Here is a 144,179-nt window from a genome sequence, read left to right as displayed (position 1 = left end):
ATAGAAAAACATATTACGAGTGAAAATAGCATCAAAAGACAACAAGTATTGTAATGTACATCGCAGTTTAGCAAGGGACGATTGAGGTGTGAGAGCGTAAATATCTAGCCATGTGACGAAGAGCTATGCCCCCCCCCCCCCAATATGTATTGTGACTTTGTGTAAAGTAGTGTGAGTTTTAAGGCAGTATGCAGTAGCATATCAAGCTTGTACGGCTGTTTTTAGCTTATTATTAACGCGGGATTCAACAATAGATGCAAAAATTCTGAGATTTGTCTGCTAATTTTCATAGCTCGATGTCATTGGCTTTTTCGTTTTGCTGCTTGCGTGAATGCGCAGGATCTGTATCGCAGCATACCATCAAGTGAAACACCGAACAGTTCAATAAAGTTAAAAGTTCTCGACCCTCAAGTTGTTTGTAACTGAAGTGACATAAAAAATTTTGTAATTACGTGAATTGACAGCAAGCCTTATAACCGCCATATTCGTGTAGAATCCGCAGTGCAAATTCCGTCCTCAGAAGGCCACTTCGTTTCATATGGCTCTGGAGTGCTAAAATATTCCCAGTATATTGACCAACCATAACTTTACAATAGTTGAGTTGGGGTAGACCCTGTCCAGCTCTGACCCCGTGCAGCAACAGGCCCTGGTCGAACGAGCCCGGACGGTGGCACGAGCCATTGGTCTTCTAGACTACGAGGTTCAAGCACTATAGCGACTTATCTATTAGAAATAAATTTATCGTTCTCTCTCTCCCACTAAACTGCGTACGCAAGCTATCTCGAAGGTCGTGTCTCGCACGCCATTCACTAGCCACCTCGGCATCACTACTCTTGTATGTGAGAATTCTTCACCATCCACTTCCGGCAGCCAGGAGTGTCGGTATACAAAAGAACAAGTGTTGCACAATTACGCACTTGTAATCTATGCCGCGACCATCACTCTGTGCAGTGAATTTAAATGCCCCCCCCCTGTAATCTCGAGAACACAGTCGCCAAGCACCAAGAAATTCAGTCAAAGCAGAAGAACTGCACCAAAAAAGAACCACAATCAGTGACGAATTCTTCAAGGTATGCGAAGATTGCTGAAGTATAGACTTTTGAGGTTATGAACTTTGCATAAATTATAGATTAATCATTTCAGTGTGTTCACATCATACAGCAGATATGTGCATTTAAAGGTGCGTATGTGAAATAGTACCGCCAGTTGCCATTACAGTCAGCTGCCAGCAACTATTAAAATAACGGGTCACATGTTTCAAACAGAGAAGAAAAGGCTTCCACACTCGCCATAGTGGCTACTTGTGGCGAGGCTGACGCTGTTATGTTTAGGCGCTAATATATACTGGAGGAATGACGACCACTGTAGAGCTCAAATGCACCTCTCAGGCTGTTCCTCAGCAGCCCTCAGGTTATACGGACCAGGTCAACGTCACCCTAGACAAACAGTTTACCGAAGCGGATATCCATACCACCCTACAAAAGCTAAAGCCAAATCTGCAATGGGCCCTGACACCATCACCAACAAGAAACCTTGTAACCTTGATGATGAGCCGATCAGGCATATGCCGAATTACATTAATCAATGCTGGAACCCCATAACCTTGTCTCCAAGGTGTAAAAATATCCAAGTGATCTTGATTCCTAAACGAGGCAAATCACTGAATATCCACAATCTTAGGCCCATCTCCTTAACATCTTGCCTGCGCTGATTGATGAAACACACTTTCTTGGCTATGCTAAATTACCTCGAAGACTACGACATTTTTCCACACCCCATGATAGTCTTCCGTAGGCATATATCAGAGCAGGATACCAGAGCACCACATCATAGACAGTACAGGACGCTCCACTAAACCTATTCTCGGTCTAAATCTCATGAAGGCTTTTGACGCTGTCACACATAGCACCATTCTAAATCAGATCAACACCATAAAGTTGGGGCTCCGCAGGCATTCTTATATCAGAGCCTTTCTTACGGGCAGGATGACCCTGATCCCTGTGGGTGCACTCAATTCACCCTGCAGAACCATGGAAAGCACAGCCACTCCACAGGGTTGTGTTATCTCTCCCTTAATGCTTAAACGTACCCTCACCGACCTTCCGTATAACCTACAAACCATCCAAGTACCCCATCACACCGTTTATACTGACCTCATCCTCTGGGTATGCGACAGCAGTGTGACGGTTCAATAGAACAATGATTACAGTAGAGGATTGAGACACTACATATGCATCCGCAAGTAAGTGGCCTATGCTACTTGGCAAAGAAGTGTGAGCTAATGCTCTATCACCCTGCACTCCGAGTCCGGGCGTCCAAACTTCTAGAAGCACAAGCATACACCGATATAACTATCAGTACAAGCAAGGGTTGCACCACCGAGTGATGGGACTGATCTTCGAAAGTAACAGTTCAAACCGAGAGGCTGTTCGCTACATTTACGCCAGAGTGTCAAACGCAATGCGCCTCAATCAGCCTATCACTAATTATCGCAAAGGCATGGAATAGACTAGAATCATCTGCCTGATTAAATCATTCGTACTTAGCCACACCTCCTATAGGGCGGCGTACCACTAATGGCTCATGGGAGAAATGTAACTCAACAGTCTCAAAAGCAGAGAGAGAATGGTAGCGAAGAAAGGGATCAGAGGTCAACTAGTCCCGGATAAGATAGCAAGCCCAGTTAGGAGAGAGAGAGATAAAGATGCAAGGCAAGGCAGGGAGGTTAACCAGACGCACATCCGGTTTGCTACCCTGCACTGGGGAAGGGATAAAGGGAAGAAAAGAGGTTGCAGAAAGATGAGAAGGTACACACAATCACGAGCACACTCGGGGAGCACACACAGTCTACAGGCGGTCGCTCAGGTTTCTTGACTTAAGGTAAAGTAGCAGTGCTTTAGTTGCTTTCTGCGCAACTGAGGCAGATGCCCAAGGTCCTAGTATCTTCTGCACACAAAATGGTCCGGGGTCAAGTCGATTCAAAACCATCCGGAGCTGGCATCGCTGTGTGTCGTAGCAAGCGCAGCTGCACAGGACGTGTTAGATGGTCTCTTCAGCTCCGCAGTAGTCGCATGTAGGAGTGTCTGCCATACCAATGCGAAAGGAGTACACCTTTGTAAATGCAACACCCAACCAAAGACGGCATAACACTGTTGCATCGGAGCGGGAAAGTTGTGATGGTAGCTTTAGCTTGAGCGAAGAATCCAGTTCATAAAATTGACACCTTTGGAAGCTGGTAGACGACCAGAACGTGCGTGTGAGATCTCGAGCCAGCAGGTAAACTTGTCTTGCTGCATCATTCCTTGATAGAGGAATCGGGACTACATGGGTTTCTTCATGGGCTGAACGGGCTGCATCATCGGCTAATTGATTTCCAGTAATACCGATATGTCCAGGCAGCCATTGATATATAATATCATGCCCTCGTGCTAGAGCTTCATGATGGCAATGCCTTATTTCTTGTACCAGTTGGTCATGATCCTCCTACGCATGGCAGATTGCAAACTCTGAAGCGCTGCCTTCGAATCACAGAATATGACCCATTTTCCTGGACGTTCTTGAACGAGATATTGTAAAGCAGCCCTTATAGCAGCAAGCTCTGATGCCGTAGATGTAGTCATATGCGACAACTTAAACTTCATTGTCATTTCTGCAGCCGGAATTACAGCGGCACCTGATGAGCTGCTGGACGAGACGGACCCATCAGTGTATATCTGCGTTCGGTCTAAGTACAACTCATTTAATAATAGCAGTGTTGCTTGCTCCAATGCTACTCTGGAGTGACTGCTTTTCTTTTTGATTCCCGGAATTTCTAGACGTACTTGCGGCTGGTCGAGGCGCCGCAAAGGACATGCCGTTCTCGCAGCAGGCGTATATCCTGATGGAATGCTCCGTAAGGTAGAAGGAAGATAGAAGGGCCAAGTGGTGGTCGGGGACACAGCTAGCATGTCGAATGTGCGCTCTGAGGCAATCCACAACAATATATGTCCTGACCGGATGGTCTTTGGCAAGCATGATTGTGGCATAAGTAGAAGCGCATCGGGGCAGTCCTAGGCAGACACGCAGTGCCTGACCCTGCCAACTCTCCAATGAATTAGTATTCGATTTGCAAGTGTTAGCCAGTACCGGCAAGCTGTAGCGCAATAGACCCAGAAATAGGGCCCTGTACAGCTGTAGCATGGAGGCCACAGAAGTTCCCCATGCTTTACCGCACAAGAATTTCGTGATATGCACAATAGATAGCAGTCTCTTCTTCAAGTACGCACAATGTGGGCTCCACGAAAGACTTCTGTCGATTATTATGCCCAGGAAACGATGCGTCCGTGCTTATTTGACACTCTGCCTATTGATGTAAACAGGGTATGGCGTCATTGGTTTGCGTGTAAACGCCATCAACGCGCACTTCACAGTTGAGGCCTTGTTTCTGAAGGTAGGCTGTTGTGAGGGTTGCTGCCCGCTGTATTCGTGCACGCACCTGAGGGCGAGTAACTACAGCACTCCAGAGGCAAATATCATCGGCGTATATAGATAGGCACACCGACTTTGGCAGAACCTTCACCAGACCAATGAGGGCCACATTGAACAATGCGGGGCTTAAAATACCTCCCTGAGGTACTCCGCAGTAGGTGTAATGTTGGGCAGTTGTACCCTCATATGTTTGTACAAAGAAACCCCTGCCAGTTATATAATCTTTTATTCAGTGAAACATTCGTCCACCAAAGCCCATTGCTTCGAGAGAAGTGAGGATGGCATCGTGAGCTACATTATCATATGCACCCTTCACGTCAAGACAGAGTGCCACTGATATGCGCTTGCGACTTTTTTCATGTTGAACAAATGTCGATAAGTCAAGGACACAGTCAATGGAGGAGCGGCCCCGATGAAAGCCTGCCTTGCAAAAAGGGTATTTGGTGTATCGTTCCAAGTACCACTCGAGACAAAATAGAACCATTCTTTCCATCACTTTTCCGAGGCAGCTTGCGAGGGCAATAGGGCGATACGCTGTCAGGTCCAATGGTGATTTTCCCGATTTGAAAAGTGGTATTAATCGACTTATTTTCTATTCTCAGGGAACACTGCCACTGAGCCAGGAGTTGTTGAAGCATGTTAAAAGTCCTTTTCTGGCTTTTTGTCCTTGGTGTCCCAACGCACTATAAGTAATACCATCAGGACCTGGCGATGTCATGCGCTTAGAAGCGACTAACGCACCTTCCAGTTCTTCCATGGTGAACGGAATGTCCATTTCTGGTAATCGCGTCTCAGGAACGATCACCGCGTTGATTCTCTCGTTCATAATATTCCCGGCAACTCTCGTGCAAAATTCTTCAGCCACCTCGAGTTCTATTTTCCCATGATGGAGTACCAAAGCTTTAAAAGGGTGCCGTTGTTGCGGAGAGGAGCGAAGACCACGAACTGTTCTCCAGATATATGACAGCGGTTTATGAGGGTCTAGAGATTCGCAGAATGCTTTGTTCGCTCTCCAGTTTGTAAATGCGTCGTTGAATCTTTTTCTGGAGCCGCCTTGCTTCCCTCAGATCGTAAATTGATCTTGTGCGTCTGTATCTTCGTTCATCACGCCTTCGTATAGCTCGTAATTTTTCCAGTTCAATGTCAAACTGTGTTATTTTAGACGAAAATGGTAATTTACATTTGGAAGCTTGCATAGCTTCCGCTATGGTATTTTCCAGGCTGCAGGTGAGGCCTTCTTGGCAAGCGTTCTCAACACGCGATCCAAACATCGACCAGTCAGTGCCAATTGCAACACCGGAAGAGAAATTTTTTATGATACCATCGATCGTCACGTAGGTGGGTATGTGATCCCTCCCATGAGTCTCAATATCGCAAAACCACTTAACTTTGTGAGAGAAGCACCGTGACACCAATGTCAGGTCAAGGCAACTGCCATACGTGAGACCCCGCAGATATGGGGGGGTACCATCGTTCATGATGCAAAGGTCGTAATCGGAAGCGAATGTAACAATGTTCCGGCCCCTGGCATTCATCCTAGTGCTCCCCCAAAGCATGCGATGGGCGTTGAAGTCACCGGTGATGATCCAAGGTCCATCGGTTCTCATTAGGATGTCTTTTAATCTGTCGCAGTCAAATCGCGATGACGGAGATATATATCCACCAATAAGCGTGAACGAAACTGCATTCTTCTTTACACGAAGACACACGTACTGATTGTCGTCCTTTGAACTTATTGGGTGCGAAAGATAAGTCAAGTCTGTGCGAATGTAAACAATTACTTTGCTTCGTTCTTCGCAAGCGGCTGAACAAAAAGCTTCATAACCGGACAATCTATAAGGCGTTTAAACGTTTGGTTCACATATGACAAGTATAGGGAATTGATTGGTCCGAACAAATTGGCGAAAGTCCGGGATACGGGACTTCATGCCTCTGGCATTCCACTGAAAAATCGACGCACTTTTAACTTCAGTGCGGAAGATGAGATTTTGTTCAGTCATTGTGCTTATACGAAGTTAGCAAGAACTGGATTCAGTGCATCCAGTATTTGCAGTGCACTCTTAGCAGACGGAGATTGTATGCTGTTCAGTAGCGTGCGAATCGTGGCAATTAATGATTGCACGATTGCAGTCACTTGCCTGTCTTGGTTGGAAAGATCTCGAACCGGGACGATTGCAGTCACTTGCCTGTCTTGGTTGGAAAGATCTCGAACCGGAAGCGCGGACTGGCCGTCATGAAACTCCTTCGGTTCGCTTGATTCTGCTTCCCTTTGAAGTGCAGGCCACTCTGTCGCAGTTAGGGTATGCTCACTGGCTTTGTCCTTTACAGCCTTTCCCACGGCATGTGGTCTGGGAGGCAAAGGAGGTGGTACTGATGAGGGATCACGCAAACGTGTCGAGGAGGTAGCGGGCGTCCTCGAAGACCCACGTCGACGTGAACGACGCCTTCTGACTTTTGCTGCGGCTTCTCGATGAGATGAGTGATCGTGCACCATCTCCTTCAAGATGGCAATTTCCTTCTGACTCCACGGGCAGTCCTTTGATGTGGCTTCATGGGATCCATTGCAATTAGAGCATTTCTTGACAGTTGCGACGCACTTATCCGCTTCATGGTGCTCGGCGCAGTGGTGGCATACCACCGAATTCTCGCAGACGCTGCTCACATGTCCAACTTTCATGCATTTACGGCACTGGAGAGGCTTTGGAATGAAAGGCCGCACAGCATGTCTGAAGTACCCCCCCTTCACATGAGAGGGGAGTGATGTGCTCTTAAACGCAGTCTTCACACAGCGAGACTTGCCTAGCCGGGTGACATCAACAATTGGAGTATCAGTTGTTGACTTGACAGGAAGTTGTAAGTCATTATTGGAAATAGCGACATCAATGTCGTAGATCACGCTGGTTACTACATCGCATCCCAAGGGAACATGAGAGCGCACCTGGTTGCCGTCCAAGTCAGTTACACTGCGCAGAACGCCCAACGCACTTGCGTGCAAAACGTCCACAGCCAGTATATTCTTTCTGGCGTTCACTCTTATGTCCGTGATCTCATTTGGCACGAGCGTTTCCAGAGACCTCGACACAGGCTGTCTGTTAAGGCGTTTCATGCTGACGTTAGGAAGTGCAGGCAGAAACAGGATGGTATAAGTGTTCGATTTCGGCGCTTCACTTACAGTTTGAATAGTTGAAGGCGAGGATGTCCTCATGTTCCTTCTCTTCGCCTTGCGGCTCAGCACAGGTTGGAAACCGTCATCTGAGAAGTCCTCACTGCTGAGATAGTAAGCATGAGTATCTTCACTGTCGCTGTCTCTTGCTTGTCCCATCCGCTTCCTGGAGGCGGCCGCCGCTGACGCCGCTGGTGCCGGCAGGCGCCCGGGGTGGTTTACATCCATCCCCTCCAAGGGAGCAGCGAAAACTGATCAACAGACTTAAATTACAACGGAAATATGCCGGAGTTAGCAGAAGTCTCCAATTAGGAGAATTTACAAGAAAAATTTACAAGCAAGTACTAGGTTTGACTCAAAACACCAGCACCTACCACTTCTTTCAACTGGGTTTACACGATACTCTTGACGAGTTTATCGAGGCACAACAAATATTTAATTACGAGCGATTAGCAATGACTAAACCAGGTTTCTGCTTCATAAGTAAGTACCGCTAAGATGCAGCTGTTTTACAACCTCCTCTTGAGAGAAAATGTACGTAGTATTATTGATAATGACAGTAATATGGCACAGTGAGCACCCACTGGAATGCCCTAATCATATGTTCGCAATTTCCTAGCGACAGCGACATGCGGCAGCGACAAACTTGTCCTGTCGTGCCGTGGCGTTGCGATGGCTGCAGCCGCATATCGTCGACGAAGTGTCATTTTTGCTCGAATAAAAACTATCGCGTGCATACCCATATATTGCGAAAAAAAAGTTTAAAAGTTGGTTGGTGAGAGCATGTCAAATTACTTATTGTCTTGAGGGACATAAGGAAGCCACAAAAGCAAATCGCGACCTACTTTTTTCGCATTATATCGTTTAACCATGACCGGGTGTCCAGAAGCGTAGCTACGGTGGCTACGACACACTTCGCACGATTGATTGATATGTGGGTTTTATCGTCCCAAACCTACCATATGATTGTGAGAGGCGTCGTAGTAGAGGGCTCCGATAATTTCGACCACCTGGGGTTTTTTAACGTGCACCCAAATCTGAGCACACGGGTCTACAGCATTTTTGCGTTCATCAAAAATGCTGCCACTGAATCAGGGATTCGATTCCGCGATCTGCGGGTCACCAGCCGAGTACCTTAGCCACTAGACCACCACGGCGGGGCAATCACTCCACATAACAATTTCGCATTGTAGCCAGTGACGAAATTGTCACAAGCTACCACCGTGACATCGAAACAATTCTTTTATGACAAGACTTAATAGAAAATACGGCCGCTCTCTTGCTTTCTGAGTGAGTTGAGAATGTGAATAAGGTAGCTGATACCTTACGCTCCTTGAAGTACACGCGGATAACAAGCAACCAAAGCGAGGCACCCATGCTGCCAGAAATCGTCACGCTGTCTTCCGGGCGACAAGCACTATTTTCTAGTTTTCAAGAAACGCGCGACGTGGCAAGCGGCGGCAATTGGATGGGCCCCCTCGACGGCAAATCTAGTCGCTCGTCGCTGTTGTAGTCACTGTCGCGAGGAAATCACGTTTATGTGGTTAGAGCTTTAACAAAGATCACAAGTGACATAGAAAGTGACTGCTAAACTGCCGCAATTTTTTCACTATGAACAAGGAAGTTTTTACGAAAACATTTTCTAGAATATTCATGCCCCCAATCACACTTTTAATAACTCTGTCATTCAAATACAGCAATACCTCTACTTTGGAGCGTAGCCCAATCACAACGCAACAAATGTGCTCCAGACTAGCAACCGTATATTTGCAATCGTTCGCACAATTCCTAAGCTTCAATAACCTGTTGTTTTTCGCAAAGCTATAGCAAGGCTATTCTCAGCTAGCGTTATCAAATACAGGTTTGTAACCCTATTCGTGCGGCTGAGGATAACGATGCTGCAACGAACGTTTTACGGTGCGCGATACACCTGATACATGATTTTTGTTCTATAGTACTTCGCACTTACTGGGCCGGCGCAGGAGTTGAAAGTGCATTTCACTGCATTCCCCCTAAACAATTCTTATTCTGTTAATAATCACTTGCAACCTCCTATAGTCCGCTTTTACACTAGCTAATTGGCTTTTTTCAGCTTTATTACCTATTTGAAGGTCTCTCAGCTGCAAACATGCCTTCTAATATTGTAAGCTATGTGCCCGGTTCCTGTGCTGCTTTCCAGAATATTATGACCATGCAGTCTCTCTAGGCGCCACAGTGGCAATACTACTGAATTCGCAATACCCTAATTAGCACTTTACAAGATTTTCTCCGACCATTCGCGGGGCTGTGATAAAAATACAACCACGAACACAACTGAACCACATCATGGCTGTAATTCTGCACTACGTAGTGGCGAGTCCTCATTGCAACAGTGTGCGCTCGCTTGCCAAGCATGATCGAACTGAGGCTCAGGCACCTGGATTTTGTCAGAAAAAAAAGGAATCACTTCAGTGACAAATGCCTGAAGGTACAGCGCAATGGAAACAACGTGAGCACATTGTGATAAAACGAAAGCGCCTCTGACAAACAATATATGGAAATTGCGTAGAGTGAGATTTTCTATTGTCCCTGCTAAATCAATGAATATTGTCACTGCTTAGAATTAGTCAATGTTTTTTCTATAATCCATAATCTTGCTATCACTAAGCTAAATCTGATTAACGTTCTCGAGGTGAAGTCTGTGGCTACTTTTATACAACAGTGTGCGCAGTAGTCATAATGACGGTTGATGGGTTGATATCAAGCCTAAATACATTTTAGGTAGATAATGTTGTTATTGCGTCCATACTGTCTAATGAGCATTACGTGAAGAACGGGCAATCTTTAAATGTTTATTTTGTTTAGTTTTGTGCAGCTTCCTGCATCCAACATTAGCATTAATTTGGTCTAAAAAATGAATAGTCCTTTTCTCAATATCGCACCATCAAAGTGTTTGCCCCAGAACTTGCAATTATCAGAAATATGACTTATATCAACGTGTTCTAATGCCGGAAATATGATAGCATACACAGCCATGAATGGTAACAAGAGCGTGGGTTTCTCTTACACGAGCACTGATAATCGTGTATCGGAAAAGGAGAGGTAAGAACAGACGTGTCTTGCCGACCACATGTTGCACTATTCATTGTATCTGGTCACTTGGAAAATAACCCACGCTCAACGTTTCCGGCATCCACCAAGTGGCATTGCTCATAGTATTTTGGGTTTTTAGGCGCACAAAACCGGGTTTATTACCGCGGGAAGAGGCAAAAGTAAGCATGGTGATGAAAAAATCTGTAAACAGGGTTTTCAAGCTGGTGTGAACGTTTTGAAAAGTGGACTTCTCTTCATCAAGACTAAAATAATTTTGCTTGGTGCTAACGTGTATATGCTTCGTACTCTCTCCTTCAACTGAAACAAAAAAGAGGAAGAGCGTAACGGTGGGCCCTGGGGGCGTGAGAAAAGAGGGTGGGGCATGATGACGAATTGCGTGAGCAGAAAAAGAAGAATAATCCGCTAGTAAAAAGCCAAGAAAGAAGCTGGGGAGGTGGCGAAAATCTGTAGACTGCCACCCCCTTCCTGAAATAAATACACATGAAATCATTAAAACTGCGAGGAGAGTTTTTATGCCCAAATCTTTACTGTTGAAACTCAGATGCTACCTTTTGCAATAAAGTTAATTTTGTCCAGGATTATCAGGGCAAGTTGCAAAACATACTACGATGGATACTTGGTATCATGTTATACAAATGAACCCCATTGTTCCATCTGCTTTGCAAAGTCGAATAACCTGTTATATTTTCCCTAGCATTACAGAGAATTTCACAGATCACTATCAGTGAAATCTAGCATTGAGACGAAGGACATAAGTTTGAGGAACAGCGGACGCAAGTTTGAGAGAGTGGCTTTGAAATGAACTGTTGGCAAATGGTTTTCACGAACGCTTCAAACAGCCTCGCAAAAACTCGAGCATATAATCAACTTATAATTTTAAATACGTCCAGTCTAGCAGTTCGAAGTTAATAGGCTCATGAAAAGGTCCTAACCACACGGGGAGAGGCATCTCTATTGTGCAGTCTCTCCACTAACACATTTATTACGACTTTGAGGATGCTTGAGCTTCGCGTTCAAGAGTGCGATAGCGTAATCGGGCCCCGTGCGCATCGGCTTCTCAACTGCTAGCATTGCTTTGATCGTCGCTGCATGCACCAACCACGCTGGAAATAAATTAATGACTACGTGCGTAGCCTTTGTCTTTTGAAACTACTCCACAACTCTTACTGCAACTACAGTTGCTAAGTGCCCACGAAATCATAATTCTTCATTTTTCGAGTCAACATAGGGCCCAATATGGTTCTTTAGGGCAACATGTCCACTAATGCTGCCGATACGTTACTGATGCTTTTGAATCTGATAATGAGCTATGTCCGTATACCTTTTAACGGGCAGGCCTTTAAAACTTCACAGTTTTCAACTTCATTATTTAACGAGACTCTTTTTACCTTATGACATGGATATACTGTTTATTTTTCGAAGCACCTACAAGCAGCTGCATGGTTATGTGGTTGAACACCTGCATGCTACGAGGATGACGGGAATTCATTACTGAATCCGACCACAAATATTTATTAAATGTTGCATATTTTTGGTAGTACAGCCACTTTCAAATGCTATCTATCTATCTATCTATCTATCTATCTATCTATCTATCTATCAAGCCATCTACTTCTCTGTGCTTTCACGATCACCCCCTTATCCTGGGGTCAGTGAAAACTAGTAGGGGAACCTAAGGTGGGCTGAAGAATATTACTCGGTCGTCATTACATGAATAGTGCCAAAATATTGTCAAATACGTCAAGGGACGTGTCACACATTTTCGGGTATCTACCACAGGTGAATGACATTTGGCCTAACTAGGAACAGCAGTAACAAAAGTTGGTAGTTTTAACGTGAGAGTGTTAAGAAAAAGCCGAGATCGCCAGGGTTGTCCCCACGAATGCAAAGAATAAACGAGAGGGCCCCAGCAGAAATCAAATGCAAGCATTTTGAGTCGACAATCAACTATTTTACTACAAAGTCATGCCAGGTTTTGATACTACTTTTCGAAAAAAACTACATTCATGCGTTGTGTTCCCAAAACGTCGATTGTATTTGTAGTGCTGACTATTCAACTTTATAAACACAACTTGTGTACTTCTATATAGCAGCCGTCAGGACGGCTTACCATCACTTGTGGTCAAACGCAATCCACTGAAGCTGATAGATATGGCAGTGTTCACCGCTACCTTCTCGTGAGCAAAAGTGCGTCATAACAGCTTACTGCTTCTGATGCTGCAAACACTAATGTGGCTGTTGGCACCGTTAATCAAACTTGTACAGCTGATTATGTAGAACATGTGCGACTGTCGACCATATGTTGCTGCATGCAAAATTTATACGTGTGCTTAGCGTCATTTAGTGTTGTTTCACAAATCAAAATACAATCACCATCCCTCCGCATGCTTCGCATAACGACAATTTCCATAGTACGTGGGATCTGGTGAATTTTCATTTGTTTATAGCGATAGCAATTATATAGACAGTCGTGGCTGGATTTTGCCACCGGCATCGGCGCTGATGTCTGCCTCGGTGACATGCACCGTGTATGTGTACCTAAATATATATATATATATATATATATATATATATATATATATATATATGTATGTATGTATGTAAAAGCAAGAAAGAAAAAAATCCGAGAAAAAAAGACTTCCGCGTGCGGAATCGAACGTGGGATCTCCGTGTCGTAAATGCGAGACGTTAGCCACTGAGCCACCGTGAGTTACCTCCAGCAGCGTTCAAATGGCATGCTCTTCATAACTACGACATACAACTGATTGCGGGCATCTTGGGCGAGGGGGGAACTGTTGTGTTTTTAGCCTTATCAGCAAGATGGCGCAGTGAGCAGGCGGCGGCTCTCTTCTCTCACGCGTACTTCAGCCCGCGTTGAAAATAAGCGGGTGTATGCTCGATCGCACGCCCTTATCTTGCAGTGGGGGGAATCGTACGTCTTGGCTAGCCTTTCAGCTTTGTCGGAACGATTCCGTTGTAGTTACCGAGCACGCAAAGGTCACTGCAATCGTTAACAGCCTCCATTCGTGAAAAGCGCGCGTTTTTCAGACACAGCGAAGTAAGAGCTGAGACACTTATTCGCGTTTATCGGTACCTGTGAGTACGTTCGTGCGTCCTTTGTGCGTGAGAAATGCAGGGCACGTTTCTATCTGCTTGCCATTCTGCGCGCTACCTTCCACTCTGTTGCTATCGCGTTCATTGCTTCGCCTCAGCGGCAAAGCTGTGACTTTTTTACATGCATCCTACTAATTCTTCAGTCCATAACAAGATGCTTATTCATTGAAAACCAATGACCCCGACGCCGTAATATCTCCGAAACGAGCTCTTTAACACTATCGTGTGAAGATATTAGTGCTGAAACAGGCTGTTGAACCAGCAGGAGTTGACTCGGCGAACGAAAGCTTATTTAGCGCAAGGGCTAACTGAACGCAAGCCTGCGATCACAGCAAGTCTTATTCCTTTTCTATACTCGAGCTCCATGTCCACTGCCCTCGTTACAATCAGCCCCGGGCAATGAGGGAGCCATCCTGGTGACCTAAGGATGATGATGATGATGTGTGGCGCTTTGTGGCGCAAGGGCAAATTGATGGCCAACGAGCGCCATTTCGATGAGTAGAGATGCGGACAATGATACGGCGTGGCTGTATAGGGGCCTTAAAATTGCTCGCGATGATGCGGGTACAAACGTAAGTATTAAGATCATGACAGTGTCGTGATATGCATAATAAAAGGGGTGACAAAGGTTTTGATAATAAAAACATGTAAATATATTTGGCCCTAGCACACGTGCCTCATCAGCGCCCTTGTGTCCAAGGGCTGCGAGGCAAGTGCTTTTAAATGTAATCACTGCAGCAGCAACCTCTCTTGAGAGGTCACGCTACGCAATGCCTGGGTATATTACATGGCAAAAATTGACATCTCTTAAAAAAGCTAACAATGATTTATGGGTGAAAAGTGGATCCCTACCGACAAACATTGCGGGGTGTAATGGTATATGTTGTCGGTAGGTTAATGGAAAGTGTTGTCTTCTTTGAGTGTCTAATTGTTTACATTGGATTAAAACGTGAAGAACTGTCAATGCCTCACCACATTTGTCACACAATTGTAGATCGCCACCGGACAAAAGATGTGTGTGTGTCGGGTATGTGTGTCCTATCCTGAGTCTTGTTAGTGTTACCACTGTTAGACGTGATTTTGATACTGGTGGCCAATGCCCAAGGTGTGGCTTGATAACATGTAGCTTGTTTTTTGTGTGTCTATCCCACTTGCCCTGCCAGTAGTCCCTGAGCTTTGGTTTGAGATACGGCTTAAGATCAAGGGGCGGGATCGATATGGGTGTAGTGGCACTGATTTCGTGGACGGATGCAGCAAGTTGATCCGCCATCACGTTGCCGTGAATCTAACGGTGCCCTGGCACCCAGCACACTAAATGTTGGTTGAGTGTGTAGAGTGTGCATAAAATGGAGTAAAGTGAGACGAGGACAGGGTTTTTTTGTTTTTTAAGACTGTGCAGAGCCGTTACCACACTGAGGGAGTCTGTACAAATTACTGCTTTTTGTATTTGTAATTGTTTGATGTGTTTAGCTGCCGCAAGTATCGCGTAAGCTTCCGCTGTGAAGATACTTGTGCCTGGATGTAGAGGGCCAGCATCCGAAAAGGAAGGGCCAACAGCAGCGTAGGACACAGAGGAGTTGGACTTAGAGGCATCTGTAAAGAACTCAGGACGTGTGTATTTGTGTTGAAGTTCCAGGAAGTATGTTCGAATATAGGCAATAGGCGCATGTTTTGTAACATCTAGAAAAGACACATCGCAGTCTATAGACTGCCACTGCCACGGTGGCGGGTATGCTACAGGAGCCATTAAACTGTGTTCTAGTGACACTCCAGTGTCCTCAGCTAGACCCTTCAGGCGAACTGAGAAGGGCTGCCCGATCGAAGCCCTGTTTTGAAACAGAATGGAGCTCGACAAATCAATAAGAGTAGAGTATGAGGGGTGCTTCTTGTCTGCTTTCACCTTAAGAAAATAAACAAATGACATGTAAGTTCTTTGCAGATGAAGTGACCACTCATTTGACTCAACGTAAAGGCTTTCTACGGGGCTGGTGCGAAAAGCACCCCTAGAAAGGTAGATGCCCAAGTGGTGCACGGGGTCCAGCATCTTCAAAGCACTTTGAGTCGCAGACTGATAGACAACGGCCCCATAATCTAAGCGGGTGCGAATGAGGCTTCTATACAAATTCATGAGACATTGCCTGTTACTACCCCAAGTAGTACGTGACAACACTTTTAAAACATTCATGGCTTTTGAACATTTTGTTTTTAAATACTTGATGTGCGCTACGAAGGTCAACTTGTTGTCCAAGATTAGGCCTAAGAATTTATGCTCCGCATTTACAGACAGACGTTGACCGTTCAGTTCAATGTCGGGTTCTCAGTTCATGCCTCTCTTTCGGGAGAACAAGACACACGTACTTTTTTGTGGGTTCAGTCGGAATCCGTTTTCCTCTGCCCATTTTGAGACCATGTTTAAACCTAACTGAACCTGCCACTCACATTGCCAAGTTGCATAGCTTGAAGCCAAGCTGAATGTCGTCGACATATGTACAATAGAACATATTGCGGGGAATGGACAGGTGCAAGAAATTCATTTTGATTATGAAAAGTGTACAACTAAGTACACCACCTTGCGGCACGCCTGTTTCCTGGACAAATGTTTGGGAGAGAACACTGCACACACGAACACGGAATGTCCGATTGGACAAGTGACTCTCAATTATGGAAAACATTCTACCGCGCATGCCAAGGTGGGACAGGTTTCTTAGAATTCCAAAGCGCCATGTTGTATCATAAGCCTTTTCGATATCGAGAAACACAGAGAGAAAATATTGTTTATGGACAAAAGCGTCTCTGATCTGTGCCTCGATACGAACAGGGTGGTCTGTAGTGGATCTATTCTCTCGAAACCCGCACTGAAATGGGTCTAGCAAATTGTTTGTTTCAAGGAAATGTACAAGTCGGCAGTTTATCATTTTTTCGAAGACTTTGCAGAAGCAGCTTGTAAGTGCAATAGGCCTATAACTCGAAGCTAAAGAAGGGTCCTTGCCCTCTTTCAAAATGGGAATAATGATAGCCTCTTTCCAGGAGGTAGGGATAGTGCCAGAAAACCAAATAGCATTGTACAAACAAAGTAAGGTTTTCCGCGTTTCAATTGGTAGGTTTTTAACTATTCATACATCACACGGTCAGAACCTGGGGCAGAAGTACTGCAGGAGTTTAGAGATGTTCGGAGCTCCGCTAGACTGAAAGATTGGTTATATGCCTCGTTTCAAGTGCACTTGTGTTCGAGTTTATGCTTTTCTATTCTTGTTCTGCATTTTTGGAAAGTGCCAGTAGAGTGGGACGGGCTGGACACCCGTTTAAAGTGTGCACCGAGGAAGTTTGCCTGATATTCCAAGGTATCACCCTGAGTGTTTACGGGTGGAAGTGTGTGTACTTGTTTTCCTGCTATCCTACCAACCATGTTCCAGACTTTAGCCTCCTGTGTGTATGAATTGATCCCTGACAAAAACTTTTGCCAGCTTTGTCTTCTGGCCTGCCGACGCGTTCTCCTGCCTTCAGACTTTATTTTCTTGAAGGTGTCAAGATTTTTGGCTGTCGGTGAGTTCCGAAGCAACCTCCATGCCTTATTCTGCTCCTTTCGTGCATTACGACACTCAGTGTTTCACCATGGGACGTGTCGCTCTCCGGGCTGTCCAGATGTTTGTCGGATTCATTTGGCTGCTGCGTTGACAAGGAGAGCTGTGAAGTACTGCACAGCTTCATCTATGCTTAGCCCACATATGTAAGTCCAAGATATCTGAGCTTTGTTATGAAACTGTTCCCAGTCGGCTTTGTGTATAAGCCATTTGGGAACTCGTGGAGGACATTCGTATGATGTTTGTGTACTCAAAACGACAGGAAAATGGTCACTTCCGTAGGGACTATAAGAACTTTCCAATGGAGTAATGGTACAAGCGAAGAAGATGCGATGCTGAGATCTGTGGAAGAGTAAGTTTTGTTGACCAGGTTATAATATATTGCCTCTTTCCTATTCAACAGACAGGCACAGGAGGAAAAAAGGAACTGTTTAATGAGACGACCTCGTGCGTCGCAGCGAGAATCATCCCATAGACTGCTATGAGCATTCAGGTCACCAAGGACCAGACAAGGTTCGGGTAGTTGATCTATTAAGGACTCGAACTCTCGTTTTCCAAAACGGTGGTGTGGGGGTATGTACAGAGAGCAGATGGTGACGAGCTTGTTGAAAAGAACTGCTCGACCAGCCACTGCCTCTAAGTGTTGTTTGCAGTGGTAAATGTGTGCTTGCTACTTTTTGATTCACAATAATGACTACACCGCCGGATGACGCCGCAGCATCATCTCTGTTCTTTCGGAAGAGCACATACCGACGCAAAAATTTCGTGTTTTTAGATTTTAAATGAGTTTCCTGTACACACAGCACTTTCGGCGAATGTTTGCAAAAGAGCTCGTGAACATCATCGAGGTTTTCAAGCAGTCCTCTGACCTTCCAATGTATTATTTGTGTTGCAATCTTGGAGGTAACGTAGTGCTGTGTGTAAGGAAAAATGGGTGTGTCTGCTTCTTAAGCTAAACGTTAAGACTCAAAGAACAGGGCCGTCACCGGGCCCCGTTATTCGCTTTCTATTTCTTTTGGCGCGATCCAGGGAGCTACGCCAATCTTTTGGCACCAGGGGTACCGTGGTGTCCATTGCCTCCTCAGAGGCACTGCGTGCCCGCATTTGCGAGCTTATGTTTTGGGCTCTGGGCCTCGCCTGGTGAGACGAGGCCTTCATATCGGCCGACCCTGGGGTCTCCTTCACCTCGGGGGGCGAAACCTTCGGTCCTCTTGGTCTAGGGGTCGAAGGGGCCTCCTTTGCTGCTGGGATACCCTGGCTGCTGCAAGAGCTTGCAGCGGCTGTGGGTGTCCCCGTGTTGATGAGTGGCAGGGCAGCCTTGTCTGTTCCCACCGTGGGTGGGGGCATTGGCAACCGCCTGGGCACACTGTGCCTGGCATGGGCAGTTGCCGCAGGCCATTGTAGTGCTGCCCCCTGTTGCACTACATCGGCGATCGATGGTTTGTTTGTGGAAAGACCAGATACTTGTTGACGAGCTTCTCGGAAGGTAATGTTTTGTGTGATTTTGATTGTAACAATTTCTTTTTTCTTTTTCCATGTTGAACAGGTTCGGGAGATGCGGGATGGGCACCATCGCAGTTTGTGCAGTGGGCCCCATCCTCCACCTTACACTCGTCTGTGGCGTGTCCTGTGGTGGCACACTTTCCACAGGTGAGTTGGCCGCGGTAACTCTGAGATCCGTGACCAAAACGCTGGCATTTGAAAAAACGTCGTGGGTTGGGAATGTAGGGTCTCACATTCAACTTCAAGTATCCTGTTTCGAGATGTTCAGGCAGGGTACTGGTGCAAAACGTCACAGTTATGTGTTTTGTTGGGATTTCCTTCTTATCACGCCTAATTTTGATTCTTTGTACCTGTGTCACCTGCTGGTCCTTCCGGCCCTCGAGGAGCTCACCTTCAGTCAGGCCAAGCAAGTCTTGATCAGGTACAACGCCTCGGGAAGTGTTGAGTGAGCGGTGTGGTGTAATTGAGATAGAAATGTTTCCAAACGATTCTAGTTTTGAGAGGTTTTCATACTGGCTCTGACTTTTTACCTCGAGGAGGAGATCCCCACTGGCCATTCTTGTAGCCTGGTAACCTGGTTCAAGTGTAGTGGTGAGGCATTTGGAAACAACGAAAGGCGAAATAGTTCTGGCGTTCTTTTCAGCAGTTTCACAGTGGATTACGTGGTAGCGGGAAAAGGTTTCTTTCGGTTTGCTGAAATAATTGCAAAAGTCTTCGGTGCGCCCTCTCTTCGAGAGAGGACGATCGTGCAATGAAGGGAGAGAAGAAAAAGCCATAAACTAAATATGAGTTCGGCAGCCATGCCAGCCGCCCACCATGGAGCCCAACACGGGGACGTGACAAGTCCTAAATTTATACGAGGCATGTCAACGTCAGCTGTACACAGCCGCTATAACCAAACATATTGTGCCCAAGACAGAGCACATACACAAGGTTAATCCTTGCCGCCAGGAAAAATCGAAAGTAAATGGAAGAGAGAAGAAGACAGGATAGATTTAAAGACGAGAAAAGACTAAGATGTAGGAAGAGAGAGACAGGAAAAGACGACTGCCGAATTCCCCTGGGTGGGTCAGCCCAGGGGTGCCGTCTACCTGAATCCGGGGCCAAAGGGGTGTGTTGCCTCTGCCGGGAGGCCTTAAAGGTCCAATCACCCAGCATTGGCTCAACCCCCAGGATCCCCTTTTCCCCGGACACGGCAAAGCCATGCACGGCTAGGCGTAGGAGGAAGCCAAAATTTCCCCGTTAGCTCGGGTCCGTGGTGTCGCTACACACCAAACGCTTTCTTGCGCAGGCGCCCCTGCGGGGACCTAAGAACAGGTGTACACAGAAGGGTCATGGTATGGTTTGAGCCGAGAGATGTGTACGATTTCTTGTCCGCGACGGCGCTTGTCGAGAGATGCATCCAGCGGCTCGACCAGGTAGTTGACAGGGGATGTTTGGCGTACAACTCGACAAGGTCCATGGTACTTGGACGAAATCTTGTGGGAGAGTCCTGGAGGAGTAGAAGGAATCCATAACCACACCAGTAAGTTCAGAACAAAGCTCATGGGCGTGGTTGACGCGTCATGGCGATGTTTTTGGCGCGTCTGGTCATGTGACGTGAACGCACGAGCAAGCTTCCGACATTCTTCAGCGTATGCTGCTGCTCGAGAAACGGTAGTCATCTCTGAAGGATCCGGTCGATAAGGAAGAATAGTATCCATTGTTGATGATGGCTCGCGTCCATAAAGAAGGTAGAAAGGCGAAAATACAGTGGTGCTTTGCGTTGCAGTGTTGTAAGCATATGTCACAAAAGGCAGTATGCTATCCCAATTTGACTGGTAGAATGAAGCATACTTGGCCAGCATATCCCCAAGTGTACGATTAAAATGCTCTGTCATCCCATTAGTTTGCGGATGATAGGCTGTGGTAGTGCGGTGTATGATGCGACACTCGCTCAACAACGCTTTGATGGCATCGGAGAGAAAAACGCGGCCGTGGTCACTTAGTAACACTCGAGGTGCTCCATGCCTTAAAACCAGGTTTTGCAGTATAAAACATGCAACGTCTTTTGCGGTAGCAGAAGGTAACACAGCTGTTTCAGCGTACCGCGTTAGGTGGTCGATAGCGACAATGACCCAGCGGTTGCTACTCGAAGTATAGGGAAGCGGACCGTAAAGGTTGATTCCGACACGTTGGAAAGCTCGTGCTGGACATGGCAACGGCTGCAAGGGACCTGTGGCGTGCTGAGTGGGCATTTTGCGTCGCTGGCACGTAAAGCAAGACCTTACGTAACGGCGAACGAAACGTTACATACCACGCCAGTAGTACCGCAGCTGCAAGCGAGTGTATGTCTTTAACACACCAGCGTGGCCACATTGCGGATCATCGTAGAACGTGGCAAAGATGTCAAAGCGCAGATGTCGGAGAATGACGAGCAACCACTTACGGCCCATTGGGCTGTAGTTTCAGCGGTAAAGCAGGTTATTCCAAATAGCGAAGTGTCCTGCTTGACGGCGAAGCGTCCTGGAATTTGGAGTGGGCGTCCGCTTTGAGAGCAAGTCCAAAAGAGAAGAAATCCAAGCATCTGTGCGTTTCTCGGAAGGCATGCCCGAAATGCTGATGGCCAAGGCAGAACTGGTGGAGATAGGCGAGCCGACAGGCTCTGAAGCCAATGGCGAACGTGACAGGGCATCGGCGTCGGAATACTTCCGGCCAGAACGGTAGATAACATGGATATCGAACTCCTGTAACCGCAATGCCCAACGAGCGAGCCGACAATTAGGATCTTTTAGTGAAGATAACCAGCAAAGCGCATGGTGGTCTGTTACAAAATCAAACGGACGTCCATATAAATAAGGCCGAAATTTTCCGATTGCCCGAATAATAGCAAGTCACTCCTTTTCAGTTACATTGTAGTTATTTTCGGCTTTACTGAGGGTGCGGCTGGCATAGGCAACAGCGTACTCGTCGAAGCTATGCTTGCGTTGGGCCAGTATGGCCCCTAGCCCGACACCACTAGCGTCCGCATGAAGCTCCGTTGGAGCAGACGGATCAAAATGTCGGGGTATGGGAGGCATGGTGAGGAGCCGTCGGAGTTCCTGAAATGCATCATCACACGCCTGCGACCACGCTGACAAATCAGAACTTCCGTCAAGAAGATTGGTCAAGGGGGCGATAATGGAGGCAAAATTGCGGACGTAGCACCGGAAGTAAGAACATAGGCTGATGAAGCCTCGAAGCTCTTTGATGGTGGTTGGCTTTGGGAACGCCGCGACTGCATTAAGTTTCGTAGGGTCCGGGAGAATGCCGTCCTTAGAAACTACATGGCCGAGAATTACAAGCTTGCGAGCACCGAAGTGGCATTTCTTCAAGTTAAGTTGAAGTCCCGCCGTGGAAAGGTACGTAAGAACTTGCTCGAGGCGGCTGAGATGGGTCGCAAAGTCGCTTGAAAATACCACAATGTCGTTCAAATAACAGAGGCACGTTTTTCATTTCAGACATCGCAAGATGGTATCCATCATTCTTTCCAAAGTGGCAGGCGCATTGCAGAGGCCAAAGGGCATAACAGTGAATTCATATAGTTCATCCGGTGTTACAAAGGCTGTCTTCGGGCGGTCACCCTCTGCCATGGGCACCTGCCAGTAGCCGGAGCGTAAATCTAACGAAGAAAAGAACTCTGCACCTTGTAGGCAGTCCAAAGCATCATCGATGCGCGGCAGAGAGTATACGTCTTTGCGCGTTATCTTGTTGAGTCGGCGGTAGTCAACGCAGAACCGGATGGATTTGTCTTTTTTCTTGACGAGAACAACCGGTGAAGCCCAGGGACTGTTGGAGGGCTCGATGATGCCACGTTTAAACATGTCGTCCACTTGTTCGTTGATGACACGGCGTTCAGCAGATGACACATGGTACGGACACTGTCTTAGCGGGGCTTGTTGACCGGTGTCAATACGGTGAACGACTGCAGAGGTTCGGCCTAAGCCAGACTGGTCACGATCGAATGAAGAGCGGAAGCGGAGTAGAAGATTTATAATCTCTTCGCGCTAAGTTGGCGCCAGATCAGAGTCGATGGCATCCAAGAATACGTGGAGAACGTCATTAGGCGTGTTGATAGGAGTGACAGCACAAATTGGGAGCGAAACCGTAGAATCGGGTATAGTAGCTGGAAGAATGCACTCGTAAGGTTCGTAGCTTCCCAGGCATTCTCCACGTAGTAGGGATGACAGCTGTCCGAGGGATTGCACACATAAATGGCAGCGTGACCGTTGCGAAAAACGACGACGGCAAACGGAAGCATTGTATTTCGACGGCAAGCAGATGGGACCGATGGCTTGAACAACACAAGCGATTTAGAAGGGGAAGCACACGACACCGAGACAACAACAGCGGAGAAAGGCACAATGTCAACGTCAGAAGCAGCAAACACTCTACACGAAGTGCCATCGTCGGGGTCATAGCACGGCACAGATCATGCGAGTTCGGAACGAGCACAGTCGACAAAAGCAGAATTTGACGACAGAATGTACCATCCAAGGATAACGTCATGCGAAGAATGGAATAAAACTACAAATGTGACGACGTACATCGCACCTTGAATGACGACTCGTGCAGTGCACAAAGCTGAAGGCTGAATATGATGGGACGTAGCCATCTGCAAAGATAGGTCGGTAAGTTGCGTGGCCACTTTCTTCAAGTTTCGGCACAGTTTCTCGCTAATTACAGATACGGCAGCTCCAGTGTCAACAAGGCCGTGCACCTTAATGCCATCAATATAGAGTTCGATTTCGTTCGGGGGACAGCAGTTAGGTCTTGAAATTTTCGCTGCCAACGCAGTTCTTGCCTCCGGAACTGCGCCCGTCACTTTTCCCCTCGCGGTGGGCTGTTGCGACGTAACATTGGAGAAATAGATCTGCGACGAGGAGAAGGCGAACGGCTTGAGCCGGATGGGCGGCGACCAGTACGTACGTTTAGAGGTGGATCGGCAGGAACAGGATATCGCGGCTTAGTGGGCATGTAATGTGATGAGAAGGGAAGCTGCGACGGCGGCAGTGACGAGCTATGTGGCCTGGGATGCCACATGAAAAACATATTGGCCGATTATCCGGAGTGCGTCATTGGCTGACAGTAGGGGCACTTGTCGCTGAATAACGTACCGGAAACGGTTGTGCAGGCGGCGGCTTCATAAAAACGTTCGGAGTTATTTCGTATAAAGCCAGAGACGATGGAGCGCGCAACCGAGCAACAGCGGCTGCATATGTTAGTGGTGCGGTAACAGATGGAGCCTGAGCTGGCGGCAATGCTTCGGCGACTTGCGATTCAATGACCTGGCGAAGCGAAGGCGATAATGGTGCCATCCCCTCGGTAGTTCTGGTGATTATAGATAGCTGCCGGGCGACCTCCTCGCGTAAGAATTGCTTTATGAGTGACATTTAAGCAGAGTGGTCGGCAGTGTCTTGGCGATAGTCGAGGGATGAGAGGTCCGCGGTGTCTTGAGCAGCGCAACGTGTGGAAGCACGTTGCCTACGCAGCTCAACATAACTTTGGCAGAGCTCAATCACCTCGGCGACTGTCTGGGGACACTTCGCAGCAAGCATTTCGAACGCATAGTCGTTGATACCTTTCATGATGTTTTTTTTTTATCTTGCCTGCCTCATCCAGAGTCGGGTTGACGAGCTGGCAGAGAAAGAGCACATCTTCGATGTAGCTCGTGAAAGTCTCATCTGTTCTCTGTACTCTGCCATGCAAGCGCTGTTCAGCACGAAGGCGGTGGACAGCAGGACGTCCAAATACTTCCGAGAGGGTTTTCGCCAATTGCGACCACGTACTGAAATCACTTTGATGATTCCTGTACCATAGTTTCGCCACGTCGTTCAGGTAAAAAGTCACATTTGTGAGCTTATTGGCTGCGTTCCACTTAATATACGTGCTCACCAGTTCATACTCGGTAATCCAGTTGTCAACATCTTGGTCCTCTGTGCCACCAAACTTGGGGGGGGGGGGGTCGCGCTGCCGGAGAGCGCCAGCGCAGAAGACAGTTATGGGTGCGAGACCTGGAGTGGCGGCCTGAGACCATTCCGGATCAGTCATTGCAGAAGGTGGTTGGAGTGTTCGGCTGCGAAGTTCCAGGGTGAGGACCAGATGTACCCAGCACCTCCACCTTTTGAAATGGGGTCTTGAACCAGCAGGAGTTGACTCGGCGAACGAAAGCTTTATTTAGCGCAAGGGCTAACTGAACGCAAGCCTGCGATCACAGCAAGTCTTCTTCCTGTTCTATACTCGAGCTCCATGCCCACTGCCCTCGTTACAGTGCATTCATCTGCACCTGCAAACCCACAAACACATGGTTGAGCACTCATAGTAGTAGGGTCAGCCCCCTTTGCCTTCTGAAATGGCGTTCTCATACGCACAAAAGTATACACTTATCTTGACAGCAGTGTCATCGCCTATACAACTTGCTCCGTAAGTATGCCCCTGAATCACAGCTCTATCTAGCCTGCATTCAGACTCGCCTCTGTCGCCACAACGATCCACTGAGCGGGCGTTGTCTTTAAGGTAAGTCCTTCACCTAGTGTTTCAATCTTTCGATGACAGGTACTTGTTCAAACAATTCAGTACGTTGCTCTTGCAATGTTATATAAATGTATTAAGAAAACATAGGCAGCGCTGTGAAATCATATACGGTTTTGTTTACATATGCGTTTGCAACACCAGATGCAATAACCCACCATCTCGTTATTGCAGTGAGTAGGTTAAAGGCACCATTCACAGGCATTGTTGTGCCAGGAAAGAAGCAAAGAATGACGAACTCTGCGTTGTGAGCTTGCCTTCTTCTCCTTTCTTTGTTTCTTGCGCTGTCCGTGCATTTATTGTGGTATACACGAACGCTCCCAGCTTCCTGCATCTAAAGAAAGAAGAGAATGCGCAAAACATGAACGTAAGCGAAAGTATGGTGTATGTGGTATATACCTGTGCAATGGATGCGTTTCTTGTGATATTGTGAAAATCTCTGAACAATGTTTGCAGCTGGGCACAATAGGCGTTGAAAAAATGAGGCATTGAATCTGTGAGATGTGACTTCTCACTATCAAATATACCTTGCCCGTTATTTCAAGCTAAAATAGTTCAAATAAGGACATCCTACACAATGCACTAAGCTCAAGTATGTTTCGGGAAGTGTACGTTTCGGGTGCATGTAAATTAATATATTGTTGAATTTACAATACGCATTTTAGGTAAACATTCTTTTTCGCGACTAGCTAGCCGGCTTCGCATATGCTACGTTGCTACGTCCAACATAAAAATTGCCAGAGGTAATCTCTCACGAACATTTCTGAACCAGTAGCGTTGAAAATATTTGAGGCTCTGCCTTATATTTGGCTTCAGAGAAGCCTAAACTCCCTGGGTATATAAAGCAAGAAATATATAAACAATGATTCTCAAACGACAAAGTTTCACAAGTCTCTAATGCAATTATAGTAAAAGACCGCGGACGGATAGATAGTGGCGAAACTTTATTTTGTGAGTCCTGAGTTGCAAGACCACATAGAAGCGTTTGCTTTATGCAACTTCTTATTACAAGTTTACGCCGAGGCACAGTCTCACCATCATTAAAGGACTACACACTATATACTCATAGTAGAGTAAGGATGCCCCACATAAATATTTCAAGACACTGAGAAGAAATTTGTGCGAATTGGTTTGGTGCATCACCTTCGAGTCCTTGAAAAGACCAAGTCAACACCTGACGAGTTGGAAAAACATGAGCAGGATGACGTCAGAGGGCTGGTTCACCTCATCGGTGACAGCAATGTTGCATCAGTGACAGCAATTTTGCCTACTGTGTTAAGCAGTTCTCGCGAAAAGACATATTCAGGAGTGTATTCTGTATAAAAGATTGAGCAAGTTCAAATGCCAAATACACCATTTAATTGTACGATCCACACGGTTCGGAATGTGTAACTTTAGAAAAATTTCATTTCACTTAGTAACAGTAATTTCGACTTATTTGAGAAGATTATTGTTCGCCAACATATTGGCAAAAACACACATGCCCAACCTATTTCTCCCGCTGTGGCTGAACATCCAAAGTTTATAGCCGTATTTTTACGCAGTGTTTGTACATGACATAGGATCAGCCAACTTTAACCAACTTTGTTACTTAAGGAGGACCTGTGACATTTTCCCTTGTAATTTTCACATTGCTTTATAAAATAGCTGACTGAATAACGGATCAACTGCCGCAAAACAATTTTAGAATCGTTCACGTGAAATAACAGTCATGAGCCTCTGTAAATTAGGCGCTTTATCTCTAATTTCGTGCCCGCGAGCCGTGCATAGGGCGAGTGATAGCAATGGGAAGCAAACTAATAACTTTCGTGAGCACGTTTCACGCGTTGGTTGTTGTTTATTATATTACGGTTTTACAAATGCCGGGGACCAGTTATACATCAATTTTTCTACAGGCATTTTTATAATTCATCAGTCATAGGCAGAGAAAAAAAGTAAACGATTAAAAAAGAGAGGGTGCAATCATCGTTGAAGAAACAAAAAAATGCCAGCTTAAGGACGCATGCAGACTCCGCCGTGGTGGTATAGTGGCTAAGGTACTCAGCTGCTGACCCGCAGTTCGCTGGATCAAATCCCGGCTCCGGCGGCTGCATTTGCGATGGAGGTGGAAATGTAGGCCCATGCACTCAGATTTGGGTGCACGTTAAAGAACCCCAGGTGGTCGAAATTTCCGGAGCCCTCCACTACGGCATCTCTCATAATCATATGGTGGTTTTGGAACGTTAAACCCTACATATCAATAAATCAAGGATGCATGTACAAGGGAAGACGACAGACACACAATTCAAACTTGCAGCTTGATTCTGCCGTCTTCTCTTGAAGGGAAGGCGTCCCTAAGCAGTATTGTCACAATGCAGAAACAGCAGCAGTTGAATCCAGGGAACTCACTTTAATTGTATTAGAATACTGGCAAACTGATCGGAAAAGAAGCTCGTCTTCTTCACTCGCTGCGCGTGTTCTTCGTTGTTCTTTTCGTGCTGCATATTCAATTTGGCATTTGCCCCCCTCCAGAGAGCAGCGTCCCGATGCTCTTCTACAAAAGACGGTGTAGTATATGTATTGTGTAAATCAGTCCGAAAAGTAGGGCTTCATTCGCACAACGTGCACGATTTCTGGTTTTTGCTGGCGAGTTGTCGAGGGGTTGTCAGGAACGGCCACGGAATTAACGTCGCTCAGGCGTTGTAAAACTGTGTAGGGACCAAAATACTTCTTCAGCAATTTTTCAGACAGTCCCCGGCGGCGGATAGGACTCCATACCCAGACTTTGTCGCCGGCCCGATAGACGACATGTCGGTGTCGCAGATTATAACGTTGGGCGTCATAATTTCGCTGCTGGGTGATTCGGACGCGCGTAAGCTGCCTCGCTTCTTCGGCTCGTTGGATAAAAGATGCAGCGTCCAAATCGATGTCATTGCAGTCGTGCAGTAACATGGCGTCAAGCATCGTCGTCACTTCACGGCCATGAATGAGACTGAATGGCGTTCTTCGTGTAGTTTCTTGCTGCGCTGTATTATAGGCGAACGTGATGTACGGTAGAATGTCGTCCCAGTTCTTGTGATCCACGTCAACGTACATACTCAACATGTCGGTAATAGTCTTGTTGAGGCGTTTTGTTAAGCCGTTGGTTTGTGGATGATAGGAAGTGGTTTTCCGATGGGCGGTTCCACTGAGCTCAAACACTGTCTTCAGGAGCGCGGCCGTGAAAGCGGCACCTCGATCCGTTATTATGATTGTTGGAGCACCGTGCCTCAGGACGATATTTTCTACAAAGAATCGTGCGGTTTCAACGGCGGTGCCACTTGACAAAGCCTTTGTTTCGGCATAGCGCGTAAGATAATCAGTGGCGACTATTACCCACTTGTTGCCAGCATGGGAAGTCGGATATGGTCCAAGGAGATCCATTCCAATTTGGGCAAAAGGTACCATGGGCACTTGAATTGGTTGTAATAGCCTAGCTGGTTTTAACGGTGGCGATTTTCGTCATTGGCAATCGAGGCACGTGCGCACGTAATGCTTCACAATAGCTGGAAGTCTTGGCCAGTAGTATTTCTGTTGGATTCTGGCCAATGTGCGTGTGTATCCGAGATGACCAGACGTTGGCTCATCGTGGCAAGCACAAAGTATCTCCTCACGAAGTGACGTCGGAACGACAAGTAGGTGGGTGCTTCCTCTGGGAGAAAAGTTCTTCTTATAGAGAACACCACTACGTAAGCAGAATGACGGCAGGCTCCTTGCAAATCTTCTGGGGACGGTTGTTGTCCGGCCATTCAAAAATTCAATGAGAGGAAGCAACTCACTGTCTTCATTCTGCTTGCACGAAATCGTAGTGGTGTCAACGACTCCTACAAACGCCTTGCTGTCATCTTCTGTGTCATCATCGCGCTTTATCGGTAACCTTAATAAGCAATCGGCGTCGGCGTGCTGCCGTCCGCACTTATACTCGACCGTCATATCAAACTCTTGGAGGCGTAAGCTCCACCGTGCGAGCCGACCAGACCAGTCTTTCAAGTTGGTCAGCCAGCAGAGGGAATGATGGTCGCTGACTACGTGGAAGGAACGACCATAAAGGTACGGACGAAACTTCATAACCACCCATACGACAGCAAGACACTCTTTTTCCGTTGTGGAGTAGTTGGACTCGGCGCGGGAAAGCGTCCTACTAGCATATGCGATCACACGCTCGGCTGAGTCTTGCCACTGGACGAGTACAGCGCCTAAACCCACGTTGCTGGCATCTGTATGGACCATGGTAGGAGCATCCTCATCAAAGTGAGCAAGCACAGGCGGAGTCTGCAGGCGTTGTCGGAGATCGTCAAATGCCACCTGTTGATCGTCGCCCCATGTGAACGAAACGTCTTCTCTTGTGAGTCGTGTTAACGGCGAGGCTATGTGGGAGAAATTGGCAATAAACCTTCGGTAGTATGCGCATAGGCCAAGGAAACGCCTGACTGCTTTCTTGTCTTTTGGTACCGGAAATTTTCTGACGGCCGCAATCTTATCGGGATCAGGTCGAACACCTTCATGGCTCACCACATGGCCTAAAAATTGAAGCTCCTTGAAACCGAAATGACACTTCTCGGGTTTCAGTGTCTGGCTGGCAGACCTCATTGCCCTGAATACCGATAGCAGCCTGCTCAGGTGTTCCTCAAATGTTTTTGAAAAAACAATGACGTCGTCCAGATAGACCAGACATGTCTGCCACTTAAGGCCTGACAGAACAGTATCCATCAGTCTCTGAAATGTTGCGGGGGCTGAGCACAATCCGAATGGCAAGACTTTAAATTCATAAAGCCCGTCAGGCGTTACAAAAGCCGTTTTTGCTCTATCTCGCTCGTCGACCTCAATTTGCCAATACCCACTTTTGAGGTCCATTGACGAAAAGTAGCGTGCATACCTCAGCCTGTCGAGTGAATCATCGATGCGCGGTAATGGGTACACGTCTTTCTTTTTGTCACACGGTTCAGCTTGCGGTGGTCGACACCAAATCGCAAGCTTCCGTATTTCTTTTAACCAGCACTACCGGCGATGCCCAAGGACTTCTTGACGGCTGGATGACGTCATCATCGAGCACTTTCTTCACTTGTTCCTGGATTGCTTCACGCTCTTTCGGTGCTACGCGGTATGGGTTCTGTCGTATTGGCCTTGCTGTCTCCTCCGTTATTATCCGATGCTTCATCAGTGGCGTTTGACTGACCCTCGAGGTCGATTAAAAACAGTCTTTGAACTGCTGAAGAATATCTACTAGACGCTGTCTCTGCGCTGGTGACAAATCTGACCTTAGGTCAATAGGTGGTGGGGCTGACGTGGCTTGCGGCTCGTCTTGTTGTACTACACAGCACTCGCGGATTTCGGTGATCTCGTCGAAGTAGGCAACTGTAGTGCCTTGTGTAATGTGTCGTCGCTCGTTGGTAAAATTTGTTAACAGAACCTCTGCTTCACCGCACACAACGTTGACGATACTTCTGGCAATTGCAACACCGTGAGAGAGTAGGAGCGTCAATACTTGTTCAGCGATTCCTTCTCCAGTATTCTGCTCGCTGCACGTGACTGAAACAAGGCGGCACGATAACGGAGGTACGGTCACATCGTCAATGAGTCGTAGGGATTTTCGGTGTAGCGCTGCGCTTTGATCCGCTGAAAAGGTCAGTACACCATCCGGAATATTGATGATGGCACCATATTCACGCAAGAAATCCCTCCCCAAGATTGCCTGTTTGCAACACTCAGAAAGGATAACAAAAGTTGCGACGAAGGATGCATCCCCTATCTTCATTCTTGCGGTGCACTTTCCGGTAGGTGTGAGTAGCTGCCCTCCAGCTCCTCTAATCTGCGGTCCTGTCCATTCCATTCTAACCTTCCTGAGGGTGTCTGCCAGACTCTCACTCATTATTGAGAAGTCCGCGCCAGTGTCGACCAATGCCATGACGTCATGTCCGTCAATCGTAATTGCAACTTCGGCAGTAACAACCCCATCTTTCGTCGATTCATTGAAAATGTGCCTCTCTTCGCTCGGCAGTAATGGGGGATTTTCAGCACTTCGACGATTCGCAACCTTCCCCCCTGAGGTCTCTGCTTTTAGTTTCCCCGGCGTGGACTAGGAGATCTCCCTCTTGGCATGTCAGTGGTGCTCCGTCTAGAGGATGGAGAATAACGCCCAGGAGAGGGTGAGCGTGACCGAAACCCTGGAGGAACATCCCGCGGGGTCATGACACTCGTGTCGACGTCAGATGTTCCGTTGAAATGGCGCCGAGGAACCGTAGAAGGAAACCCTTGGTACCCTGCGGCGCGATACGGGCAATACCGAACGATGTGGCCTGCTTCCCCACAGTGAAAGCACAGGGGCCTATGATCAGGGGTACGCCAGATGTCAGTTTTGCGAAGTGGTGGCCGCCTCGGCATCGAAGTTTCTCTGTAGTACCAAGGCGCTGTCGGCGGATGTTGCGGGTGGTACTGGTGTGGTGTCGGCACGTTCGCTGGCTGTCGGCGGACTACGTCTGCATAGCTTGCCCTGGGAGTGCTCGTGTTCGGCTCAGGAAGCGAGAGCGCTTGCCTGATCTCCTGGCGTACAACTTCCGTTACTGAGGTGATCGCGCAGTCATTCGGTTTGGTGACGAGTTTCTTGACTTCTTCTTGTACGATTTCTCGTATTAGTTGGCGCAAAGAACCTTCGTCGGGTGTTGTTGCTGTGGTAGAGGCTGCCACGCTGATCGGTGCACTGTGGATTGGGCGGTCATACTGGCGATAACGTAGATGCAGTGCGCGTTCGATAGATGTCGCCTCCTTGGAAAATTCATCCACACTTGTAGGCGGGTTTCGTACGAGGCCAGCGAACAGCTGCTCCTTAACGCCCCGCGTGAGGTGGCCAACCTTTTTGGCTTCGGGCATATTAGGATCTGCTCGACGAAATAGCCGCGCCATGTCCTCAACAAACATCGTAACGGATTCATTTGGTTTCTGAATCCGTGACTCGAGGAGACGCTGTGCGATTTCTCGTCTTTCAGTGCTCGCGAACGTGTCGAGAAACTTCTGCCGGAACTCGTCGCAAGACGACCACACGCGATTCGTGAAGCACGTTCGGGCTCCGTCTTGAAGCGGAAAATAAACGTAGCCCAATTTCTGTGTGGTGTTCCAACCGTAAACATTCGCTGTGTGCTCGAATTCCTCGAGCCAGTCATGTGCATCCTCATATGCGTTTCCGTGGAAGTCAACCGGAGGTCGAGGATTCAAAACAGTTACCTGTGTCGTGCTTGGGCTGGACATGTTGGGGCCAGTGCTTCCAGGCGCCGTCATGCTTTCTGGCACAGTCACGCTTTCCGGCAATGGACCAAACTCCGGGCTGAGGCCTAACAGGCGCCGGCTGCTGCGGTGAACGGGGGTGTCGATGCGCGGAAGTCTTTCGTTACCAGATGCGGGGCTGTTGTCAGGCGTCCCGAACATGTACCCAGCGCCTCCACCAGTGTCACAATGCAGAAACAGCAGCAGTTGAATCCAGGGAACTCACTTTAATTGTATTAGAATACTGGCAAACTGATCGGAAGAGAAGCTCGTCTTCTTCACTCGCTGCGCGTGTTCTTCGTTGTTCTTTTCGTGCTGCATATTCAATGTGGCAGTATTTCTTTTTCTTTTTTTTTCTGATGATAAAAACACGCCCAGCAGCAGATTATGCACCAATAATTGTGTATCTGTAGACAACGATCAGACATTACAATGGTTACCCGAGGAGAATTACATAAAACAGCAACAGAAAGGTAATAAAGTAAAGATAGCTTGGTATTTATTCTAATACATCATGACTTACGGCTATATAATCTCTTTTCTTTTGGAACGCGCCACGTAGTATCAGTGTGACTGAGAACGTGAGTGTGGGCATGGGGCGGTATTTCGTGGCAGCCACAGTATGTACTGAGCTACTGAGAATTATCCGAAGGCTGTCAACTTTGGTTTATCTGCATGTCATTAGGGTTTATACCATCATTATTTGAGGGAAGAAAGAATATTTTCTAGGTAACGTTAGGATTTATTTAGAAATTGTAAGCTGGTTGCTGACTGTATGTTTGGCTCTTGAGTTTTGAGGAGCCTTATTCACCGAACGGCAGCACTCTCTGATCTTGCTGAAAAAAGTTTTCTAAGGTTTCAAGAAAACCATTGACCACTGATCAGCCAATTTCAAAATATGTGCATTTTAAGATTGGTTAAACTTTTCTTGCGAACAACTACAAAACGAAAGTGTACCTAGATATGGAAGCTACCACCGATAGATATTTAACAATTCAAGCAAATAAGCGCATCGAGATCACACTGCCATCGGGTGTAGCAATGCCAAACGCGGTAGGTATAGGATTCGTGAACGCCTTATGAATTCCGGGAACCGATTGCTTATCCCTTCCAGGCCTAGGGGTATTCACGAATGTTGACTGTGACGTCAGCAGGGTGTGTTCGGAAAAGGAGAGACCAGGGAGAGGGGGGGACCGGCTATTTTTGTTTTGCATGAAATTTTTATATGAACTCAGAAAATGTCTCATTGGAAATGAATCAACTTTTTTCATGCGAATTCACAACAAATTTTTGGTGAAAAATTTTTGCTTCTCTCCAGGTGGAAAAAAACATTTTTGCAACTTTCTTTGACAACATTGGAGGATTATTACTCAAGAATTAACGCAATGTGAACAACCATGCTGTTTTTTTGTAAACGTACGCCATTATTATTCTCGTCCTATACAAATAATATTGTTTGCAAGGCAGAGTATATTTTTAAAGTTGCCACATTTTAATTTTTTGCAACTGCCTCTGGCTGACTCCTAATTTGAAGCCTATTTACACTACTTCCGCTCAGGCAATGAAACTGAAAATATTTCCCAGAAATCTACAAAAATGTGCTTGCTTATGAAACAAACAAGCATGCAATTATCATGCTAATGAACTTTTTTATAAATTCTGAAATTTGAGATAATTGCTTCAGATAGAGAAAAGTGCAACAATTTAGGGTCATTCTTTAAAAAAATAATTTCATTTTTTTATAGAAATGATGAAAGACGCCCATTCGGGACACCTAATTATTCTGATGCAAAAATGTGTTTCGTTATTTGATTTTAATTAAGAAAATCAAGCCTACTTTAACGCTCATGCACGGTCTTACCAGTGACGCGTGGTCATCTAATGACAAAATAAATTTATAAACATATTTACTCCTTATGTCACTTTTTTTAGTGTAACATAGACTAGTGACGCGTATTGGTGTTCTTTTGGCCGTTTGAAATCACAGGAATAATATGTTGAATTTTCAAAATGTTTGTGTCTGTATCCCTACTACACTACGTTGAGACGGCAGGCACGCGACAATACTTACAAACAAAAGCTGGTAGTGCATAGTGCAAAGCTTTCTACCCATTGACCAGTTTAAATCACAATGTATCGCGTCTATTGCAAATGTGGTTTATTTACTATTTGCTTGAGAATATGGAGAAAATTTACCGTTGTTCTCGTGCTCCTAGAAGAAATGTTTTTTAGTGGGTGATAGAAAAAAGAGGGTACAAAAAGTCGGGTTGGTGAATTTTCTTTTAACAACAACTAACATTTACTTACTGTATCATTACTCGGGGGTCATCTTCACATGAAAATCTTCCTATACATTAATTATAATGAAAGCCTTCGTGTTGCCGTGTTCACCGACCCACTTAACACAATTTTCTTCCAAGAAGCAACAAATGTTCGGACACCTTGAAGATTCTGATTTGGAAAAGGTCACTTGAACAATACCATTTTATGGCATTATCAAGAATACATTCAGAAGCTAGCAGCTACTGACTAAATCATTATTCACTGAAATTGGTTAAAAGAGTGGGTATGAGAAATTAGGAATAAACTAGAACCGAAAATTTGTTCATGTTACAGATTTAATGGTTTATTTGCGTCATGTAGAACGAGCAGTAACAGTCTGGATAGCAACTCTGGAACAGTGCAGATTCGCAGCTTTTACTACTCTGCGTCGGCGCTCATGCTACGTGCAGGGAATTTACTTGGTCAGATTTTATGTGTTTCCACATTTGGGTTGCCTGAATTCCTTGAACACGTCTTGCAAGTTTCCATTCTTCCTTCTTCAGTTCTCTGTAGGTCTCTACATCACTCTTATTTATATGCAGTTACAGAACATTTCTAACTTTACCAGTTGCAACACTAGCAAAAGAAGTTGCGCACTGAATAACCTCAGTGGCGGGAAATGGTTAGTTATGAAGTGTGGCGTGTGGTTTCACAACCCCACCTACATCGTCACACGTATTTTTGCTGTGCCCTGTACCTGAAAGAAGCCACTTTGCTGTTTGAGAGTCGATGCATTGCAACTCATGCAGTTAGAATTGATTTTTGAAATGGGCAGCTGCTCTAACACTCACAAGAATTAGTTTCGTGTACATTGGAGCATACACTTCAATATAGTCTTTTAGTGTTCTCACAGCCAAGAAAGCATGTGGAGAATCATGGGAAACTTTATCGCCAATTATTGCATAGTTTCAGGTTGACATTCTTGTCGATAGTACAGAAGTAAAGGTGCTAACTTGTGCACGTTGGCAATGATAGTGTTTGATCTTGTCTGCAAGTGCGATAAACCAATTTTCGGCAATGTCAACATGGAAAGCAATGTAACCGTTTTAAAGACATTGCTTTTTCAACGTATGAAATATGGTTGCGTGCGCCTTAAGTAGTCATGAGGGATTCATTTGATGGTCACATTTTGAAACTCCTTTAGCAATTCTGGGGGCAGCATAGTCTTCTTAAATAGTTCTCCTGATTCCAAATTAGCTACTACAATTTTTTCATCAGTTGCTATACCGAGAATTTCCAGGCTAAGACCATTGTTCCGAGAACACTGTTAGCACTCACCTAAGAAGCGTTTGGTGCTAGTTTGCGGGCACAAGCAGAGCGCTTGCATATCTTCGGTAGACTTCAGTGTACCGTATACGCATTTTATATTTCCATAACGCACAGCTTTAAACTTGCCCAATATGCACATACACGCATCTTCCGATGCAGTGAGCATTTGACTCATTCTTGACCGAAAAATATGAATTTAGTCAGTCCCACTACTGACAGTGGATTTGCAAGTTTTTAAACTTAGTATGTTACTCGTAATCGCATCAAAAAACTGTCCGCAATGAACTCGGTTTTCGCATCCATGCACTCACGCACCACATCGTTTTGTTTGGACTCTGTCTCGAACAGTTCAGCTCATTTTGCGCAACATTCAAGAATATTGTTTTTGTCTGCGTCACTTAGTTTTTCTGTGCAGCATGGCTCCAAAATGCTCCAAGCACCTTGCCCTACAGTTCTCTTCCGGGCCTTTAAAATAGTGTGCTTCTATGCCACTGGAATGAAGTGTTGCTGGTATCTGATCGCTTAGCTTAAATGTATCAAGGACTGCAGAGAGCAGCGCTTTAGGAAAGATACACACTTAATATACGCTGTGTGTAGGTTTTCTTTCCAGCTGGCACAGGTGGAACCACACATTTTCAATAGAATATCTTTAAAAACCATACGCTGCGCGAATACCGGGACGAATGTTTCTTACTGCACCTCGAATAATTTCATCCGCCTAGCACTTTCCGTAAGAGAGTATCTTGACTTTTTTTACACTTTGAGGTGGCTTGAATGGCAACACTGCCGACGGGGCAGCAACAGCCGCATTATTGCTTTTCTTAAATTCCTCTGTAGTCTTGACGCCCTCACTGCACCCACTAGATTCTCCTTCCATACGCTCAGTGGCTTCCTTAAAAGGACTCTAAAGTCAAGTATTAATCGGAGTTGATTGTTGAAATGGCGGTCCAGAAACCTCGTATTGTTACTTTTGTGCCATGTACTGGCTTATTTTTAAAATAAAGTCACGTTTTAGTGTTTCAAAAGGTTAGCGGACCTCAAATTACCCGCCCCAAGAAGCAGACCTATCGTACCGACTCACGTCAGTGTTGTCTTGCGCAACGTTGCCCGGCTTTACTGCGCTAGTAGCAGCAGACTGAAAGCAGTGGGAGCCACGGCACTGCGGCAAAAACGACTATTGTTCGATTTCCCGAAATTGGCTTCGAGATTGCAGACACTTTTGTTTCAACTGCACCCCACTAGAACCACGCGAAAATTGAATTTTCAATCCACTTGCGCCATTTTTCATAGTAATGTCCGGCAGTTCTTTCTTCCATGAATCAAACAGAAGCGAACAAGCAGCATTTTATTGCGTTCCTTGATGCACGGAACGTTCTTTATTTAGGGCAGTTAGCTAGATTACTAGTGATTAATTGTAGGCGGTCCGTTTAATGTCATCGGGATCATTTCGAAAATGTCGTACTGCGGCGCTTGTGTTCTTGTCTATTTGTCTTCATTTCTCACTAATTAGTGCATTGTTGTTGATAATATTGTCGTTTTAGATGTTGTCATATATTTAGCTCTCACTCTAACGTCAATTTTCATTTGACTTTAGTGTCCCTTTAAAATTCCTTAAGTACCTCTGGCACACAAAGTGAGATATATTTGCTATGAGAGCTCTGTCCGCTTCTGCAACTTTATAAATTGTCACTTCGCAAATCTTTGACACTGCAAAAATTTCTTTGAAACTTGATCATTTGCTTGCGCCTCCTTAAGTAGTAAGTGCAAAAACTTACTTCAGAAAACTTCGCCAAGACAACTGTGCCACGGTGGAGTTTCTTGGTGATACAGTAGACTATAGTCAGTGTAAGACTGAACCATTTTGTGGTGAAAATGCTTGGTGGGAGGAGGCGCTTAATATAACAACGATAGTCCTCTAGCCGAGTCCCACAGATGTCATGACACTGCAATACCCTTGAATTGAGCTGCTTCCTGGGAGTTTTTTACACATTCCCTAAACGATGTCTTGTCTATCTAGAATTGTGGTAATAACAATAATAACAGACGACGAGCTGACAGTAACAAAAATATGATGAAAAATCTACTGTTGACACACGTAAAGCACAATACGACTTCTTTCTTCGCGTTCACTGTTCAGAGTGTGATACGGTTCACACCCGAAATACTCTTTTTTGGAGGTAGGGGGTACGCTGTGTCCTGCCTGGGTCCGAGCATTGCAACCGCACCACGGCGCGTCTCTTATTTCACGACGACGACGTGTTTTCTGTCAATGACTCTCACAGTGCCCAGCTTATGTATTTTTTTAGAGCCTTGCTTTCGGAATTTTATTACCATCTGGGATTCCTTTGCGCACTCTCGCGTGCCTGCTGCCTCAGCGTAGATACACACATAGGTTCCCTGAAAATTTTGGCGCAGCTTTTCTATGACTTAACACAGGCAAACAGAACAAAATACGCGCCACTCGTTCATATTGCAATGAAAAAAAAAGTGAGATGTTTTTCCAAATTTATGTTATCATTAAAAAACCAGCATTGCTGTTAACACTGTACATGGGCCTTAAAATAGGCTCCATTTTCTTACTTAATCTAAAATAAAGCGCCATAATTTTGAAGCACAAATATTATCAGTCTCGAGAGAGTAATCTCGGTCATTCTTTATAAAAATATATGGAACATGTTTTTTTAACTTCCCTAAACTTTTGTAACTTTTGCAACATCGCAATTAAGTAGAATTTGTAAATTACTACTAAAATGCGCATGCAATATAGGTGCATGCTTGTTTGTTTGATGACCAAAAAGCTTTTGTAGATGTGTGAGAAGTATTTTCAATTTCATTGCCTCAGCGTAAGTAGTAAATATAAGCCCGGATGATGGTGATAATGGTCGAAACTTTATTTCTCCCAAAAAGGGCACGAGCCGAGAGGTGTGTTGCGCTGCTTAGGAGAGGTCAGCGGGATCCCTTAAGACACCACAGCCTCTAATGCGCCCGGAAAGAGTTATCAGCCACAGGTAACTTCTAACAATTTAAAGTTACGCATCTTTTCCAAACGTATACACTGCGTGCCAAATTAATGTTTGTATGGAACGAAAATATCGACGGCTTAGTTCTACAAAAAATAATATGGATGCTCACGATGCATCAGTTTTCGAGTGATAATTCTCCAATGTTGCGAAATTTGGAAGTTGCAGATGTGCCCTTTTCCACTTGTAGTGAAACACAAAGTTTTCGCCAGAAATCAGTGGTAACTTTCGCATAACCAAGGTTTATGCCACATTTAAAGAGACATTTTTCGAGGTCATATAAAAATTTCGTGGAAAACGAAAAATAGTGAGGGCCTCCTTAGTATGCCCTTCTTTTGCCGAGTCATCCGCGTTATAAAACAGGGGACCCTTAACGTTCGCCTTTCATCGTTGAGCGCCACAGCTACACACACACACACACACACACACACACACACACACACACACACACACACACACACACACACACACACACACACACACACACACACACACACACACACACACACACACACACACACACACACACACACACACACACACACACACACACACACGCACGCACGCACGCACGCACGCACACACACACACACACACACTCACACACACACAAGCTATCACCTTCCCAATCGCTCGCATGCCCTTGCTTGAAGTTGGAGACCTATGCGGCGCCACAAGAAAGGCCAAAGTGCACATGCCCTGCGGGTCCCATTTTGATAGCATCAAAGCAACTTTTTAATTCGCCGCCAACGCTTACCAAACAAAAGTGCCAGCGCCGACAACAAAGTTTCAGCAAAACGAGCTTTTCGCCGGTGTCACTATAAAAGATCCTGCCTTCCTGCTTGCGTGTACGCGTCCTCGTCACTTTTCCTTTTGGCAAGAACACTCCTTCAGAAGAGACAAGCCAACAGATCTTAGTGAAGAAAACAGCAAGACGAACGGATGCCGCTACTGAACAATTAATTGCAACATCACTTATTGAGACATTTGCTGGAAATATTATCACAGTGGATTGTTTTTGAAGACTCATGCACAAGTGCTTCACCGCAAATCAATTTCGCCCTCTGGATGCATAATCAGGTCTTTTAAGCATCGAGATCTGCAAAAGTTTAAAATAATTTTAACTGCACCGAAGAAGCTCACCTTAACTGAACTCCTTCTACACCTGAGCTTTGCGAAGTTTGTTTGGGCACCTAAATAGAGTGTAGCGGTTATTCTGCCTTCGTTGAGCTTCACTCTGCTCCTGGCTTCCTGCACACATGAAGCATTAAATCGTCAGTCAGACCTTGAACCTCATCTTCTGTACCGTCTGTTCTGGACACACAAAAATACGGAGTATTGAAGAGGAACGTGCATTGCAGGCGTTACAAATGCGTTTTCCTTGTCTACCTCTAAATTTCATATTTTCTCGGCTATTTAGCATATCCTGAGAGCCTAACGTATTCTCATTCGTAGAAGGGAGATTATCTTGATAGCAAATGCAGGCAGCGTTTTCTTGCTTCTTATACACGCATAGAGTGAGAAAAAGTATGGTTATTTTAGCGTTTGTACAAAGTAGGTTGTCATAAAACACACGCCTTTGTAAGATATTATTGAAAAATTGCAAGAGAAAAAGACATTTACAATTACATATTTAGTAGGCGTCTTGCACTTTAACTACCCCCTGGGCGCGCTGGGTAAATGCTTTCGATTAATTCTGGTACAACATGGCAGGGCAGATAGTTATGATGCCTGAACTTTGCACCAATGGTCGGTCAGCATGCAGAATGCTTCGGGGGCACCATGTTTCCAGAAAATCACCTATAGTTTCCGGAGCACCATAGAGGTTAATGAAAAGCGTGTTAAATGTGCATGAATTTGTTTCAAGGTAATGAATCAAGGAGCTTGCAAAAGGCTCAACCAGGACCTCACTGTCAGAAAAATCTTGCAATGTGAGAATTTATATACTGCAAGTATAATCGCAGCAAACATCCGGAGCAGACAAGCTGTAAGACAGGAAGTTATCAGCACGTGACCAACGCGACGTAACTAATACCTCACTTGATTTCTGGCCACATTGACATTGTCACGGGGTGACAATGTCACGGGGTCTTCTGCTTTATTGCCACGGGGTCTTCTGCTACGAATGCTTTATTGAAGGGGCAAAATGTACATGCCATGAAGCGAAATATTTTTTTCTTTTCAACGACAACGTGTCATAGGCTGGATGCTTTTTTGTATTTTTTTGGTGAGTTTGTTTTTGAAAGCACTGAAACTGGCTTCGCAAAGTAACAAGACGTTATACAATATACTATGAAAAATACGTTCACATTTGGTTAATTAATTGTTAAAGTGCGCCAAATAGCAATTTTTCTATTCTAAATAAATTCGTTGCACAAAGCACCTACAAATGAGGACGACGGCGTTGTTTTTTACGACATGTAAGGCGTACGATTTTTTGCCTCTTCCTTTCAAAAAAGTATTCCACGTACAGAAACAAGAGAACTGAAACACTGGGAAATGCTCAGAGAGCTACTGCAATGCATCATTATATATGCACACACCCCTTCACAATGTGTCAAAGTACATAGCTGATCGACTAGTCGATCTATGGTTCACTTCACGTAACAAGGTATTGCGTTTCTTTCAAAGATTTACGGTATACGGCCTGTTAGCGCAATTGGTGTTGAGATTTCACGCCTTAACTTCAAATGCAGGCATATACTTATATAGGCTCATGGCACACGCAACTTGTTTGTGGGCTCGAAAGATCGCGCTTAGTTCGGGATGCAGCCTACGGCTGTTTATCTTTTTGTGTGTTCTCCTTTGAAGATATATTTCTTATAGGAACTGTCAGGGCAGCCAACCTCTGGCAGATTGAGTGCATTTATGAAAGATGTGACAATGTATCTTTTTTGTAATCTACTTTTTGTAAATGGTCCCCTTTTGTAAGGTCAATTGGCGCTGTGGATAATGAAATAAAAAGTGGCCCTTTTCGGAAACCTCATTTCTTTCTGCTTTTTTCGCATACTACACATGCTGCAATTTCAGTTCTGAACTTTGAGCGAAATAGTATAAACAAAGAAACATGCAGACAAGGAGCCGAGAGGGGACGCTAATAACGTCACTGCCTACTTTTCTTTCCCTATCTGTATGTTTTTTTTTCGTTGTTTCTTTCTTACAGCTAAAGCTTCATACGGCTGCAGCAAACAAAAATACGCCAGCAGGGGTGTCTTAATCGGTCTCCACTGGCTGCTCTGTCAGTTAGGTCGATCTTAGCGTAGTTCCCAAACATTCGCGCCATTGGCTGCGTTGTGAGTGACGTCGTCGCAGCCGTGGGGCCGAGTCCGCGTGCAAGTTTCTTCTGAAACCTCCCCGCCGAGTTGACTCACGACGACAGGCGCTTGCAACAACTCGGCGTGTGGCATCAATGTGATGCCTGTGGGAACGCGTTCGCCGGGGTGACCACCACTTTCGGTGGTTGTTCTGGCACCTTGGCTTTGGCTCCAACGTCTGTGACCGCCTGTGGTTCAAGGAAACAATATGATTTACGCATTGCGAAACGCATTTACTGATCATTACACTACACCATATTAGAGACTTTTAGTTTAGCGCGCGCAACGGCCTAGCGTACGCATCGCCCGAAAAGGAGCACGGCTGCGCATGCGCTGTACGTAAGAGAGATGCGCGTGCTTGCGCACACGAGAGATGCACACACTAGATCTGGGCTATTACGTGTCGCACGCTACATCCGTTAGGTACCTTAGCAGTGACTCTCGCAAGAGCTCCCCCTGGTGGGAGCATGAAAACCAAGATGGCCGCTACCAACAGCAGCATAAACAGTAGTGCGGTCATGGCTGCAAGTAAATCCCGCATGCATTTTATAATTGCTGTCGATTTGGAGCTCTTTACTTACGTGAGGAGCTTAAGTCTAGTCGCGGACCCCGTGCGATGGACAGGTATCGCTGTGAAAATACAAGAGCTGATGGGGATGTCTTTCAACGCCCGGAATATCCGCAGTTCAAGCCTCATGTCTTGACTCGTGTCACCCATGGTTCGCTATAATAGTTTATTGGCTAGTCACTAGGTGGCGCCAGGTAGCACTTCAAGACGAAGGTGTTGACGCTTAGGCACTGTCCATGTGTCCGTTGTCGCGTACGCTAAAATAATACTGTAGCAAGCAGTCTCAGCTGCTGCGTACGTAGTGCACTAGCCGTTGTGCACGTTCCACCTTGCACGCGCTAACCTAAAATTAACTATTACCGCGATCATGCGAAGCACAGTGTGCAGCTTGTGAATTAAGTACTGTGGTAAACCCAAGCGAAGCGTGTGTCTAACCTCATTCAGAAGCCCGAACATACATATAACCAACCATTGTGAAAGGTTTCAGAACCACATCGGGTTGAACTCAGTGCTAAACGCCGGGGCCGCACGCTTCAGCTTTGACTGGTTAACTATTTGTACGGAGTGCTGGGGCGGCGATTTTTTGTGGGAGATAGAGAGAGCTAATTTATTTACAGAAAGGTAGAGAAGTCGGCTTGAGCTACAGTTTGCCATGACCTGCGGCTCTAAACTAGGGAAGGGTGACTGGGGAGTGAAAGAGTGATGAATGGCGATGGTAAAGTAGCAGTGATAAGAACATGGTCTCGTTAGGCTGGGTACCTCTACAGAAGTACGTCCAGTCCAGTAGCTTCTAAGATTGTGATCACGGCTCCTATCCCCTCATTTCTGATTTTTCACTATTCCGCTGAAGCGAATAAAACTCATAAGAGTTCAACATAGCAACTAGCCGTTCAGTTATGTTCATATTTGAGCTGAATAAAATCAAATTTACAGTGCGTAAGCAGTACTGGCTTTTTTTTCGAAAATCTCTGACATCGGGGAGTGTTGCCACACACAATAGTAGCATATATTAGCTGGTAGTTTACCAAAGGCTAACGTCAAGGCAGTGTGTGTCAAGTAGCTGGGTCGAGGACCTGATCATTATAGCGAGCAAATTTTTTGACAGAATTTGGACTCACTACCCGGTAAACGGCACCGACTTTGTCTACTACGCAGTGGACATTTCTGAAGCAGTACTTTTTTCGGAAACAATTTTTAGAAAACTGTTGGGATCTTTTGTGTATGTATGTATGCACAGTGGTTTCCTATAGTGAGGCATGTTCCTGGTTATAGAGGCACAAGAAAGGCAGAACGTTCCCATATTTGTGCACTCTGGAAGAACTAAGGCCTCATGAAAAACAAAACAACGAAAAGTCGGACGGCAGGGGACTAGTCCGCGCGCAATCTGATGGTAAAAATGTCGTGCCACTCGAGGCACTTCTGGGACTTATGCTTTTTTGATATGCTGCCAGGTGTCGGTCGCATACCTTCGCATACCTTTTGGACACAATTCAGAACATGATGAATAGTTCGTCCAAAACTATATGAGTTTTACGTTACCATTCTGCGTTCAAGTACACTAATCACAATATCTGACCTATGCTATAAACGTATATGAACCAATTACAAAGCACACATACATGTGCTTGCCTCTGAATCGATGCCATTGCCTACTACTTGCTGCGAAAGTACGTGCCCGAGTCGGAGCTATACCCAACCTGGATTCGGAGTCGCACCTGCATAGACCTAATCCTCGCATCTATTGTCACTACAATCGACAGCACAGTAGCTGACTCAGAGGTATATGTAAAATTTAATGCTGCATTTTCTGCGTATCGATCGAAGTGTCCTGACTCATCACACATATTTTTCTTGTTTCGACGTGTAAGAGAAAGAGAGAAAGAGAGAGAGAGATAAATAGAAAGGAAAGGCAGTGAGGTTAACCAAGCTTGGCTCGGTTGGCTACCCTACACTTGGTGAGGGGGAAAAGGAGAATAATAGAACGGAAAGAGATGGAAAGCTAATTGAAGACCTTATGAGCAAGTTGGCTCTACCAATTATGGTTGCCGTGTGACGCATTCAGGAAATTCGGTGATTGCACTGCTACAGTACCTATAAATATTGGCAATCTTGTATTGTTCCTGAATAAAAGGAAGAAAAACGCAATGCTCCCGCATATAGAATTAAGTGGCGGCTTCAATAACATATATATTTATTGCGAGCTAGCCACATTTAGGCTAAATAGGTAAAAACAACTGCCACGAGGAAATATTTTGAGATTAGAGGCTTCTGCAAATCAAGCAATATATATGTCCCGAAATTGGTGAATATGCTTGGGGTATTAATGTGACAACCACGTAAGTATACATGGCAGAGACAATATTGAAAGTTACCGGTCGGATAACTTCTTTCTTGATGGTTGAGGCATTTCCTTATAATCACTGCTTCGTTAAATAACAGTCACTGACTACCTGTAAATTAAGGCCACGTATCTTAGTTTTCAAACAGGGTAAAACGTACACAGTTATCAATTGTTACACCTCAATTTTGCCTTCTTTGAACGAATTACGTGGCTACGATAAATATTTCTGCTTGCTGGCATTCGGATCTGAGAAAAACATTCCACGTATATAGAAACATGATTGCAAAAATGCGCTTATGACATACGGGCTCCAACGTTTCTAGATATTTTTTTCTACTATCTGAATCTCATTACGCGTTGGGTGCACAGCATATCTCACACTTGTGTGAAGAAGTTGTCCCCACAATTAGTTCCACCTTCGCGTCATCACGGGCGCTTATAAGCGCACGGGCGGGGAGCTCACGTTTAAAGGGGAAGCTTATGGTATCCCAAACGCACTTTAAATTTTCGAACGAAACTTCAGCGCACCGCGTCTTGCAACGTCAATGATAGTGTCAATAATACTAAAAAGAACTTGGAAACAACAATTCTTCGATTTTGTTCTGGCCGTAACTGCCGTATGCATTGCTCTCCTGCGGGAACGCTTGGGGGCTGCATTTTTTTTCTTCGTGTTCATGTTTTCCTCTCGCTGCGACGACCATATGTTTCGTATAATGGCACTGGTTTTGCGCTCAAGGCCGCTTTGGAGGCCGCTGACGACGGGAGCTGCCAGCGTTTTACGTTTCACAGTTCAAAACACATAACAACATTACTGATAACATCGAAGTGGCAAACCAAGAAATATACTTGCCGAAGTTGCCATACAAATGTTCACTTGATAAAATCCGCTGGGTACCTGGCTTGTCCTAATTTTTTCCCTATTAATTCATGAAGCGCTTGCCTCATTACAGTGTCATCCAGTAGAAAAAGTTCCTCATACATTCCATATGCAAGTTATTTGTGGTTGCCCATAAGTAATATGTCTCGAGTAATAAAATTATCGCTACAGCTTCCGTCATAAGGAGGCCCCATATTTCTTTCTGCTTCTCCACCACCTCTCTTGAACTTATTCACCATTTTCAGAATTCTTTTTTCATTTGTCTGTACACTCTAACATAAATGCTGGCTGGGCTTATATAATATATGATTGGAACCAAGAGATCCGCCTTAATTATTACACTCATACAATTACTAGAAAATATCAAATAAATTGCTAGTAACGTTTTAAAAATTTGGATTTGGATCACGTTAATTATTGAGAAGTGTGTGATTGGCAAGTAATTTCTTGTCGCCAGGTTGTAAGCGGCCAGTGCTACGATATGTCGCCAATATTGAAATTCGGTTAAGCAATACTGAACTTGTGTGCATTTTTTTTTGTGCAGCGTCCCATGATTTTAAACAGGGTTAAGCCGACAACCGAGCAGCAAGACATTCGAATAAAATCACATCAAAGGCCTAGAGCACCTAATCGGTGACGAAAAATTTGCAGTTTGCGACATCTTCACTCTCGCTGATATTGCATTGAGCTCACGCGCCGTTGTGGTTGTTGAGGTAATGTCTCACTGTATTTCTACCAATTGAATCGAATGTTTATTTATTTGCATTAATATAAGCCATCGCGGGCTTTTAGAGAGGTGGGAATGCACAATATACTTTGTGAAACCAGTTACATAGACATTTAAACGTGTGTGCTTCACCAGTTCATGTTTGGCTAAGAGATGTTCCAATAACGAGCATGCAATGAACATAATCTGCACGAGCTCGCTATTACTACAGAATCCCACAGATTTGTTTTTCAAAAGGCGGCAAGAAACACACGCAAGACCGAGAAGTAGGAAAAACGAAAAAAGAAAATATGTCATGGTTAAACTTTATTTCAATGTGCACGCTAAGAGCAAGCACGCACTACCATGTGTGTACTCCTGCCCGATTAGCACGAAAAGTGTTTCGAGCATATCCAGTGTATTTTCCTTTTAATAAACGCAGTGCCAGCGTTACCAACGACACGCAAGCGGCTACTTTGGGCGACACGTACGCAAGATGTTCAATAGATGTCTGTCTGAACCTCACCGAGTGGTAGTGCAGCACTGTTGCCACACTGTCGGACCACACGAATCATCGCTGACGCAGCGTGAAATTGAAAGTATTCCCCAAAACAATTGTCGACAAAACAACCCCTGCTTTATTAACATTTAACATTCGCCACTAGGCCCACACTGGCACACTCAGCAACAATGAAGCCGGGATAGAAATACAAAGCTGAGGATCGTATCATCCACAGTAATGTCATTATAGTATCCGATTGTTTTGCCAACATCAGTTGAAGGCGTGAATGAACTGAGCTCACGCAACCTGACCACCGCGACGAAACCAACCCCGAACTACGCGAACACCTCCCATAAATATTGAGTGACCAGTCACCAAATTTTCAACGACGGACACAGGCTCTCGCCTTGAAAACTTTAACTTCGTGAGGGCTAATACACGTTTAAAGCCAATTACGTGATGAATCTGGTTGCTACGTAAGTGGCAACCGAAAGTATGTTATGAGTGTTCCTCGTGCCAATCATCCGCCTTATCTCACAATCAAGCCAGGCCAAGCTGCGTGCAATATCAACATTGATAGGCTGGAGGCCGCCTTCGCGACGTAATTGTCGGGAATGGTCCCGCGGCTGGAACACGATAATGGAGTTCCCAATAAATTGTGTCCTGTGTTGAGCTAGGGTGGGACAGACAGAAAGCGATGTGACAGCAGCGAAACTTGAGAACTAAGGAACGTAACTGTGAGGCTGTGCTGTAATAAGAAGGCTGCAACGTCCCTTTTTGAATTTTTTAGCGAGAAAATATGTCAGTGATTATCTAAGCCCTTTTCAGTTTTCTAACAAGACATTGAGCCAATCAAAGGGCATCGTAAAACTGAAAAGCCTTATTGTATGAAAATTGTAATAAGTTCAAATAAAATTAGCAGAAGATTTCACTTTGATATATAAAAATTTGTAAACAAAGATGCTGCAAAGTGAACAAAAATATACAGATATATAAGAAAAAGACACGGATAGTCCACAGGCCATAAAAGCACAAAGAAAAAGAGGATATGGCGCCGTGTACCTGTATGAATGAACAAAACATCCATTCATAATCAGGCATGTATTCTTCACTGCTTCATAAAGTGAGTTGCTGTCCAAAAAGTTTTGGCTGGTGAAGCCGCCTGATTCAAGATTTCCGTTAACTACGTGCCAGCTGGGCCCACTACATTATCGCAATGATAGTGTATAGGTACATCTGCATATGTGGTATTTATTGTGAATTGAAACCGGTTTTGTTTTCATATCAGCATGCGGTGTCTACTCCATCTCCGCTACACGCTACGGCATCATAATTTGATGCATAAGTATCTGCTAAGAAGTTTTAATTGCTGATCAATGAAATGAGCAGAAGCGTCCTGGCGAAGTGGCAGGGAATTGGTTGTGCTTCATGATCATGTATAGGAAGTTCTTCCTGTTTCACCTGGAGTTCTTTACGGCAGAGAGTACGGCAACCCTTTGCTTTCTTAGCTGATGTAAATAAATCATTTGAGCAAGTGCATTTTACTAGGAGAATTCAACAATCTGCAGGCAGGAAGGCACACACGAATGTTTTATGTGAGACATGTTTTAGAGGAAATGTATGGTGAACAGAGAACATGAAAATTCATCCGGAAATGCACTCTTACTGAGAAGTATGCTTCCGTTTTCTTCGGTGTTCTATAGCGTAAGCTTTCATGAGATCAGAACGAGGGTTGCGTGCACTCTAGTTGTCTGTGCCTCTGCCGCCGGCGTCTGCAACTATTAACGCATAAAATCACAAAAGAAAACTTTCTTGGCACAAAAGTAACACTAAGAGGTTTCTAGACCGCTATTTTAACAATCAACGTTGACTTAAGAGTGGAGGTAAATAAAAAAAAGAACACCATGGACACGATGGGATTTGAACCCGCGTTCCCAGGGAGCCAGCCCAGTATTCTACCACAGAGCCACTCCGTCGCTTTTTTTTTTCTTTATTGAATGAAATTATCACCAGTAAAGTGCACACAACGTAGTTCATCAGAAGTCAGGCAAACACACACAAGCGCCAAGAATGGGAAGACACTCTGGAACGGGGTCAAAAGTCTCAACAACCCTGCGCACTTGAGCAGCTGCTTCTCAGAAGACAAATCTCGTCGACCGTGGTGGCTCGGCGTGTCTTTCAATCATGCGACTTTTGCATAGTGAATAAAGTCCCAACAACATCAGCAGGTCATAAGGAGTATATATTATGGAAGGAACCTAATACCATGAGCTGTGATTGGAAGTTCTTTTCTTAATGTTCTTTTTAGAATGTCCCAAAAATAAAAAGCGTCATGACAATGAATAAAACAATGCTCTATAGTCTCAGGTTGGTTGCAGAGTCTACAATTCACTGTCCAGGGTACGTATATTGATTTTTCAATCAGCCACGTTTTCACTGGCAGCATGCAAATGTGCAGTTTAATAAAAATGTTTTCGCTGAAGGAGATATCTACATTCTACGTACACGAAATAATACATCTTGACCAGGCAAAACCGAATATGGCTTTCGATAAACAGGTTCGGGGAAAAGGTTATTCACATGTGTCGCTTTTGAACTCGGCTGCAAACTGGCCTAGGCAGGCTTGATGTCGGGAAAGGATTAGCGTTATTGTGAATAATGAAACGTTTTAGAAAAACAAAAGAACAACCAGGCGCCGCACAAAGCGAATTGAGTGAGAAGTGGATCGTCGACTACTCCAATCGATTCATTACAAAACCTTCAGGCACACTTCCTCATCGTCGCCAGCCACAGCATGAGAAATCGCACAAAATTCCTTGAAAGTGTTCAGCGGGTAGCACGCTTTCCCGAAGAATGCTGAAGGGTGGGACAGTGAATGCCTCTCTACTGAACAAAAATTATGATGTATGACATAGTGGGTACCCTGCATGTGTGCTAGTAGCAGTTACCCAAAGACAGTTTTTAGAAGAAAAAAAAAGGCTCTGAAAGGCCGCTCTTCCAGCTTTCGCTGTGACTCTTTTGCGCGTTCGGCGAGGCCTGGCGGTTTTTTTATATTTCAAATACAGGCAGTGCTTTTTTAGTTTACTTCTCGAAAATCTGGTGTTTGTCGAGTTTATTTCCCCTAAATCTGCAATTCTTTTTTTTCAATGTGTAATTATTTTTGTACAGCTTGTTGCAATGAGACCTTCTTACATTTATTTCCAATGAATCTGATTTGCATTGTTGCTGATAATCCTGTTTCTCCTTCCTTTTACTTCTTGTCTCTAGCCCGTTAATTAAGCTGTTCAATTGCATACTGTAGGCTCCCTAAAGTATATGGGGTAAGAGAAATGCAGGAGCCGTTCAAATGACTTCTCAGCTCTTCTCTCAGCTTCCCTCACCTTCTAGCCAAAAAATGAAATTTTATTATGCATAGTATGTTCAATACTCCGAAATCTTAGATAAAAATTATGAGACAACACTTCCACACAAGACATGCGAAGACGACAAGCACGTTTTATATGTCTGGTAGTTTTAAACGCTCAAACACAAATATGTACGAGTACAAATAATACTTGAATGCGAAACACCAATGTTTGTTTGTATTACATCAAAGCTTGTTCTAGGAGTCCCAAGTATAAATTGCCAGGCTGCTGACACTCATGCACGTGCACATCTTTAACTTGGTGATTCTGAGCTTTGAAAATAACCCTTGAACGTTGAAAATTCTGCTTTAAAATCATAGCTTCCTTTATGAATCCCCATTGTAGAAAGTTTTACCGGTGCGTATTGACCTTTTTTTTTTCGGATATACCCGAAAGCAGGGTGCTGATGACCAAGAGTTAACAGCCTCGCTTTCACTCTTATTTACTAGATAGACAACAACAACAAAAAAAATGCGCTGACTAATAATTAAACGCCAAACTTACTTCACAACTTACTCTAGTCTGACGATGTTCTGTTAATGAACTAGCCTAAAGAAATTGTGTTTTTCCAAGAGTCCTACTCTCACAAAGCTCGAACTGCTACTGCACAACATGTATTTATGTTTCAATGCAACATGCTTCCCTCATTTATTATCCCTAAGTTAAGGAAAATATACACCATAAGAGTTCTTTCTGTTTATATTTTTATTGAATTTAAGGGCGTGACTCCTCACCTGATTCTCGCAAGGGTTCTTGCGTAATGTTTTGAGAGGTATGATAGGGGCCCTGCAATACTTTTGAGCAAGGTCAGAAAACACTGCCCATCGGTAGTAGAGGCTCCCTATAACTAAAAAGCCAAATATCATAGCGCAGCACGTGACCTGTAATTAACAATAAATTAATAAAGTCAGCTAAAAATTTCTTTTATCTCAAAAATGACAGAAGACGCTCAAAAATCACTCGTGGCACGCCCACCCGTCGGCCATTGACTGATTTAAACATGGCGCGCTTAGTCGTTACAGAGATCGTCGCGGGAGGCCGCGACTTGTCCACGAAGGAGGGCGCAGAAAAAAAATAATTGATTTTTCTTTAGTTTTACATACCGAAATTTCAAAAACCTCGTGCCTGACGAGCGCAACGCTTGTATGCATGGTTTCTGTGTCGCTCGTAAAAGTAACGCCTGATAAACGGTGACTTTCAGGCATATTAGCTTGTGATATTTAAATGCACGTGAAGAAAAACGCCCAAACGATAGACGGGAAGGCATGGGAACCGTCAGCCGAACACACACACACAAAAATATTTCGCCCAAAGCTTCGTTCTGTACTCAAGACTTTGTAATCTTGCATTTTATTGGTCATCTTGTTCTTTTTTGGCGCCGTTGTCGCTGCGATATTTACACCGAAAGGCTTCGCAAAAAAACGTACGGCTTCAAGACTAAAATATCAGAGAACTGACCTAGGTGGTAAGTATTCATTCGTTAAGACAATGCGTACAAAATGGAATAAACAAACGAAGTTGGAAAAAAAATGTTATTCGGGCTTTATGTTGCCTTCACTTCTTTCTTTTGTCCGTGTGGTCGCGGCTATCTTTTCAAAACGTATGGAGAAATTGGAGCTTACGCTGCCTTTTTTTATCGGTCCCGCCTGCTGAAGATACCGTCAAGCAACTTATATCAGCTGGAGGCGAGTACGTGTGTGCATACCTCAGTGTGTGTGAGGGTTGAGGGGGCTGGGAGGACAATGGGCTGTAAACACACTCAAAACGAAGTATACAAGCATTTGCAAGAACATTTTTGACGCTACTTTCAAAGCTTTCGAAACCTTACTGCGGTCAAATATTCATTCAAAGATTGTCCCATCTCAAGTTCTAAGACTTTAAGACTGCTTGGGTGCTGAGTGGTGTTCATGCTTTCGTCTATTTGAAGATTTATTTGTCGCTATGTTCCTGTGGTGGGAGAATGTGCTGCAACAAGACCTCCTTTTTAAACTGTCTGATCAGAGAAACGCAGATGCATCGGTGCATAATTTAGGTTCATACGCTCACATATCTCGAAGTAAAAACCGTACATTACATGTATTTTTCCCAAAAGCGAAGTGCCACGCTCGCGATTATGACGTATCTTGTTCTCAAGTATTGTAGGAGAACAAATTCAAAGAAAATGCTATTTTCTATTGTATTCCTGCTCCGAAAGATTCGTCGCCGGCTCCCGAAGCTTTTCAGAGCAGCCCTCGAGACACGAAAACAGCAGCCGTAGATTCATTGGTCTCGCAGCTACTCAAGACATTCCCTACGGTGTGTCAGTGCTTGGATATCAGGCTCCTTCTATATCCGCTGCAAACCCAAATAGATAAACGAACATACATATAGCTAACACTATGGCAATTTGCCTCGCTCTTAATAGCTTTGGCCCTACTCTAGGCGTTGATTGTTCGTATCCGTGGTATAGTATCAGTCTTCTTATCGTCCGCCTGAAAGCCCGCTGTTTTCTAGCTATTCTTCGCAGTCTAAAAACCGAAGTCCTCTGTCGGTCGATAAGCGGTTCTCGCTCTCGGTGGAGAATCGAGAAAGAGAGTTGCTTACGTGTTGCCGCGTTGAAGGCCTTGCAGTAACACCCCCCGCAGCAGCGCCGTGTTTGAGTGCAGCTGTCCGATATAAAGCGCAACAACTGACTGGCCGCAAAAGAACAAGCCATCGAAGACGATCCGTGGTCGCCAATATGCCCATAACTCTGTACAACTTGCCTGGCAGCCCGCCCTGCGGCTTTGTGCGCTGCGTTGGCAAGCATATTGGTGTCGATCTCAACCTCAAGAATTTGAACTTAGCAAACAAGGAGCACCTCAGTGAGGAATATCTCAAGGTAAGTTAGCAAGCACTTCAGGGCACGCTTTACCATATAATAGGGAGTTGTACACACTCATCTGTTAGTGCACCCAGCCCATAAGACACACCTGAGTTTTTGGAGCGAGCATTAGCCAGCTCCACCCTTGAAGATAAGCGTCAGCTAGTAGGGAGGGCTGTCGAAGTGGTGAAAGCCTATGGTTTTTTAGAGGGGTAGGCCACCCGGAAGACGACACCTAATGAATAACGAAATAAAGATATTCATTCGCTCTCTGAATATCTGCACTCCAGAATGTCTAAACGATTTGTCTTTTCAAATGTAATATTTTCCCATCTTTAAACCTAATGAAGACAGGAAGGCACCTGTAGTTTGACCTAAATCAGAATTATACTACAGGCGACGTTTCTCAATAGTACTGACAGTGTTTTTTTTTCTTTATCAAACGGATCACGCGCGCCGCCTATTGTCCACCACCGGTGCCATCACCACCGCCTTTTCATTTGTCCATAACCGATATCGCAGGAAATAAGGAAAAGCTCAGTAAATAAAAACACCAAAAAGATAATGGGATTTGAGCTCGGGTCCCTTGTGTGCCAGCCCAATATAGTACCGCAGAGCCACGCCGGTGCTTGGAACTCTTAAGGCAGGCTTATTGTCGTAAAAGAAATCTCGTTAATATCAGCAATAAAGTGTTATAGAACAGCAAAAGAACAAACAAGTGTAAAATTAGGTATATTGGGGAACGAGTGGGTCGTCTAATGCTCCAAGCCTCTATTGATCTTGTTTACCGATTAAGAGTGGCGCACACCTATATACAGTAGGGGATTGTGGGTATCACAAAAGCTTCTTGCGTAATTCTTCACCGCCAGTCAGCGTCAGCACAATAAATTTCAAAAAGTCTGCCGCAGATACCACGCTTCTCTGAAGATGACGAAGGGTGGCGTAGTGAATAATGCCTGCCTTATACACAATGAATATTGGCGTAGTAGGTACCTTGCAAGCGCGCTTGCAGCAGCCACCCACACAGTATTAAAAAGCCTCTGAAAGGCCGCTCTTCTAGCATTCGCTGGGACAGTGATACTCGTTAAGGGAATAGGCCTGGCAGTTTTTTCTGCATGTCCGCCGACTAAGATCATAACTCGACTTGCCCAAGCGGTTGTATGTTTTGTTGTAGCTGATATACTGCTTGTTGAATCCTAATCACAATCGTCAGCCTGCCTACGTTCACTGCAGAGCAAAAGATGACCATGCGTCACTCGTTAACCCGGTCCTGTTCTTGCTTCGACCGCGTTCTTTCCACGCACACTTATTATTCATATCTGCCCATCCCACTGTCGGCTTTCTACTTGCGCGGTTGCCTTCTCGGGAGTGATTATCGGCTACCTTGTCTACATTCCTTGCTAAGGTAATTTTGCCTTTGTCAATTACGTTTCATATTTCCTCAGTATCCGTGTGTCTAAATAGAGTGTGCTTATCTATCATATCTATAGTTGTTTATACTGTAGCTTGCTTACGTCGCTTCAATGGCACGCTACTTATAGCCTGTTACTGCACTCATTCGTTTACGAATTGAGCTTATTTCCTCAATTGTGTTTAGGTTCTCGTTTCGCAACAAGGCATTTTGTGCCATATCTGGCATGAAATGCTCGGCTTTGAATAATTCTCGGCTGTAAATATGAACAAAATATGAAGAATTAACAAAAGTACTACAAATTACGAAAAATAAAAATAGTCACGTTTATTGATTCCTACTACTGATTCTCATTTGCTGACCTCCACCGCTAGCGGTGCGGGCAGGAATCGAATTGACCTGATGTTTCCCTTAACTATTTCGGGGTGCGACGTTTTTATTTTAGATACAGCCTCAATCGTTCACAAGAGGCGAAAGCCCATTTTGTAATTTAATTATCGTGCATATGTTTCGAGTGGCTGGTGAAATAGTTTTAACAAAATACTTTTAAGCGAAATGTTTAGAAATTTTCCCATTCTCGCTAGCCTGCACGGAATAGAAATATGAGAATCGCCTCAAACATGCAACATCTTCGTCATCGTCATAGGATAGAAATATCGTGATCTGTAATGTTCATAACGCTGCAGACATTCGGAATCACTTCATTGGAAAAATAGCTCACCAATAAAAAATTTAAAACGCATGACGTGACGAAACCGCTGCATAAATGTGATATATGTATCTCCTTGTTCTGAATTTGTGATCCACGTGTAAGAGCAACTTTATTTTTTTTTAAAGGTCAACCCTTTCCACAAGGTTCCTGCCATTGATGACGAAGGATTTATTGTTTACGAAAGGTAAGTTCTTAAGTAGTCCGGCTTAAAGCTGGTTGTACGCAGTGAGGTTAAACACAAATAACATGAGCATTTGACTTACCTCTACTGCGTGTAGTGCCATGGAGCATGTAGTGCTAAGCACTTTCAATATGTTTCAGTGTAGCATGACAAAGCGTGAGAATTTACCTACTGTTGTATTCTGACAGTGATACTGCATATCTTATAGAACACGGGCACGGGTGGGTAGAATTGTTATCTGTAAGAAAGCGAAAGCAGCAAAAATTTAGTATTAATGTTGACTATCACGTGCCAAGTTCTCATCACCATGGTATGCATCTGTTGTCAGCAAACATGGGGTTCTATATTTGCACTATTGGTGTGGTCTTTCCAGCTCAAACTGCTGAAGACAGGCATGCGAGCTTTTTTTAGAATACGATTATGCTTGCTAAAATGTTGAATCAAACTACTCTTCTCAGACAATAGATGGCAAACCTTGAACAAGTGGCACGACATCTGTAAGCCTTTTAGGTTTTGCCGCTTACCAGTACTATTTAGATTGACGACCCAAATGCTCACAGAGTGATGCTGCAGAGTGAGAACCACGCAACGACTGAGCTCTCGAAAAACTTTCGCTTTGTTGTAACAGTTGCTACGAACTCACCAACTCTCAGACATTTGCTTTTAAGAACTCCACTCTTTCTCGGAAGCATGCGAATGTTTTGCAAGAAGAATTCCAGCATGCTCGCGAAGGGGTATCATTACAGCCAAAATATAGAAGGCACTGCCTGCGAAATTCATACGGTGCTCTGTCGGTAATATTGTGGCAGAATAAAGGCGTCAAGCAAAAAAACTTATGCTTCAAGACTCGTAATAAATTCAGTATGGAGCACTTCAAATACGTCATTTTCGCTGGTATTTCAGACTACACGTTCACGGAAATTTGAAAAGCTTGTCAATTGCAGGCAACTTTTGCACCACATGCCGAAATTATGGATCTCCGTCTTATGCGATCATACTCTTAGCTCTATCAGCAATTTTTCAGCATGGAAAAAGACGTCTCAATTTCTGCGAACTTTAAGGCACTCGATCTTGCTGTTTCTTCTGCAATAAAAGCCGGATGTTTGCCACTTTCTAGAAGTATTGATTTCCAAAGCGATGTACTCGATCGTGCCAGACATGGTAGGTAGTACGCTGAACTAGAACAAGGCAACAGTTAGCTCTGACGAGCCGACAAAGAATACCTTAGCTCATCAACAAAAAGCAACCATGACTGTGAATTCGGTGCCCGAACATGTTCAGTCGCGAGTGCTGCTCGCAGTCGTAAAGCTACCATACAAAATCATTTCCTTGCTGGCTGCAGTAAGAGGGCCCTTTACCAAGTAAGTCCGACTTACTTTGCAAAGGGGTTACGACAGCTTAGGACACTGAAAATTTACGTCTTTATATTTTCCCAAGAGAAAATATGCACTACCGCTAAGTAGCAGTGACTTGTTTCTAGTCATGGAAAGGACCATAATTCTGCTTTCGCAGCATAGCAATTGCCTACTACCTGGTGCGCAAGTATGCCCCAAAGTCCGATCTCTACCCTGAAGACAGCAAGTCAAAGGCTCGCATAGACCAGACCCTGGCAGCACTTTCGGGCACTATCCATCCTCAGGCATCAGTATTCTTCGTAAGTGTCCTCCGTTTTCGTCAGCATATTGAAGCGAGGGTCTAGACAGTTTTTGAACATGCAAGAGAAATAGCTTGTGATATTGGTTGGCCAATTATCTACAATGTTGAAACATTCGTAGAATCAGTTAACCATATAACGAGTTTTCAAGGTTCCATCAGCGTTCAGCACGTTTCGACAACAAGCGCATCGTTCTGAAGTGTGCCAGTGTACCGCAGCCTTCTTTACCCACGACTGCAATGCCACGCGGTGCACCTCACGTCGTTCAAAGGTCGTTGCTATTAACTACAGCTGAGTCATCAGCCAAGGACTAAATGAAATAAGTTCAAGTGCGTGGCCTCACTTCTGTAAAACTTGAGTCAAAATATATGGGCTGTAAACATGCAGGAACGGTACATTGTGATCCTTGCTTTAAAAATAAACGGATCAAGCTCGCGAAACTAGCGAGACATTACGAAGCCGTTCTACTGAGTATATTAGCCGAAATAGACTGAGTGTATCAATTCATAACCACACTAAAGAGTGATTTTGCTATCCCTGCCTCGTGAGCATAAGAGCGCATGCTCTAAAAGAAAAGCCGCACGCATAGCAGGTGGTTTTGAAAGAGCTTACACAATTTATCCATAACTATCACGAGTCGCTGAAGGATAGTGAATTAAGAATAACGATACATGTAGCCAAGCCTGTTACTGTAATCATGCAACATTATTCTAAACGCACCATCAATGACGTCGCACATCACCACTTATAATGGGAAAGTGCACGGTGGCTCGTGGTGCAATATCGGCCTTCTTTATTGATCCCTATAACTTTTTTCTGACAAGCTGTTGAAGTTGTGCAATGCCGTTGCAGCCAAGCATGTGCTTGTTTTCGTAAAAGTACTTTTGAAGATATTTGAATATAAGAAAGAGGGAGATTTGCGTATTCTTGCAGAGCTTCAGAACGATAATCGGCGAAATTTTTGCTGCCGAGCCCACATATACTATTGATATTTGAGAAGATTGTAGCCACACCACTGGCTCAAAAGTTTCCTGTACGTCATCTCCAACAGGCCCTTCAAGTTTCACTATCGTTAGTATGTAAGCCACGGTGGTAACGACGAAAACTTACTCACTGTCATCTGACACCACGCAAGAGAATACACATATCTCCTTATCAGAACATCCATACACTACACAATGATATGCGAAAACTAGGAAGAATACGCATCTGCTTGAAAGCGGATTCCTCGCCTAATACAAAGGCAGAAGGAAGCTCGCGCCTAGCTTTTATATACGCTCAAAATCTTACTCTTATATATACAAGTCCGTGTGGGTGGGCTCATTGCTGATATTCTGTTGGTAGTAAACATTGCTGTGGCTTATCCTCTCACCCGAAAATTTTACTGTTTCACCACAAGGATGAAGCAATGATTGTCACAGCAAATAAGACCCATATACGAAGTAAGGCTAATGGTGGCTAACTGCTTCAGAAACCAATCTCGTATACTACAAAACGATGACGTAAAGGAATACGGCGGCTTCAAAGAGCGAAGCGATTTTCGTGCTGTCACGTCAGCGCAAAGTGAATGCCGGGAGCAGTGCACATATAAGTGCAGGATCTGTTTACCGATGTCCACTGGATCAAAGTTTTTATTTTATGCCCGAGCACCGCGACCTCCCATCTGCACCCTTTATTGATATTTCACTCGTCATGGGCAGGGACAGTTAGTTTGATGTCTACTGGAACCGTATACCCATGGGCACAGCTTTCGGAACCTTTTGATCACACGTGGAACGTGCTACGCTAAGGGTGATGTCTTAATTTCACACTTTTTGTGGAACGAGACAATGATGTGAAAAATTTGCAAGTAGTCTTCGTACAACTTGTATCGCAATAAAACATGCCTATAATTCGAAGCAGCTTCACTGCAGGTAGAGCGGGCTGAAACCCACTGCTTTGACCAAGCTACTTTGTCGGTATTTACTGTCTAATGGGCTCTCGCATATTAAGTATTGAAGAGCAACAAGTCTGTGGTTTCGTGTTTTACATGTATATTTATTGCCAATTTCGATTCCACCTGATTCCTTTTATTGGAAGAAAGAGTGCTTATAGCGTAAGAAAACTCACAATACACAATGGTAGTTACGACGGAAATTTAGCACTTGTTTGTATAAGCGTGCGTACGCTGTTGGAGGTCCTAGTCACTGAACAGGAAAAGGCGCAATGTCAATCGTAAAAATTGACCTAATAGGATGGGAAGCACTGCGAGAAACTATCCTCTCCTGCTCAAGAACCGTGTACACACCTATAATATACCAGTACAGGTTACGAGGCATATGACGTTACAACTTGAAAAATGTCGATGACGAAATGTTTAAGTGTTTACACGGCTTACTTTCTGCACAGCGACCTCGTTTTTACTTGAAGACAAAGCCAACTGCTGAAGAAGTCACTGCCTACGAAGAAAACGTTATTAAGGGTATCCAGCATCTCATCGGGGATGGCAAGTATGCGGTCGGCGACAAGCTCACTCTCGCTGACCTCGCCATCGTGTCGCACCTAACTCTCGCGCTCGAGGTAAGATGCGAAAATGAATGCCTTTGAATAATATGAAACAGGAACCAACGAGCGCTTATACATGCGATGGTGTTCTAGTTTTGAGGTCCTTTGCTACAAGTTAGCTAGGTGGTTCGAATCCGCGGAATGTTCTTCCTAAGATAGCTTGTTTGTTAAATAATTTTCGCCGTGACATTTTTCTAACATTGATGTAGCATTCATGCGCGAATAATTACTTGCAATTTCACTCTAGCCTTCGATACTTTGTAGCTTCTCGTGGTTTCTGAATACTCGTGATGCGCTGCAAGGTAAGGAAAAAAAAAACAGCGACGACACAGAGTGATGTGCAAACTAACAAGTGACTACTACTTTATTTTGATCGTGAACAGCTTTATGTACGGGAAAAAAGAAAATAGGGGAGGTGAATTCAGTGATAGAAGACAGAATATGCAGAATGTAAGTTGCTAGCGATGTTTTCCGGCGCAAAAGCTCTTGCGCGATCTTTTGATACGACAGTGATAGTTTACGGAAGCTTTTTGCATGCATAGCAGTGAAGCGTACGTTAGCACATTGATTGCTCTCTCTCTCTGAGGAAAAAAAAAAGCTTTTGATTGCAAACCATGCCGCTGCGTATGTATCTCTCGATACGTTTCAGTGAAATTGTTTAACGCCCAGATGTGTTTTTGATTTCCGTATTCTGTTTTCTCTCACTGCATGCTCTTCCCATCTTTTTCTTTTTGCATACACATAAGGCTGTTCACGATAAAAAGAATAGTCGCTAGTTTACGCATCAATTTGTGTCGTTCCTGTTTTTTTTTTCTTACTCTGCAGCGCATCACAAGCGTGAAAATCCACCGACTAGCCTCTATTGCCCTCTTATTAGCAATTATTTTTATTGAAAATATGAACTTTCAAATTTTACATTGATTGAAAAAAATGACGTTCAGCACCTTTTATTCAAGCATATTTTACAATAGAGGAAATGTACAAACATTTTTCTGTGCTTGTTTGCTATACTTCCCTAGAATACGTGTCACGTAATCAGGAGAGATAGCTGGCCTAGTGGTAAAATAGGGCTATTGGGTATACAGTGAATATAGAGGTAGACAATGAAGGCAAGAACACACAGCACTAACACTGCATATCTACCAACTAGCCCAACTTTCTTTCCTGTTGCAGCAACCTTTTGTCCACAGTGCTTGATCTAGTGTAAAGCAGGGGACTGGCCGCTAGGGGGCCAACGTGAGCGGATGCCTGCAACGTCGGCTCCGGCAAACGGTACGTGCTACTCTTTACCAACCTTTCCTGCGGTCACTAGCCTGTTCGAACAGCGACATAAGGGTCTGAGGAAGACAGAGACGACGCCCATTCCGGGCAAGCTCCGACGTTCTGTGTGCAACAATTAGTGAACCGAGACGCTGAGCATCCGAGCTAAGCCTCTCTGAGACTCCGCTCCTTCGTCGACACTGGCAGCAACGCCTCCCGTTATTATGGAAGTAACGGTTGAGGGCCACACCATCTCCGCTGAAGAGCTCCAGGCAGGCAATTGGACACCAGTTCTCTACAAAGCCTATGCGTCTCGACCAGCCTGTTCACAGAAACCACTTTCGCAACCCAACGCTACCGTCAAGGAGACCAACCCGAACGCCATGCGCGTCGAAGCAGCTGCAACTGGAAGAGGCAAGACGCCAACCCACCTACCACCTGCTACCAAGGAGACGCGCATCATTGTAAAACGCAGCAAGCAACTGCCGCCACTCCCACCGAACGCTATTCGCGTCGTTGTTCGTCCGCGAGGTCAACTGCGACTCCTAGATGTCCCAACGCCTCGACTCATGAAGGCAGTGCAGGCCGCACTTCAAACCACTCTGCCCGATGATTTCTGCCTGCGCATACACCCCACTAATAATACATTCACGGCAGCTACAACACACTCCGCCGCAGCCGAGCTCCTAAAGACGCTGACTTCACTCACCATTGGTGGCCATGCTTACCCCTGCATGGCTTACGTGGCACCCCCACCAGGAGCTACAAGAGGGGTCATCTCAAACGCCTTTGACGACGAGACGCCAACCCAGCTGTACGAAGACCTGGTCAAACGGAATCCTGAATACTCTATACTCGCAGCCCGACGAATGGGGAAGACGCACTCCATTCTCATCACCTTCGACGCCAATGAGGTGCCACATTCCATTAAATACATGGGAGCCATTCACCGCTGTACTCCATACCGCGGAAGTCCGGATGCTTGTACGAACTGCAGACTACCGGGCCATCGTCACGACGTATGCCCAAGCCCCAAGACTAATCTTTGCCCACGCTGTGGCAGCCAACACTCACCCCAGGAACCTCCTTGCACGCCTAAGTGCATTCTGTGCGAGGGCCCTCATCTTACCGGCACTGGTTCATGCAAAGGACGCAACCTTCACCAGCCACGCAAAACGACAAAGCAACCTCAAACGCAGCGACAAGAACCGGTTCCACACGGGGACAACTTCCCCCAGTTGTCAGCGGGACCCACTCAGCCCAGCCAACTCAGCCAACCCAAGCAAGCCTGGACCGAGCCGCTTAAACAAGATTGGGGCCCTCCCCGTTCGCCCTACAAGAACGCACTATCATCAACAGTGACTTCCAGTCTGCAAGACGCTCTGGCCAAGTCTCGGGAGGAGGCAGCGGCAGCCAAAGCAGAAGCTCAAGCAGCCCGAGCTGAAGCCGCTGCCCTTCGAGAACACATCGCGAAGCTGGAGACCCAGATAAGTACTCTCGCCACAAGCCATGCCACTCCACCTACCCCAACTCCTACTACATCCCAAACTCCTGCGCACAACCCACCCAACACCTCTAGCATGTCTTTCCCACCCAGCCATGTCAACGCGACATCCTGCTCTGATTCGCTTGAGTTAGATATCGACACGGCATTTCCTCGGCACACAAATCAGGACATTACCCCGCGTCCCTCAACACACAGCTCACTAGCCGATATTCCAACCATGCTTGAGTCTTTTACTGCTCGTTTTGAGGCAAAATTGCAGGAAGGTATCACCAGCATCAATCAGGAATGCACAACGCTCCAAGATGCGGTAATCCGTGTAACAACAGACAATGCAGCACTTAATCATCGTCTTGATGCTTTAGCTCAAACATTAACTGACCGCTACAACAATCTTGAATCACAGCTCAATTTGTTCGCAACATGCCTTGCAAAACGGGATCTCACCCCAAGTAAACGCAAGAAGCCCAAAGCAACTGAAGGGCAAGACAATCCACTCCCTGACGTCACTAACGACTCCCAACCTTGCGCGGCGGCTACGCCCCTTCTCAATTCTCATGATGGCAGCTCTAAACCGTAATCTGACACTCTGGCAGTGGAACTGCCGAGGTTTTGGCCAGAAGCGTCATGTTGTCCACCAACTGCTATCTTGCGCTGCGGGACCCGATATCCTTGCCCTACAAGAACCCTCCAACCCCCTAACCTTACCCGGCTATACTTCTATTACACCCACATCCCCTACACCCTCTCGGGTGGCGTTTCTAATTAATCGCTCAATCACCACCATCTCCCACTGTTTAGCAGTCCAAGACATTGATCACCTCTTAATTGAGCTTGTGCCGCAACATGCCAGAGCTAAAAGCCTCTTCATCCTGAATGTATACAGCAGCCCTAAGTGCTTACAGGGCAACTTCCAGCGCCTCTTTACGCTCGCGAAACGCATAGCCAATAAGTGCCCCCTACTCGTCGTGGGAGATTTCAATGCCCCACATACAGCCTGGGGTTATCCGCGCGACACACCAAAAGGACGTCGGGTGTGGTTAGCAGCGCAGCAAGCCGGCCTCTCACTGCTCACCGATTCTGCCTTTCCGACACGCATAGGGAATAGTGTCTGCAAGGACACTACACCAGATCTCTCGTTCGCACATCGCCTCCCTCATGCCACATGGTGCAACACACAAGAGAATTTGGGTAGTGACCATTACATTATCGAAATTCTCTTAAATATGCAACTACCCCGCAGGGTTCTCAGAGGTTCCACTTTTACCAACTGGGATTTTTTCCGCACTTATAGGGCAACACGCACCCACGCCTCTATCACGGACATCACTGAATGGTCAGAACAACTCCGGAGTGATGTCCGATCCGCAACTCGTCTAGTACGAGAGGACTGCCCAAGCGACACAGTTGACTCTCGTCTCCTACATTTATGGGACGCTAAAACAAGCCTAGAACGACGCTGGCAAAGCCAGCGTTGGAACCGAACTCTTAGACGTCGCCTGGCCCGCCTGAGCAAAGAGATAGAGACCCATGCAGCCACTCTTTCGCGACAGAACTGGGAATCGCTTTGCAACAAATTAGATGGCAATATGAGTATGCCTCAGACTTGGAATTTGTTCGGACACTTAATTGACCCAACTCAGTCAAAGACTACCCAAAGACACAACCTCACCAAACTCCTACATACTTGCGATAAACCTCCACCAGAACTACTACAGGAACTTCGAAATCAGTACTTCCCAACATACCCTGCCGTATTGTATCCCGATTATACAGGTCCTCCTAATGAGCTCCTCGACCAACCCATTACAGTAGCCGAAGTTCAAGCCGAACTACAGAAACTAAACACTTCCTCAGCCCCCGGTCCGGACAATATTCACAACAAAGCACTCCGTAATCTCGACGACCAATCAATTGCCGAGCTTACTGAATACTTTAATGAGTGCTGGCTAAGGGGCATCCTCCCACCACAATGGAAAGAGGCCAAGGTTGTCTTTATACCCAAACCTGGGAAACCTCTCCTTACGTCTAACCTCAGGCCCATATCCCTCACTTCTTGTGTCGGCAAACTCATGGAGCACGTACTCCAAACCAGGCTCTGCCAGTACCTAGAAGGCAAGAATCTCTTGCCTGCTTGCATGTTTGGATTTCGCCCTGGACTTTCCACACAGGACGTTTTCCTACAACTAAAACATCACATTCTTGACTCTCAAACCTGCGATACCAGAGCTATCTTAGGAGTAGATCTAACAAAGGCATTTGACAACGTTGCGCACTCAGCTATTCTAGAGAACCTTATAACCCTGGGAGTCGGCGTAAAGATGTACAACTACGTCCGCGACTTCCTCAGCCACCGCACAGCAACACTTACCTTTGGCGATCACAGCCTGCCAGGCATCACGCTTGGAGCCCGTGGTACGCCCCAGGGAGCAGTCCTCTCACCTATTCTTTTTAACATAGCACTTCTACATCTGCCCCAAAAACTGGGTCAGATCCCCGACATCCACTTCAGCTTCTATGCCGACGACATCACCGTCTGGGCAAACCGTGGTAGTGACGCCGAAATAGAAGAACACTTACAGTTGGCACTAACCACCATCGACACATATGTTCGAGAACGTGGCCTTACCTGCTCCCCTTCCAAATCAGAGCTCTTTCTTTACCGACCGAAGCAGCATGCTTCAGCCATTCCCCCTATCTCTCTCACGCTAGGTGCCCACCCCATCCCACTTGTCTCAAAAATTCGGGTGCTAGGGCTAGTACTCTACTCACATGGCGCACATGGAGAAGTCATCAGGACTCTCCAAACACATGCTCAGCAGACCATTCGGCTGATTCGTCGCATAGCGAACCGTCGGGCTGGCCTACGCGAGCGAAACACGCTTCGCCTCACCCAGGCTTACATCGTCAGCCGCACCACGTATGCCCTCCCATACCTACCTCTCCGACAAAAAGAGAGAGACCGCATTAACGCGCTTCTACGAAGTTGCACAAAAACAGCTCTACGCCTTCCCCCAAGCACATCCAATGACAGACTCTTCAAACTTGGTGTACATAATACATTTGAGGAACTCGCTGAAGCCACCTTTACGGCACAAATATGTCGTCTGTCTAATTCGGTGAGTGGCCGCGCTCTTTTGACCCAATTAGACTTATCCCCAATAACAGAATCACCTGGAAGGGTCCCTCTTTCTTCTAACCTCCGCTCTCACCTAAACGTACCGCCCATTCCCAAGAACATGCATCCTGTGCGCGACGAGAAACGCAGAAAGGCAAGGGCCCGGGCCCTCCAGAGACAATATGGCGAGGACCAGAATGTAGTCTACGTTGACGCAGCGGAATATGCGTCAAGATCCCGCATGGCCCTTGCGGTGGCTGACAATCAGGCAAATCTCCTAACTTCTTGCTCAATTGTCACAAATTCCTCCACAGAGGCAGAAGAGGCAGCCATCGCGCTTGCTCTCATCTCCACACCTGCCACCACTATCATTAGCGACTCGAAATCAGCTATTCTTAACTACGCCAATGGCCTGATATCATGTAGCGCTGCTCGCTTGCTACGCTTCTGGCAGCCTCAGTGCTCCACAACCCTGATCTGGACGCCAGCACATGCCGGCCTCCTTGGCAACGAGGAGGCTCATTCTCTAGCCCGAGGTCTCACATTCCGGGCAGGAGAAATGGAGCCCCCTCCACAGGTCGAGGAGCGCTTGCTCTCTTTTCGTGATATTCTATCGTATTACCGGGAACAACGAAGAATATACGCACCCCCAGCCCCATCCCTAAACATAGCGCAGGCCACACATTGGCGACGCCTACAAACTCGAACTGCTCCATACCCCGTATTACTAAACGCCCGTTACCCAGACCATTTCCCCTCTTCATGCAAACTTTGCGACAAACCAGGAGACTTCCTCCACATCCTCCTCACATGTCCCACCTTCCCACATCCCCCACCTCCGGCTGTGGCAGTGTCATACTGGGAGACCATCATGACCAGCACTTCTGCGTTCGATCAGCGCCGGATCATCTCGTGCGCCATGAAGAGGATCGCACTTCAAGGGCTTTCCTTTGCTTTGTAAGGGTGCCTCCTCACTGCGAGGGTGCACCCACGTGCCATGAGGGGGCTCGGCCCCCACGCTACACAGTGGCAATAAATGTTTCTACCACCTAGTGTAAAGCAGTGTCTTGTTACCTTCCTTGATTTGATTGATATGTGGCGTTTAACGTCCCAATTGTTACCTTCCTTGTTTAGGTCTTATTTGCCCTGCTTGATTGATGTTAGTTGAGTTTTCTGTGGATTGACGTATATAGTTCAAACTTCTAAGAAGATAGGCTGCACGCAAAAGACAATGGCACAGAAGACAGGGACGAGCACTAACTGATGCCTTGCGTTCATGGGGGGGGGGGGGGGGAAGGGGTCGATTCTACGAAAAATGAAAAAATAAACGGGAAATACTTTATATTTCTGATTTCTTTTTTTTAATTTTGTATATGATGCCGGTATGACCAAACAGTGCGAAATCTTATTTGATTTTCAAATAAGGAAAATCGCAGCACATCCACAGAGTAAATGATGATGAGTAGGGCGAAACGTCCATCAGCCCGTCCATGCTTCTCGCGACCGTCAGTGCGTCCATCCATGCATCCATCCGTCCGTCTGCCCGTCCGTCTGCCCGTGCGTCCGTCCATCCATCTCTTCCTGCCTCCATCCGTCCGTAGGTCCATCCATCCGTCCGTCCATCTGCTAGTCTGTCTGTCCATTCATCCGTGCGTCCTGGGTCACCGGTGGCTGCTTACTACTATACTACTACTACTACTACTACTACTACTACTACTACTACTACTACTACTACTACTACTACTACTACTACTACTACTACTACTACATACATTGGAGGATATTCAGACCCAAGCCTTAAGGAGCTTCGCCCCTAAAATATTTTTCGTCAAGAAAAAGTTGAGAAGCATCGCTGGTTCATGAACGCCATTTTAAAAGAGCATGTTCTCGTAAATTCGCGATCGAGCTAACAGCTACCGAAGCTATATATCAAAAATATCTTTTACGTAGCACAAACAGACGTAAAGCACGTAGAACTAGTTCACTTGACTTTTTCAATTCTTGTGCCCTTGCATATTTTTTATGAATTCTGAAAAAAACACTGTGTTTTGGAATTTTCTTCGTTGTTGGGACGCATCTTCTGCTTATTTCTGCTTAAAGGTAAATAACATGACTTTCTCAATTACAATCTCAAATCATGGCTTCGAGCGACTTAAGATGCCTGCCATTACATAAAAATCAACTGTGAAGACAGCAAATAAATATCACATTTTCCTGTTTTTTTTTTTTTAAGGAATTGGGCACATTTGTTGAAACAGCCTGTATATTTTCGCGTTTTCTATCTAATTAACAATAAGCTCTTAGACACTCTTCTGTTACCACTTGTTTACTCGCCCATGTTTCATTTGTGCAGGCCATCAGGGGTGAGAAGAAGAAAAGGGAGGATGAGAGATTGTAAAACATGACACTGTCTTGCGTCACAGCTTGGTCGCAAAAGCGAAAAAATAATTGTGACAGCAACAAACTGGATTTTCCCGAGGAGAATGAAAAGCAAATAAAAACGTGCCCCACGTTTCGCACGCACAAATCACGCACAAAACGTACTCATAGGTACAGATACACGCGAATAATTGCCTCAGTTGCTCCTTTGCTGCGTCTGAAAAGCGCGCTTTTCGCAAACGGAAACTACAATGGTTGCAGTGACTAAATGCGCCTGGTAACTACGACAGAATCGTTCCAGGTTAAGGCCGAGGCCAGCAAAGACGTACGCTCCTCTCCTTCTCTCTACCGCGAGATAAGGGCGCGCGAGGGAGCATCGCTCCCCTTCTCAGAGTGCAGAAAAGTACGCCTGGGAGATTAGAGCGCGACACGTGCTTCCTGAGCAATCTTGCTGGCAATTCTGAAAACAAAATAATCGACGTCGACGCTGACGCCGGCAGCGAAATCCAGCCGAGAGTGTTCATATACTTGCTATCGCAATAAAAGAGTGGGAAGAGAAGTGAGGGAACGGAGTTAAAAAGAAAAGTAGTGCTACAAGCTCCACAGTTTTCTGGGTCCTCGCATATGATGCGCGTATCTGCAAAAATTTCCTTTTTGCTCTAAATATAACATCTTATGAAGTAATGAAAATGCCTCTTCATTAGCGCGAGCAAGAATCTACTTATGCATATTTCACATACATTCATCTTAGTCTCCGATGTACTATACTTCGGGATACAGACCTAAATATTCTGCTCGCCAGAATACAAAGTACGGTAACAATTTTCTGAGGAACTGGTAATATTGCCTGGGATGGCAGTCAGTGCTCACCTTTTTTACTTTTTCGTAGTGCCGTTCTGTTTTGTCTTATTATCGCCATGAATTTCCGTACGCTTTCTCTTTCCTCGGTTTTTGAAGTGGTAAAACAGAAAAAAATGCTAAATCACTGTTATCGACCAATAAACTACTTTGTATCGTTCAACGTATTAAGAGCTGGCACTTCTTGTTTGCAGATCGACTGCATCGACCACGCCAAGTTCCCGAAGCTGGCTAGCTACTATGAACGCATGGAATCGGAGCTCCCTTACTTCGAGGAGATTTACAGGCCTACCATTGGCTTCGTCAAGCAGCACTGGGCTTCTCTGCAATGAGTGTGCCCTAAGCACCTTATCCTGGGTCGGGGAAAACCGAGAAAATTCTTCTTCTGAACACAATGCTCACATAGACGCCAGCATGGCTTGAACGCTTCAATCAGCCTTGATATTTTTTTTTGATGGTGTGCCAAGGCTATTTTTTTAAATGGTTTATTTTGCTAAAAGTTACGTTATAGAGAGGAGTTCTTGGGGTTTCTCACTAGACAATAATAAATTGTTGTTATACTGTTTCTCTTAAAAGAATGTAAAGAATTATGCCATGTATTATCAGAATTTGGCACAGTGGGCACATATAGATCTTTTATTTAAAATCACATGAACACCTGATATTTTCTGACGTGCAGCTTGAGCCATACAAATACTTTGAGCCAGAATCTAGGTTCAGCTTGAACAAATAAATATTACTTTGCCGGTCAGTTGCATGTCGAGATAACGTTCATTTAAGTGTTTGCTACTGGGTGTGTTAAAATCGCCATTGTGATCTGGCGGTTACGGCGCTCCGTTGATCACCCGCTCGTCGCGACATCTCATTACCGCCATAGGGGACAGATTTTTCATGGAGGCGAAAAAGCTCCGAGGCCCATATGCTTCGTTTTAAGCGTACGTTGAAAACCACTAGATGGTCGAAATTCTCGGAGCCGTCAACTATGGCGTTACTCATAGTCAAGACATTGTTTTGGGACGTTAAACCCCAATGCTCGTTAAGGGTGTCTCGAGCCTACGAAGTCATAGATGTGTAAAGACTGATAAACGTTAATCCTGAAACTTTAAGCAAACGTAATGAGTCATCAAAACGGACACGTAGCTTTGCACTGGCCTTACTGCTACCTTATACTCTCTGGTTACCGAACGGCTTCGATGTTCAGTCAACCCTCCTACGTCTTCCCCTCCCCCTCCCCACTTCTTCCGCTTGTTTTTCACAGAATACCCCTTTCCTTTTACTAACAAAAGTTGTCACGGCGGCCCCTTCCCTTACGCACCCAGTGTTCTCAATTGTCTGTGTGCACGCAGGTGTGTGCGTTTGTGAGTGAGCGTGTGTGTGTGCGTGTGTTTGTGTGTGCGCACGTGTATGTGTTTTGTGTGCGTGTATTTGTGTGTGTGTTTCTCTGTTTGTGCGTGCGCACGTGTGTGCATGTGTATTTGTGTATGTGCGTCTGTGTGTGTGTTTGTGAGTACGCATGTTGTTTGTGTGCGTGTGTGTGCTTGTGTTCATGTCTGTACGCGTCCATGTGTGTATGTGTGTGTCTTTGTGCGTGTGTGCATGCGCACGTGTGTGTTTGTGTGACTGTGTGTGCACGTGTGAATATGTGTGTGTGTGCGCGCGCGTGTGTGTGTTTGTGTAAGTGTGTGTGTGTGTGCTTTTGTGGGTGTGTTTGCACATGTTTTTCTGTGTGAGTGTGTGTTTGCTTGTATTTTTTCTGAGTGTGTGTGCACGTGATTGTGTTTGCGATTGTGTGAAAGTTCACGCATGTGCCAACTTACGTGGGTGTGTGCGCTCATACAACTTCAAGTACGGACATAGATGTGTGGTAAAACATCTTTTTCCACGGAGGGAGGAGTTTTGGGCTACAATCGCTCTCAGACCGAATTTAAGATCTTTAAATTTGGTCTTTTATTTGCAGCTATCTTGCATTTTCGCTGAAAGACAATACTCATTTTTATTCCCAACTTACGGTGAATAGGACACTACAATTTCAGCGAACCAAGCTCTGTTACGCTATAGAGTTTAATATGTTCCTAGGAATGTATATTGTGGATGTGAAATTCCTTGATGCGCTAGTGTGGTTCGATGCCTGAATAAAGGTTTGAAGATCCACAGCTGAAAAAAAAACTTGTTTTGAGGCAGCTTCACAATATTAATTTGCCAAAAAAAAAAAACAGTGGTCGATTCGAGGTAATGATTGCTGCGTGATGAATTCCTGTGGTCATACGTAGATGTAGCACAGCTAAAGCTGTACTTGGAGGTTCTATGGTATTTCTACTCCCTGTCAATTATTTCGTATGCTATTTTACTATTTTACTTTAGTACGAAGAATTGTAGCCTGATCACTTTCTTGTATTTGTTAATCTATCCTATTGCACGCCGCCGTTGTGGTCTAGTGACAAAAGTACCCAGCTGTTGACCCTCAGTTTGCAGGATTGAATCCCGACTGCGGCGGTGTCCATTTTGATGGAGGCGAAAATGCTGTTGGCCTGTGTGCTCAGATATGGGTGCACGTTAAAGAACTCCAGGTGGTCGAAATTTCCGGTGCCCTCCGCTACGGCGTCTCTCATAATCACATGCTGGTTTTGGGACGTTGAACCTCACATATCAATCAATGTTTCCTATTACTTGCATACAAACGTTTTTACATGCCAACGTTGTCCCCAAGCTACACACCGTTTCAGGCGACCCTGACAGTGCTGCGAAGAAGAATTCAGTGTGTGTTGGGGAATCACTAGTCAGATATATTATTAATCAAATTTTACGATATGGTAAATCTTAGGTAGCCGTTTGTGGTAGCATACAGGACATGGTGGGAACGACTCGTTTATTTGTTGATAAAAGCACGCAGTTGGAAAACTTCGTCGTATTCAGAAAAACTTGGTAGATGCATGCGACTAATGAATGCCATATTTTTGATGAAATCCATATCGTTTTGAAAGAACCTCTATCATGGTATGCCCCTCGGCGACATGCATTATTCAAATACAGTCTAACGCAACGATCTTGCACGCTATGACAAATTATTCTAGCAGGCATGCTTTCTTCTCCACTAAAATAAAACGCTGCAAGGCTGCGCTGCCACTGCATTCAACTCTCAAGTGCTGAGTAGGGACACCTTCATAAAGACAAAAATAAACTCGGTGTCATGCTTACGTGTATTGTGATTCAATGTATTTTATAGGAAGCATATATTTTATACTTATTGCAGTGGGCAAAATATGTCTAGTCTATTTAGCGCTGCTAATACTTTAGCACTCACGGGATCGAGTAAACACCACTTGTATTTATTTCAAGTTTGCTTTAACACAGACGGACCAAGACAAATAGTGTCATTCACTTGTTTCTGTTTTTATCTTTTTTGTGCGTTGATTGTGATGATCAAGACAAATATTATTTTCTAGTTATAACGTCAATGATTAACGCGAGCGTAATTAAGGCACGCAAACATTCATTTGAAATACGTGTGGAAGCTATGCTCACATACTGCCGTGCATCTAAATTAAAATTATTTGAAATGTGGTCTATTTGATTTATGCTAATAAATAATATCAGGTGCTCCATATTCAAGCTTATGTAGTTTCATGAAGTCACATGACGACAACTTCATAGTTGTTGCGTCAGTGGGAAGCATCCTTGCATGGTAGAGTTTCTTCCAGTACAGTTATATCTAAATAAGAAATGTCATCGCGTGAAAAAAAATCATTGATAACATGCAGTGTAGCCAGCACATTCGTGAGTGATGTGCGTTCACGTTCGATCACCCGGCGAAATCAGACTGTGGTTTAAATTTCAGGGCGATATAGATTTTTCGGCAGAGCATGTCACTCTTACGATGAGATGACGAAGTAACGTTATCATTATATTTAGCCTTCAGTGCACTGTCGTAGAAACGTCAACTGTACTAGTTGATGGTTCTCAAACATCTTGAAACAGGAAGCAATAGCTGCATGGACACGAGAAGTGGTCGCCGCCTGCATCAACGGCTTTAAACATTAAAAAAAAGGACAGCCATCATTGAGATTAGAGAGTAGAATAGTTGTGAGCGGCAAATTAGCACCTCCTGCATCATTTTACATGACAGCGAGTTGATATTTTTTGGACACTTGGTTGCTGAACTAAAAATGCCAAGCCTGCGTGGAAGGCACACTACCGTCTCAGCGAAATCTAGAAACGCGGCCTTTCAAAGGCTTTTCAAAACACACATTGGGTAACTACTGCAAGCACACTTGCTTCATACCTACTAGGAAATTAATAATAAATTTCTGCGTAGTAAGCTGGCATTCGCTACGCTATTTTTCGTTATTCTTCTGAGAAGCGTCGTATACGTTAATTACTAGCAAAGAATTTCGAGCGAATTGTTCATGCAGTGGCTGACGACGATGAGCAATTATGGCTGAAGTGGGTATGTGCCACAGCTAATAGGGGAACAAGAACAAGTTTTTGTAATGTGTTGAAGCCTTACACCGTCCTCTTGTTACGCTATTAGCATTGTGCAATGACTGGTTGTTCTTTCGCTGTTTTAAAGCGCTTTATAAGTCATATTAACGCGATTGCTTTCTCGACATTGAACATGCCTAAGGCAAGTTTGCCGATAAGTCACAAGTACGAGCGTAGCTCAGTGGTAGAATACTAGGCTGGCAGTCAGCAGACCCGGGTTCAAGCCCCACTTTGGTGCTAGGTTTTCGCTATAACTTCGTGCGATGTGTTTACGGACACCGTCAGTGGCGGCGGCGGCGGCGGTCAACTGCGTGTGATCTCATAAGAGCTTTCGCTATAAACTTTTGCGTAGATGCGCAAGGGGGTGGAAAGGGAGGGCAACACATGTTATCTTGGATTCATGATGGCTGTTTATTACCGTCGTCTTTTGTGAAACTGCTCCCATCTAGGTTACTTAAATGTACGACCTCCTTGTCCTGCCCTCCTCCTCCTCCTTGACTTTAGGTCTATAGATTCATATAAATATCATTTGCAAGTCAGCGTTGCAGTGCGCACTAAATTTCTCTGGTGTTCATGTCCTTTTCTCGCCGTGTTTCAAACCGTTCAACGCAGGCTGCACCTATATGAGTACATATTGCAGACCTATTGAAAAAAATGAGGATTTAAGGCCTAATATTACTTCGTTAGACAAAACACGGGAAAAAAAATAGAGCGACAATCAAGGCCAGCGAAGTTATTTGTAATAACTTTGGTGTAAATTTAAAGAATTTAAAGCGGATGAATAGGTAACTTCTGTCTGCAGGAACTAAACTTGCCACCTCTCAATAGCACATCCACTGCTCCACAAGCTATGGCGGTGGTACTCCTGCAGATGTTAGTTCCCAATGGTGTAAAGGCTTTAATTCAAAATGTAGATCTTGGTCTGGCAGGCTTCATGGCTTCAGGTAGTATGTGGAGAATTATTTGTCAGCTACCAGTTCGTGAAACTATCCCGCACTCCGTGACGGCGGCAGTCAGAAACAAAATGGTTTCATACTCACCATCATGGCTACAAGTGGCACTGATTAACACTTCTACATTTAGGTTCGCAGATATAGCCCATAAAGTGGACGACAGGATGAGTGCGGGTTTAGCTCAATAAGCAGAGCCTCGGAAACGTTATTGAAAGGCTGAAGGGTCGCTCTTTGCTAGCGGGAAGCTGTGTTTTTAACCCAGTTTCTTCCCTCATGTTTGTATTACAATTACTGCAGAGAACATAATCCGTAGTAATCATTCTCAGTAGACTGGTCTCATAGAGATGTTTTCAATCTCCAATCTCTCAAACTGACAGCCTCCCTTATGGTCACCCCTAAGAAGACTGGAATATTTTCTTTCTTGTCAGTCGATATACTGGTCCTGGATCACCACTCTCTCAAGCTTTGCTTTCTCTAAAGTGATCTTGAATTGCCCCTAGAATCGCAGGTGCCTAACCCAGTTTTGCCCTGCCTACATGATGAGCCCCTTGTTTATAAAGTTGAGACTGCATGTGATCAATTTTAATGTGACGCCATCATGTGAAATCGCGTCACGTCACTTGTCTGTGATGTCACTATGACATCCCAATTACACCCCAATCATTAAGGCTTTGTGACATCGTCATGCTGAAGACATCGAGTGATTATTTTTTCTATCACTCGTGCGGACGACATGACACGCTGGTCAATTGTCGCATTTTAATATACATCTAAGTGAGTACAATAAAATGAATTTGTACTAATACATCGGTGTTGCAACCCGGGAAGCCGCGCTTAGAAGGCGATCGCTTAAGCCACTGTGCAGCAAACCTTGCTGGCGGAGTATGAACGCAGGTGAACGGCATGAATGCGTTTTAGCATGCACAATAGTGGCAGATAAACAAGATTGTCACAGAAATATGTTCGAGAGCTATACGCAGTTTGCAGCATTTATGTATTCTTGTGGCTTGCGGAAGAGTAACACACACCTTCGCTATTTTCGTATAATCTTCAATCCTCTCAATTTTAAGCTTCCACCACGTCTTCCAAATATCATATAAGGCAAGAATATTTCTCATTGGCTACTATGTCAAGAAACATAAGGCCTTATAGGCACTTCTAAATAATGGTCAATGATATGTAGGGTTTAACGCCCCAAAACCACCATAAGATTATGAGAGACGCCGTAGAGGGGGGCTCCGGAAATTTTGACCCCCTGGGGTTCCTTAAAGTGCACCCAAATCTGAGAACACAGGCCCTAACATTTCCTTCTCCATCGAAAAAGCAGCCGCCGCAGCCGGCATTCGATCCCACGACCTGCGGGTCAGCAGCCGAGTACCTTAGCCACTAGACCACCACGGTAGGGCCACCTCTTAATAAGACAGCTCTGAACCCAGAGTTTCCTAAAATCAAATAGAGGGGACTCTGGCGTTTCCATCGTTCAGGGACCAAGAGAAAAATGGGTAGTACACACATTTGCCTAATCTTCGTACTTGCAGGCGGCGAATCACACTTGCGGCTTCGTTTATTGCTGCTTATAGTTTTGTTTTGAAGGAAAGAACAAATTCTTTTGAACTTTGTGACCCGATTTTGAATGATTAGCCTAAAATAATACGGGGGTGAAGCACTAGCCCACAACATTTGTTGATTTTTGTTTCGTCAGAAAACAGCTTGAAGCCACATGAACACAGACGGAGCCAGAAGCAGGCCAGAAGTACGAAGATTAGACAAATCTGTGTACTACCCATCATTCCCATGCTCGCTGCAGAAGCGCCATGCGTTGCAGCTCCCATAGACATTATCGCCAGAGTTCTAGTGTATAGTAGGACACGCTATGGCTCTAAAGACCTTTCTTCCTGATTTCACGGCATCAAAATGATGAGAAAAATAAGAGCCGCTGTCCCCATGACGAAGTCCCTCGCTGACGTCTTCTTCATTCGAACGTACTATTCTAAGCCTAACAATGATGACGCTCATCGCGTCTATACAACATTCAACATCATTCGCGCCCCCGCAGTGAAGCCTAACGCTGAAGAACACTGAACACTCGAGTTCTAATTGCGCACAAAATGCTCGATCGTATTCTTAGGAAATACAAGTTATGCCTTGTGGAGCGATCTGGATCTCCTCTTACCCCTGCTTGTTTTCCTGTCACGGATCCAACTACTTCTGGGGCGCGTCGTTCCGGAGCTAACTGAATTGGTTCCTGTTTGTCTCACGAAGTATGGAACCAAGCACCCTTCAATAACTTGTATAAGGAGCTCTGTTAAACAGCTGCGACGTATTGCTTCAATATTTTGTTCGTGATGAAGTTTATGAATGGCAATGTTTGCCTGTTACAAAAGGAAGTTCCGCATCAACAAAGTACCACTGCAGTGGAACTAGAACTAATTTTTTTTATATTCTTACGAACACAGCTGTCATAGCATCAAACGTTCATTAGTTCTTTACAGGGTAAACGTAGCTTTTGGTATTTGTTTTATTTTATCGTGAACTTTAGAACACGCTAAAATAAAACAAAAATTGGCGCACTTATTGAAAGTGATTTTTCTTAACGCTGCTGCAGTATTTTCATGAGTATATCCTCAACACGTTTTTTGGCGAACAGTATATTTCTCTTTCTGGTCTTTTCCAGAGTCTGACTTTGTTTTTCGATGCTGTACTAAACTCATTCGAAGCGCAAAAACAACAAAGTGCGTTTCTCTGGCATATCTAACTGACAAAAAAAAACTCCTCTGGCGTGGCCGCCGACTAGCATTAAAAATATTTTACATGAAGAAAAATATATCACTCAGTTGCCTCCAGCTTGCCACCGGCAATTTCGTACGAATAAAAGGGCAAAATTCAGTGCATTTCTATAACAGCAATTATACTCCTCTCTCTATGTGCAGTAAAGGAAAGCAATAATTGTGTCCTAAAACAAAAATATTTTTTTTCAGTGTGATGGTAAGTGAAATAAAAAAACTTTCCAACCGTGAAGCTGTCATATCCAGCAACATTCTGGACGAAGTAATAAGGGAATGATGTCTGAGTCCTTATGAGCTGAACTACTGGAATTCGTAAGATGAGTCTGATGAACATCAGCCAGCCAGGCTTGTGTAATCAATTGTTAGAATGGCAACGAGTAGCTGCCTCAGACATTTCAATACAAACTGGTTGTCCTAGCCGCCTGCTAAAATATACCTAATAAATACTGTGTGATCGAGAATTTTAATTGGGGAAATCACAATATGAAATCTTGCGAAAACAAAGTGATCTAATATCACAAAATTTACGAAGCAAATTAGTAGATGCATGGGCCTCCCCATACTGAATACAAGCTCTATGCTGGAGAAAATCCAACCTTATATACCACACCATACCAACAGATAACGTAGAAACCAGGAAATGGCGATTAGGCTGTGACAGACGGATTCATGTCCAAATCTACTCTTCTTGCTTCATAAAATTTAAGATACCCCAGTAGCTCAAGCCCCAGTTGTGGGGAAGTAGCTAGCTTAGAGCACATGTTCTGGCGATGCCCCTCGTTACTGGGCAGTGATCACGCCAACCCGGTCAGGTGGTGCCCTGCCACCAGAAGGTCCAATAAAGTGGGTCATCTTTGGGCCACTTACGATACGTCAGTCTGGCTTAGCCTACCAGTACCAACATGAGAGAAACGCACTGCGCGCTGCTCTCCTCTCAGGAGTATAAACAATGTTTCTTCGTCTACCCACCTGAAAGAATATATAGAAGCAAAGCTCCTTTAGTTGAATAAAAAAACGTTGAATTCATGTGCTTGAGCTATGCGCAAACTTTGGGGTGTCCAGCGAGCCCTGGACGTAAAGCGGAAGCAACAGCTTCAATTGGCCATCCAGGAGGACCTAAGCTAGGACTTTCCATTCGCCGGATTTTAAATAAAGCTAGATTATCATCATGTGTTCGAATATTTGTAACTTTGTTTAGAATGTGTAAAGACCATGCACTTCGGTGAAAAATTATTGTTGATGCTACTTTAGGCAGCGTATCTGTCCAAAAAAACACAGCATATTCACGGAGTGAATGATTATTGGTAGCGCGAACCGTTCGTCAGTCCGTCCATGCTTTTGTCCCACAATTCGTTCTTGCTTCCGTCCGTCCATGCGTCCGTCCGTGTGTCCCGTCATCCGTGTGACCATCGGTGCTTTCGTCCTTCCATGCGTCACTCCATGCGTTCGTCCGTACATTCGTTCTTCCGTCTGTCCATCCATCCGTGCATTCATCTGTTCATGCGGCCATTCCTTTGTCTGCCTGTCCATCTTTCTGTCTGTCCGTGCGTCCACCCCTCTGGCTATCTGCGCGTCCGTCAGCCCATCTGTCTATCTGTATGTCCATCTATCCATTCATCTTCCTAGTGTGCACTCCATGTACAGCCATCCCACATGTTTTCATCATGTTGTTGAGACGTTTATTGTCGGACACTTGTCGATGATGCTTGACAGCGACAGTCAATGCGGGTACCGACTCACTGCACGAGCTGCTCTTCTTTTTGATAAAAAGGGCGACCAACTAGAAGGCGCTGGAGAGGACGACCCATTGTTTGAAGGCTTCGCCACAACTACCCCGGGTACGAAGAGGGAGCCGCCTGGCGACCTAACAGCTGGTTACTATGAGTGGGTCGTGGTAGGCTTTGAGGCGCTCCACGTTGAAAATGTCGCGCCCTTGACGGCGCTTGTCCGAAGATGGTTCAATGGGTTCGATCAAGTAATTTACAGGGGAAGTGCGTTCTACGACAGGGTAGGGGCCTTCGTATTTGAGCAATAGTTTTGAAGATCGGCCAGTTCAAGTGGTAGGGATCGAGAGCCAGACGAGCGCTCCAGGGAGGAACGTGGACACAGTAGTGCTGGTGTCAGCACGAATGCCTTTTTGCCGCTCTTGATAATGCGCTGTAAAGGTCCTTGCAAACTCTCGACACTCTTCAGCAAGCTTCGCTGTAGCAGAAATAGGCGCCCACTTAGATGGATCTGGCTTGTACGGAAGTATAGTGTCGATGGTGTGCGACGGGTGCCTTCCATATAATAAAAATAAAGGTGAAAAGCCAGTAGTGCTCTGAGGGGCGGTGTTGTATGCGTAGGTGACGAAGGGTAGAATGGCATCCCAATTTGTGCGATCGGCAGTGACGTACTTGGAGAGCATGTCGCTGAGCGTACGGTTGAAGCGTTCAGTGAGGTCGTTCGTCTGCGGGTGGTAAGCAGCAGTTTAGCGGTGAACAACGTTGCACTCTTTGAGAATGGCTTCGACGACTTCAGACAGGAAGACGCGGCCTCGATCACTGGGCAGTTCCTGAGGTGGACCGTGTCACAGCATGAATCGTTGGAGCAGGAAGGAGGCCACATCGCTCGCTGTAGCCGCGGGGAGAGCAGCAGTTTCGGCGTATCGCATGATGTGGTCCACAGGAACAATGGCTCTGCCAACGTTAGTGGGAGTGGCCCATACAAATCGATGCCAACGCGCCCAAACGGCCTGGCAGGGCAAGGTAGAGGTTGTAGACCTACCGGCCACAGGTGCGTTGAAGTTTTGCGGCACTGACATTCTATGCAGGAGCGAACAAATTTCTGCACGTAGCGGTACATGCCGCGCCGAAAGTACCGTTGGCGAATGCGGTGGTAAGTCTTCGATACCCCGCAGTGCGCACATTGCGGATCAGAATGAAAGAATTCGCATATGTCAGAGCGCAGACTGTGGGGTATGACTAGTAGTCACTGGCGGCCATCACCGTTGTAATTGCGTCGGTGGAGGAGGTCATCGCGAATGGCGAAATGGTGGGCTTGACGACGCAACGCGTGAGTGGATGGAGTGAATGGATCAGTCAGCAAGTCTATCAGTGAGGCAATCCATTGATCCTTGCGCTGTTCCGTAGCAACGGCATGAATGCTAATGAAAAAAAACGGCAAGGTGAGACGCTGAGTCGTGGGCATTGTCGTCAGGCAAGGGAGAGTGCGACAGGGCGTCGGCGTCAGCACGTTGCCTTCCGTTGCGGTACAGCACGCGGATGTCGTAGTCTTGCAGGCAAAGTGTCCGCCGGGCGAGACGGCCTGAGGGATCTTTCAATGACGACAACCAGCATAGTGCGTGATGGTCGGTGACTACATCAAATGGTCGACCATACAAATAAGATCGGAACTTGGTAAGGGCCCAGACGATTGCCAGACATTCTTTCTCAGTGGCGGTGTAATTAATCTCGGCTTTTGTAAGCGTACGGCTTGCATACGCCACGACATATTCCGGGAACCCTGGTTTGCGCTGCGTAAGGACAGCGCCGAGAACGACACCACTGGCGTCCGTGTGTACCTCAGTAGTGGCCGTAGGGTTGTAGTGGCGGAGTATGGGAAGCGACGTCAACAAACGACGGAGAGTTGTGAATGCGTCGTCACACTGTGATGACCACGAATGGAGAGGCCCGTTACTTCCGAGGAGCTTCGTCAGTGGCGATACGATAGACGCGAAGTTTGGGATGAAGCGCCGAAAGTAGGAACACAGTCCTACGAAACTGCGCAGTTCTTGACGGATGTCGGCTTGGGGAACTCGGTCACGGCCCGAAGCTTGAATGGATCTGGGAGAATTCCGTCCTTGGACACGACGTAGCCGAGTATTGTCAACTGCCGAGCTGCAAATAGGCACTTCTTTAGGTTCAGTTGCAGACTGGCGTCACTCAGACGCGTTAAAACATGCCGCAGGCATTGAAGGTGCGTGGAGAAGTCCGGAGCGAAAACGACGACGTCATCGAGGTGGCACAGGCACGTGTGCCATTTCAGGTCACGCAGAACAGTATCCATCATGTGCTCAAAAGTAGCGGGCGCATTGCACAGCCCAAACGGCATGACGTTGAATTCGTACAAGCTGTCGGGAGTGACAAAAGCGGTCTTCCGTCGAGCGTCCTCAGCCATAGGTACTTGCCAATACCCTGAGCGCAAATCCAGAGATGAAAAGAATTCGGCTCCTTGCAGGCTGTCAATCGCGTCATCTACACGCGGTAGTGGGTACGCGTCCTTACGAGTGATCTTGTTGAGGCATCGGTAGTCCACACAGAACCGCACAGAACCGTCCTTCTTCGCGACGAGAACGACAGCAGACGCCCAGAGGCTGTTAGAGGGTCGAATAACATCGCGGCAAAGCATGTCGTCCACTTGCTCGTTGATTACATGGCGTTCTGTGGGAGATACGTGATATGGACGTTGCCGGAGTGGTGGTTGTGCGCCTGTGTCGATGCGATGCGTAACAGTGGATGTGCGGCCGAGAGAAGGCTGAGCGACATCGAATGAAGGGCGGAATTCTTCCAACAGGGCCAGAAGCTGGGAGTGCTGGACCGGCATAAGGTTGTCTGCAATGGAAGGACCGAATACATCAGCGGATGATGAAACATATGTAGAAACAGCACTGAGCGTATTGGAACTTCGGCAGTGCGTGCCATCAAGTTGATCCATGACTTGTGCGTCTTTGATGGGTTCCACGCTGCCGAGACATTCCCCTCGCACCAACGTAACACTGTACGGGATGAGTTCAGAACGAAAATAGTGGTGCTGCCGTGAGTGACTTGCACAGTCGTGAAAGGAACCAGCAAGCCTTTTCTGGTGAAAACACGATGAGATGGCAAGAGGAGTGCAGCGGTGTCGGAAAACTTGCGCAGTAGATCGACACCGCCGCGGACGAGTTTGCAGGCACTTGCGTGTCGTCCCTGACGAGTAACTTGCTTGCAGCAGATGGACTGTCGGCCACTGTCAAAGAAGAGAATTGTGGCAGCTCTATTTCAGCTGGTGCGCAATGAATGACGGCGTCGTGACGGGAGAGAAAATTCCTGCCTAGGATGACGTCGTGGGAGCATGAAGGAATTATGATGAATTCGACGGCTTTCATCACGTCCTGAATCACGAGGCGGGCTGTACACATCGCTGTAGGGTGAATGCTTTGGGCGCTGGCTGTACGGAGGGAGAGCCCGGAAAGTGGCGTGGTCACTTTGCGCAGTAATTGGCTAGATTTTGCGTCTATGACGGATACGGCGGCTCCAGTATATACAAGGGCAGATGCACGAACCCCATCCACAAGCACGTCTATCACGTTCGATGGGCTTTCCTGAGGGCTTCCGCAGTTCGACAGCGTCACAGCCCTTGCCTCGTGGACTGCGACGACTAGTTTTCCTGGTCACCTTCTAGTTAACGTGGCCGAATCGGCGAGAGTGAGCGACGTCGCGGAGAATGTGAACGGCGGGTAGATGAAGCGGGGTGGGACGACGGTGACGTTGGTGGCGGTTGCTCATAAAAGCGGCTCGATTGGCTGGGAAAATGGGGGGCGACCTGCGGTTGCTGCACACGATTGCAATAGCGTGCTACGTGACCGACGCAACCACAAGCAAAGCAGATGGGGCAATTGTCAGCAGTGCGCCATCGGTTCGCGGGTCCAATCTATGTCGCAGAGCGCGATGGGCGAGCCGGCTGCTCATATAACTGCATAGTGGGTGGCACACGGGGCACGCGGATGACGTCAGAATATGTAGGCGGCACAGTTTCTCTGAAGGCCTGGGACCTGGCGATGGTTTCGGTGTAACCAAGGGGGCCAGTCACAGGAATCAGTGGGGATGGCCTGGCGACAACTTGGGCGCAACTGAGTGGTGTAGATACTGGAGGCGACTGGTGGTATTCAGGAACGACCTCCGCGATTTCCTGCTGAATGGCTTGGCGAAGGGGAGGCAGAAGTGTGCTTGACGGCTGTTGAGCACGTTGCGGGGAAGCAAAAGCCAGCAAAGAGACTTGGCGGGCAACTTCCTTATGCACGAATGACTTGATTTCAGCGAGCACGGTGGTGCGGTCAGGAAGTGTTGACAAGGCCGAGAGATCAGCGTCACATGAGGGTGGTCGACGGGTCATTGAGCGCTGCCGCCGCAGCTCCTCGTAACTTTGGCATAGTGTAATGATCTCTGCGACAGTGCGAGGGTTCTTGGCCAGGAGCATGGTGAATGCATCGTCGGCGATGCCTTCAAGAACATGGGCAATTCTGTCAGCCTCTGACATGCTCACGTCCACTTTCTTGCACAAGTCAAGGATGTCCTCTATGTAACTTGTGAAGGACTCACCGGTCTGCTGTGCTCGTTCACGTAACAGCTGTTCGGCTTGCATCTTGCAAACGGCAAGACGGCCGAACACGTCGATGACGGCGGTTTTAAAAGCGGACCAAGTGGGGAAATCGGATGCGTGGTTGTTGTACCACATGCCGGCTACACCCGCGAGATAGAAAACCAGGTTGTCGAGTTTACCTGCCTAGTCCAATGATTGGGGACGCTGACGCGTTCGTACATGGTGAGCCAGTCCTCGACGTCGGTGCCATCCGCGCCAGTGAAGACACGAGGGTCGCGGATGCGGGGGACACCGGAACATGGCGTCGGTGCAGGAGTAAGCATTTGCTGCGTGGCGTCTTGGTGCATGGTAGAAGGCACGGTACGAGGTCGAAGCTCCAAGGGCATCGAATGATAACTGGATGTGTTAGAAGGGCACAGCACTCTCCACCAAGTTGTTGAGACGTTTATTGGCGGACACTTGTCGATGACGCCTGACAGCGACAGTCCATGCGGTTACCGACTCTCTTCACGAGCTGCTCTTCTTTTTGATAAAAAGGGCGACCAACTAGAAGGCGCTGGAGAAGACGACCCACTGTTCGAAAGCTTCGCCCCAATGTATTCATCATATACAAGTGCCGCCATCTCGCGGACATTCTAAGGACCGCTCTTTCGGTATGTGCCACTGGTAGCTACATACACCATCGGTGATGCACAGACCCACACCCTAAGGAGCTTGCACCTGACACGAGCAAATAATATTGCTAGTGTAAAGAGAATTATTGGGTGAACCTACCAGGCAGATGAGATTCGGGATAGCCACAGGACGAGGAAGGTGATGGTGCTCGAGCGCCGATATCGTGGTGCCATTCTCTGCGATGATGCTTGTTGTTCCCTGGTGTTGTAATCATTTCTTCATCATAACTGCCCCCGCCGAGAAACATGAAACATCTGGGCGATCTAGCTGGTGGGAACGAGTGGGCTGAAGTACGGCTTCAAGCGGTCCTCGTGATCAATATCGTGTCCACGCCGACGATGGTCACCGAGCAGCGCAAGCAGTTCAATGGCGTAATTGACGGGTGATGCGTGCTCTACCACGCGGTATGAACCATGGTAATTTGAAAGTAGCTTGATAGACAAACCAGGTGCACAGGGTGGTACATACAGCCATACAAGGGTTCCAGGGGCGAATTCTGTGACAAGAGGCTGGTCGTCATCACGGGTCTTATTCTGGCGTTACTGGTCGGCCGTAGAAAATCGCTTCGCTAGTTGGTGGCATTCTTACGCGTGACGGGCGGCTTCAGACACGGCCGTGCACTCAGATGCATCAGGTGCGTATGGCAGCAAAGGTCAAATGTGTGCGATGATTGACGTCCATATTGTCACGTGCTACAAAAGGTCTTCAACTAGGAAGAACTGAGCTGGCGGGGAGACGCACCAAAAAACTGGCAAGATGGCTGCTTCAATAATGAACAACTGGCCAGAGCACGCGCTGCCCCAGAACATCGTCTTCCATTCTCGTGGGCAGCCATGACTTGCGCTCGCCGTAACTAGCGGCCAAGTGGCATTATTCCCCTCTGAGGAAAAAAAAGGCATCACTCTGATGCTCGGAAAGTACAAAGGCAAAGTCGGGGCGAACCAACAAAAAATACGCGCATACAAAAAACAGCAATATGGTCCATGCGCAGTCGCACTACCGCGTGAAGTACGGCTTCAGGCGCACCTCGTGGACAATCTCTGAGGAGTGCCTTCACCGTCGTGGTGAGAAGGCGCCGTCAGAGACTACCTCGCAGTTCACATCGCTCACGCGTCGCAAGACTTTGTATGGTATGAAGTAACGACTTAGCAGTTTTTCAGACAATTCTTGCATCGAACTGGAGTCCACACCCAAACTTGATCGCCTGGATGGTATTCAACTTGTCGATGGCGAGCGTTGTAGCTGCATGCGTCTGTACTCTGCTGGCGCGTAATGTGTAGACGTGCTAACTGGCTTGCTTCTTCGGCGTACTGGGTAAGCTGCACAGCATCAGGAGTGATCAAAGCATCGCAATTGTGTGGAAGCATCGCATCCAGCATGGTCTGGACCTTACGTCCATAGACAAGACGGAAAGGCGTGGATCGAGTAGTTTCCTGGACGGCAGTATTGTACGCTTCTGGCTTTCGTCGCTGTCGTCGGGGAATCGCTCCGTGTCCGTGCTTGCGTCGTGTCCGTGCTTGCGTCGGTACGCAAATGTGCCTAACGGTAGCACCTGGTCCCAGGTCTTATGCTGGACATCTACGTACATAGATAACATGTCAGCGATGGTCTTGTTGAGTCGCTCTGTCAAGCCGTTGCTCTGTGGATGATACGCCGTGGTCTTGCGATGGCTCGTGTAGCTGACCTTGAATACGTCATGAATGAGCTAGGCCGTGAATGCTGTTCCTCTGTCTGTGATTACGCACGACGGGGCGCCATGGCGAAGAATGATCTTGTCCATAAAGAATTGGGTGACGTCGGAAGCAGTAGCGCGTTGTAGTGCCTTTGTTTCGACGTACTTCGTCAAATAGTCGGTGGCTACTACGATCCACTTGTTGCCGGCAGATGATAGTAGAAAGGGCCCCACTAAATCCATTCCTATTTGATCAAATGGCGCTCTGGGTGGTTCTATTGGTTGAAGAAGCCCCGCGGGCTTTAGTGGCGGGGATTTGCGGCGTTGACATTCCCGGCAGCTTTTCACGTATCGCTTAACTGATGCAGAAGGCTTAGGCCAGTAGTATGCTTGTCAAACTCGAGCGAGAGTTCGAGAGGAACCTAAGTGACCAGATGTGGGCTCATCGTGGCAGGCGAGAAGAATGTCGTCACGCATGTCTGTTGGCAAGACTAGAAGATAGGTTCTCTCATTGCCGTTGGAGTTTTTCTTATACAGGACCCCATCCCGCAGACAGAATGATGACAGACTTCGAGAAATACATCGAGGTATGGACGAGTTGCGTCCTTCAAGGTTTTTGATAACTGCGCGAATTTCATCGTCCGCACGCTGTCGCGTAATCAGATCTGTTGTAGTAAGGGCCCCAAGGAAACCATCGTCATCCTCGGTGTCGTGGCCACAAACTTCGACAAGTGCACGGGAAAATAAATCAGCATCTTCGTGCTTGCGGCCCGATTTGTAAGCGATCGTGAAATCGTATTCCTGCAGACGAAGACTCTATCGTGCCAGTCGCCCACACGGGTCCCGTAGGTTGGCTAACCAGCACAACGAATGATGGTCGGTCACTACCTTAAAGTGGCGTCCGTAAAGGTAAGGCCTAAATTTTATAGTGGCCCATACAACAGCGAGGCACTCTTTCTCTGACGTGGAGTAGTTGACCTCGGCGCGGGAAAGAGTGCGGCTAGCGTACGCTATCACTCGCTCTGTGCCCTCTTGTTGTACGAGGACAGCACCAAGACCCACGTTGCTGGCGTCAGTATGAATTTCAGTATCAGCGTCTTGGTCAAAGTGAGCGAAGACTGGTGGTGTCTGCAAGCGCTTCTGTAGTTCAGAGAAAGCTGCGTCCTGTTCTTCCTCCCAGACGAATGGAACATCTTCACGAGTGAGTCTAGTGAGTGGTTCAGCAATCCTAGAAAAATTGGCTATAAAGCGGCGGTAGTACGCGCAGAGCCCCAGAAAGCGACGAATTGCCTTCTTATCACGTGGAACAGGAAGCGAGGCACGGTGGTACTTTTGTCAGGGTCTGGTCGAATACCGTCCGCACTGACAACATGGCCGAGGAACTTAAGTTCCTTGTAACCGAAATGGCATTTTTCTGGCTTCAGTGTCAGGTTAGCAGAGCAGAGCGCTTCCAGCACAGTCTGCAGACGCTTCAGGTGCTCCTCAAAGGTGGAAGAAAACACGACAACATCATCGAGGTAAACTAAGCACGTGTGCCACCTTAGACCGGTAAGAACAGTCTCCATCACTCCCTGGAATGTCGCAGATGCAGAACAGAGGCCGAAGGGAAGCACTTTGAATTCATATAGGCCATCCGGTGTAACGAAGGCGGTTTTTACACGATCTCGTTCATCAACTTCGATCCGCCACTAGCCACTTTTCAAGTCTATCGATGAAAAATACTTGGCTCGCCGCAGTCTGTTGAGGGAATCGTCGATGCGAGGCAGCGGATAGATGTCTTCTTTAGTCACGCTGTTAAGTTTTCTGTAGTCCACGCAGAAGCGCAGTGATCCATCTTTTTTCTTCACGAGCACGACCGGAGATGACCAGACACTTTTCGAAAGTTGGATAATGTCATCTTGCAACATCTCTTTGACTTGAGCATTTTTAACGTCACGTTCCTTTGCCGAAACGCGGTAAGGGTGTTGTTTTATGGGCGAGGCGTCGGTATACGTATTTATTTGATGTTTGGTGATCGGTGTCTGACGAACCTTTGTGGTGGACGCGAAGCACTCTTTAAATTGATATAGGAGTTCACGTAGCTCGGTCTGCTGTTGTTCCGAGAGGGTTGAGTTGACATCGACTTCTCCAAGTAGTGAAATCACGACGCTTGGTGTCGGTCGAAGCCCGTCGTTGGCTGATGTAGATGCGAAGCATTCAGAAACGTCTGCGATAGGGTAGGCGAAAGTGATGGTGGAGTCATGAAACAGGTGCCGGTACTCGTTACTAAAATTAGTCACAAGAAGGGCAGAGTGTCCGTCATAAAGCGTGGCGAGGCTGCGTGCAGCGCAAATACCTAGCGCGAACAGAAGCATCAAGTTGCCTTCGGCGACAACCTCACCATCCCGTAACTTGTCAGACACCACATCAACTAGGACGTTTGAACGCGGAGGCAACGTGATGCTGTCGGCAGAAATGCGAAGCATGCTGTCACGGATGTCGTCAGGTATATCGGAGGATCCAGCTGTCGAAAACGTCACGGTACGCTCTCGAAGATCGATAATAGCGCCATGCTCCCGCAAAAAGTCGACTCCGAGGATTAGGTCTCGGGAACAGTCACGAAGTACAAGGCAGCTGGCGAGAAACGTACGTCCCCGAATGCTCACTCTGATAGTGCACATGCCGATTGGGGTGACTACGTGCCCGCCGGCAGTACGAATTTGTGATTCGTACCAAGGCGTTACAACTTTCTTTATGTACGCTGCTAGTTTCCCGCTTATGATCGAGTAGTCCGCACCTGTGTCCAATAACGCACTAACGTCGTGCTGACCGTCGACTACCACATGTATATCCAGAGAAAATCTGCTTCTGGCTTTCGTCGCTGTCGTCGGGGAATCGCTCCGTGTCCGTGCTTGCGTCGGTGGGAGGCATTGCTTGCGTCGAGTGTCAGCGGCCTCGCTCCCGAAGGTCGCTGTCGTTAGTTTTCTCGCCTAGGGCTTGGCGAGCGCGCCGGCACTGCTCCTGGGAGGCTCAGAAAATTCGGAGAAGATCGCCTTGAGGATGGGGACCGTGACTGCCACCGCAGTGGCATGCGCTGCTGTGAGAGGTAATCTTGAATAGCTCTCGATCTTTCGCCAAATCTCGGCTGTGGTGCGTCGACAGCAAAACCCTGTAGTCCGAGGCGACGGTAGGGACATTCCCGGTACACATGTCCAGCTTCATCACAATGGTAACACAGTGGCCGTCTGTCTGGTGTGCGCCATACGTCAGATTTTCTGGGAAGTGGCTGCCGATTTTCTAAGTGCTGACAGCGAAGGAAGTGCATCCTGATGCATAGGATTCACGAAGCGCGGTGAAGCAGGAATATATCGGCTTACAGCTTCTGCGTATGATGCACGATGGGGCCCTGCCGGGACAGGTGGGACATACCTGGAAGGCGGAACTTGGACAGCCTGTCGTACTTCGTTTCTGACAAGGCTGCAAATAGACCCTGCAGTAGGTTGGGACTGGCACTGAATCTTTTGTAGTTCGTCGCGCACCACCGATCGAATGAGATCGCAAAGAGACTCGATGTTGATGTTGCCTGCCGCACCTCCGATCTGACCTAATGACGGAGCGGCACTCACTTGCCGGTCGTACACAGTAGAGCGCTGCTGCAGCACTTGCTCCATGGTTGTGGCTTCGGTCAAAAATTCCGCCACGGTCTTTGGGGGACAGCGAACGAGGCCAGCGAAAAGCTGCTCCTTCACTCCTCGCATTAAATGACGGACCTTCTTTTGTTCTGCCATGTCGGGGTCAGCTCGACGAAAGAGGCTCGTCATGTCCTCGACGTACATCATGACGCTTTCATTCGGCATTTGGAGGCGCGACTGAATCTCTCGCTCGGCTCGTTCGCGGCAATCGGGATTGGCCCAACTTGCCAGCAGGTATCGACAAAAGACGCTCCACGAGGGAAAAGGCCCACGGTTTTCGTACCAAGTACGAGCGCCCTCTTCCAAGCTGAAATACATGTTCCTCATTTTGTCGAAGTCGGTCCAACCATTGTAATCTGAAACCCGTTCGAATTAGGCCAGCCAGTCTTTGATATCCTCCAAGACGGAACCGTGGAACACCTTCGGCACACGTGGCTTCCACAGCGTATGATGTGTGGTCGCACCGCTTACCTGTGCGTTGGAGGCCGCAGCGCCTTCCATAGCGTTCGGGGGTGTGACAGACGTCATCTCAGGAACAGGTCCACGCTCAGGAGGTAGTCCTCAGAGTCTTCGGCTTGAGCGGTGGACAGGTGTTGTCACTGCAGGTACAGGGCTACCTGGAGGCGTTTGGAACATCGGCTGGGGGTTACCCGGCACCTCCACTAGTTGTCACGTGCTACAACAGGTCTTCAACTAGGAAAAACTGATCCGGCGGGGAGACGCACCGAAAAACTGGCAAGATGGCTGCTTCAATAATAAACAACTGGCCAGAGCATGCGCTGCCCCAGAACATCGTCTTCCATTCTCGCGGGCAGCCATGGCTTGCGCTCAACGTAACTAGCGGTCAAGTGGCAATATATATAAAAGGAAGAATGGGGAAAAGCTGGTGGTGACTTCAGTACCGTTGTTGTACGCTTAGGTCGCAAATGGAAGAACCAGGTCCCAGTTCGTTTGGTCAGATGCCACATGCGTCGCGAAAACATCACCCAGGGTACAAATAAACCGCTCAGTCAGGCCATTCGTCTGCGGGTGGTAAGCAGTACTCGTACGGTTTACAATGTGGCACTGGCGAAGAAGTGCTTGAATTACGTAGGATAGAAATACACGGCCCTGGTCACTGAGGAGCTCGCGAGGAGGGCCATGACGCAACGCAAAACGATGGAGGATGAAAGCTGCGACGTCCTCAGCGGTCGCCGTAGAAAGAGCAGCGGTTTCGGCGTACCGTGTCAGGTGATCTACAATAACGATAGGCCACCGGTTACCTACTGTGGTCAATGGCACTGGTACATAAAGGTCAATTTCAACGCGATCGAATGGGCGATCGAGGCACGCAAGCGGCTTTAGGGGAGCTGCTCCTGGATTCGGTGGCTGTTTCTGTCGCTGACACTCGTGGCAGCCGCGAATAAACTGTCGAACAAAAGTAAATATCAAACGCCAGTAGTACCACTTTATTAAACGTTCGTAGGTCTTGAAGACACCGGCGTAAGCGCATTGCGGATTGGAATGAAGTGATGCACAGTTTGTAAAGCGCACATTTCGGGGAATAACGAGTAGCCACTTCCTGCCGTCTGGTGAGTGAGTGAGCCGGTACAAGAGGGCACCTCAAATTGTGAAGTGCGAAGCCTGGCGTCACATTCCTCGAGTGGTTGGAAGTGTCGGTACCTCAGATAAAACGTTCATTAGCGAAGTTATTCATGGATCGTCGCGCTGTGCAGAGCACATTGTGTCGAAGTCAAGAGCTGACAGTGCGTGTTCTATAGAATATATAGAGGCAGCCTCAGTGGACAGTGTTGATTGTGAGAGCGCATCAGCATCGGCATGTTGGCGGCCGGAAAGGTACACGATGCAGATGTCATACTCTTAAAGTCGCAGCGCCCAACGAGCAATGCAACCGGATGGATTCTTCAGCGACCACAACCAACATTAGGCATGATGGTCTGTAGCTACAGCAAACGTGTGGCCATATAGGTATGGGCGAAACTTTACAATCGCCCAAAGTATGGCTAAGCACTCTTTTTTGTAGCACTGTAGTTTACCTCAGCCTTGTTGAGCGTTCTGCTGGCATAGGCGATGTCATACTCAGAGAATCCAAGCTTGCGTTGAGCGAGAACTGCATATAGACTTCAGCTGCAGCCGTGGGATTATAGTGATGTCAGGAGATGGCGAAGAATGGTAAATTCAAGATCACACTCGGAAGACCATGACGGGATGTCGTTGGCAGTGCCTGAAAATTGGGTCAAAGGGGAAATTATGGAGGCGAAGTTGCGCACAAACCGACGAAAGTAGGAGCATAATCCTACGAAGCTGCGCAACCATTTTTTACAGACGTCGGGTTTGGGGAACGCCATCCTTTGATACAACGTGACCGAGAATGGTGAGCTTCCGAGCAGCGGCGTGGAATTTCTTGAGATTCAGTTGGCGTTGCGCATTCTTCAGACACGTGAGGACATGTTTCAGGCGTACAATATGTGTTGCGAAATCAGGTGCCAAGACGACGACATCGTTGAGGTAGCAGAAGCATATGTTCCATTTCAAACCCCGCAGAACCGAGTTCATCATGCGCTCGAATGTAGCTTGTGCATTGCAGAGCCCGAAGAGCATGACATCGAGCTCATATAGCCCGTCCGGTGTCACGATGGCTGTTTTTAGACGATCGGCATTTGCTAAGGGCACCTGCCAATACCCCGAACGCAAATCTAATGACGAAAAAAACTCGACACCTTGTAAGCGATCAAGAGAGCCATCAATCCTGGGAAAAGGGTATACGTCTTTGCGAGTGATCATATTTAAGCGCCTGTAATACACGCAGGAGCAAATTGAACCATTTTTCTTCTTAAAAAGAACGACAAGTGATGCCCATAGACTTAAGGGAGGTCGGATAACGTCGTGCTTGAGCATATCGTCAACCTGCTCAGTGATAACCTGACGTTCCGCGGCGGAAACATGGTATAGTCGCTGTCGTACTGGCGCGTTGGAACCTGTGTCGATGCAGTGAAAAAACTGCGAGTTTTGCCAAAGTTGAGTTGAGCAACGTCAAAGGATTCACGGCACTGGTAGAGCAGCTGGAGAAGCTCAGAGCGTTCATATGGCGATAGTCCATCGGCGATCGATCAATCGAAAAGCTCGGAAGGTGGTGCATTGGAAGGGTTGAGGGCCCTGATGGCATCGTAGTCACCGGAACAATCTGGCAGCATGGTAAAAATTTGTTATTTATCAATGAAACGCACGTGTCCAAGAGATTCACATTGAAACTGTTCGACGGAATACAGAAGGAGATTGATGAAGCAGAGACCACTGTTTCCTTCAGCAATAGAAAGGGTTGAATAAAGCAGAAGTGATTTCCGAGTAAAGAAGAGGCTTGACGGTTCAAAGAACGCAGCTTCGTCCCTAATGCCATCACAGAATACGGGAAGCAGCACATCTCCTGTCGCAGAAGTTTCAGTGTCTTCTTTGACGACGAGTTTGTGTATGGTGGGCTGAATGTGGTTGATTGATTGGTCGTAAAACGAGAAGAGTTCAAGTTCAGATCTTGCACAATCACTAACAGCGTGGTTACGTGATAGAAAATCTCATACAAGCATGTTGTCGTGCAAGCATGATGAAAGGACAATAAACTCAACAGTGTAGTGGCCATTCGCGATTATCAGTTAGACATTACAGGCGGCTATAGACCAAACAGAGTCCCCATTCGCTGTTTGAAAGGATAACATATCAAGATGCGTAGTCACTTTTCGGAGCTTGTGGCATAGTTTGGCGTCTATCTTGAAAACGGCAGCACCGGTATCAACTAGAGCATATGCACGAGTACCTTCTACACAAACTTGGACAATAATCAACGACAATGTACCAGGACTTGAGCATTTCGACAGCGCAGTTTTTGCCTCCTGAACTGTGGCGGTTCTTTTCCTTATGTTCAGGAGCTGGTTGACGACCCATGGGTGACAGGGAGCGCCAAAGGGGTGAAGGTGAGCGAGCAGGCATAGTTCACGGATGTTCCCGTGAAAACGAGCTTTACTGAGGAGCCAAATGTTTCTGACGAGATGCAGGAAGGTTCATGAAGCTATTCTGTGTCCTGGCTACTGTGTATCCCGGCACGCGACAGTGGCAGTATTGGGCGATATGGCCAGGATCACCACACGCAAAAAATGTGGACCGGTTATTTCACGTTCTTCAGGCATTTGCTGTGAGGGGAGCAGCCCATGTGGCGGACGGGTGAGTTGAGGCTGTGGTAGCAATGGGAGGAGCCCATGCGGTGGGCGGCTGAGTTGGGGCTGGGGCATGCGGCAGCCCCTGGAGCGGCGGGAGCTGATGTAGCTGCTGCCGCTTTGGTGCCTCAGCGTAAGTAAGAGGCGCGTTGACTGGAGGCTGCTACAAGCGCACCGGCATAGCCCCAGAAATCTGCTCCTGGACCACATGTTGGAGCATGTGAGCCAATGGTGGTGGGAGTCGCAGTGGCTGTTGCTGTGAGAGCTCCTGGCGTTGAGCGAAAGGCAGTAGAGAAAGCTGCCGAGCCACTTTCTCTCCCACGAAGTCTTCAATTTGTGCGAGAAGGTTTGTCTGGTCAGTCATGACGTCCAGTGCGGTCACTGGTTGGATTGTCTGGAATGAGCGTTGCTTGTGAGCTCGTTGCCTCTGCAATTCATCATAGCTCCGACACAAAGTCACCACTTCGGCCACAGTGCTAGGAGACTGCGCGAGAAGCATCTGGAAAACATGATCGTCGACGCCCGTCATAATGTGGTGCATCTTTGCACTCTCGCTCCTAGAAGCAACGACACGCCGGCAGAGACCGATTACATTTTCTATATATGAGGTCAAAGTTTCATCTGGCTCCTGTGCCCGTGTGCCCAGACGTTGTTCGGCACATAGCTTCCGTGAAGCAGGGTGACTAAAAACGGCGCATATCGCCTCTTTAAAGGCGGACCAGTTCGCGATTTCGGTTTCGTGGTTCGTATACCACCGCTTGGCCACGTTGGTGAGATAAAAATTGAGTGTCCAACTTAACAGCGTCATCCCACCTGTTGGGTCCACTGACTTTTTCGTATGACGACAGCCACTCTTCGACATCCTGGTCTTCGGTGCCCGCAAAGATCAGGGGGTCTCGCTGGTGAACCGGGCCGGGGCGAGTAGTGGCCGCGAGAGGTACTGTTTGTTGGGCAGCGTCAACTTGCACGGTCGACGGCAGGGTGCGGGATCGTAGTTCCAGGACACAGACGATGTGGTTACCCAGTACCTCCACCAAATGTAAAGAGGTTTTTTAGGCGAATCTTACGGGCAGGTGGAAGATTCGAGATAGCTACAGGATGAGGAAGATGGTGGTGCTCGAGTGCCCATCTTGTGGTGCCTTTCTCTACAATGATGCTCGTTGTTTCCTGGCATTGTCATTATTTTTTCTTTATAGTAGTTTTTTTCTGTATAAATACCTTCACTTTGTCTTCCCTAATTTGCTCAAGACTGTCTCTGAGATCATCTTGACATGCATTCGTCCTGAAGCGGACAGAAGTTGCACCAAACATGACGATGATCATCATTATCATGGTAATGACTACTTCATGGAAATGGGAATGACAGAAATGGGCCTATAAAACTGAAGAAGACTTAAGCTTCGCTTTTAAGAGTTGAACGTGATAGCGATATTCTGCTCCTTGTGCACGCCTAAAACAATTATTGTATGAAATATTTTCGAACTTGTCATGCATACACTATACATGGCTTTAAGGGTGCAGTAGCATGTGTGCCTTTTGCAGTGGGTTACTGGCTTTCAAGTGTGGTCACTTTGATAATCCCATGCTATGACACTCGATGGCAATATATTATGGCAATACGGCATTGCGGCAACATTTCTTGTATGTGAAGCGTGTATACAGGACCAACGTATTTCTAAAGCATGAAAGTTAATTTGACCCTATTTCCAAGCAGAGGAAGTGATTTTCGCTTTCACAAGCAAAGGCGTGGCTATGTGGTAGAACACCGGCTTGCCGCGCAAACGACCGTGTACGATTCCCTCGCAGACTCAGAATTCTTAATTTTTATATTATTTACGTGTTTCTAGATTTTTTGCTCACGCAAAGATAAGTTTTCGCTCAGAAACAAACGACATTGACGTCAAAATTTCTGTGAAGCGAACACATTGATGCCATCGCGTTAATATTTCTTTGTTTCTCTTCTACGAAATAGAAATACCTTGCTGGTACTCTCAGCCAGTGAGGTCCTATTTCGTACGTCACACCTCCACTCACCTTCATAAGCGCTGTCGCTTACTCACTTACTCGTACAGGACATACCCAAAAATCGGAAACACTAGTTTCTCATTTAGGAATGAGTGTTACCAGAGGCTGATAAGCCATCAGTTTGGGCATGTTCAAGACACAGTTTGCAAAACCTCCGCAATTTTCAGCGCAAGTGTTCTGTGAGCTGTGCTCTACGTGGATACAAATGGACGCAACTCATGGCAACATTCGTAGAAAACACTTGCAACATCGTACTAACGAAGCACAACTGGACGCTTATGAAACAGCAACATTTTTTTTCAGCCAAGCTATATGACGGAGTCTATAATGGAATCTATAATGAAGGAATCAATTATATGGCCGGCAGCTTTTTTCGGGCAGAGCCGGCGGGGAAAAGGGATCTGTAATGACTAAAGGAAATATGCCAGCATGTCTCTTTTCTTACTCTTTAGGTTATGAACACCACAAAATTTATCACATCAAGTACAAATAAGTCATTCAGTCAGCAAAGCTTTTATTAGGCTTTTGAAGAAAGTTAGCACCAAATAATTGAAATTTGCGTACAATTAGCTGAAAATGTTTACGGTAGACCGGCTGGTCTGTACAAACGAATTCCCAGTGAATTTACTCCGTAGCATCGGAAGAGTACACAAGCACAGCCCAAGTTTCATGACGCCGGGCTCAAACGGCCGATTGATATAGCTTCGATCTATTGAATCGAAAAGCACTTGTAGAATTACGTGATTGACTTATAAACAATTTCGACACTAACGCGTCATCATCTTCGCCGCAACATTACTGATGTGTTTACATTATAGGTTACAATGGGTTGCCATTTGACTTCAAGTACCCTACTACAAGTTATGGCATAACAGCTATTTTTTTACAGAAATCAATTTAGACTTTGCAGGCAACGTTTAGCTTGACTGAGTCAGGCATAAATAAATAGGCTCATTTGTTCGGCAATACATTTGTAATTGTTTTACCGTATATGAATTTTTCTATTCAATTAACTAGTTGTCTCAACAAATAACTCATATGCTAGGCTTGAATGAATAGTTCTTACTCACACATTGAAAACAAACTATTTTTAGAGTCCGCAATGTTTATTTTGATATACGCAAGTCTTTCATTTCACCAATTTTTCGTTAAGCGCGTAAAGCTTGAACGACAATAATTAGCCCTCGGTAACTTTTCTCGAAAGTGTTTAACGTAACTGTACATAATTTCTAAACTTCTTTAGCGTGCTGGAAACGTGGACACTCAATGTGGGTGTCCGTGCACATAAGATGTGGAAAGGAATCCACAATGCGAATGTAACATAATAATTGTGCCCAGCACAGTCTTAGGTAACGTTTTTTTCTGAATATCAGAGAATCCATTTGTGCATTCTGCATTCACAATAATCACGTGCTTTAATGAGACGAAGGATATTTTCACTTATTTTGCGCAATCTTTCATTCATAAAGGCAACCAAAACTGGTAGCTCTTTTTTTATTCTTTCAAATAAAACTCTACCGTGGGCTCATTGACAGTGATGTCTAACCATACCTTTTTCAACGTACACAAAGACAGCTGGAAAAGCAATACCAAACAAATAGTCTAGGCTGACTGCCCTGACGCAAGGCCGTACCGACCTACCTGCCAGATTCATACACTCCTTCCGATTGGGAGTTTCGGCGCGCTTTGTTGGGCTGCCCTTAATATTAACACGCAGTAACGGGATAATCAAAGGATGAACAGGTGAAGTGCCTCAGACTGGCTGTCCAACGTTTCGATAGGAGGACCTATCTTTTTCAAAGGCGCCGTATCATCTTTGACGTGTTAGTTTTGAAGAGGTGTGTGGTGACGTCATATCATGGTGGTGGCGCGTGTCTTTGTTGATGATCGCCGTCTGAAAAGGAAAATACTATAAAGGGAAGAGTGCAGTCCTCGCTTCACTTCAAGTCAGGTGGTAGTGATTAAAAAATGTTCTCAGAGAGGGGAGAAAAAATAAAACAAAAACAAAAAAGCGCAAAGTTGCAGTGGTGTGCTGCAAAAGGGGTGGCCGCTTCCGACACGAACAAGGTTGATTGATTGATATGTGGGCTTTAACGTCCCAAAATCACCATATGATTATGAGAGACACCGCAGTGGAGGGCTCCAGAAATTGACACGAACAAGGGAAAGAGCCTAAAGCTTCGGAGTCAGCAGACGGTCACCGGGGGGGGGGGGGGGGGGGGGTAGGCGGCGTATTTTTAAACGCCATGATGTCGAAGGCCAAGACGTCGAAGTCCAAACGCGAAGATGTCGAATACGCAGTAGTAATTTTCGTGCGTCGTATATCTATGCTCCGTGCACGCTGTATGGCAGTGCAAAACAAGCAGTGCGTTAATCTTAAAAAAATGCAGGTTATTTCTGATATTGTTGTTGAATGGTTGGTCAGAAATAATAAAGAAAAGGCTTCAGAAGTGCACGTCATAGCTATGCTGTATATAGGTGGGGTGAGGGGGTAGCTCTTGTACAATACCGTAGTAGCATACAATTTTAGCATGCAATCGAGGCGTGAAAAAACTTAAAAACATTGGTCAATACAAGACACTCGGGAGTTCATTTAGAGGCAATTTCGAAATACCGCAATGGGGTTAGGTGCGTACAGCTACATGCCTCAATAGATAGAATGGGAGGGACATGTTTTCCGCCAAGGGCGCTTGCTCCGGATATTACACTATGTGGCAAAACACGTGTTTATCTTTTGACGGATGGGTGTTTCTCTGCAGACGTTGAGTAGGTTAAGGCCAAGGCTTTGCTAGCATTTGGGAGTTCTAACTTCGTACTAAAGTCTTACTAGCACTATATTAACATAATAAAGACGACATGGTTTCTTCCTTCGCATTTTTCGTTTTCGCTCTCTGCGTTTTAAGCCTTCAACAATTGTTGAACTGTTTGTGTACACATTGTTAAAATATACGTAAAGTGCGTAAAAACACCCACAGACTTACCCTGTGTGTGGCTTGTGATGTTACTTTTTATAATAACCAATTTTCATTGAATCTCTGCATTCGCGATAGACGCAATCGATGACTGAAATACATAAGCTGCACTGGAGTTTGAAGATTACTCTAACAAAGACATCATATGACAAAATAAGATCTATAATAACACACTCTTTTCAGAGATCTTTAGAGCAGTGAATCTCAGTCTTTTGTTGTGTTTACTTCTAATATTTCAAAACGTTCGCCGCAGCGTCAACATTCAAAACCGCAAGTTCTCCAAGGTGCTGGGATTCAGTCTTTGTCTTAAGCTTTAGTTTTCTGAGCTAGTGACGTTTCGAAATCAGGCCCATATAATTCATCACCGCATCAAGATGGTTCGCTTGAACGTCTTTCAATACTGAATGCCAGATGAGCTATACAAAAAACACCATGGAAAGTAACAGCACAGATTAAGGGCAGCTTTTAAAATCCATGTTTGTTTTACCGCTATTTACGCTTCAGTTAGAGGGTTGCCACGTTCAGTGCTGTGAGCGTACTGAAATGGACCCTATCTTTAACTCTGTGAATATTATTTGCGCTGAGTATTGCTATAGGCACATTCAAATCGTCAGCCAAATCCGCCCAAAATTCAATAGTCATTAGCCATCTGACGAACTTCGTTCATTTTAACGAGACCACCTGCTAAGTCTCATCCGACCAGTACGGACAGATTGCTAGCTCGCTAATAGGTGTAGTGCTACGTCACTCGCGTAACTTTCATAGTGCTCAGAGTCTTCCTATGATGATCTCTGCTCACGTAACAGGACGGCACAAGGTTCGCAGGCTCAGGTGATTGCTATAAAGGCACTCTCGCTGGTGGGTCACCCTATACGGCTTCCTGCTCATTTCGAAACAGACTAATCCGCTAAGCCCGTAAAAGCCATGACTATTACTCTGTACAACTGGCCAGGAAGCCCGCCATGCGGCTTCGTGCTCGCGGTCGCGAAGCAACTGGGCGTTCCAATGGATGTGAAGAACGTGAATCTGGCACACAAAGAGCAACTAAGTGAGCAGTACCTCAAGGTAAATCACCGTATTTCTGTTACTTGATAATCAACGTGACCTATTTACGTAAACGGTAAAAATTCATGTAATGACACTCCTATTAGCAAAGTGAGGAGAACAGCTTAAGCGAATTTTACGTGACAGAAAGCGAACCTGCTAAAGGAAGACGATATACACGATCTTCGAATGGGGTTGGCCTGTTAAGCTTGTAAAGCCTTATAATAAATTCTGCTCTACTCAATCGTGTGCCTAATATTAAGTTTCTACGATATGAATAACACTAAATATCTAGTCACAATACTCAGCGTCTATGGTGAAGGGGCCAATACCGTTTTATGACAATACGCTGCACGAAAAACGGAAATAAGTGCTCGAAGTTGTGATACATGGCTGTAACATTCGTTTTGAGAAAGTTTTCTGTGTCTACATGGTGCGCGCAACACGCGTATGAATTAGGCGGGGGAATGCTTTATTACCCATAAATATGGGGAACGGGCGAAAAAAGAGAAATCAGCTGGCTGCCCTTTGCTGAACTCAAAATATCCGGTAAGAAAAAAAAGTGCTACACATAAGTTAACCAATACGTTCTCAGGCATTAGGTATATATTAAGTAATTTACTCAACTCTACGTCCATACCAAGAGTAGAACTGCTAAAAATGCCAGAGCTTCTGCTTCTTATACACCTTGTGAAATATCCCTCCCCTTTATGTATTTTGTTCTAAAGAGACCAATTCAAGATCACGTCATGTGAGGGTGCCCTCGAAACCAACCACCTCTCCCTCTACACATTAATAGAAAGGCACAGGGGCAAGCTACTTTGTGCAGCTCGACACCCGATGTCCAGGGCCCCATATTGGATTGGGCCAAGAAGGTAGCGTGGATCTACGCCTGGTACGCTCCTCTGCTTCCTTCTCCACCACGTCTTTCCCTCTTGTAATAAACAAACTTTTGCTCCTCCTCCTTGTAAAGAGTTACACGGCCTTATACAGAAATATAACAGGTATAAACAACAGATAATTGGCGTGTATTCAACCTAATGGCACCACATGATCACCAATGGTATATGTGCATGCCTGATTCGTCGCCTGGAATACAGAAGAATCTCTCGCCCTATATAAAAAGCATGACCTTATAGCGACACAATCACCACCCTTTTGAGAAAAGTGCTGCTGCGTTCAGTCCTGACGGTTTAAATTACGACATTCGTGTGACCTTCGGGTTTAAGAGAGTTAAAGAACGAATATAAAAAACTACGCCAGCCAGGTAAGTGACACTTGCAAACAACAGCAACTTTACTGTACTGTATACAGAACATTTGTAATTGTAAATAATAGAGGTAATGTGCACATTTTTCGCAGATAAACCCATTTCACAAGGTTCCTGCTCTTGACGACGATGGCTTCATTGTTTACGAAAGGCAAGCTCGCGCCCTTGTATTCACATACATAAAAAGAAGACCGTTTCATGGTAGTGTTTTCAGTAAAAAATATCATCGTGCAATAATGATGCGCTGCGGTTCATTAGTCATCACCTAACTGGACTGCTCAATGCTGAATTGCTCTTACTGAGGAAACTCTTGAATAAATACATGTAGAGCGTTTTTATTATTACTGCGTAAAATGGCTTTCTTTAAGAATATAGTATTCTAATGTGCTACGCCCACCGAGTTTATTGCTGTAGATTTTTTCACAGCTTTTTTTTTAATTCATACAAGAATATATGTTAATCTTATTCGCAACCTATAAAACTGCTTTCTTTAAAAAAATATGCAGATCCCACGTACCTCAGCAATTGAGAGGCACCGAGATAGGAACCGAACTGTTCATATACATATTAAAAAGACAGTCAATAATGAAATAAAACTTCAATATTCACACGCACTTGTCTACTCAGCTTTTTATGGTAATTTTCATGCATAAACAAAATATTATAGGAAGGACGAACCATAATTTGCAGACATAATATCAGGCGTGAGAATGAAGAAAAGCGTGGACAGCTGCGCAAAATGTCATATGTCAGCGTTTTCATATTTATTGACATTAATGTGACCAAGAAAAACTGTATACTTCTTTACATTAGGAGGGCATACATCATAGTAGAAATTACTGCCTGTCATTGGTAGGCGGAGGGATGCTGCTTCATTCATTTCACAATACCCAAGGGGAGGATACGTTAAAAAAACATTTTTTAGATCAGTTTATTCTGATTAGATCACTTTGATGCATGCCATTTCACGAAAACGCTATAAGGGAGCTTGAAATGGGGACAGCAGTTAGAAGAAAGCTTCTCTCTAGAAGCAGAATATGCAAGTTAAACAGCGAATGCTGCAGTTTTTGTCTCATTTGCATTGTATACAGGTGATGCACGTGCTCATTCGATCATTTGCTTCACAGCGCGGCCATCGTATACTACCTGTTGCGGAAGTACGCCCCGAAATCAGACTTGTACCCCGATGACATCAAATTGCGCACCCAGGTCGACCAGGTCATCGCCGTTATGTACGGAACTGTTCACGCTTCAGTGGCAGACTTCTTCGTAAGTGCTTCTGCATCACTTAAGCATGTAAACGTACTCTTTCGAAGTCTTTTCAGCCAAGCGCCTTGGTGCACTTCTCACCAAGAGACGTAAACCGTGGCTCTGTTTCTCTGTCATAAATTTCTTTCTTGGGAATGATAGTGTACACGCCGAGTTCAATAAGAAGCTTTGCTCAAAGTTAGTGCGCACAATAAGTTCCAACTAAGCAAAGCTTCTCCTCTGTTGGTCGCTGCAGTAGCGTGCAGCATTTAATCTTAATGTTGGTCGAGACATAGGCAGATATGATAGCATTTACCATTTTATAATCACCTAGTAATAACAAGGTATTGCTTTTCGTCACATTATCAAAGTACAATGCGCTGTGCGTGCGTTATAAAAATACCGAAATTAGGTGTTGCAGCCCAATATCTCCCTGTACAAAAACGTTAGAAGACAATGTTTTCAAGTGAAGACAGGAAGGCAAACAGGGGGAAAAGAACGGCAGGGAGGTTAACCAGCCTATAGGCAGCCGGTTTGCTACCCTGCGCATCGGAGAGGAATAGAGGAGATGAAACATAGAGAGCAGAGAGGGAAGAGAGAAACACAGCACATTCGGCAGCACACGCGCGCACACTCAGTCATAGTCCAGTCTTGTCTTTCGCGGTGTGTGACGTTGCTGTTACAGTCGCTTGTTCAAGTCCGTGTCGCGTAGGAATTTCAACAGAGCTTTCGTCGCCTTCTCTTGCACTGTCTTCTCTCGGGCACGTGACCGAATAGTGTCTACAGAGATTTGGCTGTTGTCGATGCGCGCAAAAGTGGACGCCAGTGACTGTCTCTGGATTTCATACAACGGACAGTCACACAGGATGTGGTGTAGCATCTCTGCGCAATGACAGGCATTGCAGAGAGCGTTGTCGGCCATTCCTATGACAAAGGAATAAGATTTTGTAAATGCCACTCCTAGCCATAAGCGATGAAGAGAAGGGTGGCTTTTTTCAAGTGAAACTGCACAGGATTGTCATGGTTTCAAACTTTTCACCAGAAACACGCTTACTTGCGATAGTGACTAAAATGTTCAGTATTTATTATTAGGTAATTCGGCCGCTAACAGAACTATTTTTTGTCTCAGTTTACGTCACCCTGGATACATAAGTTATCTCGAATTGAGATTGTTATCTCTTTCTTATTTCTTACCTTCAAAAAGACCATAAAGCCTAACTTAGCTGAATTTACTGTGTCAGGTACAGTGTGAGGTGCAGTCGATTTGAAGTTCAGAAATCTTGATAAAACTAGTGCTCCTCTGCCGAGCCTACAAGCACAATGGCCCCATCGGCGTGAAGGGCTTGTAAAATGGTAGCTTCTTGCAGGGTTGAATCATGACAACAATGTCCCTAAAGAAATGCCAGACTTTGCATTCTGATAATTGTCATGGTGCGAGCTCAGAACTACGACAATAAGACAACAAGACGAGCGCTAACTTACAACTGAGTTTATTGTGCAGAGCACAAAAACATATGAAGGAGACAAGAAACAATGTGCTGAAAGATTAACAATGCAAAGATGAGTATTGAAAAAATACAAAATCTAAAGCAAGAAAGAAATCCAAGGAACGATATTGAAGACTAAAAGCTGTCACAACTTGCGTGCGTCGATACTTTCGAGGAACCTTGACTCTTTGCTTATTTAGCGTAACTGTGTCTTCTAAATGAGGCGTACAGTTTGCACCCAGTGCAATGCTGTGCAAGAAACTCATATTTGCCGTTTATAAAATTGTGAGCATGTTGCTTCAGTCGGTTGTTCGGACACCTTCCAGTCTGTCTGACAAGCGTGCATCACAGAAAAGGAGAACCCTATAGACCAATTCCCGGGAACATTGCACATACCTTGTTTTAAATTTAACTGCACATTCAGTAGAAGACTGCGTTTTGAGGGGGGTTTCTCGATTTAGTAAGACTGATTGATTGGAATGGTGCAGAAAACAGCACACGAACGCCCAAACTTTTTCAAATTTTCTTGAGCCTATGAGATATCTAGTGCTTCCACCAAAAAGCAACTGTGCTATCGCGCTGTTTTTTCGTGTTACTCAGATCTCCATGTTTTTGCTTTGCCTTACTAGTCCGGAGGACAGATTCAGTGACAGACGCGATGAACAGCTAGGGAAAACCAGAAGCCATAAGTCGAGACACTTGAGCTTTGAAGCTCGCTGAAACGCTGTCATTAACTACCTGTTCAAAGCATTGTCAAAGCAGGCATAAAAGTGAATTGCAGATAGCAAGGTGATTCCACGATATGTCATTTCTAATACCATAACACAATTCATTTTTTTACTATTTTGGTAGCTTCGCGTTGCTTTCTACATAGAAATTGAAATGTATCTGAAAAAAAGTATGTGACAATATTTTTAAAAAACTCAATAACTCAACAAGGATATGGTATTACAGTCTTGCTATGGTGTGAAGATTAAGACTTCGCTTCAATCGCAGAGACCTCGCATACTGCTGAAGACAAAGCCCAGCGCTGAAGAGCTGACTGCATACGAAGACAACGTCGTCAAAGGTATCGAGAAGATCACCGGTGAAGGAAAGTTCGCGGTCGGTGACAAGCTGACACTTGCCGATATCGCCATCATCCCGCAGCTGATGTTAATTGTCGAGGTAAGGCAAATATTCATTAAGCTTTCCATCCCATTTCCTCCACATCGATCGGCTTCAAACCATAACGCATGCATACCTCCGAAACTTAGGTCTTCCAAGTTACGTGAAGACAAACAGTACTCGTACATTGAAACTAGACATCACTTTTCAGGGGCGAAGCTCTTTATAGCGGCACCCGTTCGTCCCTCGTAGCCGTTGTTGTATGTAACAAGTATAACATTTTCACACTCAAGGTGGTGCTGGTGGGAGATTTCTTCTGTGCGTTGTTGAACAATAAAAAATCGTGCACAATGTTCATGGCAATGGCTGTTATTGGGGAATGAGAGACAGGAGCATTCAGCTTTCAGTTAACGCGCACGCTGCAATCTCCATTAGCAGCCATCGGCATGTACATTGAGCACTATCTGACAACAAAGGGTTGCTACGTTACACTCGCTTTGTGTAACCTCCTTAGTTATAGAAAGTTTTAGCGAGCGTGGAGCCGCAGTGCCATGAATACAATGAACTAGTATATACCATGAGTGAACTCGAGGTGGTTAAAGGTGGGAAGTAGATACGAAGCGCTAGCCGTAGGAAAGTAAAAGCCGAATTCTCGTCTCTCATTTCCCATTAGCAGCCATTGGCATGTGCATTGAGCGCTATCTGACAGGAAAATGTTGCTACGTTATACTCGCTGGGCGTAACCTCCTTAGTTTTAGAAAGGGTTTAGCGAGCGTTGGGCCACTGTGCCATGAATACAGAGAACTAGTATATACCATGAATTTGAGGTGGTTAAAGGTGGGAAGTAGACCCGAAGCGCAAGCCGTAAAAAAGTGTGCGTGTGCCACCTCTCGTTTAGTCTTTGGAATGTCCGCTGTATGACCGTGCTTCTATACGGTGAATATATGATGAAAAGATGCGAGATGGTGGTACTTGGAGTGTTGAGTAGATGGACGAACGCACACACAGACAGATGCATGGATAGACGCATGAACGGACGCAGGCGCGGATGCATGGATGAACGCAGGGATGGACGCACGAAGAGACGCACGCACGGACGGGTGGATGGACGCATGAATGGTCACACAGACGGACGCATGCACGGACGGAAGCAAGAACGAATGAACGGACGAATGCTTTGCCCCACTCTCCATCATTCACTCCGTGGATATGCTGCCGATTTTTTTAGAATGTCAACTGATATGTGCAGCCACTCGTGCAACCTCGTTATGCCGCTGCAGAATAGACATATGAGGGAAAGGTCATTGGTGTTAAGGCTCTCGTAAAAAATATACGCCCATATGACATGAGCTACAGAGGCTGGAAAGGAAAGTCCATGCATTACCTAGCTCTGAATAATTGAGCTTCGATTCGTGAGTATAGACCTAAAGGCCACCAGCAAGATCGGGAAGGCGTTATAAATGTTGATTTAAAATAATTATGTATATTGCATTTGGTAGCTGCTACATTCAGTCACGCGAATTTTATGCAATGTTTAATAAGTGTAAAAGGCGTGCATGCTTCCGATAGGTAACTAAAAAGTTAGTAACCGCGTGGATTTACCCGCTCCAAGAGTATCCCACTGTGCACCCTGGCGTCATCTCATCACTAGGCAGCCGCAAGAAAAGATTGTAAATCTTGCCGTTACTAAACTGGAAACCTTATTCAGTGATTCCAACTACTAGGGAACTACTAAGCAACGAAAGTTGGCAGATGTTTTGTATATGTCATTGTACATTATACCGGAATTGTGACAGTGTCATTGAAAGTTTTAACAAACTAGAATTATTTTCATTGATTAAGTTGAAATTACATCTTTGTTCCAAGTTATTGCAGGCATAGGTGCAAACTGTAGGGCACAAGGTACTGGGTACGAAACATCGATAATACTTCTAAATTATATGGTGGTTAATATGTAGGATGCGGGTACCGCAAAACAGGGGCATAAACAGCCGTCATGAAGCTCAAAGTAAATCAGACGCTAATAGCAGCCCTATTATCTTGCGTGCATGTGTGTGTTCCTACATCTCGATATTGATTTGTGGTTCACTAGGTACTACGTTTTAGTGCGGTTATCGCCAACTTCAATTGATTTGATTTATATGTGGTGTTTAACGTCTCAAAACACCATATGATTATGTGAGACACCGTAGTGGAGGGCTCCAGAAACTTCTACCACCTGGGGTTCTTTAGCGCGCGCCCACATCTGAGCACACGAGGTTACAACATTTCCGCCTCAATCGGAAATGCAGCCGCCGCAGCCGAGATTCGATACCACGACCTGCTGGTTAGCAGCCGAGTACCTTAGCCACTAGACCACTGCGACGGGCCTTGTCGCCAACTTCGTCATGAAATAAGCATTCGAGTTAGTACTATTCATGGTATATTTCCTGCAATATATACTAACCATAGTATTTATTTATTTATACATACTCTTAATCCCAGAGGGATTATAACAGGTGGACAATCTAAGGCAGTGATTAGGTACAGTAAATTGAAAGGAAAAATTATTAGGAAAAAAATAACAAAACATTAACATAAAATAAATCATACAAAAACACATTTGTCAAAGTACAATCATATTGACACTTTACTTAAATAACAAGAAAGATCACATAGCACCCTATTGTGTTTGGGAGGCTATCAAGCCGCTTTCTACTAGTTTTCTGAAGGTGGCTAAGGATGTGCTACTGGTAATGGAGGGGGACAGGTTAATCCATTCTCTGATCGCAAGCGGGAAGAACAAGAATTTGAAGGCATCTGTGTGAAATCTGTAAGAGGCAAGGGTATGAGAGTATTTGTGGGGGGTAGTTCTTGCTGCGGAATACTTTATGTAGCGGGACATGTCTATGTTTTGTTGACCATGTAACAGTTGGTACATCAGGTTTAAGCGTGCCAACATCGCCCGGTTTTTTATGGTTAGTAGTCAAGCTCTTTAAGCAGCTCCGTAGGTGAATCTGTTCAGTTAAATTTGTAAAAGATGACCCTAAGCACTTTTAGTTGAACACCTTCGAGCTTGCTGGTTAGTTTTTTTGTGTACGGGAACCAGGCAGTGTTTGCGTACTCCAGGATGGGTCGTATAGATGTATTGTAGGCCAGTAACTTTGTGTGTGGTGGTGCTTGCTGTAACCGCCTTTTTATAAATAACAGTCTTTTCAGCGCAGATGAAGTGATGTAATGATTATGAGCGTCCCATCGTAGGTCATGTGACAGAATGACCCCTAGATACTTATGTTTCGTGACTTTAGAAAGGATAGCTGAATTGATGACGTAATTGAAATTGGATGGATTCTTTTTTCTATTTATAAATAAGAGCACGGACTTTTTTCGTTGATGTTCATTTGCCAATCACTGCACCAGTCTTAAATTGCGTCTAGCGCTGTATTTAAGGCGACATGGTCATCGTGTGAGTGGATTTCTTTGTACAGGATGTATTCATCTGCAAATAATCTGCATCAAACATTAACAGATGACGGAAGATCGTTCACGAAAATTAAGAATAATACCGGCGCCAAAACACTGCCTTGCGGTACGCCAGAGGTCACCGGTACGATTGAAGACTGGACATGGTTTAATTCCACGAACTGCGACCTGTCTGTTAAAAAGTTAGTAATTCAGACAACAATTTGGCCCTTGCCTAGAAGAAGTTGAGTTTCAAGATGAGTTTGCTGTGCGACACCCGATCAAACGATTTCGAGAAATCTAGCAGAATAAGTTCAATTTGCTTTTGGCGATCGATGCTTAATGAGGCGTCATTCACCATTTCAATGAGTTGTGCTACGTTAGACATGCCCTGGCGCAAGCCATGTTGAAAAGGGGACAGTATTTTGTGTTCTTATAGGTGTTTCGTTATGTGCTTTAAGATTATGCCTTCGAGCAGTTTACCAACCGTACATGTTAATGAGATGGGCCGATAATTGGAAGGTTTGTTTTTGTTTCCGCACTTATGTGGAGGAATCATTTTTTCAATTTTCCAATCCATTGGCAGGGTACGCGACGACAATGATTGGTAAAAAGCAGGCACAGGTATTTTGTTACCCATTCGGCGTATGTTTTTAAAAACGCGTTAGGTATGTTGTCTGGTCCGGAACTTTTTTTGCCATCTAACTTCAATAGTAAGTTGAAAACTCCCTCTTTTGAAACGAATAATCGCTTAATAAATTTCTCTTCTTTAATTTCTACGTGAGGTTGTTTTCCGTCGTCAACTGTAAAAATTGATTGGAAATAGCTATGTATACATTTGCGGAATAGGCATTTTCTTCAGGCGCTTCGCGGGTCATTTTACGGACCTTGGGATTAATGTACTGCCGAAATTTCGTCGGGGAACTTTTTATGAACTGAGGTAGAGTTTTTTTTCAAAATAAGTAGACTTGGCGACCTTTATTTTATTTTTCATGTCAGTTATACCTGCGCTCAGATTTTGTCGGCTATAAATATTTGCTTTCTCAGATTTTTCCTCAAACGCTTCACCTATCTCTTAGCATGTATAACGACACGTGTGACCCATGGATTCATCTTTCTGGTCTTTTTTTCTTCGAAGGAACGTGGTTTTGTAAGCAAAAAAGAACAATGTCTTCGATTTTATGCCACAACATTTCTATAGTCGCAGTGAAGTGAGAGGCTAATTCTTGAAATGATGAAAATACGTCGAACAGTAAGTTGTGTATTGCTACGTCATCGGCATTACAAAAGTCTTGAAATGTTTCCTCTGCGTATGCAAGTGTTTTACTGTCCTTTATAAGCATCCTACAATAAGTTATTTTATGGTCCGAAATGCCGTCTGGAAGTTGTATCGTTGCTTCATGTACCGGAAAGTTATCAGTGAGAAAGATTAAGTCCAGCACACTCGAGTTGTGTCCCTGTACACACGTAGGCTGCGTCACTATGTGTGAGAGGTTTAAAGAAAGAATTAAATCGTAAATTATTTCTGAGCAGGCGCTGTTGTATTGCATTGATTCCCAGTTGAAGTCAGGCAGATTAAAGTCCCCCACAAGAATAACTCTGGCATTAGATGTGTGACGCCGCATATACATGCACGGGGCATCCATACACTCAAGGTTTGATGAAGGGGCGCGGTATGCACACCCGAGAACGATAACGTGGGTTGTGAATTTAAGTTTGCAAAAGTAGCGTTTTCGCCTTCTATGTCGGGAAGTAATGTGAAGGGGATTCTTTTACTTATAAAGACAGCTACGTCGCCGCCTCGTGTTGGTCTATCTTTGCGTATGATCGCGCAGTTTGGGGGTGTTAGCTCAGCATCTTCGATACCACTTCTTAGCCACGTTTCAGTAACGGCCAAGAAGTCGGGTTTGAGGCCAATAAGCAACGATTCTAAAGCATTTAATTTGTTCATGATGCTGCGCACATTCACATTTGCAAAAGTTATTTCCCGTGATGCCTTATTTGTCGACGCCTTAACTGCCGAGGTCTGCGATGAACTTTTTTTGTTCCGTTTACTGAGGGTACTTCTGGATTGGTTGTAAGGAAAATGACAGCCGTGTACGTGATCAAGAGTTGATTGTGATCAAGGGATGATTCGTTTGCTTCAGATGGCTGATATAAAGGTACTGGTTGGTGATACGAGAAGACAGGGTGATGGACATTTGGGATGCGTCAAGTGTTGTTGCGACGTGAAAGTTGTTTAGCACTGTTCGACTCTGTGTTCCACATGTAAACATCATCATTAACGAACAACTTACTGAAAACGAGATGAATACTGTCACCGTCCTTCTTTAAGCTCTTTGAAAGCTGCAGTAGTTTGCGTCTTTTGTCGCGCACGGCCTCAAAATAGTCTCGTGCTGCGCTTAGTGCTGTGTTTTTCAGTTTCAACCCTTGCTCAAAATGGATTCAACTTCTTTCTCGTTAAAAACTTTTGCAATGATTGGACGCTTCTCATCCGCTGAAAATCGGGCCAGGCGGTGAGCTCTTGAAATAGACGAAACAGATACGCCAAAATGGCTTGAAGAGAGCTTTTTTACGATTCGCTCAGAGGCCTGCCACGACTTGAAACTGTCAGTATCAGCAACTCCGTAAAAAAGTAAGTTAGAACGGCGGGAGCGGTTTTCCAAGTCATCTATTTTGTCCTGAAGAATTCTCGAAAGCTCTTTCTCATGCGTGGAACCAAGCCCGGAATCGCTCCCTGTCACCTTTGACTGTAATTCATCAATTTATCTTGCATCTTGGAAATGTTTTCTGCATTCGCAGACGAGTGCTGTGTCGACATTGACTAAAGTTTGTTCTCGAGCTCGCCTACTCTTTGAATCAGCGATTCGAAATATTTTTTAAGGTGGCATGTGGGAGAAAAACCTGGTTCACGGATTCTAGAAGGCTCACATTGTTAGCTTGAATATGTTGCACACTATCAAAAACTGAATGAAGCTTCTCTTCTGGTTTTAGTCATAGGACCAGGATTTGTTTTGATGTCACCTCTCAGGAGCAGGAGGCGCCGAAGATGCGATGCACACCCGCGAACTGCTTCAGGGCACGGAAGCACGACAAAGAAAGAATCATCTGATCGGAAGCTGCCAGAGGGTAATTTAGAAAAGCAACCAACCTGCAGAGCGAAAAGACAGATGCTTAATCCTTTCGTTGTTTCTTCTATAGTGCCTCCGTTCCCACAGAAGAGATACTGCTGGATGCTCGGTAATATTGTTTCCGAACTTGACGTTGTCGTGGCGGCTGTGCATCGGTGATATTCCAGGGGGCGTCCCATGCGTTCGGACAGGTTCACGCAAGTTGTTTCCAACAGGCGTGAATCCATGGCCGGCGCAGCCTTGCAAATTCCTCCCATGGGTGGAAAGTCGTCCGGAAGGCCAAGCACCGATGCACCGGCCGCGACCACGGCGAACTACAGAGCGAAAAGACAGATGCGTAAGCCTTTCGTTGTTTCCTCTATCGTGCCTCCGTGCCCACAGAAGAGATACTGCTGGATGCTCGGTAATATCGTTTCCGAACTGGATGACGTTGTCGTGGCGGCTGTGCATCGGTGATATTTCAGGGAGCGTTCCATGCGCTCGGACAAGTTGACGCAAGTTGTTTCCAACAGGCGCGAATCCATGGCAGGCACAGCCTCGCCAATTCCTCCTATGGGTGAAAAGTCGTCCGCAAGGCCAAGCACCGACGCACCGGCCACGACCACGGCGAACTGCAGAGAGAAAAGACAGATGCGTAAGCCTTGCGTTGTTTCCTCCATCGTGCCTCCGTGCCCACAGTCCAGAGTATAAGTGCGGGTTTGTCTCTTTTGTATCGATTGTTTTATCGCGCACATTTGTATTTATTCTATTCCCTAACTCGAACAGGGAAATATATTGTGTTGTTTTGTATTTAATTACCTGTATAACAATTGACTCGTGCTACAGTTAGATATGTTAGGTCAAACAATTTGTTGTGACCAACGATTTGTGATGCCACTTGTTTCTACGTCTTTTCCAAACTTCCCACCGGCTTAGACCTAAGAGTCTACAGTATGAAAGCAATAAAATAAGTAAAAAAAAAGTAAGGGTTCGGCCAATCAAAACTTCGCGCTTGTTAGCTACACGTTGTCATTGCTGCTTGCGCAGTCGGAAACAGACTAATCGAAGTGGAATCCACTGACCGCGTGAGATAGTCATGCGAGGCAAAGAAGAACGGATGAGCAGATGCACGAAAAAGCAGTGCATTTTACTATTAACATCCGATACTTCGTGTATACGAACCAATAGACAGTGTGAGTTCATGATATACGTCTCAGGAACACCGGTTCATGCGTCATGAAGTGTGCCAGAAAGGCGAGAAACGCCGGGAGAGAAAACGGCGCTCGTTGTTTGAGGTTTCAGAGACTGGTGACTGGCACTTTAACCAACCAAGTGTGCAAGTTTTTGCAAAAAAAAAAGAAACTTTCGCAGCTTATTCAATCGTTTTCACAGCGGTTTTTAAATGTACAAAATGTTTAAATTCTCGAAAAGCTTGTAAAAGAAAGTTAGGAGTGATATCTTGATGTCAAAATGGCTAAAGAACTGCATATTATTCAATTGTATATCATAGAGTGGTATTGCTTAAATTACGGCTCTGCGCACAGCGCCTTATCGCAGTCTACACACATAAAGGCCGTAACTGTTGTTCTCTTCTATCGACGAGTCGTGCTGACACACACACATGCGCGCGCTATCTCCTCTACGTGCGGCTGCTTTGGGCAGAGTAAACTCGGCTATTATGGAGAACAAGAATACCTCGTGAGTGTCGGTGGTTAATATTCTAAGAGAAGCGTGAATCAAGATGGAAATAAACTTCTCCGGTCCCTGGAAGGAAGCGCCGTTGAATACATAAATTACATTTCGCGTGTTTTCATTCGGATCACGCGTAAAACCGAAACCCTGAAAGGTCGTTGCCCATCGGCGTCATGGCCGATCGCCCGATGAACCTACGCTTGAAATCAGGGCTGTCGATCTCCGCGCAATTATTGCCAACGCTTATTCTGAATCCTAGAAGATAGCCCCCTATGAAAATGGCAACGTCCTGTACGTGTACTGTATGGTTCCTTGAGGCAACATGAGGATACCACCTGTATGTTTCCCAACTGTAACGATTAGGCCGCCGCTTTTATGTTGCCTCAAGGCGTCATCCTCTATGTTTCGCATCTGTGGCCGTCCTGTATGTCTCCCAAATGTCGCAATTTTTGGCCGCTGCTTTTATGTTGCCTCAAGGCGTCATCCTGTATGTTTCGCACCTGTGACCATCCTGTACGTCTCCCAAATGTCGCGATTTGGCCGCCGCTTTTATGTCGCCTCAAGGTGTCCGTCCTGGATGTGTCCTGTAAGTAGCCACCTTTTATGCAGACCAGAAATTAGGCCCGTTGTACTGTCTGCATGGTGCGGCATAATACGGCTGGTTAAATTGAAATGTACATGGACATGTACACGAAACTGTAAAATTATTGGTTTATTGTCGTTTACACTTCAGCTTAGAGCATTTTACAGATAGTATTCAAACAGGTAATGCACATTTGTAGGCGGCTGAAGAAAGATAAGATTAACGGATCAGCCTTAACCCCATGAAGCTTCAGCACATCATTAACATTTTAAAGGGTTTAATTTTTCAGCATCTTTCTAGGTAATAGATACTACATTCGTTTCTCAAAAACACACTCTTCACAACAGTAACTTCTCATCACAAGGCAAATTTCAAGGCATTCAAAACACTATGGGCTGCTTCGATAAACTCTGCACACCCAAATTAGCCATTTCATGTACGATATGCAAAGTGTATCACAGTGACTTGTTAGGCTTTACAGGCTTATAACAAATGTATGCAGCCTTACAGTCTTTAAAAGAACGAACAACCATAAGTTCACAACTAACTCACAATACATGCAACAGTCATTAAATATTGCAAAAGATCAGGAATGTAATAAACAACATCAGCACACACTACCCACAGCTGCTGAAGAATGTGTGCATGCTAAAATAATTACATATTGCAGTAAATTAGGAATGTGAAAAACACAACAGAGCACTAGCAGAAATGCTTGGTTGGCACAGACTGCTCTACTTAACCTGCATAATTGGAAGCAAGACTGCAGCCCACAAACAGTATACTGTTCACGTAACCCCGGAATGCCGAACTGAATGAAGGCCACAGAATTAACCCTGGCTGTGGCCACAATTTCGATCAAAGAAGAAATGGTTGAGACCTGTCTGCTTAGACATGCGTGTATTTTATAGAACCCCAGGTGGTCAAAATTTCTGAAGCCCTTCACTACGGCGTCCCTGATAATTAAAGACCGGAACTTTAGGCAAATGCCTATTTTTTCTGGAGTCCGTTTCGAGCCTCTTTCACATATAAACACGTACTAAGCGATGGGTAATATTTTAATCGCATATATATGGTGCCTATAAGTGCCTGATTCGAGCTTCATGCATATATCAGCTTTTCAGTGCCTAAAAATTCTTTTTCATGTTCGTCACGTAAACGTTTTGCTCAAATGAGTTCTTCATATGAAGGAAAACAAGAAGCACTTGATGTGCTATATTAAAGACAACACATGCATAGAGGGCTAGTTTTTATTTTTCGTAGATGTTTTTAACTACTGGTAAAGTGCGAATATGGTTCGATGTACGGTCGATGCACACATGCACTGTGTTGATGATACACTGTATATTAATGAAAACAGATCATAAGTCGACGCACAGCCACAGCCAACATATATCTAGACTCGGCCATTGTGCTCCGACGCATGTGACGTTTGCCAACGCTTCGATATTATCGCACTTTAAACGCGCTTTACGTGAGTGGGGCTTGTACACCAATGAGGAAGAGCGAGGCTAGCATCTATAGTGCTAGCAGGCCCCCCTTAAAGTTTTCTGTCGCTTGGATTGAGAGTAGCGTGGCACGACTGTTTGAGCGTGGCTAGAGCATACTGTAGCGAAGCGAGAAGAGGCTAACGCTAGTGTATCCACTGTTCCTTAAAAATCCCAGTCGCTAGGTGCCAGAGTAGTGCAGCTCAGCGGTTGCATTTGGAAGGCTACAGTACAGTGTACCTAGAACGTACACTAATCAGCTGAAACTAAGCTAGCCTAGCGCTGCAGACTACAGCCTACACATAAGTTTTGTTGCCATTTATGTTTTTAATAACGGCACCTGTCGCAAGTCTGCCGAGCAATTCGGAATAAAGAGAAGCCGTAAAATGACCAGTGGATCATAGCGCTACTTCATTGATCGAGAAACGGTCTACATGAGAAGCCGGGGAGAAGAAATGGGAAAGGTCAACAATATCTTTAAGTTTGATGTCCACTCTGATGCACCCATAGGCATAAAACTTCCAAAATTGGTTATGCAACTGTCAATTTATTGAAACAACCGTTAAATCTGCGCGAATAACGTGAATTTTGTGGTCATTCCACGGGCACAAAGGTGCATATTGTTATTTTTATATTGACATCTGGGAACTCACATGCACATATTACATAGAATGCAGCCATATGTGAAAGCTTCACTGATACAAGCCACTTTCAACTTTATCGATTACACTGCATGGTAATCCACCATTTGAACTTGTTGAGTAACATCATGCAATAATGGTATGCACTAAGTGGTGGAAGTATGCACCAGGGACCGGGTCGCTAACGCGTTTCAAAACTTAAAGGGAAAGCTTGAGAATATCCCCCCCCCCTTTCTTTTTCCTTTTTCGGATGTGCAGGAAAGGTTCGCCTCGTCTCCAATAGACCCGCCACTGACAGGGTTGCCTCAAAGCTTGAATCTGCTTTGGAAAGAATCGCAGATATTATGTGCTAAAGCAAGTGTCGAAAGTTTCGAGTAGGGCTGATTCAAATATTCTGAATGCAATTAAAGCATTGAAAGTGCTAGGCCACAAGTACGCTTCACTAACTTCAGTGGACGTCGAACATTTTTTTTCGCATAAAAGCAAAATACTTTATGAAAGCAAGAAAAATTCAAGGCAGAAAACCTTGAGATAATGGTGGTTCATCACTGTTTACACAGCCTTTCTCACAATGTTGAATTACCTCAGCTTTCACCCAAATCTGTTCAAATGATTGTGCTTCTTGCTATTCCTTTTCATGGAAAATATAAATTTAGCTTTTCTAAAGTCCTGAATTCACCTGCTGTGTTTGCTAGAAGTACAATATTTGTCCTCAGCACGCTACTGAATCGGTGCCTATATATATATGCCTAAATGATAGTTTTAACACCTATTTATGCCTAAATGGCAGTTTTTAGAGTCTATTATAGACACCTAAAACATTTTTTTTCGTGCCTCTATAGTTCCGGTCTTTACTGATAATCATATAGTGGTTTTAACACAAACTCAGCAAGTATCGTTCTAATTACACTTCAGAAAAAATAAAGCAAGCAGATATTACTATGTAGTTAGAAAATTAGAAAAATTCACCATCCCCCCTCAATTCATGGACTCAGGTTACAATATTCCAGATTGACTTCTATCAGTTATTAACAATGTTGACTTAACATTAACAAGGCAGCAATTAAAACGTGACATGCAAGCCTGGAGGGAAGCTCACTCAGTAAATCTTGAAAAAAAACTAAATATGCATTAAAGAGCTGTGCTTTGTAGAAATGTGCTTTGTAGTTTAACTGAAATTCAGCTCCAAGAGCAGAAAAAATCATTTTCCAGATAAGTTGTGTCCAGGGGGACACAAAGAAAAAAAAATAGTGCTGTCAGTTGCCCCATCAAATAAGAATATTGAAATTTTAATAACTGAAAAAAGCGGGCATGTCTGCATTGGAAAGCTGGAGGCGGGCATGTTTTTACACAGACCCACTTGGAAAAATTCTTTGAGCGTGTTTGATATCCCATTCATAAGTTTAATTTTGCTTTTCAGGAATACACACACAAGGCAGTGAGGATCAGCAATATATTACTCCCTGGTGGGTCAAGCAGCCCGTTCTTGCTTTTGCCAGCCAAAAGTGAGGGGCAGCCATTATTATATCGTTCACCCATGCCTTTGACTTATGGTCAGATTAAATGCATCAATCGCATCAGGGAGTCTGTTCCAGTTCTCACTGTCCTGCATACATATTGATTCGAGCGCAACTAGACTTTCCAGCAGTATATCTGAGCACAAGCATGCTAGAATTCTTACAAGTAAAGTTATGTAGAAATGTAACTCGCTGAAATATTTAACACATACGTAACTGCCCGCAGTGGTCACAATAGGTTCATTAATTAATAATACTCAACGGCACCACTGACAATGATAATTATTATCTCACGTTGCGTCTCCCTGGATACATTGCTGTCTGCAAAGATGGCTTTTACACACATAACACACAGTGCGGACTTCTTTTTTAAGGAAAAACGAAAGGGTTAATTTTGAACATCCTGAACATGCGTGCTCCTTGAATACAGCTACCAGGTGGTTCTGTGAACTTCCGTTTTCACAGAAAACAGAAACCAAGTACAGCTGCTGTGCACCAAGTTTTCCACGAGCCACCATTGATGACAGGCTAGTCCGGACGTCTTCCACACTCTTCGTACGACGAGCATGTATAGACTGCGATAGAAAAAAAAACTATTTAGTTAGATGTGTCGGTTAGTACAGCTTTATTTGGCAGTTTTTTAGAATGATCAGGTACAATGTTTCTTAAAAAGCAGGATGTACAAAAACCAGACATGTTACAAGGAAAACTTCCTGTTGTTTTTGGTGAACACAGCTGCAACTTTAAAAAAGAACATGGAAATTCCACGTCACAGGTATGCCACAAATATGCTTGAATAACACTCTTGCATTGTGCGTATACATGTCAATTTAGTGATATGACAGCACATACATGAAGGTATGCACTTTTATCAAGTATCCATTGTAGGTAACATATAAAATTAAATTCTGAATTTTATTTTGAACACAGCTAATATAGCTTTCTTTGGTGGCCTACATTGTGACGATTATACCTATATTATCAGAAGTTTGTTTCACTGAACTACTATTGTTTGCTGCTAAAGAATGGCCATTAGTTTCAAATAATTCTGTTTGGCTAAATAGGCAGTATCCGTCACATACCTCTTATCACAGGCTGTGTTATGAATGTATGAAAAAAAAGTGGGAATGCTAAGGCATACAAGGCATCTATATTGAACTACATACCATCCCAACAAAGCAAGCAAGCTTCTGCAACAATCTCCAGTAACCAGAATCCTGGAAGCTATTAGCCGGGATTTAGCAATACATAATAAAGTTTATATGAAAATGATTTCCAACGCATATTTGCTTCAATGCAAACAGCTTAGGAACATTCAGTCTATATTCATGATTCTCAGATAAATACAATGTCCAATTTTCATTTTAACAGCAACACGTGCATGCCTTATGCATGCATATTGTGATGCATAACATTATCACGAGTTTTAGGTGATAAATAAAATTTTAGTTTTTGCCACTACTAGACATTCCTTCTACAACTGTAGCGCATGGCTAGAGAATTTATTTAAGCTTGTCCTCTGATGTGAAAGCAATTAAAACAACACGCTGGCCACGATTGAGAGCAAATAACAGCACTACGTTTTGGCCTCTGTACAGGAGCCTTGCTCACAAGTGACAAACGTGCTTTTATTCGTGGTCAGTGTGTGGTTTTTAATTCTTTTCATGTCTTTTCCTGACCAGATGAGTTTCAGCTTGTCATCTATTACAAAATTTCATTGGAGGTGGTGGTCTAAACTGTTATTGATGTTTGCACATGTCAAAATGTTTAGCAAAGTTTTAACACCAAGGTCGGGCGGGGCGCACACAATATTTAATAAACCAAAACAAAAGTACGAAATCCGAGCATAGTGAAAAGAAGCTGAATAAAATCAAATCGCATGGACTCAATCGCATGGACTAATGATCGCATTAGGCCTCACACAGTTAGGATAGTGATTCGCCCACAATTAGCCATCAAAGATTCGCTCGAAAATGCAGTTTAATTTTAACGAACGGCTCAGACTTCACAAGTTCTGGCCGAATCTGGCAACCTAAGTTGCGGGTGTATGCTGTAAGCTCGGATTTGACTAAACGGGCAGCATTATGCAAGCTTTTCGAGCCCTGTTTAAGACGAAGCAACATGCTGCACGCGAACACAACTTGAGTAACGCGGTAGTTCAAAGATGCGTGCCCGTACGGATGCATACACCTGCATACGTTCAGCTACCCGCCAGAATTCGTGATAGCAGTTAAAAAAGGACGTACAGCATATGAAACTGTCTGAGACAGGTTCACTTATATAGCACAAAATATGAACAGGCGTGCAAAAAAAAAAACAGATCCAAGTACATCCGCCCTAGACGTGATCAACGCTCAGAGCTAACAAACGCCGTTTCACCCAAGAATTATTTAACCAAAATAGTAGTACATCGCGCACAAGCCCCCTTCCAACACCACTGCCAACAGAGGTGGGCGCCGCCATTAACTCTGCTCAAATCTGCCGCCGAATTCCCGCTGTGCACACAAACACTGAACCATGCTTCAATCAAAAGAAAAAGCTCGCCCGCGCTTCACTTCTAACAAATTTGCCTTCAACTTGATGACACTATACACACAAACAGGTTCGCTACGTTAACAAACTTCCCTTATCGTCCACATGTTACGAAAAACGTAGCACTAACAAAGCGCTGACAGCAGTAATGTGGTACATACCTGGCGAGTGCTCCACAATACGACGCCACACGTCCTCGCTTGAGTATAGCTCATCTTTGTAATAAGCAGCACCAGCAGAACACAAAAAAAAAACAAACACGTAGCGCAAGCACACCTCAAAACACGGCAAAAATCGACGCAAAACCGAGCCCTGCGAGCCGCCACAAGGCCCCCACTTGCGAAAGTATAGTTGCTAGAAAAGTTTTCCTGATGTCGTGAACGGGCGCCTTCCCAAGCGGTGGCGAAGAAACCGAATTCTATGCACCGCGACGCGGCGCTGCCTGTGGCTGGCGGCAGTGAAACTGCGTCCATGTTACATAACTCCTTCCCGAAACACTCATTTCAACCGTAGATATTATGACTAATTATTTTCTCGGCAGGGATAGAAGGAAATAAGTATAATTTTATCAACTATATAGCCTGCTACAGATGCACAACCTAGCACGCATACAATTTAACTGTCTTAGCAAGGTATCATCCTAAATATGCTATATTTTACCTGTGCTTGCGCCCCCCCGCCCGCCCAAATTAAAGTGGATGTTTCAGCTGACAAAGACTGGAATGAAATGGTCAGAAAGTAACTACCAGACTGATGAAGTACCAACGAAAGAAATATATATATGGAACAAAAGACAGGCCTGTTTTTTTCTCCTACTTAGAGCTGTCTGTATTAATTGTTAATTTAGGAAATTTGCCTGCTTCATTGTGCTTTTCTACACACGCACAAAGCAGCTGTGAAAAATTCCTTGAAGATCAGCGTGTCAATTGCTTTGAAGACCAATATGTCTAATTTAGATCGTACGTTGAAGGGGAGTGGGAAAGCCGCCGTCACTAGTTGGAGGGGGGCGGGGGGGGGGAGGTTCTGTTAGAGTTCGGCACTGGAACCGGTGGTCGCTCCATTTTATTTCTCAGCTGCGTCTTGAAAGGTTCGCACTGTGCCAGCGTGAAACTGCGTATCTGTCTAGCCTCAAAAACGAACCATATAGCTAAAAAGAAAAAGAGAACTTCTTTCGTGCCATTATGCAAAGGCGGATACAAGTCCTGCGAAGAAAAGGTATCCCTAATCAGAGCTCCCACGGGCCCAGCACGGCTGCAAGGGTGGGGAAGAAACATTAAGAGAAAAGACAAGGAGCTTGGCAAAACGTGTGCGGTGTGTACGCGACATTTTGATGACCGCTATGTCAACGTTCAAACACGTGATCAACGGCGAGGTTGTAGAAATTGATTGCGAACGACCAGCATTTAGATTTTTCTTCAAGCTTGTGAACTCGAACCAATCGATTGCATGCACAGTACATAAGTGGCGGCTCACTGGGGACATGATAAAGTTTTATGCACTCACTAGGCTGCATCTCTTCCACAGTCACTGAACATATAACGTGGCCTGAAAACGGGACAAACAAAAACACCTGGAAAGGCAGCGGTGCCAGTAACCACAGTTTAAACCTCACGAAGAATACCAATTTTTTTTCTAAGTGTCATTGCAAATAGGGGCACTGAGAAATCGAAGTTCACATCCACCTGTCACTTGTTTTTTTTTCCTTCTTATGGTAATGTATGTACATTCGGTTTGTCGCAGCTTCCTGGTATATGCTCAAAATATATTTATTCCTGACGTGTGCATGAACTTCAATGTAACGCGGGCTGATGCTCATTTTTAATTATTTTTATTATATCATGCTTATTTCGTTAAGATATACCTGTCTTTCTTTTTTTTCACTGTGCACCTATATCATGCATCAAAACACTTGTCTTTGCGTCTTTTTATCTGGTTGTTGTATTTTTCATGTGAGCGCTGTAAATATATAAGGATATTGATGAATTTATACTCAAACGCTACTGCGTGGGAAAGAATGATAATCAAATGGGAGTGACGCCCTGAATCTCCTACATCTTCGTTTTGTACGCGCTATATATTCTGCTTGTATGTGCTGTTGAGATAAAATAACCTGGTAGCATACTCCGAAAATCTGTTTTTTTTTCTTTGCTTAGACTTTATCGGTACCCTGTGTGACAGGCACAGTGAGTTCGTACCGTTACCACAAAGTTTCGCTACAACGAGAAACACTTGAGAGCGCGGACTCGGAAACGTAAATGCCGCGTGCCAGCAAGCGGTCCCGTCCTCTGGCGGCTATATTGTAAAATCTTTCAGCTTTTCCGCCACGTTCACGACTCAGAAGTGTGGCAGCTTGGGCTAGTTGGTATGACATGGCGATAGTACAAAACAACGACAAAGAGACAAGAGACGTGTCGTTCGTGTCTCTTTGTCGTTGTTCTGTTCTCGCGCTGTAACTATCGTCGTTGACGACACTAGCAAAACCTTTCAAGCCACTATAGCCAAAAGTATCTATAAATGTTGACTATAGCACAAGTATCATAATTACAGACCCGCAGACGTACATCGGATTTGCGTACTAAAAAAACTTTGTTATTGCATTTAAATGTAAACAACATACGTATATATATGTCACGCAAATACTTAGAGCGCAAAATATTTTTTTTCATTTTAGAAAAAAAAAGTAAAAAGTCAAGCTCGCGAAATTTAAAACGTTCGCAGGTGAACGCAAAAGGGGAAAAAACAGCAGCGGTCATAATCACCACAAAACACTCATGTCTTTTTAATAAACATTATACACTTGTTGATCCAGACATGTACACGCGAGATTTTATTGCAATGATTGATGGCCCTTATGCATAAGCCCTTCTGCATAGGGGGGGGGGGGGTGGCCGCTTTTCGTTTTCTCCTTTGTCACTGAGGAGGGGGGCGCAAAGTCAGCCTATACAGAGAGAAATAGAGAGAGCCTGGGCACACAGCAACCCGAGGGAGGGGGAGGAGAAATCACCTCATTTATTGACTTCGCCCCCCCCCGAAGAGATGTCAAACTAAATAGACAGCAAATACAAATTTTTCGCCGTGGGACGCGCACGTGTCTGCCATGTTTCATATATATATATATATATATATATATATATATATATATATATATATATATATATATATATATATATATATATATATAAGGTTGTATGTGTGCGTGGCGTGCGAGTCATATGGGAAAGTGGAAGGGAGGGATTCTGCACAGTCACTCACCGCTCTGGCCACGGCACTGATAAGAACTGTTATTGTACTACCACTTCTAACCAACATGTGAATTAAGGTGTACTTGCAGGTAACATATAGTTCACAGCCAGGTAACATCCTGCAGTAAACTTAAAGGAGACATCCCAGAGGTAACAAGAAGGAATCCTTCCATAGGATGTGGAAGGAGTTCGTGAACATACAGTAGTGTCCTACAGGCAACATATAGGATGAGGAACCATAAAGGTCAGGTAGGACACTAGTAGGAAACAGGCAGTACATTGCCAGGACATCCCCATTTTCATGCGGGGCACCATTTGCCGGTGAGCACGCATCATCATTACGGCACAAATTTTTTAGCAGGTGGTTTGGAAACGCACTCGACTACCAGTACGGCAAGTACACTTCGGGGCAGAAAACGGCTACCGTATGTACGACGAGAACACTCAAACGGTTATTAATTATGCCGACATACAAGTGTCAGCGTGTCCCACCGACCTTATACGGTCACGTACATGCCAGCTAGCCATGGTTATCTGATCGATATGATTGATATGTGGTGTTTAACGTGTATAGGCGTATCAGCCGGAAGGAACAAGGAGGGCACAACCCCCCCCCCCTCCCCAGCTGAGAAAAGTGGGGGGTGCTCAGCCTCCCCACTTTCAACAGCCAGCAGCCACAGTCGGCTGCACGCTGGGGAAAACTACTAAAACAAAATTTTCGTTCCCCAATGGAATCACTCAGTTATATTGTGACGAGAAAAAGAGAGTATTACGAGGCAAAGGTGCATTGTAGTGATAATTTTTCAACATTTCGGCAGTGTCGATTTTCCTTGAAGGCTTTTGCAACATTTTTCGCCCTGTGCAGTAGCACTGAAGAGCAGGCTAGCGCTGAACAAGTGCCCTTATAATGCATATTGTGTTCATGTTTTTTATTCGACTACAACTGGCCGATGCAGTTATAAATGGAAATGAACAAACTTTTTATGGATCGGTCAAATCATTTGCTGCTTCGGCAAAATTGTTTTCTTTCATTAGGAAGGGTAACAATCACCACTGCTCTTACGAAGCTGCTGTGCTCACATGATTGTGACTAATTTTTCTAACTATTTTAGTTTTGCTGTACTGAAAGCCCCAAGAAAGGTTTCTACTTTAATCTCCGATAAATATGATCAGCCTTGCTTATGGCAACTTGGAGCGACGGAGGCAGCTTGCAAAGCGGCAACGAATAAAGCAGGGGAATAGAGCTCAGCGGGTAGCTTAATTAAGTAGAAGTGCTCAAATTACCTTTGCTTCTTCAAGGAATATTTTTAAAAATTTATTTATTTGTGAGCTGTTTTAAGTCTATAAAAATTTTATTCAGCAATAATCCTAGTGACTGTGCAGAATCCAAAATATTGGTGGGTTGTGAGAATGTAGGTTAGCCCGCGCAACTTGCGAAAGTGTTGGTACGCTACTCTTAACATCCCGAAACCACCATATGATTATGAGAGACGACGTAGTTGAGGACTCGGGGAATTTCGACCACCTGGGGTTTTCTAACGTGCGCCCAAATCTGAGCACACGGGCCTACAACATTTCCGCCTATATCGCAAATGCAGCCGCTGCAGCCGGGATTCGATCCCACGATCTGCGGGTCAGCAGCCGAGTTCCTTAGCCACTACATTACTGCGGCGGGGTCACCATGAGTATTAATGCGCACTTTAGCGATTTATGCAAAAATGAATCTCTTCCGCGACACCATGATGCTCAACTCACAATCATGCGGTGAACGAAAGAGAAATACCATTTGACAGAAAAGGGCGTCATGTCCAAAATCACTCTTTTAAGCGATTCAGGCTAACTAGACTTCACTATTTGTTCTGAGGTTGCTCTGAAGAGATAAAAAGTCATTTGGTTAATGGTTTGATATGTATACCAATTACTACTTTCCGAATAAAAAGTATTGCTTGGAAGTATGTCCTCTCATTATTTGTGATAATCAAGTTTCGCTTCATATTTTAATATATCTGATTCCAGGGGCCCGTCGTCGACCTCAACAAGTACCCAAAACTTGTCAGCTACTACAGAAACATCAAATCACAGCTCCCGTACTTTGAAGAACTCTACGGACCTGCCATCAACCACATAAAGCAGCGGTGGGCCGCTCTGCAGTAAAGACTACATCTTTGCCTGGCAACGTAAAGGCAATTAAATGCTCCCGTTGTTATCGTTCAATAACAGCTTTGTATTCAATTTTATTTGGAATCAGACTCTTTCGATCCAGCTTCTTTACTGTGTTTTAAGGGTGTTCCTTTCCGATACTTTACAATCTATTCGTGTTCGCGGTGTACGAGCGTTTCCCTTAGGAGATAAGGGGCGGCAAGCGTTCGTTTGTATGTCAAACAGAACACGATTAGATCGCCTACACAGGTGATATCTCACAGTTTACAATACCTACGTGACAATCGCTTGGTGTTGTGCACCTTGTAAGGACGTGGCGGAGAAAAACAACATATGAAAGATCTATCTATCTATCTATCTATCTATCTATCTATCTATCTATCTATCTATCTATCTATCTATCTATCTATCTATCTATCTATCTATCTATCTATCTATCTGTCTGTCTGTCTGTCTGTCTGTCTGTCTGTCTGTCTGTCTGTCTGTCTGTCTGTCTGTCTGTCTATCTATCTATCTATCTATCTATCTATCTATCTATCTATCTATCTATCTATCTATCTATCTATCTATCTATCTATCTAATAATCACATAGAGTCTCATACCTAGAGGAAAATCAGGTGCTAGTGAGCTGCTCGATGTAAGGGAATGACTGAATATGTGAGCTTTGAACTTGGCTCGGATTCGTATCGTTCATTTAGACCCAGGGCACCTCGCAGACGCGTCTGTGTTCAACGCTTTCGTTGCGTCAAAATCACTGGTTTCTTACTAACAAAGAACAAATATGCTATTTATTTTTTGTCATTGCACAGAAACGTATTTGATATAATGAAGAAAACTTCTGCGTCGATGTACAACTTAGAAACTGTAAAAAGCAACAAACGTTCGCTAAACTTGGCAGGCAGCCGACAAAGCCAGCATTCCCTCTGCCACTTCATGTCGTCTCTTTCTTACTTTGACCATTTGGTTGTGCCTTCAAGGTAAGTGGACTTTTATTTTACAGTATGATAAGCGTGAAAGAGGCCCGCTTATAACAGCCTTCTTTAAGAGAAGCTTTCTTTGGGCACTTGTATCTGCTTTTGAATGGACGCCCCGCTCAACACCAGCCAACTCAATCCTCGCAGACACATATATCAAATTTTGTAGCGGTCTAATGGCACTCCTTAAAAATGAACACACATGGTGGCGCCATGATTTCCTGCAGGTATTTATATTTTTGTGAGAAACTTCATAACCTATATCTCGCCATTGCGTTTTGCCGTTCTGATAAGTGTCCGCTTAGCTTCGTACATACCGAAATTCGCATAGAAGGACGGAAACGTATGACGAACGTGATTCGCAGGTCACGATGCGTACATTCCTCCGAATTATTGTTTCACTTGTGGTGAATTTTGTTACAATCCCATGTCGATGATCAATATTCGTGTTTTCTCCCGGCACACTACTTCAACTATTTATATCTGAGCAAAAAATGAATGCACGTTTAAAGTGCGCGCTTCTCCTGAGAAAAAAGCCAAGTATTCGGAAAGTTATCCGCTTGTCTTCCTTGCAGATCGTTTTACACACTGCAAATACCGATGATCACTCGCCTAATCATTTTTTTTTCTTTTTCATTGCTCAGATGTCTCCAAGCTGTAGACCATCTTCATAAATCGCACACGATGGCCGCTGCGCCTAAATATATGAATTCATCTCAAGTAGTTCCACTGCGTTGTATTTTCCTGTGTAGACTATTGCCCTTCAGTGGCCGAAAGTTATTTAGCTGGAAGAACTGACATCTGACCATTTTTCAAGCTCAGGCCTGACAACCTGAATAGTACACAACACAACTTCGTTAGTTTTCGACAAGTGTATACATACACCGGCCTTTTTTATCGCTTCTATTGGACAAATAGACAGAACTAAACCTGTCGGAAAAGAAGTGTGGCTTCAATGTGTTCAGTGCTTAACGTGTTTAGCTTTATATTTCTCCCGTGTTTAAGATAAAAAAGCTTAGTTATCTACTTCTTCGTTCTACGACGCCACTTACTCCATTACTATTCTCGTTTAGACAACCTAGTGATTCTCCGAAGAAGCCATATGAAAACGGCATAATAAACAATACTAACAGCTGTGTTCAGAGTTATCGCAATTACTTCTTTTAAAATTGTCGTTTTGATGCTTAGATAAAAATGCATGTGAAACTTGAGGATCACTTATTGGCATACATACAACTTCTTTCATCTGCCGATAACCCAAATATCTCTATCACTGTCTTTTTGTGTTTGCGTCGTGTGCATCCATGAAGGGCTGTGCTGCATTCATTCATTCATTTCATTCATTCATTTCATTCATTCATTCATTCATTCATTCAATCATTCATTCATTCAGTTTTTCTTCCTTTATTCCGTAAAGGCCCCCCAAAAAAGGGGTAATACCTAAGGGGTAGGTTTACAAAAATATAAAAACATTATATAGTGCGAGAAAGGCAGACGCTTCTTCGATGAACTCAGATGAGCAACTTATAGTAGCAATGTTGTACGGACAGAAGTTACAATCTACATCTACACGAGAGAAAAAAGAAGATTAAAAAGTGACAGTGCATGTGCGCTTTGTGGTGAGCAACATTTAAAGAATAACCGGTGCGATGTGATACTCGTACTGGTGGTGGCGAGATGTATGGTGTGATGGCAAGGGAACTGTAAAAAAATCTGTGAAATAATAAGATGTAAATGCGACGTGTGTATGGAAGAGATGACAAAATGGGAGGCTATTTTTAATTAGTATATGCTAATGTTTTATGAATATGTGGAGTGAGTGAACCTACCAGCATGATTTTGAAAGAGTTCAAGGGCATCGGCAAGGTAAGCTTCGTGTGTACACCAGATTGAAGAAGCGTATTCAAGTTTAGGTCTGATGAACGATGTGTATGCTAAAATTTTTACGGGGAGGGGGAAGGGATCTTTCATTAGGCAAAGTTTAAAGAAACCTAGTTTTTTGTTGGCAGATGGTATGGTGTTGTTAATATGTGAACACCAATCAAGGTCGCTGGTTATAGTGACGCCTAAGTATTTGAATGATTTGACTGACTTGATGGGTCCATCATGAATTATGTAAGATGAGATAACGAGAGGGCAACTACAAGTTATAGACATATAGCCTTGCAATTTTAAAGCTTCAGTAGCATTAGCCAGTTATCACATGCACCAGTTTTGAATATTATTGAGGTCGGTTTGAAGCAAACTTCGGTCATTTGTATTATATATAGTAGGATAAATAACACAATCGTCAGCAAATATGCGAATATTACTAGAGATAATAAGCGGTCAGTCGTTATTATATATTGAGAAAAGGAGGGGACCCAACACAGAACATTGAGAAAAACCTGATGTTATCGAAAATGGGTTAGAAGAGTTATTGTTTATTTGCACAATTGGAGAGTTGCTTGATCTACCTAAAAACGTTAGGATGAAGGTTGAGGTGTGAAAGTTTTAACAGCAACCGCTGATGAGCAACATTGTCAAATGCCTTAGCGAAGTCGAGCAAAACTACATTAGTCAGTGTATTATTGTGACGCTGAAATGTAGGTCATGAACAAAGAAGGCTAATATAGTTTCACATAATAGTCCTTTTCGGAACCCATGCTGTGAAGAATGAAACAATTATTGGAGTCAAGAAAATTCATTATGCGAGAAAATATGACATGTTCCATGAGCTTCCAAAGAATGCTTGATATGGAAATAGGGCGGTTGTTTAAAGGCGATTCTCAATAACCTGACTTGTGAGACCGGGACCACCTTGCCCACTTTTAATTCTGTTCGCAGGTCACCTGTGTTTAATTACTAGGAAAGCAGCAATGTCAAAAAGAAAAAAAAAAGGAAGCAGAATTTTTTTAGTATTTTTGAGCAGTTTTGATGTGTTTTTGTCAGGATCAGCACATGATGGAGATTTCAACTTATCTAATAAGCAACAAATACGATTTATGGAAAAAGAAATGTCGGACATATCTGGCATGGTGGAAAATTCTGGAAGGGGAGCGCTGGTCTGCAGGGTGAAAACCGATGAAAAAGTTGGGTTTACAACGTTAGCACACTCGAAGCCCGGTCAGGGATCACCTGTTTCGCTTGTACTTGTTCGGTGCGACTGAGGATTGATGGTGTGCAAAAATTTTTGGGGGTTATCTGGCACCATGGCTTGTCGATTATTGTGGTAGAAGCAGTGCTGAGCTGTGCAAACGGCGTTCAAATATACGCGTTTTGCTTCATAGTATCTGTCCCACGCGCCCACTTTCTCTTTCATTTTTGCGGATTGAAACAAACGCTTCTTTTTGTTATCGAGTTTATTAAGAGATTTATTATACTATGGCTGATGTCGGTTTGACGGAACGATGCATGTTGGTGTGTGCTTACCTGCGAGGCTTTTAAGCTTACCTTCAAAGAGAAACCAGTTATCATCTACTGACTGTGAATGAATGCGCAATACAATTTTTTTTATAAAATTCATGAAGTTTGCGGGTTATTGTCTCATAAGCGCCCTGATCATATATTGAGGAATTCTCTTTTTACATCGACAGCGTAAGATGGGAGCAGTAGTGAAGGTAGTGTTAATTATTTTACGATCACTAATTCTACGAAGATAGTTACTGCTAGTAAGGCTATCAGGATGAGTGGTTAGTATAGGTAAGATCCAAGATGTTCTAGGTAGTCTCGGTTAAACGTGTTGGTTACGTGACCAGTTGAGTTATGTTAAAGTTCAGACAAACGTCAAAAAAAAAAATTCCTCGAACCAGCTTGGTTTGAGCGGGGCAGCACTGAAGACCAGTCGATGTTTCTGTAATTAAAATCACTAAAAAGTAAGACATGGGCATTTGGATATTTTTTAGTTAGCTGTCTTAAGATGTTGTTAATCTTGTAAGGGAAATTAGCCTGACTGTTTGGAGGGCGATAGCGAACACCAAGAAGTAGCAGCTTAGAATAACGTTGAATTTTAACCACAAAATTTCCCATTAGGAGGATACCTTTAGTAGAGTCAGGATAGTCGTTTATTCATGGCAATAAGAACATCGCCTCCTCTTGATCCTTGTCGATGTTTGCGAAATACAACAAAGTGTTTTGGGACGTTAAACCCCACATATCAATCAAATTAATTACAACAAAGTTTGGAATGTCGGTGACAGTTTCCTTGTCGGAAACGTCATCCCTAAGACACGTCTTCGTAAGCACACGAAGGGTGCTTTTGGAAGATGACAAGATACCCGGTATTATATCATGTTTCACAAGAGAAGTGCGCACATTAAAAAAAATGAGTGATATAAGAAGGGGTGGCTCACGATCATGCGTATCAAGTTTATTTGGACATCGCTTGTTACGTGGTAGCGACAATTCTTTGACTTGTTGGCATGATTTGTCAAAGAAGTATCGCTTAGAACCGATATGTAAGGTTTTATACCGTAGTGAAAAGGGTACCGATCTTATTTTCACAAATGAAATAAGACTCTTTTGCACGATCTGAGCTTGTTTTGAAAAGTCTTCACCAATGCTGTACGCAGTACCTTTCAACTTTCGGCTATTGCGCAAATTGCTTCGTTTGTTTTGAAATTGCCAGATTTCACAATGATGGGATGGTTATGGCCTGGATTATAGCATCCAAGCCGATGGGCACACTCGATATCTTCCGTTTTTACACTAAAGTTCAAATACTTGAAGCAGTGCTCAATAATATTTTTTTCAGATCGTACGAAAGATTCGTTTGAAGAAATGTCTGGTATGGCAGAAAAAATGTGTTTTCACGCCTAGAACAGTTTTCCCCATCTTTCTGTCTATCTGCCAGAGAAGTTACCCGACGAGCAGTTTGGTTACAGTCAGCTTCCACGCTCTGCAGCTGTTGTCTCATGGGTTTGCAATCTGCTGACAGTTGGTTTCTACCGTTGCAGTAGAAACCAACTGTCATTATGGTAACCCCTGTACAGTCGAGCACGATTTGAAGGTGATCGCGCTAGCGTCGACTCAGAACTACAGCACCATCAGTGCCCGGAATTCACTCCCAGATAGGCTAAATCAGGTGAGCATTCAGGCGAGCCTCAGAGGAGCTTTACTAACATTTCGCTGTTTTATTAGACTGCGATCACTCCTAGCTGAGTCCTCCGCGGTTCAGCAGTGGCTAAGCAGCTCGTCTGTTGACCCAAAAGTCGCAGGATCGATTCCGGTCTCCTTTTAGTGGAGGCAAAATGGTAGAGACCCGTGTACCATGTGATGACAGCGCATGTTAAAAAACACTAAATGGTCGAAATTTCCGGAATCCTCTACTACAGCGTTTCCCATTACCATTAAACCCCAGATATCCTTAGTATTATTCCCTCCTGTCGGGGAGGGCGAATTTCCAGCTCTCTCTGTTTTTTTACAATGCTATCGATTTTGTGCAGCTTAGCAAGTTGCTTAGATGAAGCAGTGCCGAGCGTCAGCTTTACTGCGCCTTTGCGATCAATTTCGTTATCGTCTGCGCAGATAAGACTCGGCGAAGTGTACCCGTGAGGGCAACGAATGTCAAACACTAAAAAGAAAAGGTCCAGATTTGGTGTTAGGGGCAATGGTAATGATTGTATCTAGAGTCTCACGTTTCGAAATCACAATATGATTGTGATGGACACCGATATTAAGGGCTACAGAAGCTTGGATCATCTGCTGCACTTCTACGTGGACAGTACACGGGTCAATAGCATTTTAGCCTGCGGTTAAATTCGAATGCAGAGGCGGGTTCAGACCCGAGACCTTCGGGTCAGCAGCCACGCACCATACCGTATATCAGTGATTGGGGTAGCTTGGAACAGCCAACGAGCAATAGATGATCTCGTGATCTTCATTTTTTGCTGTTACGAAACACGCCGTTATGCCCGTCGACCCACGCACGATAACATTCAAATGGCGCTAGGCTCTTCCCCAGAAGTACGCAACCAGATAGCGTATGGTGCTCGTCGTGTTATTCCTCTCAAACACGACCAACCCTTCCCCCCCCCCTTCCCTTGCGAGCAAAGCGCGCAGCTCACTGCTGGAAATGCTGGCGAGAACAAGGAAGGAAGGGGAGGAGAAAACGGAGACAGGAAGAGAGGAGAGCCGGCATTCCACGTTGTCTGGTTTTACCGCTTTCAGATAAGTGAAGCACCATAGACGCTGATGTTGCAGTCTCGTTCGTTGTGAACCCTCGTCAGGTCAATGGCAGCGTAGATACATTCCGTTTAAACCTGTTGCTCATCGTACGAACCTGCGCGCGAATTCCGACGAGCGGCCAGTTCTTGGTGCCGCTACGTTTTCCCTTTTATGCACTGTTGCTCGACTTATTCATAATTAGTTCAAGGTGTCGCAGACTGGGAGCTGCAAACTGCGATGATCTTCGTGTTGCCCACTTGAAGATTGGTTTAGAATGTGGCGAGGTGTATTACGCTGGCTGATTTCGTAAACTCTTTATTTAATTGTTTTACATAAGGTTGACTAATATTCCTGTGCAAGAACAAGCTCTCTTTTCTAATTGGGCACCGGAAAGTGAGAAATGCATAGGTGTTGTGCACCAATACAAGTGCTGTGGCTTTGTAGTTTCATATATTCGGAAAACGTAGCATCGACAACGAACTGCTTTAGCGAAGCTTGTGAAATCGCCATTAGAACTTTAAGCAGTTATTGCTCCGAGTCGCGTGTTTCTTTCTCTCCATCAGCAGCCTAGGAGAGAATTGTTAGCTCCTGCTTCTTACAGTCTAGGTGTTTTGCTGAAGTGTTAAAATCATTGGCACCACTGCGTAAGTGATAACCCCAAAACAGAGGTAACTAGTATATATATATATATATATATATATATATATATATATATATATATATATATATATATATATATATATATATATATATATATATATATGCTTCCCCTCCCCATATTCATATTATGTAGAAAAACATCAATATAAAAAATCGCAGCTCTCACGTGCAGCGGCAACCGATTATATGCTAAGCACGACTGAGGAAGGTTAATACGTTACCGCAAACGGCTACAATTCCACAATGTCTCCTGTTGCCTCAACAGTCCCCGAGGTGCCGGTTCTCGGTTCTTTGTTGTTTTTAATATTGTCACGCGGTCGTGATGTGAACGAAGAGAGCAAACTCCATGTCAAAGAAGAAACTCTTTATTCAAGCCGAACTTGTGGCCACGCAAAAGGAAAGTAAGACACTGGTGCTAATAGCGGCGAACAGACCGTCGGCCGTCGATCAACTGACAAGCGGCGAAGCATGTCGGCATTTTACATTCACCATCGAACATTCTAGCATTATCGCCAGCGGCGACGTAGGTTCCAGAATAATCTGGAAGGTTCACGAAGGGAGCGTAATCTCAACAAAACGACCTACTGCAGCCTTGAACCTCAGATCTCTAACACCGTAGGCGCGGTTTGCGCTGAACATAGTTTAAACGGGGCGATAAGAAAACTTGAGGAAAGGAACGTGGCAATATACATTATTGATCTACATTGACGAGTAACTTCTACCAGTCATCTTTTCGCTGACGATTGCGTCATTTTTTACAGAAATCACTTAGAACAACGATTGTAGTCGCTTATAATTTGATTTAAATAAAATATCTAACTGGTGTAATACAGTGCTCATGGAAATAAATACTAACAAGGGTAATATTATGCATGTTTCTAAGTCACGTAACGCTTCACAAGAATACTACTTAAATAACCTTCATTCAGGGCAAGTGACCTTATACAAATACTTAAGACTTCATATTGCATCCAAAATTTTTTGGGCAACACACATTAACTACGTCCTTAAGAACACAAACCACACCCTTGGCTACCTAAGGCAAAACTTTCTTTCATACTCTGGGCTCTTTAAAACTATTACTGTATAAATATTTAATCTGCCCGAATTCAGAGTATGCTTCAGCTGTTTGGGACCCACATAACACTAACTAAATAATGCATTAGAACTTGTCTAGAATAACGCCACTCGTTTCATTCTTTCCAATTATCACCGAAATGCCAGTGTAACAGTGATGAAAACTGGTCTATCATTTACATCTCTTGCAGCCCGGAGGAAAATTCTCGTTTATAATTGTTTCATAAATTATTGCTCCACTGATCATTGCATGATTGGCTTATTCATAATCCACACTATGTATCCCGTCACATAGACTATTTTGATAAGGTTCATGTTCCTTCTAGCAGCACAAACACCTTTTGTCGATCATTCATTGCTAGGACGTGACAACAGTTGAACAACATTTCCCAAGACATTGTTTCTACTAGTGATAACTCCTTGTTTTGTAGTGCTATAAACAACATTGCTAACTAGAATGTCAACTTTTCACTTGTATATACTGCATGTCTGTTTTTTCTTGCGTTGTTTCATTTTTCATATTTTATGTTTGTATTCATTGTATACCTTACCTACACTTTACGCTTTGTAATGGTTTTCTTATGATTTTTGTTCTTTGTATTACATCTATATTTATGCTTTGCCCATGCTGTACGAACTTTTTATTGTCACCACTCCCCTCTGTAATGCATTGTTTGGCCGTGAGGGTACAATAAATGAATACATTTTTCACTTTAAAAACAGCACAAGGTTACAAGCTGGACGTAACTCATGCCGTACATGACTTCCATATTATCATTATCATGTTTGGACGAGTCATTGTTTTTCATCGTCCATTCACGTCACGTGATACCAAATTTGGTATATGTGAAGCTAGCGAAATGACCGTGAGCATGCTATGAACGTAGCATGTAGTTAAGTTTTACATGGCATGCGGGTCATGATTATTATGTTTGGGTGTGTCACTTACCATCGTCGTCTATTCGCGTTGCGTGATACCAAATTTAGTATATGTGGAGCTAGCGAGACGGCTTCGAGTGCATCATGAGCGTGTTACAATGTCATGTTCTTACACCACACGCATGTCATGATTGTCATGTTTTCACCAGTCATATACCATCGTCATCCATTGCCGTCACCGAACACCTAATTCGATATATGTGAAGGTAGTGAAATCACCACGAGCGCATTATGATCGCAGCATGTAGACATGTTTTACATGACACTCATGTCATGATTATGTTTCGACGGGTCATTTATCTTCGTCATTCGTTCTCATCACGTAATACTTATTTTGACCTATGTGAAGCTAGCGAAGCGGCCGCGAGCGCACTTAGAGCATAGCGTGCAGGCTTGTTCTTACATGACACGCATGTCATGATATCCTCGTTAGGGTCTGCACCTATGTTCGCTATGCAGTCATGCCATGCCATACCAGTTTTGCAATGTGTCATGTATGCGAATCCATTGCAAGAGCAGCAAGACCATGAAATGTAATTATGACATTTGCGACGTACATGTCATGATATTAATGTTAGGACTAGTCACTTATGCTCGTCAGACAGTCATGCTATGCATCACCCAATTTCGTATTCATACCATTATTGCAACGGCTAGGAGACCTAAATGTCGTAGGTGGATAGATAGATAGATAGATAGATAGATAGATAGATAGATAGATAGATAGATAGATAGATAGATAGATAGATAGATAGATAGATAGATAGATAGATAGATAGATAGATACGCTCAAGGTCACCGAAGTTCGCTTAGAAATGGTTGTCATTTATTAATGCGGCAACACAGTGTTTAAAATAGAGAACGTGGAAGTAATAACGGCAAAATACAGTTTCATCCATCAGACACTTTCTTAGTTTACAATGCACCTTAATCCGACAAGCGAGGCTGTGAGCTGGGCTGCGTCACCCGAGAGCTGAGACGATACAAACTTGAACGTGGTATACTTGCAACAGCAGTGCTGTGAAGGTCACCTTCGAATGTACGGTCAACAGCGAACATTCCACTGTTGATTTAACGCATCTTTTCGTTCATTTCTTCCTTCATCCTTCAGAAAATCTCTAGCTCGCTAGCATTCCTTGTCGAAAAAGGAAACACACACGCACACACACACGCACACACACACGCACACACACGCACACACACACACACACACGCACACACACGCACACACACACACACACAGCCCCGCCACGGTGGTCTAGTGGCTAAAGTACTCGGCTGCTGACCCGCAGATCGCGGGTTCGAATCCCGGTTGTGGCGGCCGCATTTCCGCTGGAGGCGGAAATGTTGAGGCCAGTGTACTCAGATTTGGGTGCACGTTAAAGAACCCCAGGTGATCAAATTTCCGGACTTCTCCACTACGGCGTCTCTCATAATCAAATGGTGGTTTTGGGACGTTAAACGCCACAAATCATATCAAATGATCACACACACACGCGCGCGCGCGCGCAGAGAGAGAGAGACCTTCCCGTGCACGTGGTAAAGTGTGTCTGTGTTTATTCCTTTTCTTTTCTGCAGCCGTCATTGTGTTTTGCATGTCGAGCACCATTTCCAGCAGTTTGCGGCTAATCTAATCTCCATTTTTACTGTTGTGTAGCTTCTAATTTTGCCATAGCTTGTACGCAGGGCCTATATATATCAACGCATCCCACGCGGCTTCCGTGCGTCTAAGAAGCAGACCCAGCACCGAGTACACTGCGCGCCACAGCGGGCGGTTTGCGCTCAGCGAACTGCAGCATCCCGTGCGACTCCCCCACTCCGCTTCTTGTTCTTTTACTACAATCGGTACTCTCTCCTTGGCAAGAGAGCTGAAATCTCCGGCTGCGTGAACGACCTTGCCCGCCACGACAGCTCCTCCGAGGGAAGCAGTGGGAGAGAGAGCCTCTGGGCAGCCACGTCGACGCCTCCTTGCCCCAAGGACGCCATCCGGAGCCACACCTCCCCCAGTGAGACCAAGGCAGGAACGGAGCGCTCACGTAGACCGGCATTATAGACCGATCAACACCGGCGCACCTATGCCTTACACGCTGTACAACGTCTACGGCAGCCCGCCGTGCGCCACCGTGCGCATGCTAGCCAAGCACATCGGCGTCGATTTGGAAGTGAAGAACTTGGATCTTTTCAAGGGGGAGCATTTGACGCCGGAATACCTCAAGGTACGTTAGGTGGGGGCAGACGAGTCCCCGTCCGTGAAAACCGGAGTCGTGCTGATGCGCGCCGTGCCACGAAACTCGAGCTGATGACCAGACTTAGCAGCGTTCTGTTTTAGTTACGAATCAGCGCGTATATCGATCAATATGTGTGGCGAAGTGTTTTATGTAATTTTAATCAAAGGCCAGCTATTTCCCTAGAACAGGTACAATTCTTCTGTTTATGACAACTAAACTTAGTGTCATGGAGCTAGGAATGAACATATTCAACTAGTGCTGATATGATGCAATCGTCCCAGCGTCAACAGGCAATTTTCAGCAAGATGGGATAATGTGCGAGTTACAGCTTCATGATGGCTACAGTGCGTCAGACACAGAGACAAAGAAACGGAAGGAACAATGTGCCGCGTTTCGTCCGCTTATTTGATTTTTGCGTATGTCTGACACTTTGTAGCCACTACAACGTTCTTTTCTGCTGCGTACACCATTTACTATAGTCAAATGCACGAATAAAAGAGCTACTAACAACACAATATTTAACAATAAAAAAAAAGACACAGCACCCTGAGGCTTCACGTAGGTGGTCACTTGGTAGTCTTGATTTCACTGGAGGTAGTTAATTTATTTATTAGCGGAATATATTCAGCTTTCCACTGATCAGCTCTTGGACGCACGCCTTTTATTCTGCTGGGTACAAGAACCACAGATTACTCGTGAAGACCCTAATTGCAAAGAGCTGTGGTGACTGGTGGTTGAGGGCGAAAAAAATCTATGAACACTTGACCGTTGACAATCATCCCACAAGTGAATTAGTCATCAATGTTTGCATACCAGTTATTTGTCTTAATACGTTAAACATTCTTGGTTACTTTCTGCAATTTAGTACGCCCACTCTGTTCTATGGTTTTTGGGGTTGAGCAGCTTATATATGATTAACTCGACAGAAAACTTACTGGTTATGTGGTAACTCTGCAATCGGTGTTGAATGATGAGCAATGTTACTGAGAAGTTCCTGGCGAACCAAGGTGGACAAACAGAAAACACTGCAGTGGTGTATGCGCAGGTAGCGAGTGATGCCGGAATCAACCGAGCGTTGCACATACCATATTTTGCACAATTATTCGGTAACGAAGCTGTCATTGACAAGGACACTTTCTCTGAAGACAGTTCCTCCCCATTTTGCTAGCATCGAAGTGGAGCGTACTTTGTTGGGTTAGAAGTTATGCGTTGCGTCATCGTGTGACTGTTTTCTTAACAGCATGAAGAGGGGGAAGCATAAAAACCTGCTGCGCACTCTCACATCTAGACAGCGCGTTATGCCGACACTCTTACAGCCAGAGCCACGTTGCGAAATCCTCTATATGAAGGCTACTTCACCGTAATTGCATTGGCACAGCGGCCAACAAATGGTTAGTCCCAGATGCGTTCGCCATTCATGGCGCACAACAACCAAATCGTTCATTCCTCAGCCGACTGGCAACATAAGTGGCAGTTGAAAACATTATTCTGCAGAAGGACATGTGTGCTGTTAAGCGCACAGAGAGAGAATGGGGGTGCAGGTGGGTGCACTTCTCCCGCTTTTTCTTTGGTGTCCAAAAACGCCCCTAGAAGCTAGCAGCGTGATCCCTCGGTGCAATGACGGTCGCCTTGCACTCCACCCTCCCTTTTTTCTCTTTTTTTTTTCTTTACTGCACAAATCGTGGTGCTGTCCGTGATGCCATAAAAGGAAACCTAAATTTGGAAAAATGAAATAAAAGCTCTCGTGAAAAATTTGCGCGCTTTATCTACAGTGATAAACGTGAACCGAAACTATCAAGACCGAAAATGCAGCCTAACATTTTACAACCTGTTATTTAACGCTGTTGTACACACAGACATGTTCTGAAACAGCCACTAGCAAGCGTACGTCTTTCACTTGCGCTGCGAAGTTTGCATTTAGTTTCTGCTAAATGCTTAGCTTGAACACGCGTAAAGGCGAATTCCAAGGTATTTAACTAGTGTATACGATCCAAAGCTTAACTTCGGTCGCTGCTTCTATATGTGTGCCTGGTTGTTGAACGAAGTACCAGGTTCACTCCTATGTACAACTGCAGTGTGTAACAAAGAGCACAGGTGCAAGCAAATTCACAGCACGTTTTCAAGGTTCTTTGTTATAATTGAAGCTGAGGTATGTGATCTCCCGCGTGATGTCTCAAAAGCTATCGAACTTATGCCATTTATGCACCTAATTAATTTAAAAGTGTTACACAAAAATGCACATCCTCACAAAATTTCCTTTATTTATGTGCGTGTAACTTCAACAGCAACAATTGTAGCAACAGATATAGGTTGTAAATTACGAACGGGATCCCCTTGCGTATAATTACTTCGAGCTCATACTGATTTGGGCCAAGTTTACTGCTTCTGGCGTGGTTATACGGCGCATTTTATTTATATACTTCATCTGTCCACACGTCGCTAGCACCAATTGCATTTAGTCGTAAGAAATAAAATGTTATTTGCCAAAGCTTCATTTGTATTCATTTTGCTTCCGCCTCAGATTACTATGTTCAGGTCAATTACGATTGTCTAAAAATATTCCCATTATTAGGCCATTTGATGGAAAAACTTTCATCGGTAGTGATGATTTGTTTACACCTTCAGTAAAGGAAATACTGGATGTTAATCCGTAGCGAGATTATTCAACCGTCGCTGATTGTATGAACGGAATTGGAACCATCCCATCAGATTGAATTTTTTCGAATGAAATTTTATTCACACAAGATAATTCAACAAAAGCATCAATTTAACCCTTCAACTCATGCTAATATCAAGTGCAAAGTTGTCATCGAAATACGAAGCATAAGCTATGTGTAATTTTGATAGATAATTATTTATTTGCTAGAGTTATTGCCCGTGTACTAATGGTCGACCTGTCTCAGGTATACAAAACAGAACAGAGCCTAATAAAAACTCAAGACAGCAGCGCCATGAAACTTATTCAAGTTTGCTCTTGACTGTAGCCTTTAAATGCGAAAGTGATTTGAAAAGTATTCAAGGTTATTTATAATGTGTTACATCGGCGCCTGCCCGAGCGCATTCAATGCAATAAACCAGTCTGTACACATCTGCGGTGGTGGCTGCATGCCTCGCCGGCCATGTCAATTCTACCTTTTAAGGAGGTGTGTCAAGTTGCCCTTGCTAATTTCAGTTCTTCAATGCTGTGAAAAAAAATGAAAACTTAGATTATCCCAGTTTTCTTGCGTTTTAGTTTCGATTCAGATGATCAGCACAACGCCCGGTTATTTTAATGACAGTTATGTCTGCAGGAGGCGCCAAGTAAAATAGTGAAAACGAAGGTGTTGCTGTTTTATTTCGTGGATGTCGATAATGTCCACATTTCTTTTTTTAATATATTAGACGTTTTCACTAAACGTATAACCTTTGTATAGGTGTTTTTTGTGTGTGTTTGCATTTCCGTGTGTAACGTTTAAGTGGTTTAAATCCTATTGCAGTTCTTAGGCATCCGCGTGTAAAAAATTCATGGGGTCCCAGATGCACTAATTTAGGATGACCGAGAGGCATACTGATTCTTCGCAATCGATGTACTGATCCTGTCCCGCCACTACCAGAAAGCTTACTGCACTTAACGCGGTTGTCCATTGCACCTGGGGTTGTAGGCGAGGCAAGCTTTCTCAACCTCAGCTGTTTTTGCACGGCCTTCAAGATAGGCACACCCCTGAACAAGCTGCAATGTTGTGTAAGGGCGTCATCACGTTACCTAACGTCGCATGACATAACGTGACGTAACGGCGCGAAATTACGCCTCGAGTCTTGGCGGCCAGTGACGTTAAGAAGACGACACGTGCCGATGTCATTGCGTGTAGATTTTTTTTTTGCCTCATTCGTCTTGATGTCACTGACGGTCGACGCGGACGCGAGAAGCCGGTCAATTTTCGCGTTTTATGGGGCATCTAAGGATTTAATCTTGATATACATGCGCGTTCGATGCGCTTCCCTTTAGAACTCAGTTCCCAAATGAGTGTACTGGTATAAAATATTTTTGTATTACAGTCTGACCCTGTTGTCTTTTTTGGTCAATCTTCAGAAAGCAATCTGAACAGTGATTGCTAACGCGTTTCGAGGGGCATGCACGATTCATATCCTAAAGGGCCATTCACCAGGCCCCCAAAATACAAAAAAGAGCGCAATATTCTTACCTGATATTCTCGTCCTTCTTAGCGCACTACTGTGGTGTAGACAGTAGTTTCCGTGACATCTACAGCGTACGTGCTCTCGATTCGTTGATATACGCGAAAGATCACATGTGATTTGTCTCCTGCACTGCTTTGCCATGCAGCCGCCCACCCGTTCTTCTTTGTCTCGCATGAAATCGTCCACAATAAGCCGATCCAACTTCACTTTTTGTGTTCACAGCTGCGCAAGCGGTGATAACAGCATGCAGCCGAGAAGCGCGAAATCCTGATAGGCTCTAGCGCTTAGTGCTGGTATTGTTCACGTGCATTCAAGAACTAAGGAGCGAGAAGGATGCACCGAGTGTAAGAAGGAGATGAGAAAATCACTCCCTCCTCTTTAAACGCAAGGTGGCGAGTGGCCCTTTATGCTATTGCTTGTGATAGATACTTTCAACAAAGCTTTGTATACATTAGGAATTTTCATTTGTCTGGAAAGTGAAAATTTCTTCCGGCTCGCCTCAAGGAATACCGATTTGATTGGTACTGAACACACCAGCTGCCACACTGCATGCCTCAAATCAATATATGGCACGTGATTGCTTTTTAGGTTTTCAATGCTGAAGGCCATTTCAACGCCGATTGCACAGCTTGTGAACAAAAGTCTGACTTGACATTTGTCAACTACCTGAAATATTTGTGCACAAACCGTAGTAGTAGTGTTGGGCATATTTCATGCAATCTATATACGCAGCTCATGTGAAACTGTTGGCACATCTGTTCACACGCCGCTCCTTTCCTTTTATGGCAGCTGAATCCCTTCCACAAGGTACCTACCTTTTCTGACGACGGCTTCATTATATATGAAAGGTGAGTTTTGTGTATATAATATTGAATTTCCCCAATCTCTGTGATTACTACTGAAATATCCAAGCATGCCTCACTAACAGAAGGAATACCCACGATCTAGTCAATCATTTCTTAGTTTAAAAAAGTGCGGAAAGAGCGCATGGAAGATTTGCTAACATCTAGCCTGAAACGAGTTTACGCAAGGCCGTTCGATACTCGCGTATTGATGTTGGAATCTCGTATTCATTCGTATGCTTTTCCTTTACCCATTTGTTTAGTCATTCAGTAATGAACAAACATCAGGTCAGAGGCAAAATTTTGTTTCTGTGTAAAATATATGTCCTACCGGGAGTAAACGAATGATTGCTTTTAATTGTTTCGAAATAAACACTGATGTTACAAAAATCATGAGCTGAAAGATTTTTTAGTTAACTTTGTCTTTACGTGGGACTGTGACGGGTGAGTGACCCAGTCGCGTTCCGCAGGATCAAATAATTATTATTTCTTTCTTCATTCTTTCCTTAACTTTGAGCGAGGGGTCTTTTTCCACGCTTCCGTAAATGCAAGCACGAATCAGTGTTGTAATTCTGTCACAATGCTACTTACGAGTGTGGGTATATGGAGCCCACGACATTTATTTGTGATGCGGAGGGCCCGATAAATTGATATGTTAGAACAAGGCAAGCTTTTCAGGTGTTCATGACCATACCCGTGTTCTGGTGCGCACGTGGGTATTACCCACAACTCTTTAAACGCGTAATTTAAAAGCTGTTCATAAGTATTTAGTAGCATTCATAAGCCAGCCTATGTAAATATACAAACAAAAATGCCTTCCTAAACACGTTTTGATTGAAAGGCACACTCGTGCAGCAGCGAGGCACCCGTTTCGGACTTTTTAATTTCCTAAAGAAAGCAGCATGCTCGTTTGAACGTTGCAGCGGGTGACTTCGAACGAGTCTCGCTGCTTGGCGTTCTGTACTGGGGGCCTAAATGTACAGACGGGCTCACTGTTAAAGGAAACACCTTCGTGAGCTGCATGTTTAGATTTCGCTATCTTACAGAATCATAGCGGCTTAGATTACTTGTGTCACGAGACTACTTGTGAATGAAAGTTCTGACTCCTTTTGACAGACTGTTGACTTGCATGAAGAACGTTTTTTTTTTTTTAATCCACTGGCTCTTGGATGGCCATGAATGTTGATGGTGTGCATTCGAGCATTCCCTTCAACGGTGGACCATCCTGTACATGCACGTAAAGCGTTTCCTATTCAACCCTCGAAAAGT

At 45.0% G+C, this 144,179-nt stretch overlaps 3 protein-coding genes and 2 long non-coding RNA genes across 7 annotated transcripts in view; 3 read left to right on the top strand and 2 right to left on the bottom strand.

The window, feature by feature from the left end:
- Positions 1 to 53,646: 53,646 nt before the first annotated feature.
- On the top strand, positions 53,647 to 72,725 carry LOC119184725 (glutathione S-transferase 1). 3 transcript variants are annotated; one of them, XR_012894410.1, is made up of 6 exons: positions 53,647 to 53,928; positions 56,159 to 56,217; positions 57,727 to 57,868; positions 60,257 to 60,427; positions 61,586 to 61,684; positions 68,648 to 68,821. XR_012894410.1 is itself a non-coding variant. In XM_075890447.1 (5 exons), exons 1-5 carry the CDS (start codon positions 53,788 to 53,790, stop codon positions 69,861 to 69,863), a joined length of 651 nt encoding a protein of 216 aa, XP_075746562.1. In that variant the 5' UTR covers positions 53,660 to 53,787; the 3' UTR covers positions 69,864 to 72,725. The 3 variants fall into 3 exon arrangements, 1 of the variants encoding a protein (XP_075746562.1); XR_012894409.1 differs by lacking the exon at positions 68,648 to 68,821 and adding an exon at positions 69,726 to 69,864 and having other exon boundaries at positions 53,648 to 53,928; XM_075890447.1 differs by lacking the exons at positions 61,586 to 61,684; positions 68,648 to 68,821 and adding an exon at positions 69,726 to 72,725 and having other exon boundaries at positions 53,660 to 53,928.
- Positions 72,726 to 100,108: 27,383 nt separating this feature from the next.
- LOC119184726 (glutathione S-transferase 1) lies at positions 100,109 to 125,924 on the top strand. Its single transcript, XM_037434022.2, has 5 exons — positions 100,109 to 100,373; positions 101,715 to 101,773; positions 102,750 to 102,891; positions 105,354 to 105,524; positions 125,726 to 125,924. Exons 1-5 carry the CDS (start codon positions 100,233 to 100,235, stop codon positions 125,861 to 125,863), a joined length of 651 nt encoding a protein of 216 aa, XP_037289919.2. The 5' UTR covers positions 100,109 to 100,232; the 3' UTR covers positions 125,864 to 125,924.
- Positions 101,625 to 112,668, bottom strand: LOC142803996 (uncharacterized). Its single transcript, XR_012894407.1, has 2 exons — positions 112,057 to 112,668; positions 101,625 to 103,794 (listed from the first exon to the last, which is right to left on the bottom strand). It is a non-coding gene; the product is annotated as an uncharacterized LOC142803996 (long non-coding RNA).
- On the bottom strand, positions 114,401 to 120,791 carry LOC142803997 (uncharacterized). The gene is made up of 2 exons (XR_012894408.1): positions 120,629 to 120,791; positions 114,401 to 118,510 (listed from the first exon to the last, which is right to left on the bottom strand). It is a non-coding gene; the product is annotated as an uncharacterized LOC142803997 (long non-coding RNA).
- Positions 125,925 to 137,553: 11,629 nt separating the features above from the next.
- Positions 137,554 to 144,179, top strand: part of LOC119184727 (glutathione S-transferase 1) — a 12,323-nt gene continuing 5,697 nt past the window's right edge. The window contains exons 1-2 of the mRNA XM_075890446.1: positions 137,554 to 137,880; positions 142,858 to 142,916. Coding sequence (XP_075746561.1) covers positions 137,740 to 137,880; positions 142,858 to 142,916 — 200 coding nt within the window. The 5' untranslated portion in view covers positions 137,554 to 137,739. The remainder of the gene's footprint in view (positions 137,881 to 142,857; positions 142,917 to 144,179) is intronic.

The sequence above is a fragment of the Rhipicephalus microplus genome, chromosome 3 (genome assembly GCF_043290135.1).
Source record: "Rhipicephalus microplus isolate Deutch F79 chromosome 3, USDA_Rmic, whole genome shotgun sequence".
NCBI lineage: Eukaryota > Metazoa > Arthropoda > Arachnida > Ixodida > Ixodidae > Rhipicephalus > Rhipicephalus microplus.
This window is presented reverse-complemented; position numbering and strand designations above follow the sequence as displayed.

Bases quoted from the DNA above. Each gene is read 5' to 3' on its own strand.
- LOC119184726 (XM_037434022.2), top strand. From the start codon at position 100,233: ATGACTATTACTCTGTACAACTGGCCAGGAAGCCCGCCATGCGGCTTC. The intron at 101,774-102,749 runs GCAAGCTCGCGC...TTTGCTTCACAG, and splicing joins GGCTTCATTGTTTACGAAAG to CGCGGCCATCGTATACTACC. The intron at 102,892-105,353 runs GTAAGTGCTTCT...CTTCAATCGCAG, and splicing joins CTTCAGTGGCAGACTTCTTC to AGACCTCGCATACTGCTGAA.
- LOC119184725 (XM_075890447.1), top strand. From the start codon at position 53,788: ATGCCCATAACTCTGTACAACTTGCCTGGCAGCCCGCCCTGCGGCTTT. The intron at 56,218-57,726 runs GTAAGTTCTTAA...CTGCTTTCGCAG, and splicing joins GGATTTATTGTTTACGAAAG to CATAGCAATTGCCTACTACC. The intron at 57,869-60,256 runs GTAAGTGTCCTC...CTTTCTGCACAG, and splicing joins CTCAGGCATCAGTATTCTTC to CGACCTCGTTTTTACTTGAA.